At 40.4% G+C, this 109,063-nt stretch overlaps 3 protein-coding genes across 5 annotated transcripts; all 3 read left to right on the top strand.

The window, feature by feature from the left end:
- The first annotated feature begins 2,241 nt into the window (after positions 1–2,241).
- Positions 2,242–48,736, top strand: stat5a (signal transducer and activator of transcription 5a). Of its 2 annotated transcripts, XM_026324316.1 has the most exons (20): positions 2,242–2,403; positions 31,146–31,209; positions 34,185–34,322; positions 34,558–34,714; positions 35,595–35,684; positions 36,647–36,821; positions 37,508–37,638; positions 37,788–37,939; positions 38,337–38,492; positions 40,301–40,480; positions 41,213–41,300; positions 42,251–42,373; positions 42,696–42,788; positions 43,210–43,416; positions 43,977–44,071; positions 44,343–44,485; positions 44,717–44,872; positions 45,019–45,070; positions 45,547–45,654; positions 45,799–48,736. In XM_026324316.1, the coding sequence occupies exons 3-20, from the start codon at positions 34,195–34,197 to the stop codon at positions 45,920–45,922; spliced, it is 2,358 nt and encodes a 785-aa protein (XP_026180101.1). In that variant the 5' UTR covers positions 2,242–2,403; positions 31,146–31,209; positions 34,185–34,194; the 3' UTR covers positions 45,923–48,736. The 2 variants fall into 2 exon arrangements, with proteins under 2 accessions (XP_026180101.1, XP_026180100.1); XM_026324315.1 differs by lacking the exon at positions 31,146–31,209.
- A 1,850-nt stretch (positions 48,737–50,586) lies between these two features.
- Positions 50,587–106,117, top strand: LOC113140712 (inactive phospholipase C-like protein 2). 2 transcript variants are annotated; one of them, XM_026324671.1, is made up of 6 exons: positions 50,587–50,794; positions 84,392–86,878; positions 91,735–91,938; positions 94,147–94,222; positions 100,746–100,855; positions 104,224–106,117. In XM_026324671.1, exons 2-6 carry the CDS (start codon positions 84,443–84,445, stop codon positions 104,665–104,667), a joined length of 3,270 nt encoding a protein of 1,089 aa, XP_026180456.1. In that variant the 5' UTR covers positions 50,587–50,794; positions 84,392–84,442; the 3' UTR covers positions 104,668–106,117. The 2 variants fall into 2 exon arrangements, with proteins under 2 accessions (XP_026180456.1, XP_026180455.1); XM_026324670.1 differs by lacking the exon at positions 50,587–50,794 and adding an exon at positions 52,617–53,823.
- Positions 106,118–106,258: 141 nt separating this feature from the next.
- hcrt (hypocretin (orexin) neuropeptide precursor) lies at positions 106,259–108,702 on the top strand. The gene is made up of 2 exons (XM_026324672.1): positions 106,259–107,316; positions 107,920–108,702. The coding sequence occupies exons 1-2, from the start codon at positions 107,149–107,151 to the stop codon at positions 108,289–108,291; spliced, it is 540 nt and encodes a 179-aa protein (XP_026180457.1). The 5' UTR covers positions 106,259–107,148; the 3' UTR covers positions 108,292–108,702.
- Positions 108,703–109,063: the final 361 nt, after the last annotated feature.

Raw genomic sequence — 109,063 nt, 5'->3', positions numbered from 1 at the left:
TTATGGCAGGGGAAGTCTGGTTTTTATGGAACGAACTTCTATAACCTTGTATCGTTCCAGGAACTGACTGGGGAACAGCATCAGGAAATTGTTCGTGATTTGGAATATGTACCAATGTAGACAAGCACCAATAATAAAACACAATTAAAAAAGGGGAACTACAAAGATTTAAGACAAGCATTAAAACAATATGTGATAAATAATATATAGGCAATAATATGCCCCACTCCTGCATGGGATCATAGCTGAGATGTAATGCAGGAAAAACTGTTTCAGAGTCACTGTAAACATAAAAAAATGTTCATATGATGATATTTGTAACATATAAATATTGTCTTTCATTGTGTAAAAAACAAAAGTAAATATGGTTAAAATGAAACATGAAAATCTGCCCAGTTTTCTGTTTTTCTTTACTGTCATATAGGATTATATGTACATGACCTGTCATTACACTTCCTATTTTCGGTTTGAGACTGTTTCTCTCTCTTTGATCACAGGACTCTTGACATAAGATCAGTGGACTTCCCTGAGCGGAAACCCCATGCTGCATATGTTCAGCCCCACTACATCTTCAGCTACGGCATAGTACTGGTGCAGTCAGAAGCAGTGTGACTGCTAGGATTCACGAGTCCTCTGGAGAATGTGTGACAGCTGAGACAAAGCAGCTAAACAAATGGAGAGTTAGGGAAGCAGTTTCTGCATCACCGGGCTCTCTCTGCTTTGCTCTGCAGCACTTGCTCACTCTCTGTCTAGTGCATTTCTAGTCTATCTCTGTGATAGGAAATGAACACACACGCACTGGTTTGAGGAGATGAGGGGGTGTGGAGATGTACGGCTATTACCGTCAGCAGCTGCTGACTCAGCTGTCTGAGGGAGCAACTGTCACCCTTCAGTTCTGGCGGATAGCTGTGTGTGTTTTGAGGTATAAATGACATGAGTATGGGAAAATAAAGTCATTTATTTCTACAGCACAATGGGGGACTTTTGGGATTTACAATCAGTGGCAACATTCAACACAAATTTCTACACTTTCGATTTGGCAAAGTGAATTCACTGAACTCACAGTATGGCCACTGGAGAAACAAAACCAATGATCATATGTTTTCAGCGTTGTGACTGTGAATCCATGTCACACACTGAAAGGGGTCATACCTTACAGTATATACTTTTGTTTCATAAGAAGGGGTGAATTATCTGAGTGGTGAATTATTTGAATGCTCTGTGTGGATCCTTTGGATAGAAAAGGTAACACACATATGGAGCAAATCATAAAGATTGTTCCTCTGGTATCTGCTGCCCTTTTCTCTGTGTTTTGTTGGGTCTCTGGCAGAAATACGTGGCTCTTCTATACTGAAGGTCCCTCAGGCTCACATTGTCCTCTAATTAATTTTGACAGGTCTATCTTTGGTCCCTTCCCTCACTGATAAAAGGAAAATCATTAAAAAACATAAACTCATTTATGCATATTTCTATAAAAGTCATCAAAGTTTAATCTAATCAGTCTTATATTGGACATATTAAATGATGGGTAACTTTTCCCATTGTTCATTCCTGGGTGTGTTTGTGATTTAAGCACAGAAATTATTGAATTTATTAATTTGACCAGAAGGCGTCGCTATTCTCCAGCTTAAAGGCGACAGATTTGGGAGCGAAGGTTCGCGCTGAGATGGATATAAGATTTACTGTACAGTAGATTACACTTAGTATAAATAACATGAACAACTATATGCAACTTTTGAACACTGCAGATCAAATAAAAGTGAGGGTGGACTTTACGAGCTGTAGCATTGAAAACAATTTCAGTGCTATCAACAACAACAACAACAACAACAATGATGACGACGACGATGATGATGATGATGATGGTGATGGTGATGATGATGACGCTTTTACACTGTAGCCAGTTTAGGCTGTGACCTGTATCAAAACAAAATTGGAAAGTACTTCAAATTCCAAAAAGAAAAACAGAGAAAAACTATAATGAAAACGTTTCATTTTTATTTATTTATTTTTTAAGCAGGCATTTTAACATTGTTGTTGTTGTTGTTGTTGAAAGCCCAGCTCTCGGCTCCTTAGGGCCGTGATCAGCATCAGTCCAAATCAATCATCAGTAGGACAGAGATCAGTAGAAACTGTTACTCCTGACAGAGGGCAAGAACCGCCGGAAGTGGGCGGTGTGTCAGAGACAGACAGAGACACACATACAGAGAGAGAGAGAGAGGGAGAGAGACCCAGACACACAGGGAGAGAGAGAGAGAGAGAGCAGTGAAGTGTGAGGCGAACTGTTGGAAACTAGAGGACTGTCTGACAGACTGAGAGATTCCTGTTGTAGGTTGCTCGCGTCGGTGCAGCTTTTCCTCGCGTTTTATGAGAAAGGACAGCAGCTTCAGTCGCTCCACAGAGGTAGGTCTGACAATTTAATTGGTCCTTTTTAAGAAAAAAAAAAATTATCTATTTATCTACGTATTTTTTATCTGTTTTTCTCATCCTCGTCACGTCGCGCTGACTGAGCGCGTTGCGAAAGAATATTGTGACAGCGCTTTGTAAACAAGCAGCTCCGGCAGAAATGTATGTTTGTGTGCTGCTCCTCCTCCTCCTCCTCTTCTTCCTCCTCTTCTTCCTCTTCTTCTTCTCCTTCTTCTTCTTCTTCTTCTTCTTCCCCTTCCCCTCTCGTTTCTGAATCAACAGGCAGGTCTGTCTGAACAGAGGGAAACACTCTCTGTCACATTTTCTACTCTAAACCATCCGTCTAGAGTTTTCATCTCCTCTGTTGTCGAGTCGCTTCATATTGTCCTTGGAACAATATTTCCGTGTGAACGAGTTTTAAATGTGTGTCTGTGACATTGTCTCTGCTGCTACAAACAGTGTCAGACTTTATAATAGAAGTTTTTTCATGGGGGGGGGGCAACTCTCCCCCCTGGCCTCCAGTAACTCCAGTGTGACCTGTATGAGGCATTAAGCCTCAACCGATGTGAAATAGGGCAATAAAGATAGCCCACACACGCGCACACACACACACACACACACACACACACACACACACACACAATGGGCGTTTTTACAGGCTTTGGCTGTCATAAACGCTACACACAGCTCAGGAGTCTGGTAATTGTGTAATGGGCAGGCTTCAGAAGTCTGACAGGTGAAAGCCTGGCTGAGAGCTTTTGTTCAGCCAGTGTCTTTGTGATACTTTGACACCTGCTGTACTTTGCACTTCATGACATTTGCAGGTGACTTTAAATGCAAACGCACATAAGATTGGCACATAGGTCTCAAATATCCAACCGTCTCATGAAGTAGTTTCAGTCAGGCCAGCTGTTAACGCAACAACAAGCGGGCGCCAGTTTCACTGTTGGTAATGTAAGTGCATTTTTTTTTTTTCTATTCATACTTCTTCAGCTTCTCTGAACTTTTACTCAAGTCAAAGACGTGAATAGTTGTTTTTTTTCATTGCTTATCTCTACATGACAAATACAAGAAATAGTGATAACAGGATTCCCTTTATTTGAATGAGAATTTCTTAGAAAAAGCATGAATATTAGAAGAAGGTTGGAGTGATGCCATACACATAAAATCAAAAATAGCTTCCAAATACAAAAGGGTCACTCAGTATTGAGTATCACAAATTGAGTTGCTATCTCTATGGCAATATGGGTGATTTTCCAAACATCACACAAAAGATCAGTGTAATTTTGCTACTAGAGCTCTACACAGAGACACAGTAAGCAATTACGCCACATGAATGTTAGAATTATTTTTCACTTCAAGAATGTGGCTCAAGAAAAAGAGGAACGTTTTTAGTGTCATGTCACAAAAGTGGAATCAGAGGTTTAAAAGGTGTTGAATGTTAATAGAACAGGAATAATTCATCTTTTTGATCAGGTCTGTGCCATCGTGCGTTACTGTAAAACAGAGGATTTGCTGTTTCTCTGCATTTGCCTGTTGATATGTGGTATGAAAAGGCATGAAAGCTTGGCTTATAAAGGTCAGACTTTCAATGCAGGGCTCAAAAATCAAGACCCCTGCGTGTGTGTGCATGCTTACATAAAGAACTGAAATGTCACTGACGCTTTGATGTCTGTCTGTCATTTCTAAAAATATGTTTGCTGTGTGAGCTTACCTGCAGTGATTGCACCTTCCTGGTAAATTTGTCACTCACCAAATGCTTTGTTGTTCTGTTAAGACATTAAGTGTTTTCATGTGGATGAAAGATTCCTCCTGAACCGCTGCAGGTCTAGCTGGCATTGACTTTGCCCCCTGTTTGCACTTGGTAATTGAGAATTACATGTTGTGGTTTTAATGTTCTTCGCCCACTGGGATAATGTCCCCCCTTCAGGCTGCTGCTTGAAAAGTTTATGTGAGTTCTTCCATAGCTACTTCTTTCACCTCATATTGTTAGTTTGTGACATTTCCCTGTTTGGCTTTTAGTAAATAAGTCAAGCAAATTTCAACAATCATTTTGAAAAGTGATTCAGTGTTTTGTCATTTACAGTTGGTGTATTTCTTTGGAAATTTAATACCTGTGGGTTTTATCACTGGGAAGTTCCCTCAGGAATTTTGAGCTGGTCTTTGATTGACCGCTTCTGATTGTTCAGGATTTCAGGGTATAACTAAGGCACTTTTTTCTTGTCTGTTCTCTTTCATTTTCCTCTTTGCAGATAATTTCTGCATGTTTGCTCTTGCAATCAATATGAAATTTGTCAAACTGTAATCCACAGGAAATAATGGCCAGTGCCTTTTAACATTTAACCTTGTTGGCAAAGCACCATGTTACCCTGGATGCTCTCTCTGTCACTGCTGTGCATAGTGCATGGGAAGGCAGGGTTTTCCCAGTTTTCTGTGAAAAGGAGGGTGTTTTGGGTTGGCACGGGGACACGGCACGCCGGCCAGGCAGGAATTGGCCGGCACATTGTGTCCCTGACAGAAAGACCCAGATGCAGGACGAGTAGCAGCAGGGGAGACGAGGAACCAGTGTTTTATCTTATAAGTGCACTGTGCCGTGTGGTCACAGCATGACATGTTCTTAAACTTGACTGGAGCTTCTCACTTTTTCACTCTCTGCTGTCAGACAAATGTAGGATGCAGCAATCCTGGGAAAACTGACAGGAGAACGACTGAGTTCTGGAAGTAGGGGGTGGGGTAGTTGAGGACGGCACAGGAGACGTGTTCTCAGCATTGACATCATGAGTCAATGCTGGAAATGGGCCGATTAGAGCAGAGGTTTTGATCTGACTGAGCTATGAGTCAAAGGTGTCAGAATCACTTATGCACTAATGAGTGTGCTTAAGCATGGGGCTTCCTGTCGGTCTGAGCAGCAGATGGATGAAAGAGTCAAACGGAAGGTGACAAGGATCAAACTTGTGATCAAGTGCAAATTTTGGTGCAAATCGTCAGATACAAACTATGAAATAGGAGATAAGGTGATGTGAAAAAGAAAGGGAAACAGATTGAAAAGGAAGTGATCAGGAAGCGTGGTGACAGCACCCTAACCTCCTCCCCCCTTTCAGTTGGCTACCGCTAATCCACTGGTCATGTGACCATGAGATTTTAGCCTGGTTTAGGTCGGGAGCGCTCTGATCCATCTGTTGAGTAGTGTTGCTGATTGTTGGCATCTACAACGTGTACCCATGTCCCATGAGGACAGTGTAGAATATACTGTACATGGTCTGGAATAATAGTTTTCCGATGTTTACTCAATACCCCTCTGCAACACAGAGAAATGCTGTTGCACTTTGCTGGTGCAGCACCATCGCACCAAGCCTGGTCTATAACGCTCCAAATACAAACTTTCTTTTTGTCAAGAGGCCGCTTTACATTACATTAATCAGAATCATGCATGATTAGAAATGCCAGATAAGGTTGAGTGATCTGAACAATCTGCATATCACTACCATGTTTATTCACAATCTTCTTCACAAGCTCCCTTTCTTATTTGGATTATAGCAAATTACGTTGCTATAATCATCTTTAGCGTCTCTTATCCTGTGGCTTCGCCCAGGTTTCTGCACCTCAGTAGGGACACACATGCAGCGGTGGGTCGGTAGCAAAAAACTGGCGTGTGGGCAATTGGCAAGTTGCTTTTTTTGAAACCCCAGAGCAGCCGGGGAATCTGAGTGAGCAAACAGAAGCAGTTTTCCTCCTCTATGCAAAACTTGTGCCAGTGTGCTCTTTCAGCAAGACTCTTAACCCCAGAATTACTTCAAAAGTAGCTCAGTGACCAACAGCGTATAATGTTGTCTGTGCCTTAAAGCTCAGGAATATTATAATACGTAGTTAAAATGCAAAATCTCCCCAGGGTATCGTTGCACGTGGGTCTTAGTTCAATTATTTCATTAAATGAGAGTTTAATAAAAGGACGGATTACTGTTGAATTTTGGATTTGTCATTTGGTGAGTTATTGATCTGACATTTTTCACAGTGGTGTTGGAAAGTTACACTGCACAACCTCTTTTGTGTTTTATTAATGCCTCGGGCACTGAGTCATGCTTGGTCTCTCATGCATGAGTTATGTGAACGAATGGCTTAATCTAGGCCCTAAAGGAACCTGTATCATGTAAATCTGGAAAAGAGGCAGACATGCTTTGTTTATTAGGTATAGAACACGTGCTGGGGATATTGTTAGTGATATCAATCAAAAATGTGACTGTTGACACGTGATCATGCACAAATCCTATGTTATAATATAATATACAACAAAACTAAATATATATTTTGTTAGGATATTAAAATGTTAATTACAATCCCTGTATGTTTAATAATTTATTTTTAGCTAAAGCCCCAAAAGAATGAGTCAGATGCATTTAGTTAAAAATTACTGTAAATACTGTACACTACAGTTATTCTTTTGAATTCAAGTCAGACACCTTATGTCATAGTCTTCACTTTTTTGTTCTTTCAAAACGCTTTGTAATTTTTGAATCAGTGTGATGTTGGGAAATTCCTCTCCTGCCAAGCTTCTTGATACTTGGTGTCATGTTTTCATTTGGTATTCGGGTAAATAAACCTGCACCCACAGTACCATCTACAAATATCCTGCCTACACATTTTGCACTCATTCGACGTCATACCAGTACAATAACTTGTGTTTTACAATGCGCGATTGTGTAAATAGCAAATTGTGCGTGGCATCATCTTCAAGGACAATCATAACTCCTAACCACTGGTGCATTTGTGTTTGTGTCTCACAATCACGTTTCATCTATTTCTGTACCATGTGGAGCCATGTCACATTAGACAGAACTCAGGCTAAAACCGAAAAAAATTTAAAAAAACCTGTTCGCTATAGTTTTTTAAAATCTTATTCATGCCTATAGCATTCACTGGAAATAACAGTTGTGCAATCATTTGACAGTCTGAGTTATTTTGCAGAGATCGCAGCTGTATTGAATTGATTTTGTACTTTAGGGCCTGTCTATCTAACCTGTTTACCTCTAACCTCTAAGGTCATATACCTCACATGCCAACTTTGCACAGTTTTCTATTATTTAACCCTCACATTACTAAGCTTTTTTACCCTCAGGGTGCATTTGGTATTATCAGTATAGCTTATTAATCACTTGCGCCAATGTAGCACACATTATGTGAAAATGTGTGTAAATGGAGCCCCAATGGGTGCTAAAAAGCGCTTGGAGAAAATTCAACCACCAATGCAACTTCTTCCCAGTTTTGTTGCATACTGTACTATATATGTAGTGATCCTCTAGTTGTGGCTTTTCTTGAATCTCTGTTTACACAAAGTTAGCAGTTGATTTTTTTTTTTTTTTTTTTTTTTTTTTCACACTCACCACCCACACTATTCTGTGGGTCATGACCTTATATACCCTGACCTGCCAGGGCGCTTCTGAAGGATGTGAAAATGATATTTATCACCCATCCCATTCATTTGATGATATGTTGCAGTTAGAGAGGGACATCGACACTGACACTATGGAAATAACCAAATTTGAAACATCTAATAGGCCCATGCGGCAATTATTACAGCAATTGGGTTAAAATTAAAAAAAAATGATCTACCAAAGCAGCAAACTCTCAGGCACAGTAACAGGAAAAAACAACGTTCACGTTTCCTTAAATTCTTTGTAATCAATTCTAAATTGCTATAATTTGACAGGATCTGACTGATAAATGCCAGCGTTTGAAGAGTGCTATATGTTTAGTAAGGGAGGCACATTATGTAGGCTGCAGCTCTCTAAGCGATAAATGTTAGCAGTGCTTTGCAAACTTGCCATTAATATGTGCTCTAGATTTGAAAAGGCAACTTTAGGTCAATCAATTTTATTGGTTTAGTGCTTTGCGTAGTTTTCAGTCCTTACTGTGGTTGTAATGACATCAGCTCCATGCTTAGTATTTCAAATCATCAGAATGGAGTGAAAGTATAAATGGCAGGAAAGTGTAGCCTTACCCTAACCCTCCTCAGCTTCATTTGGGCATGTTCACACCACAGCACTTGTCCCTCACTTTAATGAGGGAGCCGGTCATGATGCACAATGTAACCTGAGGCTAAGGTAATTGCATCTGCCTCCAAAGGTGTAAAAGAAGCAGACAGACAAGAAACCCAGGATAAAAAAGTCTTCTGAACATGCTGTAAATCAATTATAAAACTTAGAGCCACTCAAAATGCAAACAAGAAAAATGGTCAGCTCCATTTTTGTGGTTTGCCTTTTTGTTATTGCTGGTATGCATGGTGCACAGATGCAGAGGGTTTACCAGATATTAATGAATTGAAACTTTGCTTGGGTTGACCCACCATGAACTGGTTGATTATTATTTCTGAGCGATCTAGATAACAAAAAATTCACAGCACGTAGGCAGGCAAATGTTTTTTTTTTTTCACCATCCATTTGACAGCCCATCTTTCTTCCTTAGCTCTTCAGGTTAGATGTGCATGGAGAAAGTCCATTTTAAAGCTGCCACTTTACACTTTGAGGTGAGAAAAGTAGCCTGATCCTGCCCTCCTCATCTTCAGTCGGTCATTTTCACACCTCAGCACTTGTCACTTTAATGAGGTGTCCATCCTGATACGCAAGGTAACCTGAGGCAGGTAATTGCATCTGTTGCCGCATGTACCATAGAAGCAGCAGAAAGAAACTCACAAAAATGCAGGTTCTCAATATGCCTGCAACATGAATTTTAATGACATTTTTTGCTATGCATATAAATGCTATGACTGCGATGACCAGTAATATCAGCTCATCATGGGCTAGTTCAGTTACAGCTACAACAGGAAATGTATCTAACACTTCAGGTATGGTTGCGGTAATTCACTAAGCTACTTTTCAGAGTTATTGTCGACAACAGACAGGCAGGTGCCATCAACAAAACAGGGCCAGGAAAACAAAAAAGTGGCAGACAACAGGAATGGCTTCAGGGCTCCAGCAGCATACAGGTGGATAACATAAACAAATCAGCAAATAAGGAGCAGGTGTGCTGGCAGGTGACACTTCACAAAGGCAGTTGGGGGATCAGAGGAGGAAAACTCACAGATGATGCGTAATGTGCAGGTGTGGGATGACTAAATAGATAGATAGCTTCATTCATCCCAGGGTGGGGGAATTCTACTGTTACAGCTGCATAGTACATCCAGAATAGAAAGAAAACATTGATAAACTTTAACTAAATTAGAACTACATAAAATAAACATTAACTAAACTAAACTTTAGTTAAATAAAAACTGTACAATAAAACTGTACAAACTGCAATATGAACAAATAGGAACAATAGAAGTATATAATTATTGAAAATAATAATATGCACAGTTCACTGTACATAGATAGATAGATAGATAGATAGATAGATAGATAGATACTTTATTCATCCCCCATTAGGGAAATTCAGTGCAATATGAGTAGTTATGCAAAGTAACCAGACAATGGAACAGAATACCTATGAAGCTGAGATACTAAAATGACTCCCAATTGATTTTCAAGGATAAAATAATCTAATAACCACATTGGGGTCTGCTCAGATTGACACTGGTTTCTTCAAACATACCCATTGCGTTTCTGTATTGCAGTTTCTTGGCACATGCACTGTGCTTGATATATGAGTGATCAAATTTAGTGACAGGCTGTTTACTAACACTAGTTCTGCTGCTGGTTTTGTGTGCCAGCACTGCAGCTAAAAGCAGGTTTGCTGTAGACTGTGCATAGAGACACTTGTGTTTTAATTGAGCAGGATGAGCGGTAGCTGCTGCTGCTGCTGCTGCTGCTTCTGCTATGTTCAAGCCTATTACAGGCTTACAGCAGATGACAGAGATTGGAAAACCAGATAGCTGACAGACAAATAAATATGTGTGTTTGTAAAGAGACAGTGGGTGAAGACAGATTGAGATTCTAAAAGCAGAAAAACAGTCGGTAAATAAAATAATGTCACCAAAATGTGTTCACGCTCACACCATGCAAGTAATAATAGCACATAGGAGGCACAACACGAACAATTTAGCTCACTTGATTGTGCTGCCATTACTCATGATCCTGGGTAGAATAAATGTGAATGTGACAGGTATGCATGTGGGTTTAGATTTAGGTCATGGTTGTCTTATGTCATTGGAAAGACCTAACATCTGTGTGAGATTAAAGGAGCATTTGATTAAAAAAATGATTATGATGACAGACCAGGATTCTTTGGTTATTAATGCCTGTGTCTCATTGATATGTGGTGGTACATTGGATTAACGTATGCTGGATTAGAGAAGAAATAAAACTGAATGATCAAACACATATACTGTCTTTGGCAAACAAGTGCCATATTTCTCTTTGTGTTGAGATGTGTGTGACTTCTGATGCCCTTTTCTGCACATGTACACCTCATTATCTTTTATAAAATCAACACCATATGGAAGTAAATGCTCTATGTCTATCTCCGCTTGTATAGGCATTGGCACAGTATAATGCAAAGTCAGTGTGTGGATTTGTGGAGCTGTTATCCTATATTGATCTTGCGAGTTCATCTGTGCCCAGGGCAGCGTCTGCCTAACAAGGTTCTCAGATGAGCTCTGCACGACATCTTCAGCAAACCTACAACTCCCACACCAACACATCATCTTTATTTGGTTGAAATAAAAATGAATTAAGAACCAGCAAAATGATATTTATAAAAATCACCTACTGTACATTGTTAGTTTAACAAAGATACAGTTTCACTTCCCCTTTTTTTTTATCTGTTTTTGTGTACACAGATTGTATGTCTTGTGTGCATGTGCTTGCTTAGTGTGTAGGATCAGTCTCTCTGACAAAGCATATTGTTGTTGCTACTATGCTGTGTAGCATCTCCCGTTATCATCCAACCACATTGAACACGCTTTCTATTTTAACATCCTTACTTCCTTATTTTGCTGAATGGAACTCATAAATGGCCTCCAACTGTACGGCATTTTGGACCATAAGAGGGAAATGAATAATGGTGCATTTGCAATGTAATGTACCCCTTTTTAAACCCAGTCCTATCTTCTGGCAACAGATAATCGAATTTCTTTATTGTTCCATTTTTTTAATGTTTTGGATGACATTGTTTTTATTCATGGTTCCTCTGTAAAGTGTGAAAAAGCATAGTAATGTGAAAAAGCATAGTAATATAGAAAAAATAAATTATTGTGCTCAAATCCTGTTCAGTACAAATCAATTCACTTGGCTTTATATTGGATTAGTTTATGTGTAATAAGGCACTGAAGAAGCAGACAATTTTAAGAGCATTTTCGTTATGCTTTGTCGGACCTCAAACCATAATAACAATGCATAGATTGCCCATGATACCCACAAATCTAATCTCATTCAGGGAAAGCATGGGAATGAGGGTGAGGGGGAGGCTGTGGCTCTCTGTGTCTCTGTCTCTGTCCTGTGTCTCAGTGTCCACGTTCAGCTTATGCAGATTATCCTTGTGCCAGTGCCATAATCACTCAGAGGCTGCCATGCATACGGCACCATAAGGTCAAAGCCTTTGTTTTCCTTGTTTAATGTGGCAGAAATGGGAGCTCTGTAGCACTGTCAGAAATTCAGCGTGTGTGTCGAGTACATTAATATAACATGGTTCCACTCAGAGCTGACACTGCACATGCTGGTTGTGCAGCATATCTGTTGCTATAAGCAAGGTCTGCAATGGTTTGCTGCCACTTATGTGCTCGCTTTCTCTTCTTGAGCTTCATCCCAGCTCAGACATAAGCTAGTCTGATGCATTAGCATGGCTTAGTTCAACTTGATACAGGTTGATGTCAAACTTTAAGTGAACGTGAAGAGAATTATATAAGTTTTGAGTGGCTTGTGGAAGAAAAAGTTTTTTTTTTGTTTGTTTTTTTTTTGAAAGCATCGGTAAACTAAGTTTATTAAGGCAATTAAGTTGCTGCCCAGTTCTCTCTGTATTACCTAAGCCGTAAATGAAAATTCAATCACGTGGTAATAAGTAGCCGCGTGGAATGTGCTGTTTTGATCAAAGAGGACGTTGCTGCATGAGTGACATGCATGGGAGCCAATCAGTAAGCTAAAATAGGAATTTAGACCAAGGAACGAACAATAGGCAGGTTCTTCAGGCTTTGTTTGCTCTGCAGAATCATTTCTCACTCTGAAGTAACTTGTTAATCATTCTGGTTCTGATATATCTTGTAGTTGCTTTTTGTTTTTAACATTTAAAGCTAAAATAGGGATTTTCTGAAATGCCTGCCAATGAAATGTAGGTCATGGGTGGTGTCATTTCTGTTAATTCCTGAAATCAGCTCTGTTTGCTGTGTTGCTGTTGTCGCTGTAGGGCAAAGATCTCTGTGGGGTGAAGGTGGAGTTGACCTTTACTGATAGCACTGAGCTTGCCATGAAGGGGGGAGATGTGGTAAGGGGAGCAACAGCGCTGGGGGATGGGCCCAGAGCTCTGGTGACCAGGGTAGATACTGTGTGTGAGAAAGTGCAGTTATCTGACCTCTGACACATGACAAGCTGGGAAGATGAAAAGGTAGATCACTCAAAAGCAGCCTGCATTAATGTTTACAGAGGAACTGATATAGGAAAGAACAAAAGAGAGAAAGAGTAAAGTATCAAAGTGAAAGTGAAAGACTAAAAAACTAAAATTAGGCTGTCAGTAAACACTTAATTAATTCTTTGCATTTTGTGACAGTGCAACTCAAGTGCTTCTTCTTTCAGGTGCTGCTTGGCACTGATGTTGTTAGACCAGTTTGGAGGTGTTGAAACAATACATAACCCATATTTGCCTTACCACGCTCCTTCCCCTTGTCTCTCTCTCTCACACACACACACACCCTCACACACACACAAACACATGGTTGGTACCTACATGCACACACACACACTTCTTGATTTAATACCATGATGCACCTCTCAGAGCTTGCATAGAGGACACAAAGATTGAGTCTGTGTGACTGAACGAGGAAGTGGACAAGAGCGGTTCAGATAAGGGTTAATTGAGTTAGGATGTTCTAATATAGATGAATTACTGTATTTGTAAGTTTCTCAGGTTAACTTTGTAATCAATTAATGTAATCACGTGTAAATGCCCAGTGATTGCCTCTGTTAATCTGATTTAGGAGCACACTTGTTCTTTCGACCTGATGAAAAGCATTGATTTGACTGCCTGAATCCAATCATTCTCCTTGTGGATGTGAGCTCATGCAGCGCGTTGTCAGCTCCTCCCAACCCCTCACACAGCAGGACGGCTAAGTCCACACCAGCCAGGGGTATGCACTAAGATCCTCTTACCATACATCTGCAGGGCACTGGCTGTTGGTTACTCACAGTTATTCAGGCTGGGCTCTCAGACAGTTTGATAGAAATGTTATTTAGCAGAGCAGAAAGAATAAAAATGCCCTGCAAGACAAAGTATGTAAGTGAGATTAGAGGGAAGAGACGCACAGTTAGTTGAGCTCTTGACAAGCAACATGTCAGTGGAGATACGCTAATGTTGTATTTCGTCAGCTGGCGGATCAATAATGGTCTGTTTTTCATTCTCACAGACAGCACTGACAGAGAACATAGCTTACGTTTGCAGTTGTATGTTTGAGCACTGTGACGTTTTTTTTTTTTTTACTGTCTCCAGTGGAGGGGTAGGAAGGTCTTGCTTTGATATCTGCTCTTGGCTCTTTCTTTAGCCTATGCTGACTCATTTGAAGCCTGGTGACCTAAGCTTAGCAGCCAGGCCTGCTTGTGTGAAGTTACTATTGAAACCAATTTCAGGAAAGAAGCTGCCCTTATAGCACATGTTGCAATAGTTAGGGTTGTAAACAGGTAAATATAGAAGCTTGCAGAGGTGTCAGCATTATGAAAAAGCCTTTAAAAGAAAGCAAAAAATAATAATGTTCTCACTGAAGGATAGCATATTCAGACACCCTTAATGGAAGGAAGACACAAATCAGTAACTTAAACGTAGGAGTGAACATGTGAACACTACCAGGTAAACAAGTGATCTGGGGAAACAGAGAAGCAAAGGAGTGCTCCTTGGAGAGACGGAGAGGAAGTGAAGGAGTCTCACAGTAATGGACTGATAATGAAGGCTTGTGATATAGTGATTACAAAAAAAGCAACTATTTTGTTTTATAGTAATAAAACAAAATAGTTGCACATTATTCACCCCAATTAACAATAGAACCAGATGTCCAAGTTATGAGGCGAGGCTTACCTCACCTTAAAATTAGGATAGTGGAAAATTTAAAAATAAAGTAGCAACATTCAGAGCGGTATTGGCACAGTGTTGCTTTAATCCCATAAGAGCAGCTTGTGTTGCATAGTAGATTGTGTCTGTGAGTTGTCGTTACTTTGTCCAGTTTCCAAATCAGAAGTGTACATCTAATGCATACTAGTGTAGACAGGATGTAACTATTTTTACTAAAATTTCCCACTCATGAATGTTCATGGCTGCCTGCCTATATTCAAGCCTGGCCCAGTAATAATAAAAGGCAATTTTCTATTATTTGAGATTTACCTCAGAGTTTCATTTCCTGCTGTATTTTATGAATACATGAAAATCCGTCCTCAGCATTATGTAAATCTGGTGAGGGAGGGCAGTGAGATGGGGCATGGTGGAACCTCCTCATTTGCCTTCACCCAGAAATATGTAAAGAGCACCTTCATCACAATTGTCCCTTGACTGCCCCCAGAGACCCCCCTCCCCAACATTCCCTCCTACAGATCCTGTCTGGGACATCCCCAGCCCCCTGGTCCTACGAAGAGACATGCAGGCCCCCTATGATGTTTATTCACTTGTCAGATGGTATTTAGCATGCTGTTTGAGGAGACAACAAGGCTGGTGTTAGAGCAAGGGGCTCATCTTACAGGGTTATGCAGGGAGGTCTGATAGGTAGGAGCAAGTTGTGGAAGAGGTTTTCAAAAAAAAAAACAAACAAACTTTGTACCCAAGAAAAGACCTTAAATATGTTACATGTTCCTTTAAGGCATATTTGCAATAAGTATTTACAGAATTTGTGGGTAAACATGCACATTCATTGTCCAGGCCATAATTTATAATTTTCAGAATTAAATTTCAATACTAATAGTATAGTATTCTGTAGAGGTTTTATTGGATTTTTTTTTTTTACCAGAACACTGTTGTTTAACCATAGGAGTAAACAACATGTACAGTTTTGTCAGGTTATATTAATTATCATGCTGACATAGGTGGACATGTTTCTGTAAACAGGCTGATAGATGAACAGCAGTCGTGAGGCTGTTTGAAAGTTTGTTCCCTGGTTGTCATCTGACCAAAGAATAATTGCAGGATCTGCCATGAAAAACATGCTTTTCGGTGATAATGTGGTTTACAAGAAATGGACACTTGTCATGCAAGGTTTAACCAGTGTGGATAAAGGTTACGGCGGTTATAAAGGAATGTGATGTTTATGCATAAATCAATTCTGCAGTGTCAAAGCCACATGACAGACCTCCATATTTGTTCTAAGTTAATACCAAGATCATTTTTTATTGCACCAACTTTATCCAACTTATCCAACTTAGTTTTAAAGTCTTTTATATTATTAGATATATACTCAGATTGATTCTTTAATCCAAAGTTAACAAGAGTTTGGAAATGAACAGCTGAAATTAAAATAAAGAAAAGGTAGTGAAAAACAAAATTAACAAACAACTTAAATCTGTGATGTAAATTAGTTTATTACTAATTTACATTTAGTTTTCTGAGCTTTCTTTGAATAGTGAATATGTACATTACACTGTGCATTGTAGACATTACTATAGCATGCAGCTTTGCTAATACTTAAATTAAATTATAGTCTTCTCAGAGTCCTATTATTGTATGAAATATTAGACCTGGAACGTTTACTTAGATGGTATCCAAGGGGTTTTTTTTCTCTGGAAATGATTCACACAAAGCCAGTACAATGTGTCACTATGAATCACAGAATATCAGACATTTTATGACAAATGAACAAAAGTATTCCATTTCAGCTTTTCTTAGAGCTGAAATGGACAGCAATGTATAAGTTTGTGTGTGTGTGTGTGTGTGTGTGTGTGTGTGTGTGTGTGTGTGTGTGTGTGTGTATATGTGTATGTCAGGCACTAATTTGGCTTGGTTTTCTCTTCAGAGGTCTGGACTTGTGGCTGGAAGCCCTTGTGTTAGTCTTGACTCTAAACAATAGCTTCAGAGCTAATGCTCTGCTTCACCAGCTCAGGAGAATAAATTAATTCCAATTAGTGATACACAATTTTGACTTAGTATAAATATTTAATAGTATATAAAAGTATATAATAATATGTTAGAGTTTTTACATGTAGATGGAATAATCCACTATTCTGAGTGATGATATTTACTAACAGGGTAATATTGGACAATGATTGTTTAACCTGTGTTGTTAGATTCCCCTGAGGTGGAAGGTAGGCAGAAAATGCAGCTTCTGCTTGCGTGTATGGCGAAGTGACACAACAGTTGGGTATAAAAACCACAATATTGCAGAAAGCGTTAGCAGATTCCATATGCCTGGTTAAGAAGAGAAGGGGATGGGACATTACAACAGTCACCTCGAATGCCTTCAGCTAACACATAGACTAGTGAACTTATTCGTCTGAGACTTGCTTGTTCATTGTTTCTAATTCAAGCTGTATGTGGGTTAAGCTTCTTGTTGGGTGATTATTTTGGAAAGCGCTTTACTTTCCTACTAGTGAGGCTAAAGCCCTCTGCCCCTGCATGTTCTCATCCTAGAGGTTGTTATTCAGATGGACAAGCTTCTCTGTTATTTATTACGACAATAAATAAGAAAAGACACTTGTCATTAGGCCACTTTTTAATTTCAAGGCTCTGAGCAGACAGTTGAATTGGCAATTGGCATTAATTTGATTTAAAGGTAACAGGAACTTCGTGTGGGAAAAAATTCATCAACAGCAGGAAGCCAGATGAATCAGTGATAATGTTTGGATGTGGTGATGTTATGATTTGCTGCCTCTTGAAAATAAAGATAATTTGATTAGAATTTATTGTGACAGTGTGTTTCCTGCTTGTCTAGTTTTCAAATTGAAAACAAAAACCAATGACCAGTTAACGTGTCAGATGCTTTCATGATGATGTCTGTGTGAAGGAGTGCACTAAAAATCATCACTCAAATACCTTAACTTAAATACCTCTTGGAGTGTCGTGCCAGACCACGATTAGCAAAGCAGAATTTCAGAATTGAGTGGCTTAGCAAAGCCGAAGCATCTGTATTGATTAATGCTCCTCTTTAAAAGGACTGTGGCAGTCTGTAAAAATCTGTTGTCATGATGAAAATATTCATACTTAGAGTTTTTCCCTTTTCTCTTATTTAAAAAAAGGATTTAAAGTAGCAGAGCTGCAGTAATTAGTCAACTATTCAAGATTAGCTGATGATCATTATACAATGATACAATTAGAACACCTATTTTGACAAGTGATTCATTTAAAATTTATTAAAAGTGCAAATGTTTCTAATAATGTGAGATTTTGCTTGTTTTAGTGGTCTTGTTTTATAAGTTGAACAAATTTATATAAAATTTATATAGATTTGGATTTTTCTTTTCAATAAACAATTTAGCTTGGTCAATAATGTTTGCATACAATCTCTCTTATTGATTACAACGTCGCTGCAGATAAAAGCATCACCCCCATTGCCTTTACAGGATTTGATTGTTTTCTCCAAAACTATGACCTATATATAATATAATATATGCACTGTGCACGTTTGTTTGGGACACAAATACAGCAAATTATATCATGAAATAAACAGTCATTGTTGTTCAGTGGTTGACCATGCACCAAATAAAGGGTTAAAGGTCAAGCTTGGAAGTAATGTCTGTGTTTACAAGTGGACTAGCAGTATCCTGCACTGATGTCTCATTATAGCAGACTGCTGGACAGTGACAACTGGCTATCTGGTTGTTGCTGCTGTCTGTCTCTGCTCTGTGGTTTTCTGGCTGCAGGGTTCTGCTTCAAAAGTGGCTCCACTCCAACAAACCAGAATTCCTGCAACCACAGACTTGAGCTGCAGGCCATGTCCACATTTTAACGCTCCCTCTGGGCCTCAGATTATATAATGTCACCCACTGGTTCACTGTAGTTGACACCAACAGACGTGGATGCACACATAAAAAAAAATGCACACAAAGATTTAGTCTGTAGACATTATGCATGCACAAATGAATGCATGCATGTGGCGCAGACACAATTCTACATCATGAATGGAAGGTAGGTTGTCAAAAAACTACAGAAGTAACTACTTTTAATAATTTCAAGCATGATTTGTCACTATTATGACAGATGTTCTATTTTGGTCTTACAGTTTCTTGTGCAAAGGTGTGAAATGTCATTGACAATGTGTGATAAGTATTTACATGAACAGTTCAGACAGGCACTTGGCCTTAATGATATTAAAATATAATTTAATTATGTTTATTTGCAGAATTGCACCAGATGTATTTTTTTGTTCATGGCAACAAAGATGCCCTAAAGAAATATAACTGTAGGTGAATTTTAACTTTAGTTTTAATCTATTCACAACATCTTCCAGATATAATGCATTTGTGAGTATGACTTTAAGACTAATTTGAATTTGTGTTTGGTGCATTGAAGGACATTCTGCATGCATTTTTTATGGGAGAAGCCCAGCTGCAGCACTTTGTTTGCATATCTGTATCTGTTTCTTTGTAGTAAACAAACCGTGATTGGTTGGTGTTTTGCTTTTGTGCACTTAATGTTTAGATCAGTCCCTTGGCAGATCTCTGTCTGCAGCACTGTGCAAAATAATTTTTTTGTAAGAAATTTTATACTTTACTTTAAAAGTATATGCAAATACTTTTAGCCAGTTGTCCGTTATAATTAGATTTCAAATATTTTTGTGGTGTTGTGGAAAGTTATCTGCACGTGGCATATGAAGGTTGTGCTGTATTTTACAGACAAGAGATCTGTAGTATTGTAGTATTTATCTGTAGTATTTATATTGCACAGTTTCTCTTGCACATAAGAAACTCTGCAAATACCCTGACTTGCTGTTAGGCATCAGTCCAGATGGTTGGAGAGTGTGTGCCGGGGGAACAAAGCACATCATTGGCTGGTTCAGCTCTGGCTGGAAGGGGTTTGGGGCGGGGGGTTCAAAGGCTAGCAGGCCAGCTGAGTACAATGAGGTCACACTGCCAGGGACTTGGTAAGTACAGAGAGTACAGCAATAGACATCTTTAGGAGGCATGTGGTGTGGATAGTCATGCTGTGATTTTGGAAGTTTAATTCTAATTCAATTCATTTGATAGTTAGAAATACTTGCTTCCCATTGACATTCTGTATTTAGAGTTTTCTGGTTTGTTCAAAACTACTAAAGTAAATAAATGTGAGACGCTGGCTAATATAAATGTAATGTAATATAAATGTATAAGTGACTTATTCAAAAATATTCCCTGAACAATTGCAGTTGTGTGTGTAGCACCATGTTAGTTTTCATTAATCATTAATGACATTTTAGGTTTGACTGCACTCACTGTAGGCTTGAAAAAGTCACTTGGGGATTTAAACTGATGACCACAATAGAATATAACTATATTGTAGGCTCTCACCCTGGTCAATTCCTTTAAATAGTCTGCCACTCTCACAAGATTGCAAAAGGCCAACATTGCCACATGTCATCACTAGTGAAATAAGGCTTCTCTGTTACCAAAACAAGACTCAGAAAATGTGCTACTGCATAAAGCTAGAGAGAAGAGGGAAATCATGTACTAATATGCTTGAATTGCAAAATGTTCTAGAGACAAATCCCAGGCAGCTATGCATGTTTTGGTTGTTGGTGTAATGCAGGCCAATGACACAATATGTTATTTTTTATTCCTGCAGGGTACTACTCCCCTACTATATTATGTCTCCCTGATTGATCCCACTTGATACTGACTGCACGCTGCAGGCTGCTCTGCTCAGTCACAGCTCTGGTACAGATAGCTATGATTAGCTGTTTTACCAGGGAGGCATACATAAATATATTTTATATTTATATATGTTTAATATTTGTCCTCTGCATTAACTCTGTGCAGCACTGTTCAGATGATGAACTTTACTATGACATATATTGTCTCTCTTTTCTCCAGTTTAGTTTCTGTAGGGTCTGTTCTGCTGTGTAGGTTTATTTGTTGTTGATGTTGCTGATGGCCGCATTGCCTGTAATTATGCAAAGTTAATATAAGGCTCAATGTTTTTTATGTCTTCCACTCAGATGTTCACACTTAGCCGTAATGTTTTAAATATTAGGATCAGTTGCAACTGCTCCAAACAAAGTGCTGTTTGTGCACATTTTGTGTTGTGTCGTTGTTCATTTCAACTGTTATGTCTGGCACACTACTTTTGTCTTGGGATCATTTATTACCAGTGCTCCCAGAAAGCTGGGGTCTTATTTTCCCTTTAATGGACACCATTAACTAGAAGAGTGACATTCACTGCTGTGTGTGAGTGGGATGTCAGACTTACAACTTCTGATATCATGTACGGACTGAGAACTGTTACAGTTTTAAGTTTTCTACATCAAAGTAGACCAGTTATATTTGTATATATTGGGAACTTCTAATATGTAATGCCCAGGTCTCAGGTAGTAGCCTGCAGCTGATTCCACAACAATATTATACTTCCTGTTTACATTTCTCAGAGATGGTGCACGTAGTGCCTTGAATTTGATGGGGCCCTACTGTGTCAGACTTTGAAACCACTTGTTTAGAAAAATTTCTGGCAGGTTGATCATATTTGCTGATATTTCTACTATTTTTTCCCCGAAGTTCACAGGCATCATAGTCAATATCTATGCATTAACATTATCTTATATAAAAACACATCCAAGGCACCCTTTTAAACTTACAGTGCACAGTATGTTTGTCCTCAGTGAGTGTCATTTAAGGAACAGAAAACATGTTGACAAGTGTGTTCAGACTTAGACCACAGATGTTTAGTTCATTTCTGAGCCTGTGTTGACAGTATCTATACAACACCCCCCCTCCCACAGCTTATTGATCACCAGTGTGAAAGTGGCTCTATCATACTGGCAGAAAGTATATTTTTCTTTTATATGCAGCAGTTCATCATCGTGGGTAGCAGAGAGAGAGTATCTTCAGGCCTCTGCAGCAGCACTGTGGGTAACAGGCTACCTGGGGACACATATTGCTGCTCTTATCTCTTTACACAATACTTTTGGTCTGTCAGTCCGAAGTGTCTGTGTGTCTAACACAAGATGAAAGCTAAATTTCAGCTCTCCAGTACTGCGTTTGCGTGTATGTGAAGATAATAACTACAAGCCTGTCACATTCGCTTTTCAGCCTGATCCACAAATTGTTTACTAATTATTATGCAATTGCTGAGTTTTTTAATAAAATGGAATAAAAAAAAAAAGTGGCATTTTCAAGCATCCACAAATCATTAAGCATTGATGATGTGTGAAACACGATAAGAATCATACTGTGTCTGCAGGCGGATGTTCTGTAGCTTTAAATGTGCCTTTTATGTGGTTGATTTTCCTTTATCCCATTCCCTTTTTATCTCCTTTTTTATTTTCCTGTTTTAACTGGTGTTTGTACACTGTTAAACCAGACAAGTTGGCTTTACCTAAAACAGTTGAGGTAAGCCAAATTAATTATTTGTATGAAAAAAAAAAACAGTTAAATGCAGTTAAATCAACTTTTTATTCAACAATTAGACTAGACTTTATTTAATGCTATTTAATATACAAGTCAAATCAAAATGTATCTTGTTTCAAACACACAAAGCAGTACACATTTATTTAACATGAGAGTAATAAACACATTGTTGTGGACATTTACATACAAAACATTTAATGTTCCATTTGCATCCTAAAAAATACTTTTGTACAGTATTTAAGAACAGATTAGTCCAACACTTGGACTGATTTTATAAATTTTTAATTTTGGATGTCAGCCCTTCACCAAGTAGCACCTTTTAAATAACAAAATTCTTCTTCTTTCAAAATGCATCAGTTGAATTTGGCTAACTTTAAATATAATAATTGATAAAGTAATTTTGAAGCAATTTGTCATTTAAGCCTGAACCTGACAGATTCCTTTATTTAGTGAGAAAAATCACCTTCTTTCCTTATTGTCTGTATTGGAGTCGGCAGTCAAAATGATCCATTTGCATCAAATGGTGGTGAAAAAATGTTAAACAGACATTAAAGCAATGTGCAGACAACTTCTCCACTGCTGCGGAGTAGGCGCCAGCAGTAAGGCACAGACTGATGGCAATAAAAACAGTGAAGAGAACAAACCCGTTGTCCTCTTGTTGAAAGAGCCCTGATCATGCTGAGACAAGTTGAGTAAATGAGCCAGTTAGAACCAGGCAAAGTGCAGCATGGTTGATCGGGGTTCTGGTCGAGGGTGTAAAAATTGATGTGTTTAGATCTCTTCAGATCAGCGATGCAAGTGACAACAATGATTGCTTCATAATCTTACATATACCAACAATTTTAAGTAAAATTTACATTGTTTTAGTAGAGGGTAGCATGGTCCCTGTGTCCCTAATTAGGAATAAGCAGATATAGATAATGGAAGGATGATTAGGTATACATATCACACAAGGTGTCTGTATCCACTGTCAGGTCCTCTCACTTTTATAAATCTGTAATGATTGTTGGGCTTTGGCAAGTTCTTCTGTAATGTGTGTGTTCTGTGCACCAACTTCATCAGCTTTATTTGTTCTTCAGCTGAAGACTTCTTGTGTTTAAAATTCATTTTAGGCAGTACCCAGAGTCTCAAACCTGTTAAACAGACATTACATTTCCTACATATTTACAAAATGTATTTTATATGTATACTGCAAATTAAAACATTTAGAGCCCGAGCCTCACTAGACAGATTCAGAAACCTTTCATCATCCATGTAAATCCTCAAACTACTGCACGTGGACTTTCCTTTTCACTCAGTCTTACTCTTAAACCGTGTCACATTTGTCATGCAGCGTCCTTTAAGGATTGGGGAAAATCAAGAGCACCTTAATTCATTTAGTTTACAAACTGTACCTGATGTGACTACATGCACAGACACAAAAAACATACAGTTTTCTTCTGCTACCTCTGAGTGATGCACTCTTTGACCTCTAATGTGTTTCGGTTCATTTTGGCCATCATGTCAGTGATAGCTCAAAAATTAGCTCATCTTGCTAATGTGAGAATGCGATGGTGACAGCTATATTCTGCACTGGTCCTTGTTTAGCCTGTTGCTTGGGGGAGATAAATAACAGGAGCTGCCATTGTGGCAGAAAGGAAAGGCCTGGAGGGCAGAGATGTTCAACGCACAATTCAATTTACCCATCAAATGTGTTCCCTTTTTAGTGGTTAATTTAGTCTTGTGAGCCATATTTAGTTACTTTTTTCCACATTTAGATGTGAGACAGTAGATGAGCATGTGTATCTACCTGCATGCTCAAATGTGTGTATATGCACACACACGCGCACACACACACATGCAGACATGCACACACACAAGCAAACGCAGCTAATGACTGATCGTCCTCATGTTGACAGCGTGATGGGATGTGGGTTAGAGCAGAGCAACCAGACCTTGGGGCTAGTTGGACAGAACAAAGACTGTCTTGTAGTTGTCTTTCCCTTCCTTTGCGCTTCTGGCACATCAGCTTGTCATGCGCTCCTCTGTGACAATAAGTCTTCAATGTCTTCTTCTATCATTTCTTTAATTTTCTGTATCCATCGTGAGTCAACAGTCACATTTCTCTATCCTCCAGTCATTTTTTTCTTATCAGTTTTATGTATGTTTTACACATTTTTCTTCTCCATATCCACAGTGGAGACTGAAGAACAGCACAATAAAGGCTCCAACCCTTAATGTGTGCTCAGACACTGAGAGACTGAAGCGTAGGCAGATTTCATTAAACTAACTCAGCTGCTGATTTTTTTGGTGAACGTCTTCTTTTCCTTTCGGCTGCTCCCTTCAGGGGTCGCCACAGCGAATCATCTGCCTCCATTTAACCCTATCCTCTGTATCCTCCTCACCCAGCTCTAACCTCAGCATCCTTTTACCAATGTATTCACTGTCCCTCCTCTGAACATGTCCAAACCATCTCAATCTGGCTTCCCTGGCTTTTTCTCCAAAACATCTAACATGAGCTGTCCCTCTGATGTCCTCATTCCTGATCCTATCCATTCTCATCACTCCCAGAGAGAACCTCAACATCTTCAGCTCTGCTACCTCCAGCTCTGGAGAGATGGGCACCAGTACACTTCTCCTCCATTCCTCAGGCATCCTCTCACTCTCCAAGATCTTGTTAAGTAGCTCAGTCAAAAACTCTACTGCCACCTCTCCTAAACACTTCCATACCTCCACAGGTATGTCGTCAGGACCAACTGCCTTTCCACTCTTCATCCTCTTCAACACCTTCCTCACTTCATCCTTACTGATCTTTGCTACTTCCTGCTCCACAACAGTCACCTCTTCTACTCTGGGCTCTCTAACATTTTCCTCATTCATCAACTCTTCAGAGTATTCCTTCCATCTTTCCATCACATTTGTGGCACCTGTCAACACATTTCCATCCCTGTCCTTGATCACCCTAACCTGCTGCACATCCTTCCCATCTCTGTCTCTCTGCCTCGCCAACCTGTACAAATCCACCTCTCCCTCCTTAGTGTCCAACCTATCATACAAATGATACCACTCTCTCACCACTAGGGATACCCTGGATCACCTCATCCATCTCCCACCAGAATTTCTCCTTCTCTTCTAACTCACATCCTACCTGTGGGACATAACCACTGACAACATTCAACATCACACCTTCAACTTCCAGCTTCAGACTCATCACCCTACCTGACACTCTCTTCACCTCCAGAACATTCCTGGCAAAATCCTCCTTCAGGATAACTCCTACTTCATTCCTCTTTCCATCCACACCATGATAAAACAGCTTGAACCCTGCTCCTAATCTATAGGCCTTGCTACCTTTCCACCTGGTCTCCTGAACACACAAGATATCCACCTTTCTTCTCTCCATCATATCAGCCAACTCTCTAGTTTTCCCTGACAAAGTCCCTACATTCAAAGTCCCTACTCTAAGTCCTACACTCCTGCTCTTCCTCTTCTCTCTTTGCCTACAAACACGCCTTCCTCCTCACCTTCTTCGACCAACAGTAGTCCAATTTCCACTGGCACCCTGTAAGTCAGCAGCACCAGTGGCAGTCATTGTTAACCTGGGCCGCGACCGATCAGGTATGGAAGTCATATTTGTGATTCTCATGTTTGATTTGGCTTAAATGTTACGTCGGATGCCCTTCCTGACACAACCCTCTGCATTTACCTGGACTTGGGACCGGAACATGAAGACACTGAATTGTGCCCCCTGTGGTTGCATTGCTGATTTATTTAGTGAACAAATTCCTTAAATCTTTGCCATTGTCAATGTAAGTATGTCATTGACGTTGTCTCATATTTCTGTCTGGAGAAGATTCACGATAGTCTGCCTGCTTAAAAAGCTGATGATTTGGCAAGATGTACTTTGGCCAGCCTGTAGTGTTTGCATGCGGGAGAGCAGTTGACCAGATCTGTGCTGATGTTGTAATGAGGATGTTTGGCCTGGTCCGGATAATGTAAATCACTGCACCTCTGCAGTCATTTCAAGTTTTGGCAGTTCCTACCCTGCTCCCTTGACACCAGCAAGCCTCCCCATCTTTTTAGAAACACTACCTTTCAACCAATTAACAGTGTAATTTCACATTCTTGCTACCTAGCAGGTATTTCATTATATGACATATTTGACTGGCCTTGAACTTTGTTTCTCTTTTTAAACATACTTCTGAATGGGCCACACTTTGTATGGAAATAGATGTGACCATGCGCACTGGATGTAACTCCGGTTTAACACTGAGAGGTTATTTATAAATTCTGGCTCAGGGTGGGTGGGATATTAACTGCATAGTCTGTAATGGAGCAGCTGGACTGAGAGAGAGAAAGATGGAGGTCAGACGAGGAGTGTGGAAGTATAGCTGGGAGACAGGTGAAATAGCAGACAATGGAGCTAGTTGTTTATTTTAACCCTCCTAGAAGAATAAAGTTATGTGATAGCATTATTATATGATTAGCAAAATGCCTTTTGACCAGTAGTAGTAGTCTAGCTCTCCTCACAGGTCAGCGTTAAGAGCCAGTATACTGTATAGCTTTCTTATTTGCTGCTGTAATCTTAAAGAGCTGGACTACAAAATAACGACACAGTGAACTTTTTCTTTTTTTTAAATTTTAACAAGAACACCAGGTGGAAACTGAATCAGGTGATAAATTGCGAAACATCACACACTGTATAATTTTATCTCTTGATTGTCAACAGCAACTGGTCCAGACTAGAATAGACTGATATGGCTCACTTGCAGTGTCTCAATACAAAACAAAAATAACTGATATCTAATTTAACTTCTAAATAATTGATAATTAGCCAAACAGTCATAATGTGCCTTGCACAATTTAAGTGGAATATAGATGGCTGGAATACAGCTATCTGTTTTACTTTTAGCATAGTGTGCAAAGAAATTTGCACAGACTCGAGATCAACACTGGGGCTTTTTTTTTTTTTTTTTTTTTTAATCAAAGGCACTTTTAAAGTTTGGCAGAGGAATTAATACTGCTTTCAGTGGTAACCACAAAATTCACTGCTACAAATCAAGATTAAATTCTGCTTTTACTGTCAAATTGAGTGACAGATCTGGATCACAAGGTTATATACAGATATAAGTGTGAAAGGGCTAGTTTGTTAAATGCACTGTATGTATATGCTGCAAAAAACAGAAAAAAAAAAAACAAACAAAAAAAAAGAAAAATACCAGTCTGGTCCTTTTAAATGCAGTGAACCCAGCAGCAGCATCATTTTGACATGCTGACTGTGTGTGCCCTTTCAGTTCTGGTGTTCATAGGGCTTTGGTGTAAAGGAGAAGGGTGAGATTGCTTTGAATGGTAGGTGGCACTTCAGTTTCCTAACAGGAAGTGCTTACGTTGATGAATGGCAGTTTTTCGTCAGAGGAAAGAGTGGGTGACACGAGTTTGTGTTTTAATTGCACTTTAATGTCAGAACCAGCTAAACGAACATCAATATTCTGGGGGACAAAAAAAAAACTCTGTTGGTAACATCGTCACATGCTTTTCAATATGGTGCTGTGATTGTTGCATGATTGCTGTCTAACTGAAGACAACATTGACAATGATTATGATTTAGGGCCAGGTCAAGAGGGATTGCGGTGTTACTCCTTTTGTTGCTCCTGTTTCCTGGATGCCATAAGTTGTAATACAATGTGCCCTGGCTCACAACTGAACGTATTAGTCAGCAGAGGACCATGTCTGTTATTCAGATTACTTGGTCTGTCCTCACACATGCACACACAGCCAGAACTTCTCCCTGTTTTGAAGCTCATCGTGTACTGACTATCTTTGGCACCGCAAACCAGAGCTGACTTCTCGCAGTGTGGACTGAGAAGACCTTTTTCTTTATTTTCCATTGACTTATAAACAAGTTTTTAGCATTTCTTCTGTTTTGTATTTCATTTGTTGTAACAGCTGAGGAGTAAGGCCATCTAATGTGATGTGTGAAACCATATGTCCTATTTTGAATCACACATCACCCTTAGAGTCCTCTATATTCACTTAAAACAATTCAATAGTTAACAAAAATTTGGTTAATGTAAGCTTTATATTAGCCTACACTATATGCTAATAATAATCAGAGAAAGTACAATTTTAGTAATCCTTCCTGTAGTAATTACTTCTCAAGCTGGGCTATTGAGTCCTGTACAGCTGTGTTGGGACAGGTTTTTGATTTTTTTTTTTTTTTTTTTCAGCAGTTGCGTAATGCTGGCTGGAAACCATCCTCTTGTTTTTTTTCATCCAGCTGTTCTCCTCTCGTAAACATGCCATGATTCTGCACAGAAGGTGAAAAAGAAAACCATTATAGTAATTCCTTGTCTCTGCCAATGTTGTGCGAAAGGGCTGGTGGAGAAACAGATTTCTTGTGATTTGATGTGATTTTGAACTGCGTGTTGTTTGGTGTCTGAGTAGAAGTAGATTCAATTAGAAATAGAAACACTTGAAAGCGGTTTGGTGTCATGAATTGGCTTTGTTGCAGGATTTAGTATTTTGTATGTGTCTGGGAATGAGATGGCAAATCAGAGAAACAGAAAGAAAAAAAAAATCTGTTGGCAGTGCAGTTTGCAATAAATTTAAATTTGACAGCAAAAGGTATGTGTGAGCATGAGAATGACTTTGGAGATGGAGCCAAAGTCTTTCTCCCTGTTTCGGAATAAAATGGCAATAAAGATAAAAGAGGCCGACAACTGATGATCTTTGAAGGGTGAGCCAAGGTAAAAGTCAAGTGTGTGTGCGTGTTTGTGTGTGCGCTCATAAATATAGGGGTCGGACAAAATCCCAGGAACACCTTACAGTGTGTTCAGAAATAACTCCACAAACTAAGGTATGAAAAATTGCCACAAGGTCAAATCAAAAGTTTTCTGGCATAAGGCACAAACTGTACATTATAAATGTCAAAAATTCAATGTTGCAAGGGTACTGTATTTAATTTCACTATTATTTTGCCCATCCTTTTCTTCTGTGACAATGGGAAGATGTGTGAGTTGTCCAGCTGAGATAATTGCCTACTGTGTGCAGTCAGAAGCTTTTCTTCGTAAGTAGCATTACTCTGTTTCCTGAAAGCTGAGCCAAATGTTTTTTTTAGTTTCTCTTATAGGAAGAGAAACACATTAGCAACGTTAATATGAGGCCCATGTTGCACTGCAATAAACTGTTATAATTGCTTTAGGAAACATCTCTAGTCAATATGGCATTAACTTTTGGCTCTTTGGCTGTTCAGTGGTATTCGATTGTATGTGGCGTATTATTGCTACTGATATTATTGCTACACACGTCACTTGGCCTAATCAGTAGTCACAGAAGAATATCACTTTTGTCCCAGCTCTCATTAGCCAATTTAGATTTTTCTCCCATATATTTGTTTAGTTAAACTCATAACATCTTCAGGCTGGCCAGTATTTTGGTTTGGTTTGGGTTGATGTGGGCTTGAGTGGGTGGTTAGATGCACTCAATCAGATGTGCTAAAGAGGTCACAGATTCAGTCATACAACATGTGGGCTACCCTTCGTCTTTGTGATGAGACACACACGGGACCTTGCCAATATCCAGACATGGCTTTCAGCTTTAATTGTTTATCTGTTGGGTTTTTTCTTGGCAAAAAGGAGGCAATATCAGCATACCAGCCTCAACTGACAAGGAGCTCTTGTGTAGTCAAATGGTTAAATTGAGCAGGACAGCTGAGAAGCTTAAAAGGATTGAGTGAAGGAAGACAGATCCAGACAGTAAAATTAAAAGACTTACATATTTGTCTGATGATTTCTGCCAGCATGTGTGTTCCTGATGTTCTGCCTCCTCAGGGCCCAGCCAGGAATGAAAGCTTTCTCAGTCATTTCAGAGCCACTAGCTTCAGGATGAAAGACACAACCTTCTGGCATGCCATGACATTTTCCAGTCCCCTGATTGGGGGACACACTCTCTGACTCCAGAAAATAAACATTGATTATTCTTGTTATTAAAAGGTGTCTCAGTATAATATACATAGATCTTTGTTTTTAACTGGGCATGTGTTTTATTTCATTGATCAAATCATAACTAAAGATGAAAAGAAAAAAAAAATTACAAACTTGAGATGGCCATTAGAGCTTAGGCTATAAACACTGTGGTATGTGTCATTGGCTTGTGGAGACAGTGTTAAATATAGGTCCAGTGAGTAAGGAAACACAGTTCAATCAGATGATTACACCTTCAGTTTTGTCAAACTTATTTGAAAAAGAAACTAGGGTTAAAATGTTTAAATTGACAAAACAATTTGATATAAAAATCCATCGCCGTTTATAGATGAACGCACTGCTTGAACTTTGACTGTCTACTCTAAGCTGTTGAACATTTTAAAATGCTACCAGCCCAGAAACGCTGCAGTTAAACGGCTGCTCCATTCCCTCCTGCTGTCTGTGATACTCTACATGGTATTTTAATGGAGCCAAACTGACAATATAGTTGTTTTCACTTACATGTTGTTATGCTTCTGTTGTCACACAACAGATTATGACATAATGGATTAATAGTCCATAAATGCTACCAGCAGCCATTTCCAAGTTGGCACACTGTAGTTGACATGAAATCATTATTCAATGTTTTTAAATGAAGAAAAATAATGAAATTATTGCTGGGGTTTTCCACATTCAGTTTCCATCCCAGCAAATACTTATGATAGTAGATGAAACCCTGGTTTTTCTTTACCTGTTTGAGTGTAATTAAAGACAATGGTGGGAACATCTCAAACATCTCTGTGGGTGTGGTCGTTTGCCCACACACGTCTTTTTAATAGCAGTACCTCCAAAGTCCATGCTTCGCATCACTAGGAGAACTTAGCCTGTTTAATTTTCAGCATTCAGAAGAAATTGTCAGTTTTCAAAATGATGTTATCCCAGTGAAAGCCAACTAGAATTAAGAGAAATCTGTTCATTGGACTTTCCCTTTCACTCTTTCAGCGTTCTCGCAACCTCCCTTTTTGTTAATGCCCTGGTCCTTGTGAAAAAAGATAGCTTCCTCAGAAGCGCCCAGGGTTGACTCACTTCCTCCTTTTGCTTTCTCTCTCTCTGTTTCTCTCTTTTTCACTGATGTCCTCTTTCTGTCTGTCTGCCTCAGGCTGGTGGCGCTCCTCTTTAGAGTTTCCTGCTGTTAGATGGTTACACAGAGCTGAAAGGAAGAGGTAAGGTGGATTTTCTGTGTTCTTTTCTCTTCCTACAGTAAAGTTAGTGGTAAAATGGGCGACATGTCACATTGTGGAAAGTTTCTTGTAAGGAGAGAGAAGTGACAAAGAAAGAGACTTGTTAGATATCTCAGGTTTATGCTAGGAGATGTGGATGTTGCTGTTAGAGTCAAACAGCTGCTGGGAAGCATCTCATTCTCGTGTCAGACAGACCACCAGTTGGTCTTGCTGTCTTTTGGCAGCACAGCAAACACTGTTTAAAGCTGTAGCTCACCACATACTCTGTGTGACTCTTTGTCTGTCTATGTAATATAGTTTGGCATAGGAACACAGTCCTGCACCCACAGTGGGTATCACAGAAAGAAGTGACAGAAAAGGTTTTGCGCTCTTCCTGTTCTGTTGTGCCTCCAATCAGCTGATGGTTTGAGTGCTGATGCCATTTGCAGATAAAACATGTGCATGTTACTGGTTTGAAAAGCACTTGTCTGTAAAAAAAAAAAAAAAAAATGCCAAGATTACGCCAGCCACACGGTGCCTTTATACACACAATCTGAAAATGTTTATTGCTGCTTGTGAGGTTTCAGCTCATTGTTATCAGGTAGCAAGAACGTGATGAACCACCAAGGTTGCCAGGTTGCTGATTTAATTAAACTGTTCAGTGCTGACTTTGTCGGTCAGGGCTATTGCAATGCAAGACGGCTGTTGAACATTTCTGGTAGCAGAGAATAAAGTAAATCTCCTGTCACTATTTAATCATACAGATGAATATAATAATATTATATTCTTAATGTTTAACCATATTACGTTTTATGTCTTTTATTGGCATAGAAATGATAGTATAACTAAGAAACAAAACATTGTTTTGTCCAGGGTAACGCGCTGACAGCCAAGTTCATGTTGCATTTTATTTGCTGAGTTTCTTTTACTATGACGGTTTAGTAACGTAGAATCACTTGCCAAGTTTGGTTGGTGTGATTTCAGCACACAGTTTACTAAAGCCGTCTGTCAGGACCTGTGGATCAAAGCTTTTGTTCCCCAGTAATGCAGACTGATCACAGAAGCATTAACATTTTATCATCGTAACGGTGTAAATCTGGCTGTTATGATCTGACTGTGTAAATCTGTGCTCTAGTTGGAAATGTCTAGTGGATCAGAACAAACTGAAAAGTCAGCAGTTGACATATTCAGAGTCCTGATATTCATGATGATGATCTGATATGCAGGCATGCACCAGTTTTCTCAGGTGAGAATAATTTCTGATGATGTATTTTCATTACATTGATTTGCTGTGTGGCTCATGTCATCATTAGACAGATGGCTGGATGACTGATGGTCATTTGTGCACATCATGGAATCCTCTTCAATTTTAAGCAGTTTAATTTTGTGTAAGGAAGCGGCTTTCTGGTTTGTATTCAACACCCATGAACTTACTGTAACTAAACTTTCATTAGTGTGTAAATCTAGTTGACTGAAAATACAAGTTTAAAATACAAAAATATACAGGAAACCACAATCCAAGTTTAGCAGCAGCAGCAGTAAGATTAGATAGAGAGTCGGACTTGTAACCCAAATGTTGCAGGTTCGAGTCTCAGGACTGGCAGGAATTGTCAGTGGGGCAGAGTGAATAGCCACCTTGACCACCCTTGAGTGAGACCCCTGAGCAAGGCACCGGACCCCCAGATGCCCCCCGGGTGCTGAAGCGATGGTCGCCCAACACGCTCCGTGTGTGTTCACTGCTGTGTGTGTGGGATGGGTTAACTGCAGTGCACTCTACACAAGTCACTTTCACTTTTCACTTTTCTAGTTAGGATGCATTGTGGATATGGCACTACACTAGAAGCATGATTAAGGAAATTAGCCAGAGAGAGATAAAAAATAATTCGTATAAAAAGAGATGGAGATAAATGGCAGATAGGCTATCAATTATAGCCTTGCTGCTCTATATAGGATGTTATGTGTTGGTCTTTGTATCATATTATTAATTACATACGCACTGACATACAAAGTATGCACACAATGTCAAGCTGAACCACGGAGACCACAAGTACCTACAAATACACACATGCATACATACACAGACACACATACATACACCACAAACTTCCCGCGTACTCATATCAGTCAGTCTTTTACTGACAGCGACTGTGCCATTTTTGAGAATGGCAAGTGGGTGTGTTGACTGGAAACAAGTAGAAGTGACCCAACACAAAGTAACACGCAGTTTGGAGCTAGCTCCGCAGAGGAGTCTGTTAAAGCCTGCTTGAAACTGCAGTCATGGACTGAAACCAGGAACATCTGGAGCACCACATGTGATTAAACTTGTGATTAAACAGTATAATGTTATGAGTGTATGAATTTCATACACTTGATTATGGATTTAGGTAATTCATGCTAAGGATTTCCCTATAAAAAGAAAATACTGGCGTTTTCTTTTCCCCATGTAAACTTTCTTAAAGCTTAGCAACTGACTGACTGTTAAGCTCCACTTCCCTGTCAAGCTTTCCATTCTCAAACAGGAAATATGCAGTTTTCAATAATGGTAGCAGATTTTGACACAGCGGGTCCTTGATTTCACACATCCAGCCTTTTTATTTCTAGCCAGCAACCATCAGTTTTGCGGGTTGAAATATATAGTTGATGGTGACATATGGGATGTAATACTAAAGACTGAGAAATCAGTCCCAGGCAGAGTTAATTATTTCTGGTGTGGTAAAGAAAAATGCAACATCAGACAGTTATTTTACTGTCAAATTGCCATGTTTGGCAAGGGAAGAGGGCGGGCTGTGGATTAATCAGTGTGTTTGTAAAGTGTAAGATAATTCAATCACATACTTAATATTGGCAGGGTTGCTGGAGTGTGAACTTAACCCAATCTAATAAAAACCTGCACAGAGCTTCTAACATTAACCTAAACTTCCTCATCATGTAACAACTGTCCAGTGCTTTTGTTTCCATGATCTCCTTTTCTTTTGCAGGGTGTTGAAGATGGCAGTGTGGATACAGGCCCAGCAGCTCCAGGGGGATGCTCTACACCAAATGCAGTCTCTCTATGGTCAGCACTTCCCAATTGAAGTGCGACATTACCTTTCCCAGTGGATAGAGGGCCAGCTCTGGTGAGTTTCTGTACAGGATAAACACAGTGAGTGTGGGTGTACGGTTATGCATGAACAAATGTTTTTGTTGTACTATGTTAACCCATATCACAACAGTACTTTTACTAGTCAGTGTTTGTTTATTCTTTGCACCATCTTAGAGTTCATTCATTAACCCCATGCTTGTATTTATGCATGTGTCTCTGTTGCTGGTCTGGTATGTGTCTTTCATGCATGCATGCATGTGTGTTATTAGGGATGCAGTAGACCTGGAGAACCCACAGGAAGAGTTCAAGGCCAAGCGCCTGCTGGATAGTCTGATACAGGAGCTGCAGAACAAGGCTGAGCACCAAGTGGGAGAGGACGGTTTCCTACTCAGAATCAAACTGGGACACTACGCCAGCCAGCTCAAGGTGAGTCTTTTAGAAATATATGTCACTAGCCAGTAGTCTGTCTATCTATCTATCTATGAAACTATCTGTGTGTCTGTCTGTCTATCTATGAAACTACCTGTCTGTCTAATCACAGACAACTAAAGCCAGACTTCACCTGCTTAGCCTGTAGCTATGTTTTCAGCAAAACATTTGAAGTGTTTACAGTGAGACAAGATGATGGAAGGCACAGCTGTTCAGCTCAAACGTGTCCTCTGCCATAGTTCGTAGAAAAGTGCTCACAGTGCAGAAAATGTTTAAGAACAGGTTGTGTTGACTATGAGGAAAACAAAGACAACAGACCAAGTGAGTGCCTTGGTAGCCAGCCAGCACTGCTATTTATGATTGAGCTCCCTGCTTACAGATCCATTCTTCTGTTTGCCTTCTCCCCTCCTGAAACCACACAGAGGAGCATGGCTCCTTTGTGTGGCTGAGTGTTAGAAATTAAATGTGTGGTGTGTGATCATTAACTCTATGACAAAAACATTTTCAGTGCAATATCATTTTTCACCTTAAAGCAGGAAAAAATAAGAAAATCAAAATGTAAAAGGAAAATTGCATTTTTTTAAACTAATCATTAGCAGAAAAAATAGTACTGTAAAACATACACCACCCACTCTGGTGTGTGCGTGACAATGTGTGTGTATGTTAATAACTCATTTCTCTATATGAAGTGCGCCAAGCTTCAGAGATGGGTTTCATTAGGCTCATCTAATGGGTTTTAGTGTGTCTGTGGCGTTGGCTCCACAGCCTAGTGAGCTTCCTTGATGTGACTAAATTGGTGTGTCCTGTGTGCAGCGGACGCTCCACTCGTCAGGGGCTAACAGACCTTAACACAGCACATGTGCTCCTTGTCTTTCAGAGCACGTATGACCGCTGTCCTCTGGAGTTGGTCCGATGCATCAAACACATCCTCTACACAGAGCAGAGGCTCGTCAGAGAGGCTACAAATGTAAGTAGGATGCATGTTTATGATGTGTAATACATGGGCAATCTGGCACCTGCATACACACTTCTTTTGTCTGCACATCTTTTGCCATCTATCACAGAAATATAAACTTGCACAGACAAACACCTGTGGCTTCTCCATGCATTATTAATTCCAAAGATTATACAACCTCCTGCAAATACAAAGAGAAGCTCAAATATATAATGGTGACATATTCAGACATTGGTTTCGTCCACTTACCCATGCCCCTCCCCCTTTGCATTAGACACATGAATGTGATACTAACGGACACTCACACCTACTTAATAATGCTGTTGAGTTGCATTGCAAAAGCAAACCCTTTGTATTTCTCTGTTGCAACACGATATAGGGGAAGTCAAAAATGGAAGTCAAATATTCCACAGTTCATAAAAGGCATTGAGTTATAAAACCATAAAGCTAGCAGACTGTAAAACATCTGACTCTCAGCAGCTCCCAGGGTAAATTGATTTCCAATCACAACAGCCCTTTTCTATTAGTGAAATAAATATTTAGACAGATTGAATTCCACCTAGTTTAGTCTGAACCTTTTGGCACCATAAAACTTGTGTTCATAGCTTTAACTGACCATGCAGTCTGTCTCAGCATGATAAGCGAATGCATTTCCTCCTTCTCTATTTGCACTGTTCCCATTTTGCTAGTGTTCACTGGTGATTTTACAGACAAATAACCCAAATGTCACATGCAGGTGTCAGTGCATCATAACCAGCTTGGTTTTGCATTTCTGCTCCATATCTCCTTTATATCCCCACTAGCTCAGCACTCAAGTCACCAGTGGCCAGCCATTTCCACTATTGTAAACAATGCAGTGACAGAGAATATATGTTGCCCATGCATCATCCACTCAAAAACCAGCAATTCCCAAACCTGTCATTTCTTCCATCTCTCTATGCGTCTGTCTCTCATTCACACTTGGTAACTGGCAGTCAAGCTCTCCGGTGGGCGGCATGATGGACAGCATGTCTCAGAAATACCAACAGATCAACCAAGCATTTGAGGAGCTTCGTCTCATGACCCAGGACACTGAAAATGATTTGCGCAAGCTTCAGCACAACCAGGAGTACTTCATCATCCAGTACCAGGAGAGCCTCCGCATTCAGGGTAAAACCAGATAACTTATATCTTGTTATTGCTGCTGTAAAGGGATTCAAGGAGAAATGTTTTTGTTTTCAATCAAATGTAAAGCAGATAAACAGATGCAGTGCTCTTTTCATTCTATTAACTCATCAAAGTCAGAAAATCTTTAAATGTGTGATAATAGCAGAAATATAATATAGCATTCAAATGCAAACAAAGTGTTTGAAATTAAAATATGTTGTCATTAGTGTGCAATCACTGGAAATACAAACCACGGCATTAGAATGAGCCTCTTAAATCTACACAGGGAGCGGGTCTCCTTTTATGGAGCCAGCCATATTTTGCCACCATGTTTCTACAGTAGCCCAGAATGGACAAACCCAACGCTGGCTTTAGACAGGGAGTTGTGTTTTGTTTTTGTGGTCACCGTACCCTCCCCCGCACCTGGAAACATGGATGGGGTGAGGTGTGGCTTGGGCTTCAAATGTGCAGATTTGCTGCTGTTGTTAAACCAAGAATATAGAAAGAACAAGGTATGCACATTTGTCACGTTCTCCTGAGTAAATCATTGTTACTCTTGGGAGATAATGTATAATACACTGTATGTGCACAACTTAGAAATTTTTTTAATCTTTTTTCTGTTTTCCTCCCTCAATTTTGAACTTGTTCCCACCCCTACCCATCTGGATGTTAACCTGGCCCCCCCACAGCTCAGCTCACCAGCCTTGCAACACTGCCCCCTGCTGACCGCCAGCTCCGGGAGCCTGCCCTTCTCAGCAAGAGAAACACTGTGGAGGCATGGCTGACCAGAGAGGCCAACACACTACAGAAATACAGATTGGTAAGAACCTTTTCTCCTCTGGTACATGTGAAACAGTATGCCTTTTCTCTCTTTTATTTAATATGTGTTTGTGCATGATTGCACTTGTGTGTTTGCCTCTCCACAAATGGTTCTGAGACTGTGGATGTGTTGTTTCTGTCGTTGTGCAGGACCTGGCAGAAAAGCACCAGAAAACACTGCAGCTGTTGAGGAAGCAGCAGACCATCATTCTGGATGATGAGCTTATCCAGTGGAAGAGACGGCAACAGCTGGCAGGCAACGGGGGCCCGCCGGAGGGAGGTCTGGACATCCTGCAGTCCTGGTGAGCACTTGTCCACCTCCCACCAAGATCACAACCACTCGACTCCCTCACAAAGCAAAGAGTCACAGGTTTACAAGCTTTCAATTGACTATTGGTGGGTTTATTTCCATTGTGTATTGGCTTCTAATAAGAGAGACATAAGCAGACAAAGGCTGACATGCCTGGCATTTAGGCTTCTAATTCCATATTTTCAGACTAGCTGTGGTCTCTGGGGGTTTTTTTGGGCATATATGTCCCACCTCTGCTGTCAAGGATTTCATTGTTGTTTTGAAATATCCTGTTTAATTTGAACTTATATTGTTCTGCTAAGCTAAAACCTTCTGCTGTATAAATTTCCATAATCATGATGCCTCTGATCAAGTCTACATGTCTGTGTGTGTGTGTGGGGGCATGTCAGGTGTGAGAAGCTGGCAGAAACTATCTGGCAGAACAGGCAGCAGATTCGGAGAGCAGAGCACCTCAGACAGCAACTTCCCATCCCTGGACCCATTGAAGAACTTCTCAACGAACTCAACAGTACTATCACAGATATCATCTCAGCACTAGTCACCAGGTATTTGTGTGTGTGTGTGTGTGTGTGTGTCTGTGTGTCTGTGTGTGTGTATTTAGGTTTATCTATACTTCTGAAGGCTGAACCTGGACTGCAAAAAGCTAAATTAAAGTGCAGGGCTATAGGTCAGTATACATTTTTGCACTTATTGTTGGCCTTTATCCTAGCAAGTCCTACTTACACAACATTAGTTGCTTTTGTGGCCGACACATGGAGAGATATCATCTATTGCTAAAATTAAATTACACAGGCATTTAAATTACCCATCTAATGATTCAGGCCACATGAGTTCAAGCCACTGAATATGACTGTAGAGAATATGTGGGCGTTTGTGAGCATATTTGTCTGTGCTCCTTTGATTTAGTGTTTAATGTATGAGCAGCAAGGAACATCATGTGATGTAAGGACATTTCAGTTTACATTAAGCCTTACTTAAGTTATGTTTAAATTTTAAAGTAATCCTGTGCACTTTAATACTACAACATTTATACAACACTCAATGAGCTGCTACTTTATGAAAAAGAAGAGAGGAAGATGTTCTAACAAGAAGGAGAGGGTGAAGAAGGAGATAAGAAAGAGTCAGGACTGAATGTACATCTGCCCAGAGGGAAACGATGGTAGTTGAATGCATCTCAAGGTTATCTACAGGGACAAAGTGCGTGTTGTGTACAAGAGATTAAAGGAAAGTAAGGACACATACAACTTGTTTCAGTACATTATTTTTGGCCCCAAAGGCACATCTGTCAGGGTCTTTTAGCCCTCCAACAGAAAGTTATCTGAAGATTTTAACACCATCCTCTTCCACTTTACTAAAAGATTGTCATTGCGGGGACCCATAAAACACTGAGAAACCCTGTGACTGTCACAGCAGTTTCTGATTGGACACAGACATAGCCTGTGAACAGTAATGCACTGCAATCACACAAACACAGGTTATCTTCCCTCAGCAACATCCTCTCTATATTCCTTTAGCGCCCCAGGAGGTTTCAGGCTGGGAATGGGAGAGTGTTGTCTTCTCATCACCACTTAGTTCAGACCAGAGGGATTGAAGGCTCATAACAACAGAATGTCTTTGCCTGTAAGATCCCTCTGAGCCTGCAGGCTTAATCATTAGGTTGCATCTGCTGTTGTCTCACTTCTCTGTCTCTTTTTGTGTTAACCTGGAAATCAGAAGACAGCCTGACAGGAAAGCAGACCAACATTTTCAGAGGAAAGTAATTGTTAACCCCATTAGTTTACTGAACAGTGTGTACTTTTCATGACCTTCCATTTGTGATCATGGTTGCAGTTAAGGTCATTTTCAAAGGTAGACCTTAAAGGAAACCTGTGGAGTTTTTGCTGTCAACAGTTTCACACTAAACAAAACATTTCACACCAAAACACATTGCACAACTAAAGTAAAACCAAACCAAACAAAAATTCTGACACTTTAAAGGCATTTTCCATTTCATAAAACAAGTCTTTTATATGTTTAAAAAATTCATTGTTTTCGCTCGATGTTTGTACCAGTTTTCAGCTTCCTGCAGTCTTAGGTAAGGTTCAGCCATTATTGAAACCCAGTTTTTATTTGTAATTGAATGTTAAATTATTATAATTACCAATTGAATGAATTGAAGTTAGTTATGACAGCTGTGAACAAATGTTGAAAACAAAAATAGAAGACAAACTAATATGCAGCAAAACCTCTGGGCAAGATTTCCACCTACAGTACTATGTTGATTATATGACCTGAACTAACTGAGCATCCAGGCCACCCACTTAACAAGGCTTTGTTCTGACATTTAGTCTAATTCCTCCTTTTCTCCCCACAGCACCTTCATCATTGAGAAACAGCCGCCACAGGTGCTGAAAACCCAAACCAAGTTTGCCGCTACAGTGCGTCTCTTAGTGGGTGGAAAGTTGAATGTGCATATGAACCCGCCACAGGTCAAAGCCACCATCATTAGTGAACAGCAAGCCAAGGCCCTGCTGAAGAATGAGAACACGAGGAAGTAAGTCATGTCTTTAAGGTTTTAAAATACTAATACACTAAAACAATTAAAAAGGACGTTTTTGATTTTGTGGAGATTCAGATGTCTCCTATTTTGTGACATTTGTGACAATATTTTAAATAAATACAAAATACTATACTTGAAGCAGATGTTTTAGGTGACAGACAGAAGTGTGTTGTCATCAGAGCAACAGTATATGATGTCTTTGTATATACATTCGTGAGCCTTCACGGCAACATCAAGATAAGGAGCTTTCTACAGAGATCACAGGGTCACAAGATCAACTCTAGTGTATTTCCAGATCTCACCACAAAGATATGGCTGGAACTTCAACAATGCCTCAGAGGAATCTATGGCGTGGATGCAGAATCCACATTTAGACTGATCCACAAAGTCAGTCCACATTCCTTCTGACTAATAGAAACTTTCCAAAACCGTAGGTCAGCCAAGCAAACAGTGGTTAAATGGGTGAGCAATCCAAAAACTCAGCCATCATCTACTGTTTCTCATCTAAATCACTTGGTATGTCACATCTTTAGCCCACAGCCCTTTACTGCTCTCTCATGTAGACAAGGTAGAAGTCAAACTTTCACTTTTATTGAAAATGAGTTTGTAATTCCTACATCTGGCATGTTTTTTATTAAACTGCTGTTATTCAGACAAGATTCAATTAATTTAAATTTGTTCTGGGAAGAATTTCTCAGCAATCAAGTGATTGTCTTTGTCCTTTAGTGAAAGCAGTGGGGAAATTCTGAACAATAACTGTGTGATGGAGTACCACCAGACCACAGGCACTCTCAGTGCCCACTTCAGAAACATGGTGAGTGGGGTCTTGTGGTTTAGATGAGCGTATGGGTTTGGTTATCGATGCAACAGAAAATGAAATGACTGTCATGCCCTTCATCCAGGAGAACGTACCTGAACAGCTCAATTGAAATTACAGCACCAGTCAAAAAAAAAAGTAATTTTTTTCTATGTGCCTTACATAGCCTGGAAGTGTGTTTTGTCGTCATTGTCCTGTTGAAAAACACAAAAAAATCACACTAACTACAAACCAGATATGCTTTGAATTGCAAATTATCGACAGTGTCACAAAAACACAGACATCGTTACAAGTCCGCCATGCGTCGGAACCGCATGTGCAAACCCTCCATTCATATTCTCTGCATCCACAAAGGCAATGCTGTCAGAACCAAAAGTCTCAAATTTGGACTCATCAGACCAAAACACAATGGTGTTTTAAGTGAAGCAATTGCACTATGTCCATCAGTTCTATGTTACGGCGATGATCAAATGATATTTTTCGTTTAATATATGAAAATATGTCCACAGGGGATGAAATACCTCACTTGTTATTAATGCAGTTCCAATAGTTTGAGGATTGTTAAAATGAATTGAGTAAATTAAAATTAGTGGAATAATATTTATTTAAAATATGCAGAGATCTTGTAGAATTTAGAGCTAGCACTGATGCTGCATGACACCACCCAGTGTTACTGTGCAGTGTGAGTATTACAGTACAATACGTGCTCCACATACCCATAACAACTCATCAATGCTTTAGAGGATCAGCCTGCAGCATCAGTAGAGCTCTGTACACATCACGAATGGTGCTACCAACAATCCCCAGAGCCCTGCTTGGATTATTTATGTATTAGTCCTGTAGTGGGACTCAAAGTGAATCATGCATGCGTGTACTGTATAAATGATATGTGTGCATTGTCAGCCTAACCACATAAGCACAATTCTTACACATCATCTCTTATGTAGTCCTTGAAGAGGATCAAGCGATCGGACAGGCGAGGAGCAGAATCTGTCACAGAAGAAAAGTTCACTATTTTATTTGAGTCCCAGTTTAGCGTTGGAGGGAATGAGCTTGTTTTTCAAGTGAAGGTAAGAGGGGTCAGGGTGGAAGAAAATATTATATTAGCTTTGACACACAACAATAACCACCTGTGCTTACTCCTAGAGTAACAGGAATATGTTGATTCTTGAGCTTATGTTTCCCTCTATCACGTAATGTTAATTACATTGCACCACATCTGCGCAAGCAGCTGTACTTGTTCCAATTATGATGTGTCTTCTTACTAGTGTAGCTGAAATGCTCCCTACCATGAAAACATAGCAATACTATGGTCATTTATGGTTTTTTTTTTTTAAACATTTGTTGTTACAATACTCTGATACTGATAGCTTCCATTCTTTCTCTTAACAGACATTATCACTTCCTGTAGTGGTGATAGTTCATGGTAGCCAAGACAATAATGCCACAGCAACTGTGTTGTGGGACAACGCTTTTGCAGAGCCGGTAAGTAAATGCTTGCATGAGTAACTGTGGTCTAATTTAGAGATGATTTAAATTTCTGTATGTTTTTAAATATTTCTGCAACACCAGAATCGCATACAATTTCTAGTTTTACATATCATATGTCTACCTATCACATCCTTGACTTTGAACGTGCTGGAATAGTGCTAATCTCCAGTAACATTAACAATTCACAAAGCATTAAAACTTATTTAGCAAACGTGTGTACGTCTCAAACTCTGCTCATCCATCAGTGTGGTGCTGAATTATTCAGGTAAAGTAAGAAGAACAGTACAGTTTTAATAATAAAATATGTGTTAATCTTTGTGAAAGCAAAGCAAAAATAATGCTTATAATCCTGCTTCCACCTTGTTAGTTCATATACTGTAAATCCTCTGGTGTCTCCTCTGCTTTGTGGCTTCAGGGACGGGTGCCTTTCCTTGTGCCAGACAAGGTGCTTTGGCCTCAGCTTTGTGATGCCATCAACTTGAAGTACAAAGCTGAGGTGCAGAGTAACCGAGGCCTGTCTGAGGAGAACCTGGTTTTCTTGGCTCAAAAGGCTTTCAGCAATTCCAGCAACAACCCTGATGACTACCGCAACATGACTATGACCTGGTCTCAGTTTAATAGGGTCAGCAACAGTTTGTTTCCCCTTTGTTTTAAATACCCATAGGTCAGCTTTAGTAAGCTATTTCAGCTGCATGCATGTTCTCCACAGAGCAATTTACTGTTAGTTATTCATACACAGAAATATTTCTTGCTCCATTTGCAGTGTCCCTACTGCCCTATTCCATAGTCAGCTGGAGTGAGAATGTGTCATTGGTAGCTAGGTCTTCATCTTAATAGGCCTGTTTGGCCTCATTTTCTGAGTCAAAGCAGCTGGTGATGGCAGAAAATGCACTCACACTCTCACACACACACCATCAGTTTCATTAGATTACAGCAACATCAACTTTCAGCCGCTTCACGGACTTGCACAGTTTCGCCAACCTCTTTTTCCTCTTTCTGAGTTATACAACTTGTGCACATACAGCTGCACACTTGGTTAAATCACACAGTTGGGATGAGGACATGTTGTTCCACTTGTGGACTGGATGGACATGAGGGAATCTGAAAATCCTGTGGGTTTGAATCCTGCAAGCTTTTATAAAAAAAAAAAAAAAAATTTTCCCAAAATGTTTTCCTTTACAGGAAAGTTTACCAGGGAGGAACTTCACATTTTGGCAATGGTTTGATGGTGTGATGGAACTCACAAAAAAGCATCTCAAACCACACTGGAATGATGGGTAAGACTGTCACTTTCAATCTTTGGCTGAAAAATGTGGGTGAATAAAATAATAAATGCACCATTTGACAGCTGGACTTCATGTTCTGTGAAAATATGAGTTTCTCTGTTTTGTCAGTCTTGTCTACACGGGCACTGGTTCATGATTTTCCATGGCAAGCTCAGGAACTAGACTGGCTTTTGCCAGTAAAGTAGGATTGAAATGAAGGAGAGCCATGTTGGTCCATTTTAATGCCTTTCTTTTTCTATTCATCTCTCCTCTCTCTTTCTAGAGCCATCTTGGGCTTTGTAAACAAGCAGCAGGCTCAGGACATGCTAATGTCCAAACCCAACGGTACCTTCCTCCTTCGTTTTAGCGACTCTGAGATTGGAGGAATCACAATTGCCTGGGTGGCAGAAAATCCTAACAAAGCAGGTATGATGTACAAATGCTTGTTACAACACAAGACGTGAGAAAGCACCAGTCATTTACAGTATTTTCTGGACTATAAGTTGCACCTGAATATTAGTCAATTTTAGCAAAAACAGCTTTGTTAAACAAAAAAACATCAGCGTGCAAATAAACATTTTAGATTATTCAAGTGAAAACGACTGTAGTAATAGTGGAATTCGCTATTGTTGCTAATAGTGTGTTGTATTTCTTCAGGTGAGAGAATGGTGTGGAACCTCATGCCCTACACAACCAAAGACTTCTCTATTCGTTCTCTGGCTGACCGCATCAGCGATCTCAATCACCTCCTGTTTCTATACCCCGACAGACCCAAGGATGAGGTTTTCTCCAAATATTACACCCCACCACTCTGTAAGCAACCCTCTGTTTGCACTGGCTGCTGTTACTTTCAGAATTTAATGGCACAACTGCAAAAGTGAACTGGTGCCGTGATTGGTCAGTGATGACTGCACAGAGCTATCAGTCATTCTTTCCGTCTGTGCTTGTTTGTTTTAAAGCCAAAGCAGTGGACGGCTACGTGAAACCACAGATCAAACAAGTTGTGCCCGAGTGAGTATCAAGCTTCCCGTTTTTCTTTCCCCATGCGCTTCCATTCCCTCTGTCACTGTACCTTTTTTTTTTTTTTCTTCTCTGCCATCCACCCACCAGTTTTTCCACTGTGACAACATTTAGAGTTAATGACTAAATATGGGACCCTGAATAAATATCAGCTATTAGTTGGCTGTTACAGTTGGAGGAGGTGAATTAAGGATGTCCAGAGTTCCTGAGCGAGCTTGTCTTCCACTCATCATTAGAGTTAGGCTTGTTAGTTAGCAAGACCTGCTCCCTGCCTGTTTCCGTGGTGGTTCGTTCACCCGCCGTACAGAGAATAGCCATAATGATGCAGCAAGTCCTAGAAAACAACATGCTGAGAGTAGTTGCTTAGGCAACTGCTGAACATAGACTCATAGGCTTTTATCTTGGATTTGTGTGTGTGTGTGTGTGTGTGTGTGTGTGCGTGCGTGCGTGCATGTATGTATATAAAGGTTTGCAACAGCCAATCCAGACCCAACAACTGGGAACCCAACATATATGGATCACGCATCGCCAGCACCTGTCAATCACCCTCACACCTATGGCATATATCCACCTATGTAAGTCAAAGAGTCCTTTTGAATATATGACATGCTTTCTGTGAGAACATGTGTGAATTTCTGTGTAAAGAGTGTCTTCTTGTAGTTGCTGCCTTTTTGTTGATGGCTTATCTGAATGTAGCTCTTCTCTCTGTTCTGTGGCAGGAGTGACTCTATGTTGGACACGGACGGAGACTTCGACCTGGATGACACCATGGATGTGGCGAGGCATGTGGAGGAGCTGCTCCGGCGGCCTGTAGAGAACCAGTGGGGCGGCCAACAGTCCTGACCCTTGACCTTTTAACCAGTGACAACATAAAAACGAACCCTGCCTCCCAACTTGCCCCACTCACATTGACATTTCTTATGGTTTAATTCCATTCATTTTTCTTTTGTTAGATAGCTAAAATGTGAAATGTTAATCATGGCTGTGATTTTTTTTTTTTTTTCTTTTCAGCATGAGAGCATGCATGTCAATAACATGTCTTAGTTTTATTTGTGTCCATAAGTGTTTGTAAAACAGACTAGGTATAAAGCGAAACCTACAATGTTACAGTATTGTGAAAAAGAAAAGAAGTAATGTTCATTCACAATGTGCATGCATTTCCATTTTCAGTTTCAGTGATATGCTACTGTATGAAGTCATTTTAACAGTTGAATGTTTTTATTTTGTTATATTTTCTTCTTTGTAAATGGGTTATCAGTATTTTGATAATGACATTGAACTTGCCCTTTGACAAAAAAGAAACTTTAATGAAGAGTTCTGCTTTTGCTCTAAGCAACATAATCTGAGTCATGGCTCTACAAAGTTACAGTCAGTTTTTCAAATCCATATACACTAACTTAAAGGCAGAGTTGCTTTACTCTCCGCGACTGACCGAACACACATCAGCACACGGTACACATGCATAAATGTACGATGTATTTGTTCTGATTTGTTCACCAGCTGAAACCCAGAAGGGGAGTTTATGCACCCCCCTCGCTTTCACAGGGCTATTTTTCTTCTGTTTGTATACAGAAATGCAAATCTAAGCATTTACCCAGCGCTGCCTGCTTGTCCTCTCAGGTCCCTCTGCTCCACTCATCAACGCTACCTCGCATATTCTACTGACACGTTGTTACTTTTGGCTCTGTTGTTGTTTTTCTACCACATTCACACCAGTAGGTACGGCCATACGGTTTTCTGTTGGCAATTTGTGTTATGTGTTAAGAAGATCCCTTGCTGCCTGAGGGCTAACTATGTTGGCTGTTTTATGCTTGAAACCACGCACCTAAAGAATCATCGAGTAATGAGGTATCACGTCTGATTGGTATGCCTGTATATTTGTGGCTGTGCTGCTCCCTTCTGGCTTTTCTGCCTATTCCTCTACCAGTTCTTGCAGCTGTGTCATGACAGTGTGACAAAAACAAAGTGTGCATGTTTCTGTGTGCCAGCCACTGAAGTTGCAAGGCATAGCTAGATGGATACATGCAGGCTTACACCAGAAGGGACTCAAAGATATCGAGCCACATCAGTCTGGTTTTGTATGGCTTTTGTAATTGCTCATGGTTTTCATTGTGAGTACCTTTTTGCTGCACATAAACTACACAGGTAGTTGAAGATATTACCCCACTGCCTCCACTTGATACATACACATAACGCTGAATAGAAAATATGTCACTGACCACAGCCTTGCACCTCAGGAATGAATCGCTTTGCTTAGCTGATGTATAAGCCAAAAATGATCTATGTATACAGAATATATAAATTTATTTTCTCTATCATAATTCTATTTTATTATTGTTTCTCTGGCACTCCCCAAATGAATGTAGCCCTTTGCATGACCCTGTTGAGGATCTACATATACTTGCCTCCTCAGTCTGAGCAGAAGTTTCAAGTCTTGTGTCACCAGACGTACCAGTTAGAAATGGACACAGATCAACTGGGAATCAGAGAAAAAATTCTGATGTACTTACATGGTTGCCCAGCAGATATTACAGTATTTAAAAATATTCCTTCATATTTCTTTTCACTTTTTTCCCCTTTTGTATCTTTTGCTTTCTTTCCTGTTTTTTTTTTTTTTAAATCTCAACCTACACGGGCAGTCTTGTGATATATCTCTCATTACCATTATTCTCGTCGTTTTTGAGCTTTGTTCCACTGTAGACTGTGTATTTTTTGATGACGTAGATGGCGCTGTGTGCTGTTCAATGTGTATGTATCATGTTTGTGGTTTGGATTTATCACTTGGTGTTTTTCCAAGAGAGACAGCTGTTGCGTTGAAAAGAAGACAATAAAGTTTTATAAATAATTTGAACTCAGCTTGTAGACGTACAGAAGATTTTGATGTGGCTACAGAATCAATTTTGGTTTTTTTACGTTTGCAGTCGCCACCATCGATTTAGCTTGCCTGGATTTAACAGGGATGTGTCATGTATCAACATGAATCGTGTACTATGTATGATGGGAGTGATTTAATTATTACTCATGAGAGATACACTGCATTGTGCTATATTGTTAATTCATTGCAACAATAGGGAAGAATTTTATGTTTAAGCTTATTACAACCTGTTCCACTTACTCCTACCCTGTGAGGTTTTATGGTAAAACATAACCTCATATGAAAGGAAATGCCTTTTACAGGTTTTTCACATTAGACAGTCCCACTTTTTGCATCACTTAAAACATCCCTACTGAAACACGACAGTAAAAAATTAAGTTCCTATATAATGCATAAAGAAATAGATTTATTTTAAAGGAACACACCATAAGAATTTTCATCACTGTACTATTTCTTAAAAATCTATATGAGATGTCACAGTCATTTGTCTAGTAGGGATGTTGTCAATAGCATAGTGTGTTCAGTAAATCCTTCGCTAATATCCTATTCTATCAACTACATTCATACACAATACCTATATGTAATTTTACATATAGGAGCATGGAGGATATAGGTGGATTTTCAAAGATAGTACTAAAAGTCTGTGTAAAAATAAACATTACCATGGTATATGTGGTATAACTGAATGGAGGCAATGTTAAACTAGACATCTAATAAATGGTACATGAGTTGAACAACATTCAAAATGTAATATTCATTTGAATATGTCAACTCTACCTTTGTCTATGTGCATATCTGTGTTTTATACTGTTTTAAACTTCATGACCCTTGGTAGCAAAACTCTTGTCTTGAGCACAGATTGTCTGAATAAGCTCACATCTGCCATCTGATGGAGAAAAGAAACATAACATGTTTTGTATGTGTGCCGTAGCCAAAATGCCAATTACCAGCCTGTGAAAGGTGATAAGAAAACCTAATTTGCATGGAATTCAATAAAATAAAACCAGGTGTTGCTTAAATGATTATGTTATGAGGTTGTAGTTATAAATTCATTGGCTGCTTTATTAAGAGAAAAACTAATTATCATGGTTGATTAGAATATTGTGCATGCCAGCCATATTTTAATTATTTATACTTTATCTACAGGCTATCATGTCAAAGGATGGATGCCGTACCTGCAAGCATTACAGGGCCTTTAAAACAGAGGTATGGCATGAGCACTGTGGTTTCTGATAATGGGTTCAAACTTTTAAAATTAACAAAATTATTCCACTTAAAACCACCAGACTGTGATGGACTGGTGACCTGTCCAGGGTGTACCCCTGCCTTTCACCCAAAGAGATCTGGGATAGGCTTCAGCAGATCCCTGTGACCCTGGTTAGGAATAAGTGGGTATAGATGATGGATGGATGGATGGATGGATGGATAGATAAATTCACCAGATGGAAAAATGATCTTTCTAGCAGAAAGGTGTTTCTCTTTAGTTCATCTAAGCTCCTGTATTTCACCACCAGGTGTCAGTAAAGTCTAATAAACCATGGAGGCCCATGTACTAACTGGACAGGCTTGGGGAGAAATAACAGTGATGATTGACACATGATGTAAAACTTGACAGAGAAAAACACCACTAACTGATGATAAAAAACATATACATTTGCAGCAAGTTGTCTCTCTCGTGTTAAGACAAAGATGGCAAAGGTGTGTGGTCGCACATATGAACTTATGAGCTGGACAGGCGTGACCATCCACACTGCCCCAAATTCATTAAAAAAATATGCAAAATGTAGATTGTTGTTTATAATATTGACAATATCACATTTTGGATTTCTGTTTCACAAAGAACATGAAAATAGTTTAAACAGTTGCATCAAGTGCAGGAATCTTTTAGCAGAAAGCACTGATACACTGTATGTACTGGAAGATAATGGTCTTCTAGACACTAACCTAATGTATACACTACTATAACATCCATATAGATTAACTTTCACCTGCTACATCTACTCCATCTTATTCCATCCCTGCATGGTTTATTAGTCTAAGGTGTGTCGTTGTCAGTGAATGCCATAAATATTCAAAAGGTTCTTGAGGTTTAATCACATATAGTTTAAGTTATAGATGACAAATCAGCAGTTGTGTCTTTGTTAACCAGAAATCAGACTAGGTCTGTTTTCCAACATTGCACATGTAAACAGAATTTTCTACAGCATCATGCAACATTAATCAGAGTTGTTTCTGCCTGTGTGAGTCAGTGATTCCAGAATTGTGTTTTCATTTTTAGTGTGTGTGGGGGGTGTATTTCTGTTTGGATCATGATGCCTTTAAAGAGCAGCTACAAATGAAAAAATGCACTGAACAAAATGACACCGCATTTAAAAAAAAAGGTTTTAATACACGGTTTCTGTTCCTGTCAAACTGGAGGTCACATGGGCAGGCACAGGAAGTGCAGTGGCAAAGCTCAGGAAGAAACACCTACCGCTCCCCAGCTGTGAGCAGCAGGAACTTCCCCTTTACATATCATTCAAATGTACATTTTGTACGTATGTATCTGTAAAAAAAAAAAAAAAAAATCTTGTTGTTGTGGTTTAGTTTTTATCTCAGCATCTTCATCTGATAGTGAGACGTAAAGGTGTGAGGAAACACAATGACACCTTGTGTTCTACAAAAATCCTGAGTGGTAATAAATCCAGAAGCAGGTTACCTTGACCAGGTAACCTTGTCTTCTTTCCTCTGTATTCAGCTGGGATTAGAAGACTTGATCAATAGCCAGGTGTCATCAATACGATAGTCTGGGTTTTGTTGAGGGGCTTTAATGTGAAGAGGGAGGCATCAAAAACCTGAAGGTAAGGCCTTGGAGCTCTATTGATCTGAACCTGACAGGTACTGCAGCAGGAGGGAGTGATGTATTAGTATACTCAGCCATGGCTGACATCCTGCCACAGGAAACTTTAGCAAACCTCAATGGAAAACAACAAGGGTGTTATTTTAGTGTGGCATTGCCTCTTTACTGTTCAAGACTGCTGATACAGCCTTTTCTGGGCTATACTCGCTCTCACTCAGTCGGTTATTTCAGCTCTTTTTTCTTTTTACTCTCAGTTGAACAAAAGTTATGTTCTTCTATCCATCACTCCTGATCTGGTCATTCATCAAGTCCCGACATCCTCCCTGAGTAAAGAAATGCTTTACAGAGCAGTGTAACATACAGCACACATCCTCAGTTTAAACTGACGTTGAGCTGACGTTTGAATGTGGAGACAGGCCATCACAGGCCTTTTCACATTAAAGTGCGACAGCTGGGCCAGGTGGGAGGCTTTTAAAAGCAGAACTTTTGCTAAATTATTTCTGAGAATGCATAATACATGACCCTGAGAGATCATGAGGGAAAGGAGGGGGCAGTGAGAGTGAGTGAGGACTAGAAGGGGCCATGAAATCCTTCCAGGCTCGTCCTAGACGTTTACTGGCTTACTGTCCAACGGCCAACATGCCATTGTTTCATCCACTTTTCACACTTTTCCTCTGTGGCGTCATTCATCCTCAGATTTGATTCACCTCTCACAGGATTTTACATGTCCTTGAGAAGTAGTTGGCTCAAACAGTACTCAGGTGTCATTTTCATTTATTAAAGTGAATGTGATTACGGAGGCTGTGTTTTGGCTGCAGATTAAGCCACTTATCACCACTGGGTTCTGTGTAAATATCCACAGAGAAACACTAGCGCACTTGAATGTGACCCTTAAGTTCTACAGAGTGTCCCACCCTCTATAAAACTCATCCAATGATTACAGTATACAGTCATCTGCTGCATGTCAATGGATGCTACCAAAAAAGAAATCCCCTATTGTTTGGAGCGTTTGCATAAATCTGACCAAGATGTAAAGATGTTGCTTTGGCTCTGATTATGATTATGAACAGACGCTCTCACTCCTTTTCTCTGCTGCACATGATTCCTTTCATCCAGATTGGCTGTGATTTGATTTGGTTCCTCAGCGGGTTGCATTATCCAATTTTACTGGCCATGTCTCATGTGATGATGTGAATTGGCCTGACATCGAATGTTACACCCTCCATTGTTGTAGTTTATTTGGCCTCAGAGGCAGATGCTCAGCCTTATGGTATGTAAGACAGGGGTGCTGTAAAGGTTAGATTACTGCAAAGATGTTCCACATTTCTTCTTCCTGTTATTACTCACAATTACAATGTGTTTGTCTCGGTCAGACCACAAGGATGAAGCTAATGAGTGTATACTGTGAGCAGGATTGCCATCATTAAAAGCTACAACAATAGTTAAACGTTAAAAAATATTTAATAAGTCTTTTCTGTGTTATGTCCTGCATAGCAACAAATCACCTTGTGGGAATAAGGCCAGACTCTGTTGCTGATGTAGAGCAGTAGCAACGGGTGAATATTGTACAGCATGATACAGTTTCACACCTGCACTTAAAATCCAACCTGCTACATCTACAGGCAAGAAAAGTAACAGCTATCTATCTATCTATCTATCTATCTATCTATCTATCTATCTATCTATCTATCTATCTCTTTTCACTTGCATAACAGTCAAACCAACTGGGCAATAGATGCGTAAAAAGATAAACAAATTAAAAATGTTTAAAGAAATCTCAAAAGCTGCAGCTGTAACACCCATTACCTGTAGGTGGCGCACTAAAATACAACCGCATTCACTTGACCTGCCTGTAGTGGTTGCAAGAGTAAATGTAAATGTCATTTTTGCTAATAGTATAAAAGTTTAAACGGACCTTTATCAATATTTTATACAGGCTATAAATCCACAGTCCAGTAATCCAAGCTCACTTTAACTTTACTTTGGAAAATTTATTACACTATAGATTTGAATTTGACATTTTATTTCTGAAATCTGACGCGCACTCATGAATTGTTTTGTTTTACATACTTTGTAATATAAAATGTTATAGATTTTCACGGTTTTTCAAATAAACACCCGTGAGCTCCCTCTTATGGAGAGCCGCTCTGTTAAACCTAAAGTGTGCAATGTGAAATGTTTGTTTTAGACTTTTAGAAAATGTGAACAGAGGGAGATGCTGCGGGTGCGCGTCTGTGGGCTTATTGCGATTGCGCTCTCGCAGTCTTGAATTTGTCCCGCGGATGCATGTGAGAGGGGAAGCTCTCCTCCTGTTTGCAAGCACCGCAGAAGTGTGTTCAGCACGCTAGGCTATGCGCACAGAGCAGACTCTAGAGGAGCGGACGTGGTGAGCTAAACAGATTTTGAGGACAGGGAGACGAAAGTACAAGCTGTAGACAGAGACGGCGGCAGCAAACCCTCATCATAAGTCAGTGTTTCCAGCGCTGTTGCGCACACGTCTCCAGAGATAATCGGAGAAGGTCGGTGAGGTGCAGGCTCAGTCTTTGGTCAGGACGAGTCAGGCTGCCCGGCTTCACACGCTACCGTGCGCTCCGATGATGGACCGGCGGTGGTGATCGGGGGGAAAACGACGTGCCGTCCTGGACGTCAACAAGTCCACCGTGCTTTGAGAAAATGGGCTGCTTTTCCACTGTGGAGGGGAGGGCTTTGCTGTAACACCGGCGGATCATGGCAGGGGTACACGCTTCAGATGCTGGATCGGGACATTTTTTGGATCCTACCATCGGCGCCCCGCCAGCCCAGGGCACCAGCACCTTAGCGGGAGTCACCGGCGATGCGGCCGCGTTGCCCTCAACCGGCACCCGGGCATATTTGGATGTATCGGCCGCTCCCCAGGGCTACGGGGCCGAAGGAGTTTACACCAATGGACGGTACAGGGAGCACGGCAGTCCAAGGATCGGGAGTGGCAGCCGTGATAATTCCGCGGAGAGAAGTCAGGGACCTGGAAACGCACCTTGCGGCATCATGAAGGTTGGTTGATTGAATCACTTAATTCTCAAGGTGACACATGGGGGGGGGGGTTTGCTGAGTGGCTGTGAAACTGGATTACAAAACCAGTGTTACCAACACAGTGGCCCAGAGTTTCACTGGTCTAGGGTCCTCATAGTTTAGCCTCCACCAAAAAAAATGACAGTTCAGCAGCTTTTATTGTAGCAACTCTCCCAAGGCAATGTCCTCACTTATTACTTATAACATATAACACAATAATCAAAAAAAGGAGTTTCCACAGAACATTTGCTGTATGTTGGTTTATTGAAGTTGTTCCTGTATGTTGTGATTAGATGTACTGCAAAAATAATAATTTAGGAGAAACCTACTAACAGCCTGTTCAAGGCTCTTCCTTTAATGTGTGTTAACAGCAGCCTGACAGTTATTCTCAGTCAGTTGCTGCTGCTGCTCCTGCCCTGTTGTGCCTACAGCAGAGCACAGTATAACACAGTCCAGGGCAGTAAAAGAACACAACACTGTATTTGTGTTGTGTAGGGTGACATTACATGTAAAGTAAAAGCACAGATTTTGGTGTTTTTGAAGCTTCAGCCTAATATAATCTTGGCCCGTGGGCCAGGGGGAGACCTTCTTCCTCTATATTTCTCTCTCATTAATAGATAGTGTGATTTTAATATTTCTAATGGAGGCCAGCTCTAATTAAGGCTCAGATTATTGAAGGTTAATTAACTGGTCTTCCACACGTTGACACAGGCAAGTTGGCAAGTTTCCTCATATGGTTTCTGTAAAGTTAGCACATGTTGTGCTTCTTGCACACAATAATGCCTTGTTTTTTACTACGCAGTGTGCAAGCTGTTAGCATGAAAGGCTGCATTAATGGGGTCCTTGGTGGAGATAGAAGTATTGCGTAGGTTGGAATTGCATTCTGTCATATCAGACCTAGTTTGCTTAGCAACTGACACAAAACACTGGCTAATTCATTGTTAGCCCCGATATTGGATTCCCTTTGGCTGTGGACAAACAACCCCCCCCACACACACACACACACACGTAACTTATATATACAGACCTTCAGATCCACAGATCCACACTCTGCTGCTGGTTCACAGTTGTTGGCTCAGTGAAGTCCCAACAAAGGTACAGTTATTTACTGTTTTCATCGTGCGGTTTTTGCTTGGTATTTACTATGAAAACATTTGCTCCTTGTAAAAAATAAATAAATAAATCTTGAAATGTGATATGCTTACAAAGCCCCAGTACACAAAACATGACCGGAAACCTGGAGGGCATAGTTGTGTCTCTGTGATTGATGACAAATCTAAGGTTTCATTTATTGTCTCCAACATCCTTTCCTTCTCTGAAGTACTTTAAAGTAAATCCCACTTCTACCTTGTTAGCAAATGTTACTGCAGTTTTGTCACATGACAGGCGTGTAGAACAGGCTTATGAGTTTAACATAAAGGTGGTCACAGCACAGAGGTGAGTCGTTCTTGTCGTTCTTGTCACACAGACTGAAGTATGGCTTGTAACTCTGATACCTTCTCACCTTCAGTGGGTGGCCCACGTAGGGTCTCGTTTGAGCGAAAGATGTGTCGCGATTGATAGTCAAGTCATGGTGCACACTGTTCGAGCAGAGCATGTGGGAAACTGGGGCAGCCATTCTGTAGCGCACCAACCTTCAGTTGAGCAGAACTTGGGTCCGTGTGTGTTTTAGTGCAGCTTTTAAAGGTGAATGGGTTGGAGATCTTTGGCAATAGGGAAGAAAATGAGCACTGCATTACTTCATTAACATGGTCCTCAACAAGCAAATCTTACAAAAGAGGAGTTGGCGTGTTTGTCCCTTATGCAGGAATCCAACTCTGCCCTCATGTCATTTCCTTAGTAGGGTGAGTGTCATGGTGGAGAGGCTGCAAAAGTGGCTAGAGGGGATTTGTGATGCAGCCTTATTATGTAATGCTGGACTGTGGACATCTGCAAGGCTGGCCTGGCTGCTGGGTGGAGGGAACTGACAACCAGCACAACTAGAGAAAGAGCAATCAGGCTTTCACCAAGTGTTTGTCTTCTTTCATTCCTACCTTTCTCCTTCCCGCATGCACTCTGTAGAGACCCAGGATGTAAAAGGTCAAAGGTCATTTATCTTCAGCAACTGCTAAGGAAAAAGCCCACAGTTCACGGTTGAGTTAAAACTAGAAAAAGAAGGTAAGATATTAATGATGTAACACTGATAATGTCCATTGGGAATCAAGATCAATAAAGATCACACGGTTATCAGGTCCTCTCTTCCACTCACATCCCCACTCTGCCATGATATCAATTTCCCCTTCCATTTATGACCCTGTATAATAGATGTGAGCCAAACTGACCCAGTGTGCTCCCTCATCAGCTGTGCACTGGAGCGGCTAACAAGGGAGTTACATATACAGTGTGATGGGCTTAGAGAGGAGTCAATCATGTAAGCTGAGAGCAAAAAAGTAATAAAAAAAAAAAAAAGAGAACATGCTAGTGGATGGACCCAATGGTGAGGTGGTACTTTGGATTTCAAGGGGTTTTTAAAGGTGAACGATTCAGGTTCTGCTGCAGAATTTGTTTTGCACATGTACAGTGTGTGTTTAGGTGAACTTAATCTGGTGTACAGCCTGTAGTTTAAATGGAAACTGAAACTCTTCTGTCTAACAAAGGTCAGAACAGGAAATGTCAGATGTCATGCCGGTGCACGTGCATATCTAAACCTCCCTCAGGTAAGGTTCCTATAACAGCTCTAGTGCCCCACTGTTAAAGCTGACCATGCACACACCAGTGCCTTTTGTAACTGCCCAAGGTTGATGAGTTGATTTTCATCTTTATGGTGCATTTCAGGTTCTCTTGGGATTCAGTGAGATTGATACTGGGGATGTTCACCATGACATGAATTTCATTTTATCTGGATGTTTCTTTAGGATCATTTCTGGAGAAGTCCTGCCCTATGGCAGGGTACTTTATATTGCTCTGTCCCTCTGGGGGTTTATGGTGGCATTTAATGGTGGAACCTGTTATGATGGGAAAGTGGAAGTTGATGCCATCAAGGTGGATGGCATCAACTACAGATCTGACAACTATTGAATATCATGTTAACAAGGGTATTTTTTATGCCATTTGTTTATGTTTAAATTCTTTGGTTTCAGCTTTTCAAATTTGAGTATTTTGATAATAATTGACAGGTTCATTGATTAAAAAATAACTGCAGTCACAACAGCTGCCTTAAACATACAGAGCAATAATGTTTTCAGTAGCATATGGTCTAGTGGGTGCAAACAGTGGATGCGTCAGAAGAACAGAAGTCACTTTATTATTAAGCTGAGCAAATAATAAATCACAGACACACATATTCTCTAACAACACAATCATAAAGTCGTATATAAATAATCATTGTTAATTGCAGCACTAATTTACTGATGTACTGATTTAAGCTTTGAATGCAGCTCCAGCTCTTTTACCTCTTTTATCACCTCCTCAGCACCACCTTGGTTTGTTTAGGACACTCATAAACTGGGTTATTTGAACCAAATAGTAATGTTATTTCCTCACTATCATCAAAAAAGTGTTTAAAGTCACTTTAAGTGGAATTTATTGATAGAAACAACCAATTTAGTGTTTTTCTTTGTAAAATTTCAAAAAGTTTACTTTAAAATCTGTCTGACACCCGGATAGAAACATAGCTGTAGGGAGTCCGTCAGGCAGGATCACAGGGTTTTGAGTTTCTGCTCCATGATGGATCCGATTGTCAGGCTGCCTCTGCTACTGGCGATTGTTGCTCTAATGTGAGCTTTGGCTGATCCCCTTTGAGGACTGAGGACACCACAGTAAAGCCGGAACAAATAACACTGATTACATATAGTGGGATGATCTGAGATGATGATGATTTTAATGACAATTGGACTAAGTGCCTATCCACGCTTCACTGCTCGTTTCACAGGCTTTATGTAGAATAAGAGCTCCCTGCAGAAATTTAATTTCTAGTAATGGAACGCGAGTGGAGATCCCAGACATTAGGTTAAAATGCAAGTCTGTTTAAAGGATTTTAAAGAGCACAAGTAATTCCCATGTGTCTCGCAGCACCATCTCGCTTCGATATTTTTGGAAAACAGGCATCTGCACTGCGTTGAAAAGAAGGCAGCAGAAGATGTGAAGTGGTGATTACAGACGTCTGGGGCTGCTGAATCATCACTTGCTCTCTTGGCTGGGTCTCTCAAAGCACCAATCTGCAAATATACAAACATCTCAAACTGACTTCTTTGTATCTGAATCCATAGCAGAAGCATCAACATTTTTATAAAGGTCATTCACTCTTAGAGAAACACTAAACTCACCAGTCCCAAATGCATTCCTAGAACAAGACTGATTAACATCTCAGTGAGACAAATTTAAACAGAGCTGTGATTTCTGGATGTTTTATGGTTTTTGGCTTTTTATTTCAAGGTTATTTGATAGACCCATTAGACTCCTGTCTCACGCATATTGCTTGAAGCGGTATCGCTGTCATTTAACTCAGATCAAAGAATAGAAAAGGGATCTTGGGAGAGGGGAAAGAGAGTGTCATAGTGTGAGAGTCACTATCTGAGCCTTTAAGGTTTGATTTTTGACACATTGTAAAACAATAGACTTGGACAGAAATAACTCTATTCTTGACTCTGTTCTGTCCTTTATTTACCTTTACATAACTACAGTTTAAAGCACTAATGCTAATTAGCAAACACTAGTCTGACAAGGATTTGTTGTATTTGGCCGTCCCCACAGAGCAGAGTTTCTCTTGTTCTTGTGGCCATCTGTCTGCTGTTTCATGGGGGTGGGGTTGTCCAAAGTTGCCTCCTAATCCTTCATTCTCCTTTATGCCCTTACAAGATAATGACTTGAGCTGGAACCTCAATAAGCCATGTGTCACACTGGGCCCCAGACAAAGAGAGATCTGTCATCCAAGAACAATTGATTTGATTGGACACCATCAGGGTGTGTTTGGAGTAATGCCTTATCTTGATGGGCACTGATATTTTACTGACAGTAGAAAATATCAGGGCAGTATAGTCTGGGCAGGACATGTTGTTTGATAGGAGAGACATACTCTACACAGTATGTAGAGTCATGCAGAATGATCTAGACTCTCTCAGGAGAGCTGATGGCCTTAGCAGTGTTCAGATTGGTTAAGCTGGACTGTTTGTGGGATAAAGGTGTGATGGATAAATAGGAAAATATGTGTCCATGAGCTGCTCCTCCTTTCTGTGCTCTGACATGTTTTTACTGTCTGTAGAACATATGGCGCTTCTCAATCACATTTTTTTTTTCTTCTTGTTAATGTGCAGTAAGACAGGAAGGGAGTGTAACTGTACACTCAGATGAGTACTGTGTGACTAAGGATGATGAAACAGTTTGCAACTGACAAAAATAAAATCCAGTCCGCCAAAATGAAAAGTTGCATGTTAGTTTATTTTTGGGTTTTTTTTTTAATTTTTATTTTTAATGACAATGTAAAACTAGTTGTCATCATGTATAATATATCAATCCAGTTTTTGAGTGTATCTTATAATGTGAGACTGGAAAGGTTTTCAGGATTCAAGGCTATGCAGCAGAGTCAGGTTTAATTTATGCTGCTGTCATGCTCCCTCTTTTTCTGTCATGATGTGTAACACCCATGCCTCGAGTTTCGTATCCTGTTATATTACAGATAAAAGCGTGAATCCTAGGTTTTCCCCAAGCATTCCCACTGATGGGAAGGAAACAAAGAGGATGGGTACGCCTTTGTTTCTTTGGGTTCCTTTCATCATGCAATTTAATTAAAACGAGCAATAAAGGATGGTAACAGGTAAGCCTGGTGCCAAGTCCTCAATGACCTTCCTTTATTTACTCAGACAGTCAGTCTGTTAGGTTTGGCCTGCCAGAGGGAGTGCGCTGTCCGCACCGTTTCATTCTTCTGTTCGGCCTCCCGTTACCCAGGGTGGTGTCGTGGTTCCTGAGATCACAAGAGGGAGAGAACAATTAGTGGAGGGCACAGTGTGATGGATCAATTGGGGCATGTGTGTATGTGCATCTTTTTTGTTTATGTGTATGACCATTTTCAGTCACGGGAACTTAGATCTACATAGACATGGTGGTGAATGCTAATGGTGAGTTTAGGAGGCTTCTGGCAAAGTACCACAAAAGATTTTCTCACCAGACCAGAGGAAAAATTCTGTCAAGTGTGACAGAAGACCCGACCCTTCAAAAGTGCTTCCTATGACTAAACAATAAAATATGAGACGACTAAAAATAGAAGACAAAGTCAGAAAATTGCAGTGGGAAGGAAGTGATGCAGCTCCTGGCCTTGTGCATGGATTTGCACCAAGGCATGCCAAAGGCAGTGAGACATTAGGAACTCACAGATATTATTAGCTTTTACACTATACTGTATGTTTGTATGTAGTTTGACAAACATGGTATGTAAGGCACGCTGTCTTGACATGTTCAGTATCACGTGTGTGTATGTCAGCAGACATGCAAACTCCACATATTCTGAGGTACTAAAAAAAAAAACCCATCTGGCTTTGTCCTGTCTGGTTTCTGTTTTTTTCCTTCTCCTTCCTTGTCAGTGTGGGTTTCAGTGTTGTTCCTGGATTCTGTCTGCTCCATTTTGCTAAATTTGCTTTCATTAATTTTTTTCACTGCGTTCTTCCAATGTTGCGTTCTGTCTAACCTCGCCCCATGTTGAAGGCCAGTCAGCCACAAACCTCTGATTATTTATAAATGTTATAACTGTGGGCTCCATCTTATATTCTCTCATTCTGAAAGTTGAACACCAGGTCTGCATAGCAGGGTGATCTGCTGTGTTTTCAAGTTGCTACTGTGTACTGTAGGCCTACGTAGTTTTTTTTTTTTTTTTTTTTTCCACCACGTTGGTTGATGATAGCCACTGATACACAGAACTTGCCAGGCATTCACAGATGGTGCCATTTTTTCTTTTGCCCTGGCACAGATGGCAGAAGATGAAGACATTTTGGGCATTAAGCACTGGAGCAAGTGTGTGAAGTGTGTTTGTGATGGGATGTGATATATATATATATATATATTAGTTTTTTGTTTGATTCATTCATTTTCTCTTCGTTGTTATCACTCTTCATAATTTTCTCCACGACTTCACCATGTGGTCAGAATTTGCATAGAAAATAACAGTTAAAGAGAAAAGGGCCATTTAAGTTCAGCGCTTCCATTCATGTATTTGGTGTTTCTGTTGAATGTTATTTTTGACATTTTTTAAAATTACTGGTATTTGTGTTGGCTGCCAATAGATTTCAAAGAAATGTGTGGTGTTTTCTTAAACTGCAACACCTACACACCCTGAACATGGAACCAAATTTTCCCGCAGAATCTCCCACGTTAGACTTCTTGTGTAATTACTGCTTATACCAAATCTTGTATAGGTAGTGAGGCCATCTGTCAGGCTTGTTTTTAAAAAAAAAAGACTGTTTGTTGTACGGTGATGACCTCATTCGTGCTGCCTGTGACCTAGTGTGCATTGCCCCAGGGTGTCTTTCTGCAGGTTACGGTGCAAGCATAGGCATGTCACTCAGATATTCCACTGATGCTCTAAACACACACGCACACACACATACGCATACACACACACACACACACTGCCAGACACTGCCAGTGTCAATTTGTGTCTCTGCTTAAACAGAATACATTATAGGCAGTTTCTTCTTCAGGGCTTACAAATCAGATTCTACTAGTGTGTTTTCAGCTGATTAAGGGAAAGCTCTATGTTCTTGTGCGTGTTCATCTGTTCTGGGTGTAGTTAGTTATTCAGAGGGAAAGGTTGCACTCAGATTTTGAATATGGTATGTAAGATATGAGTTTGGGAATTGGAGGGTTAGGAGCAGGGGTCTCATGCGATCGCATCTTTCTGTCTGCTCGGGGCCTCTGGTCTGCCAGGCCCCGGCTGGTGAAAGCGCTGGGTATATAGTTTGTATATTTATCTTTTTCTCTTAAAGCGTACAGTTTGTGTGCGAAAGGGGAGCAGGATGAGCTATGGATTCTGGGTGCGTTCTTTGCAGTGCATGTACAGGGGTCTTAAAAGACGTGGATCCAGACTTTACCCTGAGAAATGTGATACTGTGCAGTAAACTCTTCCCCAGAACCAGGAAAAGAGAGAAATTTAGAGGGTGATGATGACCTAGAAGGATTTGGATGATGTTATATATAAAGGAAGGTGGAAATATGAAATGTTTCAGGTCTCTTTCACATTTGTTAAAGTTCATTTTCATCTTATCTTTAAAAAGCAAAGTAAAAAGGAATTAAGGGTTCATTTGGCCGAATAGCAAATATGGAATAATATGCCAAGTCCAAAAAAAAAAAAAAGAAACAACAAACAAGCAGAAGTTCACAACCACCCAGCACCACAGCCACCACATGGTCTGACAGTTGACTTTGGCTAAATGCTGTTATAGAGTGAATATTATTTCTCCCACCTCATGTTTATTTTTGCCTCTCTGCAGCTCCAGCTGAGCCTCTCAGTGAAGAGCAAACACCTTTTTTCCTCACAGCAAGAGGAACAATGACTCAGGAAAAGGTCGATAAAAGTCACAGAACTGTGACAAAACAAGGACTGAAGCAACAGAATTCACTTAAACCTCCCTCTCCATCAAAAAATGTTTTCTATTTTAGCCATTACTAAACCATACAGCTGAGCATTTTTGGAGTCTTGAAAGATAGGTAAGATGAGTTTTCTACAATACAGACATCTTATACTGTAGTTCTTTGTGCCATCACAGAATAGAATTGAACGTCATGGATAAACACTGAGAACATGTTGACTCTATGCATTTGTCAATGTTTGGTTGTCCTAGCGAGGTTGTCCTAGCGAGGTACAGTAATATAATTCAGCTGTCAGGCTGTTTTTTTTTACAATTTAAAAAGCTGGGAACTGGGAATAACTAATCTGAAAACCCCAAAACATTAAATTAGTTGTGTGGCCCATCAAGTTACTGACAATGTGTCCTTTTTATGTGGACACTCTATTAATGTCAGATTCCAATTAGCCTGAACACGGCAGGTCAGTCTGTGTAAGTGGGTGCTCATTCTCAGCATAGGATGACCCAGTTGTCAACAGCCTTGACAAGGTGTGTGAGAGGAGCCCTCATTGTTCTGAGCCTTTTTTAGACTAAAGCAGAGGTGTAGAGGAAAGACACTGGAATTCAAACTTGCGTGTGTGTGTGTGTGTGTGTGTGTGTGTGTGTGTGTGTGTGACAGTATCAGAGGAGCGAATGTATGCACTTGAGTGAGGGTGACTCTGAGTGTGTGACTGGGTGAAGAGGTCAGACACTCATGCAGCCGGGAAGTTGGTTTGGTAATCAGGTTAGGGTCAGTGTGTGTAACGCTGAAGAATCTCAATTAAACTAATTCAGATCTGGTGTGTGTGTGTGTGTGTGTATGTGTGTGTGTGTGTGTGTGTGTGTGTTTTCTGCTCTTTTCCAGTTAATGTAAATATGTTAATGGAAAATCTGTAAATTCCCCCAGATGACTAAAAGGTGTATTTAAAATAAATATATAAGATGATGAAGAAAATTTAATTGGGAAACAAGTTAGAATTGAGATCCAAGCAGCGGTCATCTTTGTGGGGCTGACCGTAAACGTGTGAGTCAAAGTTTCAATAAGTCTCACACCCATGGGAGGTAAATGGACACAGAGATAACTTGTTCCTTGTGTCGTTCCCATAGGGTATGCTAGGTGAGGTCCTTTTAGGGCTGGGACATGCTTTTTTTACTAAATACTGCTTATTGGGTCTGACCTGAATGTTAAATGCCTTGTGCTATACCACCCACAAATTAAGGTCCAAGCTGTTCTGCTGCTCACTGTTGGAGAGAAAAGAAAAGGGAGGTGGGCAGGAGAAGGATAAGCAAGTCAGCCAAGAGATGGTGAGAAGTATGAAAAGGCAGAGGGATTGAGATGGAGAAATAGAAGAACTGAGAGGGCACTGTCTGTTCTACAGCTATAAGCCATTAGCACCTTCAGTTGGCAGTAATCCTGAACAGCAAGGACTGCAGTCTTCACCCAGCAGCCCAGTCACGAAGCAGTAGGGTGCAGGGAGAGACAGGGAAATGAGACAAAGAGGAAGGGAGTGAGGCAAGATGTGAAGCCATACATTTTGCATGCACATGCTTCAGTGAAGCCATGAGGATGCTCCTCTTCCCGTCTTCCTGTCCTGATTTAACCTGAGTATAGTGTAAACGTTGCCTGTGTGACGACTGGAGGACGCAATTATGTGTGTGTTGTTTGGAAGTTGTAATGAGACAGCTTGAACTGAAGTGCAGTAACTGGTTCGTCAGACAAAACAAAACAGTGCGAGTGTGTTTATTTAGCCTGTGTATTTAATATATGTGTATTTTGTATGTGTATTATCAACCACAATCTAGTCTGTATGCAATTGCTTTAGTACACTACATGTCATATAAGTCTGTGAGATAATTATTTTCACTTCTGATTAATCTGTTCATAGTTTCCTCATTTAACTGAGTAATAAATTTTTGCAAAAGCTGGACTATAATAGTAGTTTCAGTAGTTTCACTTCCTTTTTCTTCTTGGATTTTTCAGAAATTAATACCTAAGAGACTCACTGATGAAGAAACTGGGTGGTGACTGTCTGCATGTGCTTTTAAGAACTTTATTTTTGTGCCAAAACTTTATTTTTACTTATCACGGTTTTCACGGTTTTATTAAACTCACACAGTTTATCCTTGTTTTTTTTACCCAACATATAGATATCCACAAACAATTAGAAAAAATAAACAAATCAAAGCATTTTCAAACCTCTTCATAGCTTAGTCTTACATTAGAACTTTTCTTATACTTTTGTTGTTATACGTTGTTTATAAGTTTTAAGTTTTAGTTTTAATATTTTTTTTTTCAGTGGGTGTTAATCAGTGAAACAAATTAAGATTTGATTGTGCAATACAACCTACATATATATCAGCAAGAATTCATTATTGAGAGGAAAAAGAGCTCACCTCAGCTTATCTGATAAAATGTATTTGCTCAATTCTTGAGTGTGTGTTCAGGGGAGCAAATGCAGATGAGCCGAGATAACTACTGTTCTCACTAAGTGAGGTTTGATTTCTCAGAAATGTAGGACCTGTTCCAGGAAACTGCTGAATCTGGTAAATGACAATAACAGTGCAAACACAATTAATGCATGTTGGTCTCTCCATCGTCTCAGTTAATTAGTATTCACAAACACCTCCTGTTAAGATTGATGGAACTCCCTCAGGCCTTGCATATGTGCATGTGTGGGAAACAGATGCGGATTTCCCCGTTTGCCCATCTTTGTTTACATTGCTTTTGGCTATGAAGAGGGTCCCGTAGAAGCTGCAATTCATGGTGCTGGTAACAATGTCAGCCTCTGTGGTGCAGCCTCTCTCCTACTTGTCACTTAAGGCTCTAGAGACCCATAGACTCCATAATGTGTGTGTGCATTGACCTACAACAATGGCACCACAATGGATCCGCCTGTTATCACAGACAGAGCATACCAAGGGGAAGAAAAGAGTTGAGATAAAAGGATGAGGAAAGGAGGTCTGGCTATTGATACAGGGGAAAGTGAGACAGAAAAGAAAAAATAGCATTGTTGTGGTAGAGAGGGGGTATTTTGATGTCGCAGATAAAACAGAGAAAGCAAAAAATGCATGTAGCGTTGGAGAGAGAATGGGCAGAGATGAGCCTTGGGAGGTCAAGGTGAAAGCTGGAGGGAGTGAAGGGTGTTTACCAGATGGAGAGCTCTACATTTGGATGATGAGATGAGAAGAGAAATGGGAACTTTGGGGTGGAGGCTTGACGTGACGATCAGCTAAACGTTGAGACCAGGAACAAGGTGCCTTTAGATTAGCAGATCACTGCACAGCGATTTGATTAGAGGCTGGTTTATCAAATAGGGATGCCAGGAGCAGTGGAGTGGAACACAGATGAAGGCCAAGCTACATATCTCAGCCATGCCATCATACATGTTTGCTAATGGTGTTGAATGCTTTCCTGTCCACACAGGAGTTTGTCCTTGTTAGAGGATGTACTTCTCCTCCCTCTTCTCCTGCTCAGCCCATCCCTCTCATATTCCAACTCATTTCCAGACAAGAGAGAGATAGAGGAGAAAAGGAAAGAGGATCACATTTCCTAATGTCAATGCTGCAGAGGTGATATAGCAACCTGGCAGCCAGCTATCAGTCATAAGCATCTTCCAGCCCTGTCTGTGCCAAGCACCTCCACAATCTCCTCCCCCACTTCAAGTATTGATTTCAGACTGACAGGAGTTGTGATCACTAGTCTAGATGTGGTGGTGTGTTTGCCTGCCTGGTCTTCTGTCATACTGCTTTATGTTATGGCTGACGTGTGTAGTGTCATTAACATGCTTGTGGTATCAGATGCTACAGCCCTCGCTGATAGAGGTCTTGACCGTAAATAAATTGAAATAGAGGCCTGCACTGTGGAAATGCGTTATTGACGTAGCCAGGGCCATAAAGTGAAGTATAGGCCAGCAGGCCCTGTGAGGTGGAGGGGCCACGCATGCTTTCAGCAATACCTTATAAGAGGGCCACAGACCCTGTATTAGATTGAAATTAAACAGAGTGCGCTTATAATAACATTTAATGTCAAGTTTTATATAATGGAATATTTCTTTAAATCTTTGTTTCACACCTACAGTGTACATTAGTGACTTTAAGTACATTTGAGGTGGCAAATTTGTCAAGCAGAGCATAATATAAACAGAAACAGCTATACCAGACGGATGAACAGAAATGACACAATAAACAGAAAACAGTAGGAATTACAGCCAGGCATCCTAAAATAACATCACTTTGTGCGATGGCAAGTCCTGTCAGCTGTGAAAATTGCAGCCCCTCACAGATAGCTGTTGACTATTATCTTAATAGGCATTACTTGAGATCAGTGAAGTTGTCAGTGCATGGTCTAGTTGTTATGCAGGAGCATCCAGTTCCTGCACCATTTAAAAATATATAGATTTTCTCATATGGTAGTAATGTAAAACAGTTTCTACTTTATCTTGTATCTGAGTGACAACTTCAGGTAAATGTCTAAAACCTTTGAGTCATAGCCTCACCTGCTTTCTGAGAGCGGAGCTGCTTGCATATCAGTGAGGAATGTCTCCACTGAATTTGGATGAGACAAATAATTTCATGTCTCTGTGTTCTCATCAATTACCCCCAAAGTTGGATTCACTCCATGGAGGGTGACTAGCAGTGCCGCATGACGGGCTCAACCACTGATTTTCCTTTTAAGTCATCCATCAAAATTCATTCTGCTGTTGATTAAAGGGTTAGGGTTGATGATTCCTTTCCGAGGCAATTTTGTTCCATTTCTCAAATTTCTCTTCTAATCCCAAACGCAATAAAAAACGTTAAATGCATTGATGACTTAAAGAAATAAATGGCAGACCTGCCTGTGAACCTATATGCAGACACTCTGCCCCTGCACTCAATGTAAGAGCCAAGAATCTCACACAAGGCAATGCAGGCAGACATGTTACTGCTCTCTTTTTATAGCTACAGCTAATGAACTATGACAGAAAAGGTACCCACAGCAGCTTTCCTTGGCAAACAATTCTTTCTTTTATTTATGAGTGTAAAGTCACCTGTAGTTTTTTGATGATTTCTAAATTAAATGGGTGGTGCCAGGTAGGATCTGGTGAACTCATGGCTTGAAAAAATGAACAGTCTAGACACTCGCAAACCCATGATGATATTGGAGCCATTGTGTGGGCACCTCGTTGTCAGCTCAGGCATATTTCTGGCTTTTTATTCTTGTTACAGAATCACAGCAGGCTTAGGAACATGACCGAAAGTGAATGAGGATGTGCAGCTGGAAATGATTTTCTCTTCACTTTAAAAAGCAGAAGCTAAAAGCTGAACAATCAGCTGGAAAAAGTGGCGAGTCGGCTGTATTTTTGTTTGCATGTTTGAGAGAGAGAGAGAGAGAGAGAGACCCACAGAAGGAAAGACATCTGTGAGGTGATGCCTCATAAGGTTTGCTCTGCATGTCTGGCTTTGTTTTGGACGGATGATGGGCCTTTGATGGGACAGGGTGTAACTCCCAGTCAGCTGGACCTGGTTTGAAAGGACACACTGATACAAGAGACAAGGAAGGTGAAAACATGTGAATGCTCAGAGGCTAAACATGGTTTGGAGGTCAGTGTCTTTTGACCAACTGATGTGATTATGTGCAGGCTTTGGTTAATCTTTTATATACTTGCATCATGCTGACTCAGCACTCAGAGACACAGCCAGAGAGGCTCTGTACGCTCACAAATGGCCGCTCCTCGCTCCTGGGTTGTAAAGACTTTCCTTCATTCCTTCCTTCCTGCGTCCTCATGGATGTAACAAGATGTGATAGAAATGTGTGCATACAAACTGAAGAACACTGACAAAGACACGGACTGAGGGGAAAAAAGTATGACTTCACTTATATTTTAAGTTTTTTTTTTTTTTTGATACCCTATTTTTGAACAGAACTCAGTTCATGCCCCTTTGCACTTATCTGTTATTATCTTTGACAGAATTAGCTGGTGTGCTGGAAAATACACAAGCAAACATCCCACAGCCTTACCTATCTTCTCTCACAGTCCCATCATCCAGTGTATTGATTCCTTTCTGCATGTTCACTCCGTTTCCGCACAGTTGAAACAGGGTGACTCATTTCACCGTGTTCATTGTTTTCCTCATGCACCGGCGGTATATGCTGAGATTGGTGTCCTTCAGACCACCTCTGCACAGCTCAGGAACTGGATGTACTAGACTCAGTGAGTGGTGCGCCACAGCTTTCAGTGCAATGCCCTGCTATTAGTGAGTGGGCATCGGTCTCACCTGCATCTTTTTTCGTTCCTATCCCCATCATCCACAATTATTTCCCCAGAAAATCAAATCCACTTCTCTTACTTTGGGAGTAGTGCTCATAGAGAATGCAGCAAATTGTTACCTAACCATTTCATAAAAAGGTTTAAAGCTATTAATTTGTCTTATAAATATGACACACATATTTTAAAGTTGTAAATAAAATTTCTATGCATTTGTGTCAACAAAATTAATGGTCTGTTTAGTGTCCATTGCACAAATTGTAGTATTGCTATGCTACCTGTGGTGACTGTAATCTCACTGACACTTTAAATGGATTTTTATATATATATAAAATTTATATATATATATATATATATATATATAGGCATATATAGATGATTAAGGTAAAAGTACAAAGTGTTCATATCAGCTGGAGTTATTGAATGCTTTTAGCAATCATCTTTTCAATTAACTGCATGTTTCAGAAGTCCCACACTAGTCTTAGTCATACCGAGGACACCTTCCTTCCTCTGTTGGCTCTTGAGTCGCTGACCTTCTTTGAGTGTGAATTAACAAATTAAAGGAATCACTGAGTTGCTAGGCAGCCAGGGAACTCTGTTAACCTCTGTACATTTCTCTCCAGATCTTAAATGAATGAACTGAATGCTGGACGGACACATACTGCTGTATATGGTATATGCACCACTGTATGTACATTATGGTAGCCTTTAATTAATGTTAGATAATACAGTATGGATAAAATGCATTTGTTTGTAACAATCTATATACTGTGCCTATATGTAACTTAAACTGCTGGAGGCCATACTTTGTTACAGCTTGAACCAAATGTGACTAATCTCTTAAAATCTTATTAGTGTTTTAGACAACACTGACAGTGTTTTGTGATTATTTTATTTTTTTTCTGTTAGAGCCATTTTTAATTGAGAGGCCACTCCCCATGTGCCCAGAGTTGGTAGGCTGCCTCTGCATTTCTGCCCAATCAATTTTTATTTTTCCCTCGGTAGAAAAGCTATCAGTTTAGACAAGTATTAGTTAATAAGTATTTTAATTAAAACCTTCAGTGTAACTGTTTTTATTTTCTTCGTTCATATGTCTCAGCACCTAGTTTTAACAGACCCATCATTAGTGTTAATACATACCGTTAAGTCAATATGTCTGTTCTGAAAATGTAGCTTAATTTTACTCTAACAGTCTGTTGTGCTGTTGTGCTGTTGTGTGTTTTGCATGAAGGGTATGAGAGAAAAAAAAGGTGCAGTTTCACTATATTTAGGAGGGACAGGGGGGAGGTTATGCAGCCTTTAGTGTGAACAGAACATGTAAGCTTTTAAGCTGTTACATTGAATATAGCTGTGTGAATGTCAATAGGCTAAGCCTCTTCTAGAAAGAAAGAACTGCTTTATCTAAAAAAAAAAAGCTTGAGGAAAGCAGATCAGGCCACTTTAGTGCTTTCCTAACCCTTATATTTAACTTGTCTTCTATTTCCTAAAGGTTTGTGCCCTGTTAGCATGATGTCTGGATATGGGCTTTGATGGGTCTAGCAAGATGCAGGTCCCCAAATGGAGGTTCTCTGCAGTGTTTTTTGATCTTGTAGTCTGTGGAGGACCAGAGCAGCAGCAGCTAAAGCCAGAGGAAAAACACCTATATACTAAAAAAGTCATCCTTGTTTTTTTGTTCTTTTTCAAAATGTACTATAACATTTTTGTTTTGCTTTTAGATTGAAATAAAAATAACACACTCCCTGTCAGCATAGCTGCATTATCATACGTAACAAAGCTTTTTCATTCATCACTCGAAGAGTTTTGCTATCTGCTTTTTACCCCTTCTGAACTCCAGCAAATCATGTTAGAATCTCTCTTTACTTCTGACATCATTACTTAATGAAGGTGTTTACAATGTGCAAAAAGAGAGAAAGCTTTCTGTATCCATGAGGCTTTGATTTCCTTTTTCTGCTCATAATTTCACTGTTATCTGTCACAGACAAGTTGGTGAATAAAATAAAATGCTAGATGTGCCTGGCTTTCCTGAGGAAAGGTCACTGCTGATGAATTTCAGCTTCTTCAACTGAGAAACTGGCGTTTCATTGTGATCTGGAGTCAACTGCACTTTGATTGACAGCAATGGACACTCGTAGCTTGTGAAAAGAAAATCTGAGTGTGAAAGACAAAGATGCAGATGGAGCTAATTAGGTGTGGGCAGTGCTTAAATCAATAGTGTACAGATCTATGATGAGAAGTGGTGTAAACCCTTTTGCTACTCTGTGGTCCAGAGCTATGTTGAAAGTACAGTGTGTTGATATATGTGGTCTTCTCCTTGTCTCACCTTCCTAGAGTTTTGCATTCCCACAATGTTTACTCACTGATGAGAGTCTTATAAGATTATGCAGCTGGCAGTTTTTTGTCTGTTTTCCTTATGTTTGATCAGATTAGCTGCTGAGCATTTGCATTACGTTGTGTGTGAAAAGTGTGTGTGTGTGACATTTGTCCTTCAGCTGCCCCTGCAATGCAAACAGAGATCTGGAAGGAAGAGCAACATAAACAGAGATAGAAGGAATGGAAGAGGACACTTTCTGTTAATGGCCGCTGCCACCATGTAGTAAAAATTTCAGTGATATTATTATCACTGTGCTGCAGTGTTACAATTGTTAAATCCCTCCTGCACGCTAAGACAGTACAGTGGAGCAGTGCGGGACTGAGATTGCTGTTGTTCTTAACAGGTGTAGTAAATCAGCCAGAATGCTCACAGACGCAGCATTTTGAATCACAATAAACCTTTTGTACAGGAAGTGACAAAGGAGGCTCCGATTGCAATGGCCCTGTGATTGAAGAACTTCTAGTAAACAGTGCAGGCGGAGGGAAATAACAAAAACACAAGACAAATGATGGTCGAATTGAGTTCATCCTTCAGATGAGTCTATTTAGACCCAGGAAAAAAAAATGCCAGTAGGAAGGGAGGAAAAGAGGAAGAGAGGGAGGAAGGGAGGGGTCGTAGTGAGCAGCACATGGATGAACAGAGGAGCGCCCTGTAGGATCACCAGTGCATGTGACGTCTGGTGGACTGGCCTCAAATTCTGCTAAGTTCACTAAGCTGAAGAAGATTTTTCATTTCAGCAAGCGAATGTCAACACCAAAAAACTCTCTGCACTGAAAAAGTATTGATTTTTCAAGCTCAAATTGGAATTTAATTCACAACACGTGTAATAGGACAGCACACAGATCATTTTTTCTCAGGGCTGAAGATTTACTAGGTCTTCTACTGTTACTGTAGACACTTTATTTTAAGCCATAGTTTGGCAGGATTTGTCCCTGTAGGGGGAAAATCTTTATTTCAGCTAATGGAGCTTTATGTTGTGTGCCCCCTGCACCAAAGCTCTAAACAGCTGTTCTGACCCTGGATTCCCCCTCTACCCCTCTCTGTGACACCCACACACATAAGCCTGGTATGTCAAAGCAGCTATTCCACAGTGGTATTTTTATTTTTCCATTCTGAAGGGTGTCAAATACCATTCTCAGCACTTATCTCTCCATAATTATGCAAATGCCCCACAAAATGTGTTGTCCTTGAAGGGAAGTGAGTGATGCTGTGACTTCGGATGTCAGTTTCTACCATCGACCGTGTGTTTATGTGCTATGTTGGATTTCACATTTCATCTCCAAAGAGACTCAACACAAATGATGCTAGTTGGGGCAAGTTTTACCTTCAAAACAGTCACTGGGGCCTCATGGCTACCCTGAGTGGTAATGGCAGGGTCTGAAGGTCCACACCGAGAGGTGCTCCCTCCAACACTGATGTGGATCTACTGCCTCTCTAGCTAATAGCTGAAGGCTTACAATGCTTTGTGCTCCACAGGGAGCTGTAAAGTCAACCACAAAAAGAGATAACACAACAAAAGACCAAAATAGTCCAGCGGTGCTTTGCTTGTTTATCAACCTCATTATAGCTGTTTCCGCCCCTTGATGCGAATTTTAGTTTCGTATGAGTATGTACAGTTGGAACCGAGATCTAAATAGGTTAGTGTAGTGTTAAGATGATAATTTTTTGTTATCTGTGTAGTTTTACAACTCAGAATACATAGAAACATCTAATGTGAATTTGAGTGAATGAGCTAGTCAAAAAAGAGACAGAAAATTAATGCTTCTTGTCTAAACACAGAGAAGGAGACTACATGATGAAATGAAATAAGCTTGGATAACATGTTTTTTGGACACTTTGAAAACCACATTGAGATGGTGGTCCCACTGGAGCCCGCTCTGGAGAGGATTGTGTGAGACACTCAGCAGATTGGATTCCATGTCCTCTTAAATAGCACTTTTTTTTTTTTTATATACCAGAGGACGCCTGAGGATCACTTCGCGTTTGATTATAAATGTGTTGATTGTTTTGGGGCTGCTGCATCCCCACTGTGTTTAGAGTCAGCCGTAGTCATGCCAAAGAAAAAAATGATGCTGGTCATAGGTGACACTGTATAGATCTTGCTTTGCATCAAAATAACAGAAGAAGAAAAGTTGACTTTCTAAAGAATAGTTAGAATATAGTTGACTTAAGACTTGGCCTCCTGGTCACCTTCACATGACCTTTACCAAGCAAATATATGGGGGATAATGGCCTTGGCTTTTTGGTGAAACTGGGTCAGCTTGTATCAAGGCCTGGATATCAGCATGGCTTTCTGACGCATCCTTATTAGATTCACCTCCCCTCCTGCTGTTCACTTCTCTCCCAGGGAATCCTGACTCCCCCTCTTCTCACTAAAGGAGTGCGGCCAGATCTAAAAATAGGAACCGTTGTTCTCCCTGTTCTTCCCTTGCATGCCAACCACCTTCTTTCTTATGTAAGAGACCCCCAGTTTTTTTGCCCATGTCTTTTCACTGCAGCTCCATCACTAGTCAGTTCACCAAGCAGGTGCAGGATGGACATGATTCTCAGACTGCAGTCCTGCCAGTTAGGCTTGCCGGGCAAATGCCAAGGTTACCTTCACCTACAGGTGAAACACTCTGTTCCTATGTCCTTTATCCTCCCTTTACTGTACATTTATACACCCACTCCCTCCTGTCCAACATTTGTCTCTAATATTGGAAGAAAAATGAAAGTTACTGAGCTCAGCAGCAGCTGAATCTGTCCTAACTCCTAACTCATACTAGTTATCACCAGTGATCCTTAACTAGTTAACTAGAAGTTTAGTATTCAAATCCTTGTGTATAGCAATTAAACATCACAAAAATGCATTATTAAAAATACTAGTTGTGCAAAATGGCCCATGGCAGTGTTATATGTGTTATTGTATATTACATAATTGGATTGGTATTATTGATAATTATAATGTGTAAAGCAGTGTTTTAATGTCAGTCAGTGGAGTTGGAGCTACTTTTAAATTTCATATATTGTTTGGTTATTGTTTGTTACAGGCTCACTGTTAGTTTGATGATCTTTATTGATATCAGGAAAATAGTTATCAAATAATTTCATACAATAAATATATATTGTATATATCCCTCTGAAATGTAGTGTGTGTTTTTTTTAAGTATGCACTTCAGCTTTGTACTTAAGTGCAGGACTATCTTCCACTAACTAGTAAGGTGATGAAATTTTGAAAGTCAAGTAAAACATTCAAGTCATGGATCAAATATACTTTACCAGTTAATGGTGAATGATGGTCTAATAAAAAGGGAGAGGGAAGGAGCAGTGTAAGAAGACTCCTCGTCCTGCAGATCAAAGATGAGCGGCGCCGATTCCATGCCAGTTTTTTTTTTTTTTTTTTTTAACTGGCACTGGAACAGTCCACCAGTCGGTTTGCCAACCTCTTGACGAGACAAAAGAAGCCCAGCCAACGATTGGGCTCACGGAGGAATATTTATAGCGTTGAGTGGGCTTTATGGACGCAGGGGTGGAATGTGTCAGAGCGAAAATGCATCATTGATCAAAGCTTGCTCAGAGACGTAGTCTTATTTTTTGCCAAACAGTGAGCAGAGATGAGGGTTTGGAAGAAAACAATAGCCTTCACCAAAGGCTCCATGTGCACTGTGCTATAGTAAGCTTGCTTGCTCTTCCGCCCACACACAGTCCTCTGCACCTACACAGGTGACTGGAATTCACTGAACACCTGCCAATATTAGCCTTCTTCTCCTCTTTCTCTACTTCAGCTTCTAAATAGCTTCTCAGCTTTGGATGCTTAAAATACATACATTGTGGGCGTTTGGACAGTGAGTGTGCTGCACACGGAGGCAGGTGTGTACCTCCACAGCAATGTGTGGGTTTTACAATGAAGCACTGCGTGTGTGGGCATACATGAGGAGGTGTAGGATAGAAAACAGAACCTCTTTTGGATTGCGAGGCAAGAATGTAGGTATGGATCATGGACGTCACCTGTGCTTGTGAGTTTCTTTCCAGTGTACACCACAAAGGGGCAAATACAGAATCATCAAGGACAGGCTGCTGTATGTGTGTATTTGAGCCAAGCACTGCTCCGTGAATACCATGAGGCACATCTGTTAGAGGCCAGTGCAGGATGCTGCTCCTGATTTATTTCCCCTTTCTCTGGTCCCATTCAGGGAATAGATGAGAGGGAAAAAAAGCAAGGTGAGGTGGAGGCAGTGTGGGCAAGGGGAGAGGAGTGTAACAGGGATGTCCTGTACTGCAGCAGCACAGCTCTCTGGTGGCAGGTGGAGGCACCTCTCTCTCCTTGCCATTCGCTGCAATGCAGACGGCAGTCAAGGTTATGCACCATGCAACCGCACTGACAGACCTAACACTGAGGATGCTGGTGCAGGCAATCCGAGACAACAATTGAGAGTGATCAAACTTGTGGCCTCATTGTCTTGTAATGGTTTTATTTATAGTTGAAGAGCTAAGCAAATCCCATACCGAATCTTTGAGGCTTCAAAGACTGCAGCTTTTCTTGTCTTATACCACACAGATAACATCTCTCTCTTACTTTCAGCTGTGGTGCAGAGCTGCCTGTAAACTCTTGGTGGTATTGTGTCTGAGACAGAGGTTAAATGTTGCAGAGATGTGTGGCATCAATATCACCCTGGCAGGGTGATATTTGTTCTTAACCGGCATCCTGTTCATCCTCAGCTTCCTCTGTCTAGCTGTGATAAGCCACTGCAACTTTTTCACTTGCTGCTCCAAGTGAGCTGTAGTCTCACATAAACTTACTGAGAAGAAACAGAAAGGGATGGTTAAATTTCCACATCGTGTGTGTGTGTGTGTGTGTGTGTGTGTGTGTGTGTGTGTGTGTGTGTGTGTGTGTGTGTGTGTGTGTGTGTGTGTGTGTGTGTGTGTGTGTGTGTGTGTGTGCATGCCTGCGTGTACATGCATGTGCATGTGCATATGTGCCCAAAAGAATTCCCCTGGCTTGCCGTTTTGTGGTGCCCGAGGCTCAGGCAGACAATTCTTTGTGAGCAGCTGCCTCTGTCAGATGTTATTGAGGAAGTGATAGATCATCTCCCACAGGGTGGAAACATTCAGCATACTACAAGTCTGACCTTAGATGTTTCCCAGTATCAATCTAATCTCTTTATTGGTGCTGTATGAAGAAATATACTGTATGTAAAGAAAGCGACAGAAAGACTAAGACAGGACAAAAGAAAGAAACCAAATTAGGAGAGCGAACAGTAACGAGAGAGTAAAGGACAAGCAATAGACAGAAAGGAGTGGACTGATGACCCAGCTGTCAATGCACCAGTGACAGTGTTCTTTCACTTGTCATCGCTGGGAGTTGAACAAACACACTTTCATGTCACACTCCGCCATATCCTCCACATCTTTGGCAAACACAGCTAAGATCCGGTGCCTGTGGCTGAAAACCATTTAGGGAAATGAAAAAACACAGTGGTAATGAATGCAATGAGTGGAATGCTTTGAGATGAGGCAACACTGTTTAATTAAAGCAGTGTAGACCATGGGGGAGTATTAAACAGTTAGATCTGATAGGACTTGATGAGTGCCTGCAGTAGTGGTAGCTATGACGGGACCGGTGTGCAACTATCTGTTTGCTAGCATAAGGGGGTTGCCAGATAAAAACCTAGAAACTCCACTTATATTGACTTTCATGATTTTATTTGACTTGAATGGTAATACAGTTGTCCACATACTTTAATATTCAGTCAGTCTTACTGAAATCAGTGCTGCAAGAGGTAAGAGCATCCTATTCCTAATAGGGACAACATCGTTTCAGCTTGTTTGCCCAGATAAAGTTGTTGTTTTCATAGTTTTTCTTCATGCAGAGGAAGTAACTAACCCAAGCCTAAAACAAAATAATAAACTGCAGTGTTTTCTACACTGAAGCAAAGCAAATACTCACCAGTCCTCTCTTCTCCTTTTGGTGCATTCATTATAAAGTGAGGCAAATAAAGCTACTCTGGTAAATATAAAGATTTAGGGGAATTTTTCTAAACTTTCATACTTTTTTCTGTCACCGAATTTTGGAGATTGCAACACCAAGGTGCAAATGTTCCAGTTGCAGGTTTAAGTAGTAAAAACATAAGAATGACTTAAGGGATAAAGATTTTCATTTGTCAGCAACAGTGTGCCATTTTATGAAAGTTGTCTGATAGTGCCATGGGTGCATGTATTTTTAGATGTGTGTGTTCCCCCACCGAGGACTGAACACTGTAATCTTGGCAAATTCTGTTCTGGGAAGCTCAGACACATTAGTTGAATGAGGGCACAGAGCCTGTACACAGCTGGCATACTTTATGGAGGAGGTGTGAAATCATGAATATGAGCTGATAAAACAACCTTGAAACATCCTCCATTAAACCAGGGAAAATAGTGTAGAGCATGATTGACAGGAGATTGTGAGGTATTTGAGGGACAAACAACTACTGTTATTATTTAACACAGCTTCTACCGAATTATCAACATGACCCGACTGACACACACTCACTCAGAATGAGTGGGAGCTGAGACCGACGGTGGACACCTTGCCTACAAAAGAGGATGATCACTGGTACAGGAAGCTCACCAGGAGGAAATCATGAAGTCAATACGACTGGACTGTGAAAAAGAGACACACTCTCTCTATCTGTGTCTGTCTGTGTCTGTCCCTTGTGCTTTGCAGCAAGTATGCACACGTGAAACACAAAACTCACCTAAACAGAGGTTATGAAATGGCTTCTGCTGGAAATAATTGGCCCCACTGGTGATGCAAGGTGATGGAAAGCACGAGGACAGCAGCTGGGGAGAATAAGGATGGTGTGATAAAGACCCTGTCGTTTGTGTGCATGTATATGTACATGTGTGCATCCAAATGGCTCATATGTGTGATGTTGTTTATGAGAAAACCTGTAGACACGCCATACTGATCATGCTAAATAAATAAATGCACTCTTAGAAAAGAACACTTTGTGACTGAGGTATCTGACCTGGACGGCACCACTTGGTGCTTTTCTTTTATTCTGTGGTTCCAGAGCTCGATAGCATTGACCCCCCCTCTCTCTCTCTCTCTCTCTCTCTCTCTCTCTCTCTCTCTCTCTCTCTGTGGGACAGTAATTAGTGAGACTGTTTGGTGCTCTTTGGCTTGTTCAGAGATCTCTGAGGGATTTCCACTTATTATCAGAGCACAGAAAGAGTGTTAACAGCAGAACCGGGGCTTTATATCGGAAGCACAGCGAATGTCATGCAGACCTCCTGGATAAAAATGTAAATCTATTCGTGCACTGGGACTGCCACAAGCATGTCTGCACACATTCAATTCACGCATCTCACATTCCCTCACAGACCCTCGATTTTCACACCTATTCATACATTATGTTCTTGTTCTGTAAAACCTTCACTAAGATGGTGCAATGAGTTGTATGACGTGCAGCTGAGACTGCTGCTGTGAGAATTGAAGCTATCGCCCACAAGAGATTACTGTGACAAACACTGACAAGCCTGACTTCTTTCTCCCCCTGACTCTCTATCTCTTTATTCTCTCTATCCCTCCCTTGCCCTCCCATTCCAAAGTATTTACTTTGAAGATTCTTTACTGGCCTGAATGACAATAATGCCACGCTGCCAAGGCAAATGTTACTGACATCATACTTATCTCTCCATCCTTTTCTCTGTAGAAGTAGCTTGCTTTTCAGTTTGATTTAATTTGCCCTTATTGACATTGAGGTTGCACAGCTTTGCTAAAACGTCCAACAAATTAAGTTAACATTAAGCTAATTAAACTAGCTCTTATTCTTAGTTTCTGTCAATTGCTCCTTCTATCCATCTTTCTTTCATAAACACAATTTCATCATAAATAGCCTTTACCTCTCCCTCACTTTCTCTTTCTCATCTTTCCATCCAGCTTTAAGGAGTAGGGTTTGTTAGAGACTGAATGATGTTTGCCCTGAGCTCTGTGTGACAGGATTCAGATGTCAGTTCGTGTAATCGTCTTGGAGATGGGGAGGAGGAAGCACTGTGGTGCCTTGGGCTGATAGTGGGCCCCAGAGACTTGAGGAGTGGCAGGGAGTGCGGTGTGGTCATCATGACCTCCCACCTGTGTCGTCCAAGTAGACTGAGGCTCACTGAGCTATGAAGTCCTTTAAGGCAAACGCACGAGCTTTACGATGCTTCATATCTAGTGTTCTGCACTAGAAAATAGATCTTATAAAAGCTAGCACACAAAATCATTAGATCACCCCTACTTATTTAATATTTTTTGCAGTAGATAATCCCATTACTTGTTGCATTTTGAGTCACACAAAATTTTGGCAATCCTTCCCATGTTTGAAAACAAATCATATTGAGGTATAATGTTACCATAAGTGTGTAGATATGCACAAAATAAAATAATGGGAATAATTCAGCCTGGGTACTGTGAACTCCAGTTTTCTTTCAGGCAGCTGACGACAGCTACTATGATGAAAATCATTAATCTGATAATTAGGGGGTATTATTGCCTTGACTGTAATGTTATCACTGAGTTAAAAATAGTAATTAGTTACACAAATTAACACTGGGCACTTTAATGGTAATGCTTTATCATCAAAAGTGTAAGAATGTGTCTTCGTGGTACATGTGTGTGCTTGAGTTCTCAGTGTTTGACATGTCAACATGTGCATTCGATGTGTACTGTGGCTTTGCTGTGACTAGTTGGTCTGTCTGGGCATTCTGTATGTGTGTAGACATTGATCCTGTGATCCTCTAGCACACATGCAGGCAAACAACACACATCCTGGGACTCACTTCTTGGCGAGCACGTCACGAAGAGGGCTCTGCTCTGCTCTGTTCTGTCTTCACTCTGCATTACCCACGCTCCCTCCCTGTTGCCTTATTCACTCATCAACATTGCACACACACAAATGACACACTAGCTCTGTGGGGCGAGTGGAACGGTGCTGTGTCTGACTACTTTCTACAGACCCGTTTTAGAGTTTAGATGTGATAGGAGCAAGGAGTAGCAAATGGCAGGGAGCCAGCGCAGCCGTACAGAGGAGGTGGGATTGTTGGAGGTTTGGTGGTATGGCGAGGAAGTGGGTCAAGGTAATGAAAGAGGCAGTATGTTCAAAGTCCTATAGGAAGACCTTACGGGGAAACATATACACATTTAAAAGCACGGTGAGCAGCTTAACACTCTGGTCATACTAATATTTGACAGTCCATTGACTGAGACACAGGCTTTTTTTAGCTCTCAGATGAGGAACTACAGTATGATGTGTGTGTGCTGAAACAATCAAGTTGTTCATGACAGCAGTCAGAGCGAGACGACCTTTTTTTGTTTGTGCTTTCTGACATAACTAGACAGCTGACAGGGTGGTCAGGGTGCTTGTGTTACACCCACGTGCACACACACAAACATTCGCACTCTATAGAGACAAAACAGGCATTAGTCTTTTCAATAGGGCTCCTTTCCAGAAAGCACAACAAGTTAGAGGAGTGCAGTAAAACTAAGCAGGTGTACTGTGTATATTACAGATGATAGTATAAACATATAATTGTAAATATGATCATTTAAAATTATGCAAAGAATGAAAGATTGTGTACTTTGCTACTATTTTCAAGACTTATTGTTTTGGCACACTCCATTTGGTGGGGCACTGCGCTGTAACCAGCAACCTGAGAGCTCTTGTTGCATTAATTGCCTCCCTGGAGATAAGTTCTCCATTGCTTTTGGTGCCCAGCGACAGGGTGTGACGAGACTGATGGGAGAGAGACAGGGTGTGACATACCACTGCCCTTCAAAGGATGCTGGGAAATTTACCTCATGGCCATCTAAAGCAGCTTCACCCTTCCATCAAGGAGTGTTTGACCCAGCCTGGAGCCGCCAGCATCACCACAGGAAGAGGGATGGGGGAGGTGTGTGAGATTACCAAAATACCTCACCACTGCTGCAGAAACAGCCAGTCAAGCCAGAGGCACTTTTCTCACATACACACACATATAACAGAAATACATCTCTATGAGGAAAGACCCCATGGGTCTGCAAAAAGAGTAGGGCAGCAACAAAGTAGTAGCTGATTAAGATTAATAAAAAGACTGTATGTAGGAAATAGAAAGACAAGACTTGGAAAAATGTTTAAAGGGGATTGTTTTTAAGGAAGTTGACATTATCAGTCATGTATTTTGTTTCTTTTTTTGGCCCTGACCTTTGTATTTATGCATAAATCAGCAACGTCAACATCTCTGACCAGGCGAATGATTAATTCTTTAAGATGTCAGCCTTATGACTTTTTATTTCAATTTACTACATACAATTTAGTGTCAGTAGTGTGTGTGTGCATGTGTGTGTGTGATCCCTAGCAGAACCACTTTGCCTGCCTGGTTTTGATTGAGAGGGTCAGGGTAAGAGCATGTTGTCCTGCTTGACTGTCCAGCTAATTGTAACAGCATGTTAATGAGACACAAGATTACCCTCTCACCCTTTAGCCCTCTGTGGTTACAGCACTTCCCTGTAGAAGGCCTGGAAACAATCAGACCTGAACAGATCTCCCTCCTCTTGCCACTTGCGCAGCCTGCTTCCCGTCTCACAGATCTTTCTTCACATATCTCCAATATCACAGTCAGTGTAGATGCCCATCTGGTAGATTTTGCAAACAGATCCAGGAGAGCAAACCAAAGGAGAGGCCAAATGTCTTTTTGGTCTGTTTTTAAAAAAAGATGAATAGTTGAGTTGTTCTGTCACATGGGGCAAAAGGAGTAGGTTAACAAGATTAAGGAGCATAACATTTGGGTTGAAACATGATCTCTTGATTATAGCCTCCAGATTTATCTCCCACTACAAACGGTATAATTGGTGGAGAGCAGGATGTTTTGGAGTAAATGAGATCATGACAGAGAGACAGGGTTAACATCAATTCTGTGGTCCTTCTACTTCTTAGGTTGACAAGTTCTTTTCACTCTGAGGTTACCTCTGTCAGAGACTTGGGATTGTTTTATCCTCCAGCTGAACCAACATCACCCTTCCTACCCTCACAGTGTTGGCAAGGTTGCAAGCATTACCATGTGCCTGTGGGTCTTGGCACTAGCTCTTACAACAATTGCATGCAAGTATTTCTTGAGGGAAAGAAATAAATTGTGGAGTAACTCTATTTTAACAGAGCAACACTTCTGACTTGGGTGGTCCCAGCATCATTGGGCCACACACACCATCTGGTGTTAGAGCAGTGAAGCCACTGACTACTATTTTCAGAGGAAGTATTGTTATCCAAATTAAAGGATGTTGTGTATTTCTATTCTCTGAAGATTTTCAGATTGGGAAATTATTATATTGAGTACTGCGTAGGGTGTAGAGATAGGGTCGTAAAACAAAGGCAAAACGAGAAAGCAATGATCATGTCAGTTCTTCAGCTTTGCATCAAGTGGTTCTTGTTAATCATGATGAGTTGCTAGGTGTCATCTTCCTCTTAGCATCAGGTGGAAGAATAATGGTCCTGAGTTTTTAACTGTGGCTAGTGTTGAACCATTCTCTGGGGAGAGCCGTCAAACCTGTTCAGGCAGTTCCTGTCTTGGGGGGAATACATATTGACTCTTCTATTGCCCTGGGGCCCTTTGCATGTTTTAGCTATTCGTGTTTAGATTACAAAAAAAAAAACATGAGACATGGAACAAGATGGAGAAGATTAGTGGGATTTTGAAAGTGTAAGTAATCAAGCAGCACCACTGATGCATAACTGTGGTAGTAGATGTTTTCACTAGATGTTTATTGGAAAGAGAATTTGTCTCATAATGACACCCTCAAAGGCTTTGTGTCTAGAATCTTTAATATGTAATGGTAATTTGTGGATTGTTTTAGGTTTGATTTTAATGTACTGCTCTCTATGGTATGCATTATTCAACAAGCCCATTTTCCAAGCCCCAAACCAGGCCATCTGCATTCAGGCTATCTTGCTAACCACAGCCCTGTCTGGAAATAGGGCAGTGCTGTCTGCTTTCTGCCAGCTTCACTCATAGACCTAGAAAAGCCGCAAAAGTCGTGACAGGTGCTGTGTTGTGCATCAGTTTCTTTCAGCACTTTCAGGCTTGCCTTTAGCATGAAATGTTGTTGAGAGACAGCCACCTCAGCGTTTCAACAAACTTTCTTATTAAGTTGGAATCGTCTGGCAAGAAATGTATGTTGCCTTCAGGTTGAATGTTAAACCAAAAAATCTTTGCCATTATTAGGTTACATTATATGGGTTTTAAAGCTCCTCACTTTTTTTGAGCCATTGTCACTTCAGCCAAACTGAAATCTTATCTCTAGCTTTGTAGACATCAATCAATCCTGTTTTAAAATGAAACAGTCTAATTCCATATGCATTTCTGTATATTACAGTTTGTCTCAAGGGAAAACACCAAATGTTACTGTCTTTACATGAAGTTATGCAATTTAATATATGACCAGAATAATTATACAAGGGTATGTGCACTTTAAATAAGCATGTAATTACATCTAAGGCTATTGTTCTCTCATAAATAGAAAATTAATGATTATTTTTGCCATTCTAACAGTCAAACATCAAAAAAGATGCTGGGGCCCCAGTATGTTGGTTCATTGCTGAGGAGAAAAACAAAATAGACCCCTACTAGGCAGTTGACAACTGGAGGTTTAATTGCTGCCCATTATACTCTCATAGTTGCATTTGGCAGATTAACACAGTTAACTGATCAGTTTATCACGTCTCTCTTTACCTTTTATAATCATTATAATTTTCATAACACTTTATTTCATTTATATAACTCCTTTCAAAAATGTCACAAGAAGCCCCTAAATACAATAGAAATTGATAAAATAGTAAAACAACACATGAAACACAGTGAAACAGGAAAAACAAAACTTTTGTCAGACATAAATAAAAAGTTTTAAAAGAGTTACAGATGCTGCAGGTGTCAGGTTTTAAAATGTGGCCCTAACTGAACATACCCAGCCACCATTAGCCAGAAGGAGCCTGCCTGAGGCTTTGCTTTAGGTCAGGTTTCTAACAGTTATGAGAGCTAAGCTGGCTTTGTAACAGGTGTACAAGGTGCAAGTTTGTTTTGTTTTTTTGGCTGAACCGTGGATATAGGAAATTGTGCTGCTACTACTACTTTAAGCAGGATGACAGTTTATTTTTAGATGCATGTCTGTCCATCTTTTAGGATTCTGTGTGCAGATCTGTAGGGGTAAAGTCACTGAAATGAAAGGGGCACTTTTACAACAGTGTTTGTCTAAGGTCTTTTTTCTTATTTCTGCTCTTCTAACCATTATAATCTCATTGGAGTCTTCATTGCTATTTTAAAAATTCACATGCACAGGCTAACTGAGAACTCTTTCTCTCCTCCAACCCTCCCCCACCCCATTTTGTTTCCAGGATGGTTCCAAACAGAGGCAGGTGAGGAAGAAAACGGTCTCCTTCAGCTCAATGCCAAGCGACCGCAAGATCAGCAGCACAGCTGCTTGCATGGCCTTCATGATGGAAGGTTGCGAGATGAAGAAAGTGCGCTCAAACTCGCGCATGTACAACCGGTACTTCCTGCTGGATCCAGACATGCACTGGCTCCGCTGGGAGCCATCCAAGAAGGATTCAGAGAAGGCCAAACTAGAGATCAAGAGCATAAAAGAAGTCCGTTTGGGAAAGAAAACTCCTGTTCTGCGCAGCAATGGTCTCTCAGATCAGTTCCCTGATGAATGCGCCTTTTCAATCATCTATGGGGATAACTATGAGTCTTTAGATTTGGTAGCCAGCACAGCAGATGTTGTCAGCACCTGGGTGATGGGCCTGAGGTATCTGGTATCCTATGGCCGGCATACAGTGAACATGATGGAGCCCAGTCAGCCAAGTCTACGGACATCTTGGATTGGCTCAGTGTTTGAGCTAGCAGATACGGAAAAAGAAGGACACATAGATTTGTTCAGGGCCACCCAGATAATCAAGGGGCTTAACCCTGGAATGAAAGAGTCAAGGATAGAGCTGAAGTTCAAAGAACTTCAGAAAGCTAAAGACCAATATGGGGAGGCAATTAACATGGATACCTTTGTGGAGGCCTACTGTGAACTCTGTACACGGCCAGAGATTTTCTTCCTGCTGGTGCAGTTCTCCAGTAATAAGGAGTACCTGGACAGTAAAGATCTGATGCTATTTGTAGAGGTTGAGCAGGGTGTGGAAGGTGTAACAGAGGACATGTGCAGGGATATTGTTCAGAAATTTGAGCCATCTGCTGAAGGCAGGGAAAAAGGGTACCTCTCCATTGATGGATTTACGCACTACCTCCTCTCCTCAGAATGCCACATCTTTGACCCCCAGCACAAGCGTGTGTGCCAGGATATGACTCAGCCTCTGTCCCACTACTATATCAATTCTTCACATAATGCTTCCCTTCTGGAAGACCATTTCTGGGGCTCTTCTGACATCAGCAGCTACATCCGAGCCCTAAGGATGGGCTGTCGAAGCATTGAGGTCATTGTTTGGGATGGTCCTGATAATGAACCAGTGGTGTATGTAGGTAGTTCTGTAGCCTCACAGCTAGCATTCTCTAAAGTCCTTGACATTATAAATCAATATGCTTTTGAGAGCTCAGAGTATCCCCTGATTCTCTGCTTAGTGACCCACTGCTGTATTCCCCAGCAAAGGGTCATGGCACAGCACATGAAGAAGATTTTAGGGGACAAACTGTACATTCAGCCTCCCAACAAGGAGGAAACCTACCTACCATCTCCTGAGAAACTCAAAGGTAAAATCCTCATCAAGGGGAAGAAGCTACCACCCAGCTGCACTGACACTGATGGAGATGTGACGGATGAGGAGGAAGGTCTTGAAATGTCCCGAAGAGTGGGAGTCGATGAGAAGGACCAGCTGAATGGCTTAGGCTACAAAAGTCTCAGACTGTGCAGGGAGCTCTCTGATCTTGTATCGCTCTGCAAGTCTGTTCAGTTCAGAGACTTTGAGATCTCTAAGAGGGACCAAAAATACTGGGAGATTTGCTCCTTCAATGAGTTAGATGCAAACAGGTTTGCCAATGAGTTCCCAGAAGAGTTTGTCTGTTATAACAAGCGCTTTCTCTCCAGGGTGTATCCCACACCAATGAGGATCGATGCCAGCAACATGAACCCCCAGGATTTTTGGAAATGTGGATGCCAGATTGTGGCCATGAACTACCAGACTCCAGGCTTAATGATGGACCTCAACCTGGGCTGGTTCAGGCAGAATGGCAACTGTGGGTATGTTTTGCGGCCAGCCATCATGAGGGAGGAGGTGTCCTACTTTAGTGCCAATGCTCGGGACTCCCTGCCAGGGGTGTCTGCCCAGCTTCTTCACATTAAAGTCATCAGTGGGCAGAATCTGCCCAAGCCTCGTGGCTCTGCTGCTAAAGGTGATGTGGTGGAGCCCTACATATATGTGGAGATCCATGGCATCCCAGCTGACTGTGCTGAGCAAAGAACCAAGACTGTGTCCCAGAATGGTGACAACCCTATTTTTGATGAGAGTTTTGAATTCCAGATCAATTTACCAGAACTTTCAGTGCTACGTTTTGTAGTGCTAGATGATGACTACATTGGAGATGAGTTTATTGGCCAATACACCATCCCCTTTGAGTGCCTACAGCCAGGCTATAGACATGTCCCTCTGCAATCCCTTACTGGAGAGTTCATACCCAATACAACCCTATTTGTCCATATTGCCATCACCAACAGGCGGGGTGGAGGAAAGGCACATAAAAGGGGTCTGTCTGTCAGGAAGGGTAGGAAGGCCAGAGAATACACCACCACCAAGACCACAGGTATTAAAGTAGTGGACGAGCTCTTCAGAGCATCCACCCAGCCCCTCAGGGAGGCCACAGACCTCAGAGAAAATGTGCAGGTAAGGAAATGTTTTTAAAGAATTTATTAAACTTAATCACAAAACCAAAAACAATATTTCACAGCCATGCCCAGGGGTGCATAGAACAACTTATTGCTTTTTGATTCCTAAACTGCTTTGTGTTGGGTTGAGTCATTAAGGTGATTGATGTTAATCCCTACATTTGAGCCTTTTTACATTCAGGTGGAGTGTTTATGATGTTGACCATGCAAAACAGGTGTAAGAGGTCATTGGATATGATTATGATAATGTTTATGGTTCAACAGCTGAATAATATGTTTTTAATTCTATAAAGCATATTATTATATTATTTTCATAAACACTGGTGAAACTTTTGATGCATAACACGGCTACACATTTCACACTGCCTTCAGTAGTTTTGGTTTAAATGCAGTGCTAGGATGAACAAAGAGTTCAAAAAGACACATCTTCTGAGGAACAAGAATGTATTTGCAAAATGTTATGGACATACTGGGCTATGATCTAAAAAAAAAAAAACAAAGAAGCCTTTAAACTGCATAATGGTGGCGCCCTGATACACTATATGCATCTGTTTGAGTCTGAGTGCGGTCATTGTCGCAGATCTCACCCCTCTCTCTCCTCTGCTGTCTCTAGTGTTTTGCTGTCTGCTTTATTTCTGTGACCCAGAAGACATAAAATAAAGGTTAAAACGCCTGAAAAAAAAAAAAACTTAAATCTTTTAATGATGTATTTCTTTAATAGGTTCAAATTGATGCACATTTCTGCGTGGACCCATTTCACTTGCTGTTGTGGATAAAGGCTTGTCGTTACTCTCTATTAATGTTGAGAGAACAGTAATAAAGTGACATTGATGTACAATTATGAGGTTTATGAATAGTTTAATCATTAATGAGGGAGAGTTACTGCTCAAGGGAGAAGACTGTGTTGCTAGACATTTCGTGAGCGACTTTAAAACTTTACTAAATGAGCAAATGAAGACTAGTATCCAGAGTGTATTTTAGAGTGATGACCAGTAGCAGAAGCCTCTCGGTGCAGTTTATGATGTTGTCTGATGACTGACGGGTGTGATATAAAACTTGTTTCATTTGCTCACAAATTACCACACAGGGAGAGACCGTGAGCCGTTTACATGCCACGTAATGTGGTGTTTGGTTGTCAGTTTAGAGTGTCAGGCTGTTTCAGCAGCAGGCAGTTTTCACAATAAAATTGATCTTGCTGTGCACTTTGAATCGTTATGTCAACCTAAGAAACAATTGTTTAATTAAATTAAGTGAAAAAAAGATACAAATAAAAGCGATCTTGTGGCATGCTGTCATTCATATATATATATATATATATGCCCCCTGCCTATATATATATATATATATATATATATATATATATATATATATATATATATATATATAACATAATATAATATATATATATATTATATTATGTTATAATCTTATATGTTGAGTGTACAAGAAAATACCAAAGCTTAGACAGACTAGAGTTTGTTCTTTGAGCAGCAAAATTTAATACACTCCTTTACATGTATCCAGGTCATAAATAGGAAGGTCTGTCCATCTATCTTTAGCAAGCAGTAACCTCGGTCTAATGGCACAGCAAACAAAAGACAAGACCAAACTAAATAAGCAGAGATGTGATTAGAGATCCTGTGGCATGCTGTCATGCATTTTTAAGCTGTGGAAATTTTCTGGCATTTTCTGAAAAAGGACACAATTTTCCACCCCAAGACCCCAAGTCATATGTTTGTGCATCTAAGGTGAAATTGCTAATTACTAAATAAATCCTGAATGGGATTTGTGAAAGGTAATTTCAGGAAAATTAGCAGAGATGAAAGTGTGAATGCAAGCAACTAATGAACACTCGTGACAAAACAGTATTTTATCGCTCATTTAAAGACTGTGATCCTTTCTTGGGTTCGAGTCAGCGTGGAAGCATTTCATGACTAAGACATGAACTATGGCTCATGTGAAGTTAGTCAAACACCAATCAACTAACTCTTCCTAAATATAGAAATAATCAGAGGAATGCCATGTATCACAGCTAACACTCTAATCTGTTCTTTGGCTTTGAATCATCTCTCATAACAAACGACTTTAGAATCTAATTTACTTGTTTACCTGAAAAATGTTGGTAGTTGGATTAATAATTGAATATGAATCGGCGGTTTTTAATCCGATCAAACAACACTGACGCCACTACCGCCAGCCCAACCACATTATCCTCAGGTTTGAAGTGTAAATTTTTCTTTTTGAAATAAATAGATAAAAGCCGATGAAATAAATGAAGGCGGTAAAGTTGAGAGGAAGGCTTTAAAAAGGATAATTAACTGTGTTTTTAGAATAAAGCTCATTAATTTTAAATGGAAAAAAAAAAGAATAGTTGTGAAAGCTTTGTAATGGTCAGTTGTGTGGAGCTTGGTATCATGGATCTGGAGAGAGCTACAGAGAGGCTACAGGGCCTGTCGCCAAAAACCACAAGGCAGCAGCCCGACCAGTTCTGGAAGCTTCACATCTTCTGAGTTAAAGCCAAGATTCGACTGGAGCTCCTTTTTATTTTCTGAAAAGTGTGTGTGTGTGTGTGCCATCATAGACACATACATTATTACTCAGTACTGTGGGCCAGAGAGAGGAGAGAGAGAAACACATGGAAGCAGAAAAAAAAAGCAAGAGGGGGGCAAACAGAAACAAAAGCAGTGTTGTAACTGGACGTGGAGATTTCATTTGGGGAATGTTGGAAGAGGAGTGACGTGGGGGGAAGGGAGTAATTAAAAACACAAGCCTCTCATTAGGTTTTGTAACACCGTGGCTTGGAAACAGTTTGGCTTTTATTCCACAACAATTATCGAAAAACATTTATGCATGTGGCCCCATACACACATGCGTAGAATTATACAAAGCATAATGAATGCTAATAACTTCGGCTCAGACCACACCAGGACATAAACACAGTCAGCCATACATGTTAATGGTTCTCACACACACAATCACACACTGTTTTAAATCTAGAGCCTCAAAACTGTCCTGTTTCCAATATTGTGTTTCTGTGGGGCTGTGCTCAATGGCCCAAGAGGTGTTAATTGTGGCTGAGGCTCAGCATGCAGACTGTGTCCACTGGCCACTCTCTTCAGCTGCAGGAAGGTCAGGGCCCACAGTGTGACAGCACATCCTCCAGGGTAGCGGGTGGTTGGGTGGATTTTTCTGCAGGCTTGGAGGTCTAGCTCAGGGAGACAACTTATTCCCACACTTAAGAATGTAGAGTGTGTGGATTGACTTACAAGTACCAGCAGTGGTTTGTTCTTCTGTTTTTCTTTTTCTTGCCCGCTCACATTCTGGCTTAACCTGCATCTCTAATTCTCTTTCATGCTCTCTTACCTGATTTGTGTTTTCTCAGTGTTTCTCATCATCTCCCTCACTCTTTGCGGCCTCGGCTCTTCCTCAGCCCAGATGGCTTATGTGCTCTGCTTCTCTTTCACTGTTCGTTTCTCTTCTCTGTGCTTCTCTCCTGCTCTGTCGTGCAGCACGGCCACATCTTTTCTTGCTGTTGTTCATCTCAGCTAACTGATGAGCTGCTCTGTGAAAAACACAGAGCCTGGTTTGATTACTTAAATTCCCATGCTGGCACAAAAACCACAGTGTTAGAGGCACTTGCCTAGTTGCTGGAGCTGCAGAGCCTTTGAACCCAAACATGCAGAAACTCTGGCTTCAGTGTGCTGGAAAACAGGCTGCGCCTTGAAAGGTGACAAGTGCTGAAAGTGAGGCTGCCAGCATACTACAAATGATACTGAGTTTAGGCTGACAAAGTGCTGTTGAACATGATGCAAACAAATGATAATGTACCAATAACTTAATGTGTGTTTTTTTTTTTCATGTGGTAATCCCAGGTACAGAGGTTTATGAGAAGTCACATCACACTATTAACCAGTTTTAAGATATTATAGGGAAGTGATGGTAGATGTATAGTGATGATAGATGTATAGATATCTAACTACACAGTAAATTCAAAGCTAGTTTAGGTTCCAGAGTTTACCCATCCAAGCAAGACAAACTAGTTGTTTATTTGGAGTAAATATATAAGGTGTAAGGCAGAGTAATGTAATAAAGATGACAAATGAGCAGGTTCTTCTTACAGATTTGACTGGAAACTAGTGGAATCAGCTCACGGTGCTAGATTTCCTCCCTGTCTTTGATGACATTACGTTCATTTGTTGGATGCTTTTGTACAGTGTTGAGATTCAGTGTCTTGCTCAAAGACACCTCCATATATGGAGAGGAGGAGCTTGAGGTTTCAATCACTAAGCAGCTGACTGATGGCAGACACACTCTACTAAGTGAGCTACAACTGCCCCTGATGAAGAATAAGATTTGCTATCAGTACTGGAGGAATCTACTGGGCAGGCTGAGATAGGGATTTCTTAATTTAGCAGCAGAAAGCTAAAATGTTCAGTGGTCTGTGTAGAAACAGGGAGAAGCATGTTTTGGGATTTGCTTAACATTTTATTGTTTTTATTATTATTATTAAGATCCTTCTCATTAAATCTGCTCATTAAAGCCATCCCAAAAAAAAATTGTAATATTTGCCATTCCAATAGGACCACATTGCCCAAGAAGGCCTACAATAACCCCTGAGGAATTTGGCATAGTTGGGTAAACCAGAATTTGGATAGTTAGTTTGTTTGGTTTTACTGAAACAGAGACATTAAACAGGTTTAGAGCAGAAGGACAAAGATAACACCACATTCAAAATATTTACATGTATATAATTACATGTATGTATTTATTTATACTGGAATATTTAACCCTCACTTTTATTTACGCCCTTTTTATGTCTTCATATCCAAATTGCTATCCTTTATTTCTTCCCAGAATGCCATGGTGTCCTTCAAAGAGCTGTGCGGCCTTACTCCTGCAGCCAACATGAAGCAATGTATCCTGACAGTGTCTACCTGGCTGATAAACAGTGAGCGGTCACTTAGGGTAACAGTGGACCTGAGCGAGACCTACCCTACCATGGAGGCTCAAGGCCCTGTGCCTGAGGTTCTACGCAAAGTGTTCAACGCCTATGACATGGTAAATAACACACGGGAAGGTACCGGCATGTGATACTGTGAGGCAAACAGAAGAAGCTCATACATAGAAATGTGTTGTTTTGTTTTGTTTTGTTTACCATATATGAAAGTCCTTTATTTTTCATTAATATTGATCTCAATTTAAAGTAGACATGTGGCTTGTTCTTCCTTTAATGCTAGTTTGCTGAATATTTGTTTCACACATTTACTCATGATTTTCAGGGCTTGTAAATGTGGCTAAAACTATCTGTTCATTGTACAATTTCATATGTCCTTCTCCATCGCGTCCCCTTTTTCACCACTTGACGTTGGCAGGGCTCAAAAGAGGGTTGGTGGACTATGTCTGTAATTATTCCCTATTTATAGCCTCCTCCTTCTCCCCCAGTGAGGCTTGGTGCGAGCTGGTGAAGTGGGTCATGAGTGAGGAACAAGGTTGTTGTGTCCATACTGCTCAGGTCAATGGGGCTTCTACTCCTGACACTAACAGGAGTGCACTGACATCAGGAGAGACGCAGTGAGAAGCTCCAAATAGAATCTGCTTTGTATTTTATGAGGCTTTGCACCAAGCAGAGGGCTTGCTGGCACTGTCAGAGCGACTCTCACGCTCCAGTCCACAAAAATCTTTCTGGGGACATGCTGAAAAGCAGGGCCTGGTCAGCTGTTTGTGATTCCTTCTCGAAAGATTTGACTAGCTGGCACATTCTACGACCAAGAACAAAGGATCCTGTGTGTGTCTCATGAAAGTATGGTTGACAGCACCAGGCCATTTAATGCAGAATATCAATGTGCAGCACATGTCTTCAGTTATCCCCATGTTAACTACAACAGGCCTCTGTGATAACCCTGAGCTGATCAAAGCTTTGGTACATTGGAGGTCTCTTTCCAGTCAAGCTTCTGTTCACACATACCTGTATAACTGTATCTGAACACATGTTAATCTCACTCTTCTTAATCTTTTATTGATTTTTATTGACTACAGTCATCTCCTAACTATTAAAGAGAAACTGGCCCAAAAGGCTTCAAAATATAAACAGTCATTGTTTATGTACATTACATTCCTGTGTTAATTCTGTCAGTGAATTTTGAATATTTTCATGGATAATTTGAAAATGTGGACAATGCAGTGGGCTGTGTCTGTATAATTGGAATAGAAAATAGTCACTTGTCTTCTCCAACAGCTAATGTCAGCTTAGATTCAGAGCTTAGATGTCTTTTAGGCTCATTATTCTGTGCACCAACACTTAACAGTCACACAAGAAGAACTCCTCTACAGTAGAGGTTGATGTGCTGCTTTCAAGAGCAGAATGCAGTGCAGTCTCTAGACAAGTTGTACTTTCGCTACTGCTGAGACTCTCACCTACACATTCATCTCTTCAGTATCCGTTATCTGGGGGTTAGTGAAAAAAATTCATGGAAATGTGGGTTTGTCATACCTCATGCGTGACACATCAGTTGTTCTGCATATTGTTGATTTTACTTCAGGTTTAAAACATCCCATGATGAAGGGACTGTCCAAAATGAGCTCACTTTACACAACTTTCTGTACCACAAGCAGTTCTCATAAGAAAATAGAGAAAAACAAGAAATGTCATGCTCACACACACACACACACACACACACACACATACACACTATGTGACAGTCCACTTCCTGTTTCCCTGCTAACAGGAGTGTGAAACTTCATTAGCTTCCTCCTCAGCACTGCAGGGCTGGTCCAGCTGCTCCTCTTCAGCTTGTGGCAAGATGTTTAGGGCTCAAACTGTACGGGGATGGTAGTATAGTAGAGGGGAAAATAGGAAGTTGCATCTCTCCCATTTTTTGTTTTCCTTGTGGTACCAACGGTGGGATTTAATTGCATTTATCAGGATTTTTTTCTACCTTTCTATTGTACTTACAAGGTAAATTAAATATGAACAATTGTATTTTGTTTAAATGCTCACTATGATCTTGGACAAATGAAAGTAACCAGATAAAGACGTTTCCAAAGCTCAAACACTATAAAATGAGCTCTGGCAACTAAATGGATCAAATCTGTTAGGTGGCAAGAAAGATACCCCTCATTCATTTATATGATATTTTTCTTTGCCTCTTATCCATGTGCTGTAACAAGAGGGCCTTGTGTTTAGCCTGTGCCCAAGGCTTTTCTTGACATCACAGTATGACACTGAGATATGATGCAAACCAACTTCATGTCCTCTTTGTTTTCCAGATGATCCAAACCAGCAAAACGCTGATTGAGTCAGCTGACGTGGTCTACTCCAAGCTCACACAAGCACAACGGGCAGGTACTAAAATTCATTTGAGGAGATTAATATTTTCATCTCTTCTGTTTTAACACCCGCATCAATCATGTGCTGTTAAGAATCTGCATCTGCAGCCTTTTAAGGATATTACGTACCATGTCCTCCTGCCCATTAGAATGAGCATAGTGTATATACTCCTACAGCATCTCCATCAACAGCAACAACAGTGGCTTCTGTCAATAGAACAGGCCATCATCAGTGAGTCAGCACCAAGTAGTTATCATGTCAGTGGGCAGGTGATAACAATCAGCCAGCCACAAAGACAAAGGGCTGCAGGAGAAAGAGGACAGAGAGCATAAACATACTTTGAGAGGGGGAGAGAAATGAAATGCTTTGACAGAGTGTGTAGTGAGAGGAGGAGTGACGGCAAAATAGCCTGAAAGGATGGGATGGAATTTAAAAAAGCATTACATCAGTAGAGAATTTAAAAAAGAAGTGCTTGGTGTAAAAGATTTGGTCTGTAAGGGGGTGTATGAAATTGACCATAGTAAGATTATCAAGAAAATCGAGAAAACTTGTGGCTTTTCTTCCACAGCCTCTTTTACATTTAGCGCTAATTATTCCTCATTTTTCTACCACACAGCAGTGCCTCCACTGAAGAGCTCCTCAAAAAGGAGCAGATCGTTTGAATACTTTGTTTTGCATTTCTATGAGTCCTTCTTAAGCCAAAGACAACCAAAGGCACACCTCAAACAAATGTGAAACCTGCAGATTTAGGCCTATTATAATCTAGAGTTTATAATAGCTAATGTAAACATGGATAGTCAATTTAAACCCACTATGCCCAGCTTTATTCCCTGGTATCACACAGATCCAGGCATATGCTTCATTCCCCTTACCACAGCCAAGCTGATATTCATGTCATGCAATTACCCAGGGATATGGGCTGAATGCTGGGGCATCAATCACAGAGCTGTCCCTTGGATCTGAGCTTCCCCAGCACAGAGCTGAAAGAATCTTCAAAGGTGATGACTGCAGAGTTAAGCAGAGCTTAAACCCCACACATCCACACTCACAGCAGTGTCAGTAGCTCAATACAGGATACACTGAGGTGAAAAACCTTAGAACTTCAGGAGCTACACAAGAAAATCTGCCTTCTTTTGTGAAGCATGCTTGTTTAATGGAATTCAATTATTTCAAAAGTGTTACAAAATCTCAATGGTTGAATTCAATCAAATCCATTTAAAGCGAAAACATTGATATTTGTTGTTAACAGATATTCACATAAGTGTACCATTATGTAATAATGATGTGATGAGGCAGAGGGCTGGAGCGACAGCCTTGAGGCAAACAGAGTACTTTGTCAGTCATCCACTCCCACTCTCCTGCCCCCAGCGCTACCACAGAGGCCTTAGTCCAAACCGCTGCCATTCTCAAATATACAATACATACTGTAACTTCCATGTCTGGTCATTCATGCTTCCAGATATTTGTTTTAGTTTTGACAACAGTAAGTGAGGAAACAAAAGAGAAAGAGAAAACATACTGTTCAAATAGCAGCTTCAGTGTTACAGCAGGTTTCCAAAGAACCAAATGCCCCAGAGTCCAGTTATCAGTGCTTAACTTTTTGTGTAAGAGCCTTGACATGTTGCCCCACATCAAAATTTGGAAGTAACAGTTTTAGAAAATTTCAATTAAATTTAATCTATATAACATTTAATATAATGCTTGAAAGTGAGTCTAACAACACTATTTCATCACATTTATCACATATTAGGGTTTATGCACATAGTTTAAAAACCTAATGCAATTTTTGGTTACTAATATATAACAGCTCTATTTACACCTAGCACAAAGTTTTAAAACTGTCCATTTATAAAAACAGAAGCAAATATAAATTTGTATCTGTGCTGAAATGCTTGAAAGGCAATTAGGCACATTACAAGATAGTAAAATTTTTTGATGGGGAAAAGATATTGCTTGATAGTGCTTCCACAAGTCAACAGTTTTAGATATGCTAAAATAATCTCCCCCTTGCGTTATTAAACTAATTACTTCCCAATATTAATGCAGGCAGCCTCTGTCCTGCTCCTCTGCTCAGCATGCGCTCTGTCCTCTCCATCTGCTTCCTGCCTCATCAGGCATTCTTGTCTGTATGTAAAGGTCTTACATAATGGTCTGTTTATTTTTAAGTGTAGTTTTCATTGTATTGTTTAGTGCAAATGGAAAATTCAATACATCTACAGTAGGTGACAATGTTGTTGCTTTAAAGTTAGATCAATTAATTGTTTTTATTATGTTATTTTTAAGATATTTGAGAATATGCACTGTTCATTGTGAACTGGCTCTAAAATATGCTTTGACTTGACATAATGATGCTGATCATAATGATGCATAATGATGTGACAAATGATAAATGTTGAAAATGTTGATGACAGCCATTTTAAATCTAATTTTACAAAGTCAGTGGCTCTAATACACAGAGATTCACTTGGCTCTCTATGCAATTCTATAGTACAACCCATGCTCCCTAAATGGGCTTTCTCCTATTTTGCTGTGATCTTTGTGTTGTTTAGTCTGTATCTCAGCTCATTATAACCATTTCTTATTGTCTGGAGAACAGAAAAACCACAAAAGACATTTGGTTGAACTTATGGCTCTCCCATAAAAAATGCTACATCTTTCTGATAGCTTGGAAGGCATGAATTTACCTCTTTTGATAGACTGTCAAGCCCTGAATGCACCCTTCAGAAGCCATCTCATAAGCAATATGATTATGCACAAACTGATAACAGCAGCAACAGCCTGAATACAGACTGAGGATCAGGGAGTGAAGGGATATGTAGAGCGACTGTGGATTTGAATTGAATTGAAGGTTTTGTCCCTATGATCGATATGAAAGCCAAAGGTATAATTTTGGTGTAATGGCTGTGTGAGAAGTGGAAAAAGGTGCTATTAGAGGATGGGTTGTCAGCATCACAGAGAGCACATGGGATGGGGTGAAATGTGTGTGCGTTTGTGTGTGTGTCTGTGTGTGCTTGTGCACTGCATTTAAGCTTAATTTTAGATCTTTGATTGGACCTGACACTTTTGCTCTATTCGTTAAAAATGTGCTCTGCTCATCAGCTGCTTTGACAAAACCAGAATCACAGTGATGCACTTGCTGAGCTAACCTAAACTAAGGACCTGAACTATCTCATCCCTACTAACTTGACTTTTATTGTAAATGTGAATGGCTGTCACACTGGCAGAATTATCACATCTGCGCAATAGAAGAATAGAAAGAGTAATCCAGAACAGTCTTTTGCTGCTATGATTCTTACTTCCCAACGTCCCCTCCTCTATTTCCTCTTTCCTTCCTGTGTTCAGTTTATGCCTAGTCATTATTGCAGCTAATCAGTTTAATTTGGGCAGTGAAGCTGACGTGTTGATAAAGATGGAGAGGTGCTGGATGATCCCCCCTGGGCACTATTGATGGCTCACCATCGCACACACCACTAATGGTGGGACCAGATAGACAGCTGGGATGCACAGTGTGGCACCTCCAGATGCTACCACTGTGTGTTTGTATCTGTGTACTGGCGTATGTGCCTTCATGCATATCTAATATATTTGTGGATGGAGTGCTCAGCTCTTACTCCATGTTTAACTTAACCGCACTGCACTAGTTTCTATTAGTAGAGTGTGTTGTTCTTCATGCCCTCTGACCAAAATTCAGTATATCTCTGGTCTTTTGTTTCCATGATTAGCTAAATGTGAATCTGATAGTAAACAGGCCAGAAAAAAAATGTTTCATTATTTTAAGTCATAAAATTTTGATTTTTTTTTTAATATCAGCATTCAAATACTTACAGCCCCCTCCAGGCTGGAAGATGCACCAAATGATAAAAAACTGAGTTGTAGCTACAAAATATTTGTTTATTTTTAGATTTTACTACAGTAGCAGATACACATTTACTGTACCTTTGATAATAGACAGTGCAGTGAGAACCTTTTCCTCTTAAAAAAATACTGAGAGACAGTGTACAAATTACAAAATTTGGCATAAACAAAAGCTGGGGATTAAGCATGTTTAATTGGAAACTTCTCACACAAAGCAGCAACACGTCTCAACTGGATAACACTGACCTCTTAACTGTATCTCTGACAATTATCTCAAAAGAAGGATGGTTGGCCTCATCAACACAAATTAACACAAACATATGCACAGAATTGGAAATCGCTCCTACAAAAAGCTTTACAGATGAAGTGAGAAACTCTATTTGAGTTCAGACGCTTGTAGTAAACTGGTTACAGTACCTTAGAGAGGAGCCAGGACTTAATTAAGTCATTTATACAGCATCTCTGTGCTTCTGTGCATCTCTCAGCATCTCTGTGTTTTCAGTATTTAAAATGTGAGGCATTCAGGAAAGAGCCCTGCATCCAGCCATGTTAAGGCAGCCCAAGAAACAGGTGCATGTCCATTGTATGGGATTGGGAGCTGCTGCCTCCTTGCATGCCTGGCTGTGGTTATTGCCTGTCTCCTTCCAAACATATTGGAGATTCTGTTTGATTTTTATTATTTACTTACCTTTCTCTCTCTCTCTCTCTCTCTCTCTCTTGGCCCAGCTCTTTTTCTGTGCATGTGTATTTGGAGCATAAGAGGGGATGCTGCAGTACTCATTACAAAGGCAGAAACCCTCTCTGTTCTATGCAGAGGCTGTAAACCTTTACTGAGGTGTGTGTGTGTGTCGGTGTGTGTGTGTGTGTGTCTGTCTACTCTGAAGACACATTTGGTCCCCCAGAGTGACAGTAAGGAACAACAACGTGTAAATGTTGGGGTAAGAAAATGCTAAATAATTGGGAAATTAAATACTCAAAGAGGCTGTTTTGCAACAAGCTAATTTCATCTCTTACTCAGCTCCTTGCCTCCCTCACTCCCCAAGTCCTGCAGTCGTAAACTGCCTTGGCTCAGCTCTGTACCAGCAGCAGCCCATTAACTACACCAGATTACAAGATCAAATCAGCCCCAAACCCTATTAGCACAACTTCCAGGCTCAGAAACCGATATTCTGCAGTGGTTCTACATCATCATGCAGAAGTTAACAAAGAATGGCGTCCTGGGATTCTTTTGCAAGGTCTGATGTGTCTGATGTGCACTGAAGGCCAAGAATGCTCTTTTCTGTATCTAACTCTTGATCTCTTGAGCTGTTTTGAGTGTGCTTCTGATTATTTATTCAAGTTCCTGGAATTACATTTGCCTGGTGTATTGAGTCATGATAATGGAGTAATGTGATATGTATCTTGTACTCTGGTATTTTATTTTGGTGAAGTAAAGAAAACAAAGTACTTTGTTTTAAACTTTGTTATCCATACTAATGTTGTCCTGGTGCTCTGACTTGGATGAGGCCTGTATATATGTGCCTACATGTGCACACATAGTGAAGTTTGTGTAGCGTAAATGCAACAGATTTGATACACACTATGACATACTCTTACAGCACAAATTCTAAGCTTGACATTACATATTAAACCATGAAATTTTGTGTTTCTGGTAAACGTAACATATCTTGGTTGTATGCATGTTATAGCTACACTTGGAAAGTGTCATTTAGGATGACAAGACAAAAAACAAGGATGGCAGACTTCCACTGGGCCGAGGTAATTATCCTGCTCCCTAACAAAAATCAATTGAATTCAAGACATCGCTTGACAACAACTGAAGCGCAGTATCTGGTTACTAGCTACTGAAAGGAGCAGAGGATTAAAGAATGAATGACTTGTGATGATAGGCTTATACCGTTTTTCTGCAGTGTCTTTGCAGCGAATCAAAGCTGGAGTGGCATAAGGCCAGCTGTCAGGGACAGACTGACCTGCAGGTAGAGACTTACAGCCTTAGGAGGAGTTTGTTCTTAAAGCTCTGAGGATTAGTAATGGTCTGCTTGGGCTAAATGAAGCCAAGCCCACTGATAGACTAATTAGCCTGCACTGTACAGCCTCAGTAGAAATGCAGCACATTATACAGTGAGCTGGAGTTCTTTTTCTCTGCAGGTTTTGTGTGTGCAATGGAAAAAGTGAAAATATGAGCAATTCACTAGATTCATTAAAGGGGTTATGTGTGTGTTTCTGTTTGTCTATTTAATAGTTACTATGATAGGTTAGATACCTGTCAACAGATTTCACTTACAATTAATGAAAGGTTGAGGTCCTAGTATTTAATCTATGTACAGATCAAGAAACTTTTAGAGATTTTAAAAGTTTGGAAATGCAAAATCATTTTGCTTTCTAAGAATTGTGTAGTTTATTGAAGCACAATTAGGTATTTATGTATGATTATCTACAGTTAACTGTTTATATGTTTCTGCATATCAGTTTTTTATAAAATCCGTGGAAGCATGACCGGTTTAACTTCTATTTGACTTCAAGCAAGTGCAGCGGCTCTTAATGAGACCAGACAAATTCCTTAATTGTTTAAGGTCTAAGTAGGGAGATTGTCTTCATGTGTCAACATAGTCATACTTGTTTAATACTGCTTAATGTTGTGCATTTTGTTCATGTTCTACATGTTGTGTGCATCTGTGCACAGGTCTGGACTTCCATGAGGACCTGCATCGCATTGGAGCTAAGGAGGGTCTAAAAGGCCGCAAACTTCAGAAGGCCATGGAGAGTTACGCTTGGAACATCACTGTGCTCAAGGTGAGATAACTAAACTACACATTTCAAGACCCCCATACAGCACTGACTAATACCTTTGCTTGAGCTCAACGCCTAAGATTATTTTGGAGTCTATAACAAGCTGTTGTAAGTAATCCCAGACCCTGTTGTTGAAACTAAACTACATGGTGTCTTAAGAAAGCTCTCTGGCCTAATTGTATTTGCTTCAACTCTAATCCCTAAATCTCTTAATTGCTTACTGATGATTCTAAGTACTGTTGTATTTAGTTGCTCATATAACGATCTTCATGAGACCTGATGGGATTGTTCACACTTGCAGATGCAGACATGTTGTCATATTCTTCCTCATAAAGAGGCACTGGGCCCTTTGGACATACCTTAAAGATAATGCTTAGCAAAATCCATTCTTGTCACTGACTGCCCTGTGACATAGGAGATAAGGTTGCTTAATGCCCTCATCCTGTTGCATTGCCTTGCATTGCATTGCCCCTGTGAACACTGGTTGTAGTACCAGCACTGATAAAACACCTCATGCTGCTCAGACTCTGCTCTGCACAGTGGGCCTGTTTTGCTAAGTAAGGACAGAGGAGCCAGGATATTTTTATCTCATCTTATCACCCTCAAATCATTTAGTATTGAGTGAAGAAGCTGCCTTGGCTGAGCTTTTTGCTGGAGTGTCAGGTTAGGTAGATGTTCGATTTCTTGATTCTCGTTGGCCCATTCATGCTCGCATATCAGCTAGAAAACACCTAAAAGCACTGAAAATTATTATTTTTTTCCTAATAAATGTTTTGTACAATGATATAAAACAGCAAATAATAAAAGTACCAAATGTTTAAAGCTCAGGAGCTGTAAATGTGAATATCTCTTATTTTTGATTTAGAAATTCATGACATGCGTACTTGATTACAATTACTATTACTGATTAATCAGTTCATTGATGCAGCACTAGTGAAACTGGCTATAGTACTAGTAGATCAATGTCGAAGTATTTGTACTCCTGTTCTCCTTGCATTAAATTCCTAAACTCTGCTAGGGTGCCCTTGCCCTCGTTCACCCACTCTCCATGTCATGCCTCGTTACATCTCAGTCCTTCAATGGACACATGTGGTATTTGTGTAATCACTAGGTTCTGCTGTTTTCACTGACACCACGTGTCCATGTTTATAAAAGGACTGTGATTTACTGAGGCAAGATAGGAAAAGCTGACAAATGGGTACAAGGGCATCCTACTTTAAGAGGTTAATCAAGTAGCAGTGTGTACAAAAGTAAAATTTTAATTTATTAAGATTTTTTCACGCTCTCTAAAATGATTAAATTCCTATGTTTAAGTACTGTACCCCAAGACCTAATCCCTATCCACCCACCCTCCCTTTGCGTCCATCACTCCTAGACCCATCTAGTTCCTCCCACCCCTGCCTCTCCAAACATATTTTCCCCTTTTTCTTGCTTTTCAACTCTTTTAACTTTTTTCTGTGATTTACACTCTGAACATGAAGGCATTCTGGCATGTTCCGTGCTGCTCTTGCTCCTCCTGTTTTTCCATCGTTTGTTTCATGCTGAACATTTGGTTAGACCCTGGTGTCCGTTTGCCAAGGCTGGCAGCCATGTACAGTTATTTTACCTGTCAACCTCTCCAGATTCTCAGCAGGCTGGGAAGCACTTGCTGGTACAATAGATGATGGGGAGCTGACAGGAAGTGAGAGAAAGTCATGTCTTCTCTTTGTCTTTCCCTCTCAGTGTCCCACATTCCCAGTCCACCCTTACTTTGACAGTTATAGTCCGATCAGAGCTGTCATGATGAATGAGGGCATTTGGCCATTTTTTTCCAGCATTCTCAACATGTCACTCATTATACCTTTGTCAGGAGAAACACAGAGGAACAGAAACAGAGACCTTGAAGAAAATGTCAAGTATATTGTGGAGCATTTTAAGGAAATAAAAAAAAAGGAATCATTGACTCAAAAACTTTTTTTTTTTTTTTTTTTTTTTTTTTGTGGATGCTTCAAGGACAATATTTATTGGCTCAGCTGAGCATCCGTGGAATCCACAACACAAAGTACATTTCATGTTGAAATGCTCTGTGTTGCTTATGTTTCTTTGTCACATAGCCCATTTCTCATAGATAGCTTTGGAGGGGTAAATACACCCAAATACAAGCACTGTTTTGATTTTTGTTGTGGCAGCACAGGGCAAGCTTCTTACTGTCTTACTTTATGCCTGGTGAGTCATGACTTACATAATTTACTTTTTTTTTTTTTTCTCAAAAATATGACTTATTCATGCTCATGGTTTGCATGCTGAAGTGATTCAGGTAAAAGTGGCCTTTTACCCCATATTTTAACATCATCTGGGAGCCGAATGTGAGGTGTTGTGTGAAGTACAGCACCTTTAGTCATTCTCTAAAATGTCAGACTGCTGCGCCTACCCTGTGGCTCTGAGAACTTGATCCCTTTCACCATTTACACTTCAGTCTGGTGAAAAACAGCTCAGTTTGTGCCTCTTCACAGGAATGTTAGCTCATCGAGCTGTCACAGCAGGTCAAGTGCAGTCCAGATTGAAGTTCTGTGGGAGAGAGGGAAAATATGCAGATTCACAGAAGAGACGGCAACTGCTTTCAACTTGCATGTGAACAGATGTTGCAGGAATAATAGTATAAAGAAAGTTTTGGAGTGGGGGTACTGGTACAGACTGAAAAGTCTGACAGGTGACAGTTCTGTACGTTTAAATTAGAGAGTTTTTTTTTACTTGATCAGATTTTTTGGGGGCCAATTCTGACAATTTAGGCACCACTCACTCAGGAATATCTGTGGAAAAGACTTTGCACGTGGCAGAGACAGCTAACTTCAGGACACAGACAGCCATGGCAGCGGCCCAGATTGACTTGACACTGCTGTAAAACAGGATGCCTGTCCTGACCTCTTCCGCCACATATGGCAGGGATTCATCTCGGGGTGCTCCCAAATAAAGAACAGAAATGTAGTGTAATATTATCACCATATGACAGCACTATTTGCCAACTGAGAGGAACAGTACGAAAGGACTGGCAAGCAACCAAAGGCCTTTATATAAAGCTCTATACTGCCCCCTTTTGCATCCAGTTGGTCAATGCACTAAGGGTAATTGTTCCTATAGCAGTTTTCCTTCATGTTATTTTATTTAATCTTTATGTAACCCTTTAAAAGTCCTTTTGAGACTAAATTATCTTTGATACCAGGACACAAAGGTAGCATAGGCATAGATGTTGATATTTCGAAAACAGTCCTCAGGAAATGGATATCAAAGATTGTTCCTGTTTTTGATGCCCTAAAATCTGATATGGTTAGGAGTTGTTGACAAAGCTGTCTCTCATTCTTTCTCCTTTTCTTTCTGTCTTTTCTGATTCTCAGGGCCAGGCAGATCTGTTGAAGCATGCGAAGAGCGAGGCACTGGACACACTGCGTCAGATTCACTGTGCAGCTCAGTCCTGTGGGCTCAGTAAAAATGGAGCAGCTTCCCCGCAGCTACAGCACTATCCCCACTACCAGGTCCAGATGCAGCAGCAGCCTCAAGCCAAGCCCCACCTCCAACATCCACCACTTCACCAGTCCCAAACTCAGCCCCAATCCCAGATCGCACCTCAGTCATTTCTCCATACGCTTCCCCAGCCACACCCCCATATACCAGCTCTCCCTCTGGTTCAAGCTGTTCCAAAACCACCAGCCTATCCTCAACCCCCACCCCTACCCCAGCATCAGTTTCAGTTCCAGAGCCAGCAGCACAGGGCAGCAGGAACTCTCGACGTCATCCCTGAGAAAGAGCTGGTCAGTGATGATCCTCTGGGATCCTGCTGACCTGCAGCCTGTGCCCACAGAGAATCCTATCCAAAGAGAGACAGAGAGCATGAGGTAGAGATGCAGAATCAGAAAGGTGTAGAGGCAAAGCAGGAGGCCGGTAATGGAAGGGAGACAGAGGAAATAATAGACAGAGTGAAAGAGATGATGGTAAGGAAGACTCGCCGTGTTAGAAGTGAGACACAAGTCTGAGAGGAGGTTTGGTTTCACAAGAGGTTTTACGGAGAAAAGAAAGAGAGGCCGCACAATCACACATTTCTAAACAGGATGGAAAACTCAAAGACAGTGTTTTTTTTTTTTTCCATCTGACAAATTTTTCGGTCTCTTCTGTTTTTTTTCTCTGAAAAACAAAGAGTAACAGCTGGTGTTTCTGTACACGAATGTGCTCAGTACTGTAGTTGGATCAATAAGTCAAAGATCCCTGTCTCTCTCTGGGCAGTGCCAGTCACAGTACGTGGCCCTTTATTATGTACTCTAGCTCTGTGGGTACAGGCGTTACCTCACCTTGGCATTTAATGCCACAAATTTGCCTTTTCATTTCTAAAGACTCCTTGGCACGTCTGAGCTTTTGTTTCTTCACGGTCACGCGCTTCCTCCTACATCTTAGACATAAAGCAGAATACAATCCCTCACGTGTTTTGTTGTAGAGGATGCCATTTTCTTTTTACCTGCATGAAGTACAACAGCTTGTGTAGGCTGAGCTTAGTAGGAGTCACAGGTGACCATTTCAGCACAAACTGAGGGCTGTAGAGCTAAAACAGAAAAAAAATAAACTGCAGCTTTTGACGTGTGCAGTCACACCGATTATCCATTTGCATTCATTGCTTGTGTCGACCTCCGTCATGCCCAACACGTCACCAGTGTCCATTTGTTAGGATTTAAGTTATGGAGCGTTTCTGGAGTCTCCTCACAGGGTCTCCTTGTCTCCTCCCCAGGGGCTGTGTGTGTGTGACGTTATGTGAGTTGGTGTTTTGGTCCCCAGGGTGGAGCTAGCCCACATCTTTATGTGGCAGAGCTCACCTGCCATTCACAACTGGAATATCTGACCCTGTCTGTTATAGGTCAAAGGTCAACAGGGACATCATACTGCTGTCAATAAAAACACAAAATAAATATAGATGTAAACTGTATGTAAAATGTATGAAGGGAACATATATTGCTATAAGAATTCTTGCAGACACAGATATTATTGATGATATTATAATAATTGTTGTTAGTTTTATTGATATTTGATTCTTTTTTAACATTACGTCCACATACAGTGATTTGACACCTGTTGTTCTGTGGTGCAGATCAGGACAACCAGTGCATGTGGGACTGGAATGAGGTATTATGGGTTAGAGCCACAACACGAGGGTCAAACAATAACCTGACGTGTTTCACTGCAAAGTGAGAGTGGATTCTGTAAGAGCTCTTTTAAATGGCCCATTAAAACTTGCTTCGTTGTTTATCCTGTCTCCTTTCAGCCATTGCTTTTTAATGCCTTTGAAATGGGGATACATGCATATGTAATGAATGTGTCAAATATGGCTGTTCTTGCTAATTTGACTTGAATTTGAGCTGTTGGTACAGATCAAGACGAACAGTGCATCTAGGCCTGGAACGAGGAATACCAGGTTAGAGCCTGTTTTAACTGAGAATGAGAATGACTGAGTCAAGTAACTTTTTCGATTGCATTCAAACAGACCTTACAATCTCTTTAGAGCATTTTGAAAGCAGATTTCACAGTGAATATAACTTAATCAATAAAGCTTTTGGAAAGCTTCATTGATTGCTTGTGATGCACTGTTCATTCTCTTGATCTAAACTAATCAATAAACACGATGCAGGCCTTTTATTTTATCATGAATTAGTTTGTCTACTTAAAGCCGTTTCCTGTTGTCCACAGGATGGCAACAGATGTTAAGTAAATGGCCTGATGCAAAGATAGAAACAACATCCTGATTGTCAATAATTGCTTTTAAGTCGTTTTTGTTATCTTGCATGGTCATGTGAGACTAGGGGTTGTTGGCCTCCCACAGGAAACCAGTAAGGGCCTCTCCCCTTTCACTTAAAACAATATCACTTAATATTGACAGGTCTGTTTTAAATGAAAGCAAGAAAATGGACCAAACTGATCCATTTGAATGAGAGAATTAAGCCCGTAAAACCTGATTAGTATGACCTTTGAATTAGGTTGTCTGTGGAACTGAGAAAGGCCATCAGGACTTTGCTCCGTATTTTATGATATTTTGAGATCTGACTGGACGCAGTAGCTAATTGACTTCTGTGCCTCACTACTCATTTTGATGGTATGTGTTAATAAACCTTTGGCGTGCAGCCACAAAGACATACCTGTAGTGCACCAAAGGGGCCAAACAAGTGCCTTGGAGATGATCTGACACATAACACTAATTAATGTTAGCAAACAAACTCTCAAACCAACAAGGAGCAGAAGCAAGAGAATTAGTGGGTTTTGTGTCATGTTTGTGGTTGTCCTGAATGACGTCCACAGAGGGTATGTGTGTGTGTGTGGTCAACACAGAACAATATAAAGGACACTTGCTCTTCCCCTGGGGAGATCAGATAACGTCCCTTCCCACAAGCCAAAAGATGATGTGGTTCCCCGCCAACTTCCAGAAATCTGCTGGGATGAACACATCTAACAGGGTAAGGTTACCTGTATTTGAAATTCAACAATTTGTTTAACAAATAATAATAGTGATAGTTCTTATTTACTCGTAGGTGTGTATGTTTCCATCTGTTTCTACTGTACTTCTATATCAATACGTTTCTTCGTTTATATGCTTTTTGGCCCTGCCAACAGCTGAATGTTTAGCACCTGACATTGTTTTAGCATGTCGCTATGATCCTAAGTATCTCATTCAAATGGTCAAACCATACGACTTGGGTTGCATTTATAGAAAGCTGGATTTCTTTGTTCATGGAATCAATATGGGCCATAATTGGGTTATTTTAAAAACTTTAAACACTTTCTGTAGACGTGACATGTTACCTAGGTCATTTTATTGAATATTCTTTCTTTGTTTCATCATCTCACGATAAGTGTTGCAAAGCTTAGATCAGTGGTCTCTAACAGTATACGTGATGTTTGTAGAGGCAAATTGCTAAGCTGTATCCCTGGTGATATTTTAGGGTTTCAATATGCAGAATAATTGTCACTTTTTCTTTCTTTTAAGTCTGCCAGAACTACATGCATATATGGCAACTGTATTAGTTTATTTGGGTGTGAACACGTCTTTCATTCAGCAGAAAGTCCTGGTGCTGATCTTGATGATGCTGCTATCTCAACTGACCTGTGATGCTCACAACGTGTCCGAGTGCTGCGGACAACCATCTCGCTCCTGCCGCCTCTATGTGTTGTTGTGCCGCTCTGGCAGTAAGATCTTGGGGGGACCCCTCACAGGAGATGCCGCTGCTGGCATCCTTACTATGGGTAAACGGAGAGAAGGCGAGCATCACTTGCAGAGCCGACTCCACCAGCTCCTCCAAGGCTCCAGGAACCAAGCGGCAGGGATCCTCACTATGGGCAAGAGGACTGAAGAAAGGGCTCGAGAGCGGTACATGGACTGGGTGTCTCACATAGGAACTATCATCACAACATCCCCACCTGTTTTGAGCTAGATAGTCATCCTTAAGTATGTTGGGACTGTAGACTCTTAAGTAGAACAACCCCACTTATTTTGTGAATATTATCATAGAAAATATATACTGTTTCCTCAGGTGGAAACTTTTTTTTAATTTTCTCTGAACTGTGCCCATTTGAAGGGACATGTGTAATAGTGTATATAAATACATATAATAAAAACATATAGCTGACATCATGCTTTTAGTCATTCTTGGATGTGTTTCCTAGGATCCAAACTAAAGATATCTTATGTAAATGTTAAGATTTCTTTTATCTGATGTGACTATGTTATACATACAACTCAATGCAGAAACATAAAAGCAGGTATTTTCAATCGATTCCTGGCTTCAGAGAGGCTGACCAAAACTGAAAAAGACATACTTGTATGAACAGGAACTATGTCACAAGGGATGAGGACACAGATTATCTGATATACAGAGTCATAGAGTTCTTTCTTTAAACAGCATTAGGCAGAATAGAAGCAGGGTGACTTGGCTCACACTTGAATCTGTGTTTTAATTTAATGCAGTATATGCCTAGAAGCTCATCACAGTGTAGGAATTAGGTTAACCCCAAGATGGCGCTGAAAACAAAGGAACAACATGTATGATAGTGGTGATACAGATGATAGCTTGATTACAAAATCAGCTCATCCTCCAATAGGATGCCTTGTTTTGTAAACAATCAAATGTTTCTGTCATCTTTTATGTTTGCCATTATGTAAATATGAGAAAAAAAATAATTTTTGATAGAAGAAGGAATAATAAG

The sequence above is a fragment of the Mastacembelus armatus genome, chromosome 8 (genome assembly GCF_900324485.2).
Source record: "Mastacembelus armatus chromosome 8, fMasArm1.2, whole genome shotgun sequence".
Taxonomy (NCBI): Eukaryota; Metazoa; Chordata; class Actinopteri; order Synbranchiformes; family Mastacembelidae; genus Mastacembelus; species Mastacembelus armatus.
The sequence above is the reverse complement of the archived record's forward strand: the minus strand, read 5'-3'. Positions and strand labels throughout refer to the sequence as shown.

What these genes read in the sequence shown, in the direction of transcription:
- stat5a (XM_026324315.1), top strand. Translation starts at nt 34,195, where the DNA reads ATGGCAGTGTGGATACAGGCCCAGCAGCTCCAGGGGGATGCTCTACAC. An exon ending in TGGATAGAGGGCCAGCTCTG is followed by an intron (nt 34,323 to 34,557) that starts GTGAGTTTCTGT and finishes GTGTGTTATTAG; the next exon opens with GGATGCAGTAGACCTGGAGA. An exon ending in TCGTCAGAGAGGCTACAAAT is followed by an intron (nt 35,685 to 36,646) that starts GTAAGTAGGATG and finishes GGTAACTGGCAG; the next exon opens with TCAAGCTCTCCGGTGGGCGG.
- LOC113140712 (XM_026324670.1), top strand. Translation starts at nt 53,521, where the DNA reads ATGGCAGGGGTACACGCTTCAGATGCTGGATCGGGACATTTTTTGGAT. An exon ending in CACACAAGCACAACGGGCAG is followed by an intron (nt 94,223 to 100,745) that starts GTACTAAAATTC and finishes ATCTGTGCACAG; the next exon opens with GTCTGGACTTCCATGAGGAC. An exon ending in GGAACATCACTGTGCTCAAG is followed by an intron (nt 100,856 to 104,223) that starts GTGAGATAACTA and finishes TCTGATTCTCAG; the next exon opens with GGCCAGGCAGATCTGTTGAA.
- hcrt (XM_026324672.1), top strand. Translation starts at nt 107,149, where the DNA reads ATGACGTCCACAGAGGGTATGTGTGTGTGTGTGGTCAACACAGAACAA. An exon ending in GGATGAACACATCTAACAGG is followed by an intron (nt 107,317 to 107,919) that starts GTAAGGTTACCT and finishes TTCATTCAGCAG; the next exon opens with AAAGTCCTGGTGCTGATCTT.